Genomic DNA, 115,759 nt, shown 5'->3' with positions numbered 1-115,759 from the left:
ACATGATCGCAGAGCTCTTCACGATCACTGGAGGGTGCCACACCAATACGCACGGCGTGATGCGAGACCGTGTGCGCATGCTGTAATTGATTTGTTTTTTTTTTTTTTATTTTTTGTTTTTTAGCTTTTTTTACTACGCACTGTTATGCTGCAGATTCGACCGGAATAGGGCACCCTAGTTTGGTCCTTGTTTCGATGGCATCGTTCAACGTACGTCTTTACGGAAGGCACTGTACAGGCACGTCCGAAAAATGAACCCATTGTAGGCCCGATAAGCGTTGCTGTTTGGAAATAGTTTGCAGTTGTGGTTTAGAACATAGTAGCAGGCAATTAACTGAACACCTTCTTTAATGGCAGGGTTCTGCCGTTTTCCCGTGCAGCCGTTTCTAAGCAACGGATTAAAAATCGATGAACAATCAACGATTTCCGCGACACTTAAAACGGGAAGTAGCGTAAATAATGTTTTCTCTTTGACAGCCCACAGCTGCTAGCCATTGTTTGCTATTGCGCACCGTTGCCTACGGTAGCGAACTCGTCGAGTGTGTGTTTGTCCCTTTATCAAGCAGTGCTGATTGTCTCTGAGTCATTTCCCTGGGTGAAGAGAGATACATTTTTGCAGCAGTAATCCAGTTAGTGCCTTCTGTGGTGCTTTAGACTCCTTTTACATAGCAGTCCGGCCCACTCTTGATGACAGTGTGGTGCAAAAATCTACACCACCAATAAAGAAGACGTAGACGACGATGTTTACCGTATCTCGCCTTCGATTTGTTGACCTTCGCGACGTGTGCTGAGCCGCCTTCTTGAGGGCGCTTCCACGAACCGCGCCACGAGCCCTTCGTTTACGATGCGACATTACAAAACAATAACCCCCCAGTTTGTCGCCACACATACCACTTGGTTTGAGTTGGCGAACAGAAAATAAAGCCATCCCCTTTAAAATAGCTGCAGTAAAATAGCACGCGAAACCAAACAGTGTCCTCTGATTTCGGCGCACACTATAAACATATCCTTTGCTCGATGCACAACCTACCTTTCGAATGACTTTCGTCGATCGATCCAGTTCACGCCGGAAGCCGATGGCTCTCGATGGTCGCGACGAAGTGTTGTTGTTGTTTTGATGTACGTTTTTTTCCACTTCAACGATTTCTTTCGCACGCACTGCGCCCTTTAGGGACAGTTTTACGTTCGATGACAGGACGGCGACGGCAACGAACACAATGGCAGGAGTCAAAACAAAAACCGTCGTCGTGACGGACACTGTACACGGCACTGGCGCAGCGAATACGCTCACCAGCAAGAGCACAAGAGCTGCTATCTGCTCTATGATACTGCTCGCTTCACGGGGCCCTGCACACCGCAGAGCGCAGCGAAATGATGTTCCTTGGCTCAAAGGAGATTATCGCTCGAGATGAATCACTGTTAGCATAATTCTACCGCGACACTACACTTCCAGCTTACGGGGCCCACTGAGAATGCTCCGGCACGGGCTGCTGCGATACTGAATGAATGAAAGCTAGGCAGTGAGGAACCGATGCGGACCGAGCGGACGTAATCACCACCCAGCGGTCGCCATTATTGACTTGGAGATGAAAACATTGCAATCATCACATCACGGTCGCGCACACACGGACACCATCATGACATGCCTGCCCTTTGCACAGACAGGTGAAGATTCGAACGGCACTGTGAAGTATGCAACACTGTTGAAACCGATATAATTGTTGGGATTGATAAAATATGAAAAGTACACTTTGGACCACGCAGATGGACCGTCGGAGCGCACGCAAAACACACAACCTACGTCTGTTGCTGGAGAGGCCAGCTAACTTTGCCTACTGCGCGATTACTTTTCGTCTTTTTGCTGTCCTAACTAAACCCATAGAATAGTAGCGCGATAGCACGAAGCACTCGGTAGATTTACACGGCGATCCTCACTGGCTTTAGTACTTTTCCTATCTGCGAGTGTGGATTGTTCTTAAAATGTTTCCTTTCCAGTACAAACTCGGCAGAGAAAATTTTCCGACGCAGTTCCTCATAGGAAAAAATGCACTTTTCGGGCAAGGTGAATAGAAATGAGATGGGCTTGCTGTGAGCTCAAATTTCAGGCGTTATAATAATCAAGGGGTATAGATGCAACCGAACAGCAGGATTATTTGTTAATATTGAGGCATCGCTCATATGTTTTGTGCATAATTCCCGTCACAAGACCACAAAACATCGCTCCATTTTTATTCCATCGAATAGGAAACCGAGAACTCAAGATTTATCCTTTTTTGCAGGCATTTTGTAAACAAAGAATAGCTGAGCACCCCTGGAATCTTTGTTTATGTCATTTCACTTGACATAACCGCATGTGAGCAGTTTTTTACTTTGAATATTCAATTTGATTTTTTACAAAGCCGTTGGTTAAGTTATGTATTTGTTGAATCGAAATTTCAATTAGTTTTCTAAATCTTCACAGCCCAATCGTTACTACAATGAGTAAAATTTAAGAATAAAGTTCTACTTTTTTAATGATCAGTCCAAATCGTTGACTGTTATTCGGTTTCAATTTGAATCAATAAGAATTCCAAGTAATTGCCTCTTATATTTTTGTCTAACTGTAACTGAAGAAAGTAGAATTTAACGATGTTGCAATAGTTTTTCGAGTATTTCAGTCAAAAACAGAATGAAAGTCATTGATTGTTACTTTTTTTTTCGATATAAACCCATGATCACCTTCGGGTACTCAGTCTAACGTTTACTCACAGATGTACTATTTAATGATTCAGTATTTAAATTTTTCAGTATTCAATTTGTGTAAAGGAGTTGGCAATATATTTTTATTCCTATTCGATCTGAATTGGTAATTACTTACCATTATGTTCGGTTTTATTGTTATCAATAGACAAAAGGTAGAATGTCATCATTAAGAACAAGGTTAATTCCTTACATTTCAAATCTTCTAAACTAAAACAATAATCCTTAAGGCTTCATTTCAGTTCACACAGCTATGTGTTCCTCGTATCAAACCATAATTTTAAATTGTTTATGAAATTGTTCTAGTTTGCTAGATCTACATTCCATTCTACATCTCGACATGACTTGAACATACCACGAATTAAAGTTTTTTCTGCAATAAGCATATGATGATTATTATTCTTCAGAACATAACAATAAAGTCAATGATGCTACGAAACGATGGAGTAATTATATATGTATAATTAAATCCATACACGGCTAGAAAACTTAAATTTCTGTGCTGCATCATGCTTTTACTTAAGCAGTTGATGAATTTCATAGCCCGTCTAAACACTGTCCGTGCTGTCAAAGTCTAATTGACTCGTGTAGACATATAGTAATATCGCCATCGTGAGCAGTGGCAGGAAGACAAGTTGCTCCCGTAAATAGCGTTATTTTGAGTTGAAAACAATCGTGAACGTGCTCTATATTTTCACCAGTGCTTATTAACTAACATCCGAAGCGTGCAATTAAGAAATCGCATTGATTTCGCCCTTTTCCGAATGCAATTTTGTGTTGAAAAATTCCGCACTGCGCTGGGGGTAGCAGAATCGATGAGAACGGCATCGAGTGTGTGTGAAGCTCGCCAGCTGCCTGTGTGCGTACGCCCTTAGGCAAATGAGTGCTGCGATGAGTGCCGTCGCTGTCGACGGTGAGCTCCGTTTTTCATTTTGAGTTAAGTAATGGCGGATGTGTTTTATCGGTGCTGCGTCCGAAAAATGAACTTTTCTATCAGTTTCGAATGATTGTGGTGAACGAACGTGCACAAAAATGGAAGACAGAAGCCTAGTGAAGGAGAATATCTATACACCAGGTAAGTGGGCCCGACGGCACCGACGCCAGAAGCCAAAGTTTTCAGCCTACGTGAGACACAAAGTGGCCCTGCGACTGGCCCGAGGTGTTTCAGCCCAGCGATCCCAGCGAGTGTGTATGCGTGAGCTGCGGTTGCAGAAAGCAACGTCTTGGGAACAGCTACCTCGAAAACACGCTTCGCTCGCTTTTGTAGCAAGGTTTTGCGTATTTTACGGTGCCTTTTTTGGGTTTTCTCCACAGAATTATATTTTCTAATATCGAAATTCCTGGCCAACGGACCACTGCGCGAAACGGCAAAGGTAAGCAGAGTCTGGCGGCACAAATCAGCAACGGAAATCGGTTGTTCGACGTTTTGTTTACGTGTTTTTGTTTTGCCGTTTCTCATTTACAGGTTTTGGTGCAGGAGTTGGAACATTTGGACGTAAGTTTAGACGCTGTTTTGTTGTCATTCAGATGCCTCCTTCCTCCCGTGCATGAACGTTTTCTTCTTCCTTCCTTCCTTTTCCCTTTCGATCATCCTTTTTTAACCACAAGCACTCAGCTTACGGTTTGGCAGCCGCTCGAGTTGCCCTTTTCTTACCGGCGGCGTTCGGCCATGGGGGAGAAAAGGACAACATCATGGCCCTTCGCGGAAGAGCTGCGCTTGTAGAGGTGTAAAAACGCCCTATGAAGCGATGTTGGTAACGCTCGTGGGGTGTGCAATCAACGATTAAAAATGTGTATTATTTTTCCTCGCGTTATTTTAATATTTTATACGCGTAAGATAGTTTTTCGCTGTTTTTATGTTTATAAATCGCACAAAATTTTTACTGTTGTGGCAAATTTTTCATTCGCTACAACACCAACAACGATAATCGGTTACGTCGCCGCTGCTTGTTGATTCAAACTCTACGGCGGCTTGACGGGTCGCATTCTCGTAGTAATCACATCGAGCACGTGTATTACCCACCCGGTAGCCTTCCTTATCCCTCCCTCCCCGACTCACATCCACTCTCCTCTTCCCCCGGCTCCATCGAACAAGTGCGTTGACTTGGTGATTCTCAATACACAAGTGTGCGATGTTTACCGGCAAGCCGCGGTGGATCAGCGATCGTTAGGATTGTGAGGAGGGGATCGCGCCGATAGGGGCACGGAGGAGGGAACTCCCAAAGTCTGGGCTGACGCTAGACTGGTCTAGGGAAACGTCAGACGGTGACGACGTTTTGATTCGCGCGGGAATCCCGTACTTTCGGCCTTGACCTTGTCCCAGTTTAGACTCGGAGGGCTTTACCGTACACCGGTGCCGGTATGGTCTCTGATCGGTCCGAGGGTGAAGGCACGAGGGAACGAGGGTGGGATAAACAGGGAGATGCCTCCTGTACCTCGTGGGCATCTTTCCGTTTCTTTCTCACTTCCGCTGAACGCTTGAAAGGGAAAGTATGTGCATCCCCTCTTGCTCTTTGTCGCCAACCAGTCTACCTATGACTCATCCCAAGACATGGTAATCTCCACCTCACGGCCAGACCCTCTCCATCCCTTCCGCATGCCATCTTTCCCTTTCCACTCACCCCTTCAACCCACAAACGTATCCTGTGAGTTCAATGACATTTGACGTTTATTTTTGTTTTGATTTTGTCTTTTTCCCTCCACCGCGACAATGGATGCCGCCATCCACTATCCCGCCGTCACGGTCGATTTTGCACCCCGGATGTGGCCAATCGGCTGGTGCAGATTTTACCCCGTCGTCTCGACTGGACCGGTCAGGAGCATCGACAATCGCTAGAGGAATTGGTAAGTGTACTGTTTGGGAAATTGATGCATTTTTTGCGAATGTCCACCTGCCCATCGGAAACCGCCATTTGTGTCCTCCCCGGGACTGGCCACCGGAAATGACCTCCTAAAGAGTAGCTACGAACACGCACGGAACGTGAGAACCACCTCAAACACACACACGCACGTGCCCGCTTGAGTACCAATGTCCGCTCGGTGCTGGTGTTGGTATGCGGCCCATCGTCGCAGTGAGCCGTTTTCACCCTTACCCCTCGCTGCCTGGGAACGGGGCAACATGAAGGTCGCCGAACTGCGATCCGATCATCCGTCGGTGTCGGAATTCCGGATCTGACGTGTTCGTTTTGTGTGGTATTCTTTTTCGTTCATGTTTTTTTTCGATGTTGATGCATAACACCGAACCAAACAAGGTGTGGGTGACGTGTCCTTTCTTGCCTTGTCACCACCAAATGGCATCATGCACCGGGTTATCGACGGAAGATACGCGATCCGTCGGAACATCCGGAACCAGATTGCTCATCCCGTGTGTGCACACGCGGGAGCAACTCGTCATCACTCAGCCAGCCGCCATGTTGGTTTTCTTTGTCACAACCAGATCCGTCCGTTGGTATCCGATTTCACGGAGCATTTATTGCCGTGCATGCCACCCGCGGATCTGACGGGCACATTCCCCCCTTTCCGGCCAACGGAAGTGACGCGCCACCCGTCACCACGAATCCACCGCGGATTCGCGTAGCGAGTAAGCAGTGCGAGCGTAAGCATACGCTGCACTCAGCGGGCACTCAGCGCTTGCTTTTCGCTTTTTGTTGCTGGCGATGTGTGAGTGCGACAGGGTGCGATTTTGCTCGCAGCTGCTGCGTGCTGATGCTGAGGTTTTTGGCTTGACCGTATGATTGCCACCATCGGTAGGGTGAATTTTTGGTCCGGGTTTTATTATTTACCTTCGGTTGGTGCCAGCAATGTGTTTTGCGCCCACTGCGGCCCCTAGTAAACAAACGTGTTCGGAGGGAATTTATCTAGATCGGAACCACGCCAGTGTGCGTTACATGGCGGGGTTGTTAAAAGGCAAACGTCGTTGAATTATTCGCCAAATAGAGTCCAATTATTATCGTCGATGATTAACGATTAAAACGACGGCGTCATTTTATCAGGAAGTAAAAAAAATCATCCATTCTATGTTTTTTCCCGTACTCTACACCCCTGTTTGCTGGGGAATCGAGGCAACGCGTTCGAGCTCGCACTACTTTGGCTGTGTGTATGATGGCACTCAATTTCGAGATGCCTCAAATCCGTACGCATGCACTCACGGTGTATACACAACAGCGGCACTCACGGGATGATGTTTCCCAGCGATGTCGTTTATTTCCTGTGGGTTTTTCCGTTGCCCAAGCCTTCTTCCCGTTTTTTTCGCCAGCGGTGGCCAGTTCGAGATGGCATCCTAAAGAAGCCAAAATGTGGAGCATTTAAATGATTTCTCTTAATGACTGGAAGCGCCACAATTGTCGAAAACACATGCAACAGGGCCAATGGCGTCCATGTTTTGGAATACAGGTTCATAACAACGTAGTCAGATGAGTTTGAAACGATGAACTCTTCACAAGGAAATGGGGAAGATAGGAATTCTGAGCTACATGACTTGTTCCCACATACCTGTTCACAAATATTAATGCTTTTGTTACTTTTTGTTTCTGCGTTTTAGGAGAGAAAATATCCTCATGTCGGTCCTCAACATCTGCTCGAAATATGCAGCCGCTTCGGGCCACTGCTGGACAAGGTACTGCCACCGGCCGTATCCGGTGTCATGTCCGTACTCGGTGCCGGACGTCAAAGCCTGCTCCGCACGAAGGAAAGCGTGACCCGGCCACGCCAACTACTCGACTACTACACCCGCCAGCATGGCCGCCCGCTGAGCAATGTGGTGAACCGCAACAACACGCACAATTTCGTGAAGGTCCTGTATGGGCGCGAAAGTGCGGGTCCTCTAACCCGACGCCAAGCGGTACCAACGTCCTTCTACTCGAAGCAAACCCTACAACGTCGCACCCTTGGCCACCTGTCCGCGGTGTACTGCGTGTTGTTCGATCGCACCGGCAAGTACATCATCACCGGTGCCGATGATTTCCTCGTGAAGCTGTGGTCCGCCATCGATGGCCGGTTGTTGGCGACATTCCGCGGCGCATCAGCCGAGATAACGGACATTGCGATCAACCTCGACAACACGATGCTAGCGGCCGGTTCATTGGACCGTATCCTGCGTGTGTGGGATCTGCAATATGGTGGTCCAATTGCGGTTCTGTCTGGCCACACCGGCATGATAACGTCGGTGAACTTCTGTCCCTCACCCAAGGCGGATCTGCGTTTCCTGGTCACAACCAGCACGGACGGTTCGGTTGCGTTCTGGGAGTATATCACGCGCAACGGCAAGACGACGTTCTCATCGAAGGCCACCTCGTACCATGAGAAGCTACGGCCAGGACAGGCTCAAATGATCTGCGCCTCGTTCTCGCCCGGTGGCATCTTCATGGCGGCCGGTTCGGCGGACCATCACGTGCGAGTTTACCTGATGTCGGAGGACGGTCCGAAGCGCATCCTCGAGACGGAATCACACTCGGACACGGTCGATTCGATCCAGTGGGCTCACAGCGGGTTGTGGTTCATCTCGGGCAGTAAAGACGGTACGGCGCTGGTGTGGCACTTCGAATCGCAACAGTGGAAATCGGTCCGGCTGAACATGAACGACCGGCTGCCAAGCTGCCCGCCCGTCAACCCGGACGACAACATCAAGCTGAAGGTGACGATGGTATCGTGGGACAACACGGACAACTGGGTGATCACGGCGGTGAACGATCACACAATTAAGGTGTGGAATGCGCACACGGGCAAGCTGCATCGGGTGTTGCGTGGCCACACGAACGAGATCTACGTGCTCGAGTCGCACCAGAAGGACTCGGGTGTGCTGCTTTCGGCCGGTCACGATGGTCAACTGTTCATCTGGGACATTGTGGAGGGTGTCTCGATAGCGAGCTTCGTCAATCGCATCGATGAGCACTGCGATGGTGGCATCTACGACGCGAAATGGTCCCCGGATGGTATGATGATTGCGGCCACCGACTCCCACGGCCACATCCTAATGTTCGGCTACGGTGCTGGCCATGAGAAGCTGAAGCAATTGCCACCGGAACTGTTTTTCCACACCGACTATCGGCCGTTGATACGCGACTCGGCGCTACACGTGATGGACGAGCAAACGCAAACGATGCCCCACCTAATGCCTCCACCGTTCCTTGTGGACATCGACGGTAATCCTTATCCACCGGCGTTGCAGAGGCTGGTTCCGGGACGCGAGAACTGTCCCACGGATCAGTTGATACCGAACATAAGCGTAGGCGGTGAAGGAGCGGTGGCTGCAGGGGATGTGCAACAGCCCGTCCCGGTAGCGGAGGGACCAGGTGGTGTTGCCGGTGGTGCTGGAGGAGCGTACTCGAACATCGACCGGATGATTGAAGCCTTGGCACATCGGCAACAGGCGGGAGCAGGTGATCAGAATGGGATGCTGCTTGGTGATGACGATCAGCAGGCCCCGGATTCGAATAACGATCGTGCCCGTGGTGCGGGACCACATCAGCAGGGCCAGCAGCTAGCCGGAAATGGTCGACCAAACGCTGGTAATAATGCCGGTGCCGCTGGGGGAAGAAATGCTCCGGGAGCGGTACAACAACGAGGCTTCGGTTCGGCCGGTAACTGGCACCGCACGGAGGAAGGATTTAAGTTCCACCGGCGACAGTACGTTCGTCCGATGAGCTACTCGGGCATGGTTAATCTGAAGCAGCGTGTGTACGCATCCGGTATCCAGGAGCATGAAGTGTATCGGCGTGAGATGCGGCGTCGTCCAGTTATGATTAACACTGCCAACACCGCTTCCGGTGTGTCGGATCGAGCGCTGGGAGGAAATCGGCGTGCGGCTCGCTCCGGTGGCGGTGCCAACCGTTCACGTCGTGTCGTAAATGGTGGAGCCGAAGGAGGACCGAATGGCGCGGGTGGTGGAGCGGGAGGCCGGCCAGCACCCGCGTATCGGACGCGTGCGGTACGAGAGAACGAATCACCGGAACCGGATGATGACGATCCGGCCGAGGAGCAGAACGATTCGTCGTCATCCGAGTCAAGCAACAGTGACTACTCGACCGCCATTGAGGAAAAGCTGGATCTTTCCGGAAGTAGCTCGAGCGATTCGCAAAGCTCTGACTACTCGGACTGGGTGTCGCACGAACCGGGTCGTAATCTGGAACCTCCAAAGCGTTCGAAGCGGAAACACGTGCAAAGACGCGCCTACTCGCCACCGGATCCGGATCAACCCGGTCCGAGTAATGCTGGTGCGTCGGGCACGAGCGGAAATGCTGCAACAGGTGGTGGAGCTAGTCGGCGGCGTTCGACGAAGGTGCGGAAGATCCCGCTGACGCGCGATGGTGAAATTCCGGAACAGTTCCGCCCGCCCGAGTGGCTGTCGGAAGTGATACCACGCAAGGCGCCTTACTACCCGCAGATGGGCGATGAAGTCGTGTACTTCCGGCAGGGTCACCAGCGCTACCTGGAAGCGGTGCGGACGAAATCCGTGTACAACCTCGGCAATCGGTGCGAACCGTGGGCCACGATGGACATTCAAGCGCACGAGCTGTGCAAAGTGATTGGCATTAAGTACGAGATCCGGCCACCGCGTCTTTGCTGTCTCAAGCTGGCGATCATCACGGAGGAGGGCGAACTGACGGGACGCTCGTTTGCCATCAAGTACCACGACATGCCGGATGTGCTGGACTTTCTGGTCCTGAAGCAAACGTTCGATACCTCGGTCGGGCACAGCTGGGGCCCTAACGACCGGTTCCGCTGTATGATCGAAGACGTGTGGTGGACGGGTCAGATCGAATCTCACAATCAGCTGTCCGCCGACTTTCCCGACTCCCTGTTCATGTGCTTCCGCGTGCGCTGGGACAATGGCGAGTACGAGCTGATGAGCCCGTGGGATCTTGAGCCCGTCGACGAGACCCGCCAGCCGGAGGAAGTGGGTGGTGCGGTCCCGGTGCTGCAGGAAGAACTGCAAGCAACGCTGTACCAACCGAAACCGGAAGAGTGGCCGCGGGGCGATCGGGACGCGTCCTGTCGTCGCATCATCGCCGGACTCGAACAGGTGATGGGACTTGCGATTGCGGATCTCTTCCTGGCCCCGGTCGATCTCAATCTCTATCCCGAGTATGCGTTCGTGGTGGAGTATCCGATCGATTTGAATACGATAAAGTCGCGATTTGAAAATCACTTTTACCGGCGCATCACGTCGGCGCAGTTTGACGTGCGCTACTTGGCGACGAACGCGGAAAAGTTCAACGAATCGCACAGTACGATCGTACGGAACGCGCGCATCATCACCGACCTGTGCTTGCGTATTCTGAGGTAGGTCACAAAACTTCCCTATGTAGGGCAACATCCATTTAAACCTAATATTTTCTCTCGTTTTTTCCGTAGTGATCTCAACGAAATCGATGTACCGGCGGTCTATCATCAGCTGGTTGATACGTACCTTTCATCTGATTCGGAAACCGAGAGGCACCGTCCCGGTCCGTCGACGAGCGGTGCCAGCGGTGGAGGTGCGGGCCCATCTGGCAGTGGCATCACCAACAACCGGCGAACTGGCTCTCGGAGGTAAGATGAAACACTCTTCTTCGTCACTTCGATACACCTAATATCCTTTTCGACACTCTTTTATCATACAGATCACGTAGGTTAGTTCCCGAAGGTGACTGGCGTGTAGACTGTCGGGAGTTGCTGGAGATGATCTGGCAATGTGACGATTCGGAGCCGTTCCGAGAGCCGGTCGATACGATCGAGCATCCGGACTATCTGCAAATCATCGATACGCCTATGGACCTGCGAACCATCAAGGAGGACCTGCTCGGAGGCAACTACGAATCGCCGTACGATTTTTGCAAGGACATGCGCCTCATCTTTCAAAATTCGCGCAACTACAACACGAACAAACGGTCGAGGGTAAGCATGGAACACGCGTCGGTGTTCTCACGCATTAGACTAACGCTGCAATTTCGATACATCCGTAGATCTACTCGATGACGCTTCGGTTAAGCACGCTCTTCGAGGCGCACATAAAGGCTGTCATTTACAACTGGAAGTCTGCTAGAAGGCGTAGCCGGGGCGGTGGTGGTGGTGGCAATCATGAACTGGACACGACCGGCGGAAGCAACGGGTTGGCTTCTCCGTTAAAGCGACGACGACGCGATCGCCGAGATGGAGCTGGTCCAAGCAGCCGTAGGAATGCCGGTGCGCTAAACACCAGCTCTGGAAGTGGCATGAATACCAGTGGAAGTTCTTCGCGGACGGCGGCCAGCCACAATGACGCCCAAACGGACGACGATGATGAGGATGAAGACGATGACGAGGAGGAAGATGAGGACATGGATCGACGAGCGGTGAAAAATCGCTCCGGCAAACGCACGCGGAACGGTGGCATGCTATCGACGTCGTCCCGTCGCGGCCAAGGATCGGCGACGGTGGCTGGTTCCAATGGCGTTTCGTCGTCATCTGCGGGAAGCTCGAATGTGATAGATCCGCTCTCGATTCCGGGTCCCAGTAGCAGCCGCAGCAGTCGAGCGGTGATGGCCAGTGGTGGGCGTAGGATAGCGCGACGTGTCCGGCGATCTCAGGACGAGGACGACGAGGAAGAAGCGGCCAGCAGCGACGAAACGGATGTGAGCAGCAGCGAGAACACGTCGAGCGAATCCGACAGTGACGACGACGATGATGATGATAGCACGGGTGTGCCGGTGTCCCATCGTGCTGATTACGATTCGGGTGAGATGTACAATCCTTACAAGCGGCGCACGCAACGGCCCAAGCAGAAGAAGCGAAAGAAGGTGCGCCGAAAGACAGGAAGGGCGCACGCGGTCAGCTCGACGACGAAACGGAAAAAGCGTATCGGGGTGCTGGATGATTCACCGGAGGCTGCCGGAAGTAGTGGCCGACGAGCAGCTGCTTCTGCGCGTGGTGTACGGCAAGATTTGTTCGGGGAAACTGGACAGGGAGGATCTGGTGTTAGTGGAACCGGTACACGATCGCTCCGGAATGGTACCAGCTCGTCGGTCGGATCGTCACAGCCAACGGAAGGGAGCGAAAGCAAGCCAAAGACATCGATGTTGGGAAGCAAACGGCCTCGCCGAAGCGCCCGGAACCAGCTGGGTGTTTCGAGTGATGACGACGATGACGATGACGACGATGATGAGGATGATGAGAACCATAACAGCGATGATGATGCTGGAGCACCGTCGACGGGTGGAACGGTGGAGGGACGCCAACATCGAGGACCACCGTCGAAGCGTAGTCGCAATCGGTACGAATCGGATCACAGCTACCACAAGGAGCGTCCGAAAACGGCGCGTATCGTGTCGGATTCGGAGAATGAAACCGGTGGTGAACCACCGCGATCAACGAGGGGAAGCGTTCGAAGGGCTCGTGCCGAGTGGGGCAAGAGTGAGGACAGTCTTGAGGATCAGAACAACGTCGACGATGACGACGATGATGATGATGATGATGCTGACGACGACGATCAGGATCAACATGATGGAACCAATAGTGTGGCAAATGGTGCTTCAAATCTTCACTCAAGAAACGACGACGGTGACCACGCGACGGAAGATGATGATGCGGGACCAAGCACTCGGACGACGGTGGCCTCATCATCCTCGAGAACGATGCCGACGAGGCGCATGCGAGGCCGCAAGCTACCATCCGATCACGAGCAAAGCCCGGAAGAAACGAGCAACATAAGTAAACGTAGTTCCGCGACGTCACGAAGCCAGCGGACCGTTCATGGACGTGGGCGAAACTCGGCGTCTACCAGCACCAGAAACAACTGGTACGCCAGCGATAGTGACAACGAAGCGAACCAGGCCGACACGGCGTCCGGCTCGACATTGCCCGCTTCGACGAGTTTCCATTCGACGCGTTTAGCGCGCCGTGTGCTTGTGGAAACGACCACGAGTTCTAGCTCTACGGTCACAACGGCCAACGGAGGTTCGGAGATCGTGCGACGGGCGATTTCCAGCACCAGCAGCACTGCCATCGTTGCGATGACATCATCCGGTCGACGATTACGTGGTGCAGACGCGACCGCTGCTGCTGCGACACAATCCGCGACTGGTGCTCCTACCCCACCGCCACACACGGTGGATCACAATTACGGTGAACCCGGGCCAAACTCGTCGGGGGCCGCCGTCCCAGGTTCATCCAGCAGTAGTTCAGCAAGTGCCATAGCGTCCACCGCCGCCGATCGGAGCGTCGGTAGCGGTGGCGTTGGGACTGTGGCGGCGTTACGAAGAACCCGCAACCGCAGTACGGTTCTCTCGCGGCACCAGCAAAATCCGGACGAGCTCGATCAGGGAGTGCCGGCACCAACGGGTATCTCACACGGTCGGCTAGAGGAACCGGACGCACCAGAAGCTGGCACGGCCAGAAACGGAAGCGATGAGGACGACAACTTACCTTTACGCGCCGCACGAGTCGCTCGCAGAGTGTCATCTGCCCGGCAGCTTCGTGCTCGTCCCGGTGAAGGTGGAACGCCACCGAAACGAAGATCAACCCGCATCTCTTCCTCACACGAGGACGAGCTGTTGGGTGGAGGAGAAGTGGCAACACCGGCGGTGCCAACCGCGGACAGCGATAGTGAGGATTCTGACGATGACAACACACCGTTGCACATGATGGCGGGATCTTCGTCGCGGACGCGTAGCACACGCCAGCAACCAACGGCAGCGGCTTCCTCCGGCGGGGCAGGTGCTCCAACGTCTCGGAAAAACGAAACCACCTCTTCGTCCTCGTACGGGGCCCAAATGGGGTCACATCGAACCCGTCGGAAAGAGCGGTATTCATCCGACGAAGAGTACGAGGTGAGTATTCGCTTGAAAGGGCAACATTTCGTATGGCTGCGTTCTTGAGTTAGGTCACTAAAATTGTGCTTGTATCTGATTTTAGGTTCCCGGTCCCTCCAGTGGACGGTCAACGCGCAAACAAAAGCGCCCTCGGTACAACGAAGAATCGGACGAGGAAGACTACGGTGCACGACGCGGTGGCCACGTCCGTGCACAACGTAATACACCGCGCCAGCGCTACTCACGGGCGGTCGCGCACGAGGACGACGACGACGATATCGACAACGGCGACGATAGTGAGAATGACATTGAGCGTGCGCTAGCAAACATCCGGCAGCGGTCCCGCCGACAGCTGGCGGCCTCCTCGTCGCAACCAAGTGGCGATACGTCGAGCACAGCGGCCAACAACGGTAGTACCACTAGTAGTCATAGTATTAGGATGGTGGGCACCCATCATCACAGCACACAGCAGGAACAACCGTATCATCATGCTACTCCTCCTTCTCGCCATCAGTCAGCGGCCGGCAGCCAACCGCTGCGACGCGGCATCGACGAATCTGAGCACAGGCTGCGGCAGCATCGAAACGGTGGTGGTGGTGCCCGATCGCAACGCGCTAACCATGCGCCGGAAGAAGCGGCGGATGAAGGCGCTCGAGCGGCAGGTCCATCGTCGAGGTTCCTGCGTGGCCGGGAACAGCATCAAATCGCGGGCAGAAGTAACCATCGTCGGGGTGGTACCAACAAACACGATGCTGGCGATGAACACGACGATGATGATGATGACGATGATGATGACGACGATGATGATGAGCTGCTCGGTGCGGAGAATGGCGGAGCGGATGCGGCCACGCTGACTAGCGTTAGCAGTCGCGGTCGCGTGAGGCGTATCAATCCGCGGGTGCGGAAAATATTCGGCGAATAGTACCACGCCACGGATGGTTCCGCCGGGGAGGACATCACCACCACCGGCAGTTCCGCTAGCAGTGCACACGAGCACGATAACAACGGTAGCGTTAGCGGGGAAGACTTTTGCGAGGAGGAGCTGTTGCTGCAGGACGGTACCACGACCACCGCGAGCAGCCTCGATGTACAGGTGGACGATATTATCTACGACATCGGCGAAGTGGTGATGTTTCCGGTGAGCCCCACCGGTGCTACGATCGAGGAGCTGGAGATCATTTTAGGTACTTAAAAAGCCAACCGGAAGCTCTACCAAACCCTATCTACGAATCTATCGCCGATAACCGCCATCGGAAGGACGACGAAGTGGAACGGCGCTTGTTTGGTTGCCGTTGTAACGACACATACATAACGCAAGAGACGTGTAGCGAGTGATGATGCAGGCTCCGTTTCCTTCCCAACACCGGAAAATCAAGCGTTCTCCCACAGAATCCGTGCGCGCTGGAAGAGACACACGCAAAAGACTGATTGTTAGGAGCTCGAGTCAAACGAACGTTACGGTCCGTTATCGAAATGCTGCTGCTGCTGCTACCGTGGTCAGATCTTACACTAGTTCTATGTTTTTGCTCCCGTTGCTTTCCGGCTTGTGGCTTGTGGCAACGAACGGACCTCCCGGCGGGTGTGTTTAAATGTCCCCTGGGTTACACCGTTCGTGCCGCCGGGTCTGGTTTGGTTTGCACTTTCACTTGATTGGGGCGCCATTAGCGAGAGCACCACGGTTCGGGGAAACTCGACGAAACACGCGGGGGATCTTATCTCATAATTATGTACGATATACTTAAGTTACTGTAATTTCCTTATTTAGTGAAGCATTGGTGGGCGGAACGAGGGTCGCGCGCGGTCCGGAGTTACTGTAAGGGGAGGAGTTGTATAAAATATAATGTAAATGTAAAACAAGCCCCGCACCACCACTACCACAGGCGCCAACGGTACCCCAGTCCTGCCGTTGTGGTCTGTTCGCCACCAGGTTGGGGTAATGTACAACAGAAGTTAGCGCATGAAGGAATCACCGGCAGGGCAGTAGCGGAGGCGAGTATCCGAGGACACAGCGAATACCCGGCTCTGGTACTCCTGCGATAACGGTGTACGAATTCACCCCTGTCACCGGCCCTATTAGGAGATAAGTGTTTAGCATAAGAGTGTTCTTTGTCTCCGTATGCATACTGTGGAAACATAAACAGCTGATTTGATTCAAGATAAGCGCTGATGAAAAGTAATAAAATTGGATATATACAAATTTAACTTGTTGTACATTAAATTACATGAACGGATGAACAACCTTAAATGTCATGTTATTAGAAAGAAAATCAAGATGAGGTTATGCTGACTTATTATCAGTTTTGGAACTGAATTTAGTGTAATTTAATTCATTTCGATTAACAAAAATGAATTATAAAAAGATTTCTTCCTCCCCGACGGGGAATCGAACCCCGGTCTCCCGCGTGACAGGCGGGGATACTGACCACTATACTATCGAGGACTTGAGATATTGCATAATAATAATGCAATTTTTCGAGCAGTTAGAACACAGTAATCTAAACGCGCATCTTCCCGCCCAAGTGCATGCGCATTCATCACCATCATGGCAGGAAACTAAAAAGATCCTTTCATTATACTTGCACGCATGTTTGTGTGAGTGATTTTTATTGGTTGTAAATTCTAACATAAAAAAAATTACGATGCCTAACATGCACATATCGCATAATGCTGCTTGGTACCGGTGACGCACGTGGGCGGCGCCGGTTCGAAGAGAGCAGGAAGTCCCAATCCACCCGGGGGAGCTTCTTCTTCAGTCGCGCTCGCTGCACAGGCCGCACATTTGGCCCTTGTGCACGGTTGGCAGCAGCAGATTGACAATCCCTTCAGGGCCATACTGCACGACGGCCCCATTCAGCTGGTTCTCCACCACCAACACGCCCTCCCGATCGATGTACACCCGGAAATCGTAAAACTCGTCATCCGGCGGGTACTGATACACGATGTTGCGCAAATCAATCAGCTGTTCGTCGTTAATGTTCACGGTCATGGTCGCCGGGGTGCTGTTGTTACCGTTCTTACCCGCACCACCTGATCCCGGCTCGTAGATCAAATAGTTGCCCCCGGTGTAGATCTGTACGCCCTTCTGCTCGTCCAGCACGAAGATGGCCATTTTGGGCGTGAGAGAGCAATCCGCCGTCAAAAGGAAGCTATCCCGAACCCGGTATTCGTCCCGAATCGCATCCGTCAGCTGCACGATGCGATCGTTGAAGGTGGTCAGTTTGTTATGCACCAAGCTGCACACACCTGCATAAGGCACAAAAGGACGTTAAAGAAAAGCCCTCAAAACTCTGCACGTGAAGCTGTCCCCGAAGTGTTACTTACTGAGAAATCCGTACTCGATCCGTGACGTGTACGAGTGTTGCATCTTCACGTTGTGGTAGAAGCGAGATGGGAACCAGATCGTCCCTCCGTTGATCTGGATTTCCGTATCATTCGACCACTGCAGGACGCGTGCCTGCACGTCAATGTGGTCGGTCATGTTGAGTGTGTTGACACGTCCTGGCACAACCGCTGACACGGCGTGATCCAATCGATGCAGCAGCATATCGATCCACGATGGGAGCTGTCATCGAGAAGGAGAGAGAAAGCCGATAATTTCAGGGAACCTCACACAGACGTAGGGTCACCTACCTTGGTGAACTTGAAATGCGCATCAAGCCCCGAAACCGTCGTTAGCGGACTAAACCGATCCGGGCGACATTCGCCCGAAAATGGTGGCGGTGTCAGGCGCAGGATCTCCTTCGGGCAGCTGCGATCCTTGGTGTCAAGGGCCCGATAAATGCGCTCCACGTAGTCCGGCAGGTGGTACGACACGTTGAACGCGATCCGTGGTTCCTTGGGGCATTGTTTCGGCACCTTAGTTTCACCAAACACAACCTCTCCGGTGAGCTCGAATGGGCGCTGCAGAAACACCAGAGGCCGGTAGTCCGCCGAAAAGCACATCTGTGGAGGTCACCATTGCTCATTAGTAGAGGAATGCGTCAAAAGGTCCTTCTATTGAATGCTTAAAGCGGAGGGTGAATTTCGTAGCCACTGACGTCACGCCGATTTTCGCAGGCAAACGCGCAGGCAAACATGCTTCCGAAGGAACGGGACGGTTTAACGGTTACCATGGGAACGGAATTGTTTGGTTGTTGCTCCCCCGATGGTGACTACTAGAGCCTAGAGTGTGTTCGGCTCACTGCACCAACATATCTACCCCAATGCAAGGGAAGATACTTTCGTTTTTCGTTTGCTTTTTTCTCCACGAACACGAACGCAGCATACATTGAAGTGTATCCTTTGCTGCGGTACTTCTCATTTGACGTGAAACCGACGAACGAGCAGGGTGCAAATTGTGCGTGTAACGAAATACCCCCGAAACGAGTGAAAACGTAGAGGCTCTTTTTTACGAATAAAACGTCTAAATTTGCTGTGAACTCAAAACCCACGTCTGTGGCAGGAGTGTGTGTTCGGGTTTTGTCTTTGTCTGCTCGTTTCCGAGGAGTATCAAATTGCAAAAAGGAATTGCGTGCCGTGCTGTTACAAAGCCTTACAAAAAATCAATCGTAGACAGAGTCACTGGGTGGTTTTCTAAAAAAATTGCAATGGCTACGGTAAGTAGCGAGAGCTGCACCTGACACTAGAACTATGCTCCATTTCCGGACCTTTCTCATCCACCAAACAGCTCGAACAGAAGCGTGAAGCATTCCGGAAGTACCTCGAGTCGGCGGGAGCGATCGATTGTCTCAGCAAAGCGCTGATCCGGCTGTACCAGGAAGAACACAAACCGGAAGATGCGTGCAAATTCATCCGGCGGGTTTTGTGCGAAAACTGCCCCACCGACGAGCAGGTGGTCGAGAGTATGGCCGAGCTAGCTGAAGCCCGCAAGCGCATCCTGCGGCTCGAACGCGACAAGCGCGGACTCACACTGAACGTACGCCGATCGGCGAGTGAAAACGACCTTGCCCTCGAGACTGGCTTCGAGGGTCTAGCGGAGGATGAAACCTGCAGCTCGCTACTTAAAACCCACCTCACGCGGGAGGTGCTCGATGAGCTAAAGGACACGAAAACACCGGTCTACAAGTCGACACTGCTCGATTGTGTCCAATCGGGGTTGAAGAATCGTGACTCACACGTGGGAGTGTACGCGGCTGATCCGGCTTCGTACAGCGTGTTTGCGGGCCTATTTGATCCACTGATCGAGGAGTATCACGCTGGGTTTGGACGGGAAGAGCAGCAACCTGATCTTAGCTGGGGTGAACCGTCGGAGCTGGAAAACCCCGATCCGGAAGGTCTGTACGTCGTGTCTACACGCGTCCGTTGTGGCCGTTCGGTGGAAGGATTTCCGTTTCATCCACGCATGCAGGAAGACCAGTACGAAGACATCTGTGAGAAGGTGCGAGCGGCTCTGGCTGAGCTGCCGGAGGAGTTGCAGGGCGAGCTGCATCTGCTCGAATCAATGGACGCATCCCAGAAGCAGGAGCTGATCGAGAGTCACTACTTGTTCAAGGAGTGCGATCGGTTCCTGGATGAAGCTCAGGCTAACCGGTTCTTCCCGGCCGGACGAGCCATCTTTTTGAATGAAGCAAAAACGTTCCTTGTGTGGGTTAACGAGGAGGATCACCTGCGGATCATCTCCATGCAACCGGGTGCGGATATCGGTAAGATTGCAGGTGTCCTTTAAACAGGTGTCTTGACTGTTTTAACGATTCTGTCACTGATGTGCTTCTTGCAGCGCAAGTCTACCAACGATTTGTGACCGGACTGGAGACACTTGGCAGCCAGATCCCTTTCCAGCGTGACGAGAGGTTGGGATATCTGACGTTCTGTCCTACCAATCTCGGGACGGCCATTCGCGCCTCAGTACACATCAAGCTACCGAAGCTGAGCGCCAACAAGGCTCGCATGGAGGAGGCAGCCACATCGCTGAAGTTGCAGATCCGTGGCGCTCAAGGTGAACACACGGACACTGACAACGACGTGCTGGATGTCTCGAACAAACGGCGGCTCGGGATCACCGAGTTTGAAGCCGTTAAAGAGATGATCGACGGTGTGAGGGCACTGATCGAGCTAGAGAAGCAGCTCGAGGAGGGTGGTGGTGATGCGGAAGCTGCTGGAGGTGAAGAACCTGCTGCGGAGGAAGCCGAATAGGCGGTAACGTTTTTGGGAGTTTGGAAGGATTCAACGCCAAAACTATTAAAGCTTTGAATTTGCGCTTTAACGCTTTCTGCTGGAACAATCAAGACGTGCAGCGGCATCAACTTTTATGCAAATAAGGCTCGTGTTGCTCATGTGTGTGTTTTTGTGTAGGCAAGCATTGCTATTAAATTGTTCTTCTCACGTTAACTGACATGACTGGCTTTTATGTTCTAATAGTAATCCGAAATCCCATCTTGATAACGTACATAGGAATCCTGGATATGTTCCAAGATGCCACTGACATACAGGTGCTCTGTGCGACAACTTTTTCACGTATGAGAAACGCAACTACATCCCAAGGACACAGCTGACATGGTCCACCAAGGGCGAATCGTGCAATCTCAGTCCCCCCAAGCGTTCGCGACGATGGGTGCGCAAAAAATTGACCCTTCCCTGATTGAGTTTAATTCAATTGAAATCCGAACACCCGACAGCGCCACCTACCTTCCAGTTGGAGCTGTTCCATTCCTGACGCGTCAACGAGAAGAACACCCGCGCAGCCCGGTCACACTTGAAGTTGGTGTACTGCGACACGATGTCCCACTTGTGCAGCACCTTCACCTCATCCCGGCTCCCCTCAGGCTTCGGAATGGTGTGGGCCAATATCAGGTTCACGCGCAACACCTCGTTCTCGGGTACGGCCGGTTGCTTGGAGTAGTTCTGCGTGTCCCACTTGAGCGTACCCTGCAGCAGCGTCTTCTGATCGTTCGCGATCAGCAACGTAAAGTGCTTGTCCCGCCCGATGTGGATCGTGTTCAGCTGAATCAGGCTCACGATCCGCAGCAGGTTGTTGACCAGCGAGAACGGTGCCTTCGTCAGTACCTTCGCGTTGTCCAGTATGTCCGTCTCGAGCATGAACATCACGTTGTCTTTGGTGTAGTCCTGGTGCATCCGAGCCAGCAGCTGAATGCCGAGATCCTCCAACCGGTAACCGTACTTCGTGATGTCTTCGTCCTTTGGCTCGAGCGTGGCCACCGCCGGGTCGTTGGCCGGCGTGTTACGCGTCCGACTCTTGATCGAGATCCCGCTCGTCATGTTCTCAGGCCGGTAGAAACTGTAGCTGATTGCTTTACCCGCGATATCCCACACGATCTCGTTGTTCACTGGGATGTACACCAGAAAGCCCTGCTCACGGATCGTCGAGTACTCGACGTCATCGATGGGGTTGTAGCTCCGAATCTTCACCACCGCGTAGGATGAGTAGCGCACGTCAACCTGATTGCTGCGTGCCACCTTATCCATCAGCATCACCTGTTGGGTCGTATTCCCGCGCACTGTCGCCAACACCGTGTTCTCGATCAGGATGTCTGCTGGGGTGCCGAGAAGCGTTGGGAGTGCGTACTTGATCATGAACGGTCGCCGGACGATCTGCATGTTCACGTGGCTATCCCGCAGCAGGTTGATGCGGTTAATAACTGCCGAGAGCGAGAGAGAGAGAGAGAGACAGGGCAGTGCAACATCGAGGATGGGCGAATTGTGAAGATCCCTTTGGTACCTCTACGATATCTACTTACTGTTTCCGTCGGTGAGGTTATGGAAGGTGGTCTGGTTGAGATGGTAGCACAGCACGGCCTTACCCTCGAACTGCACGATAAACTCGAAGTGCAGCGGTGTTGGGCTGATGGTGGACAACTTCATCGCCTTCAGGATGCTGTTCAACCGGTCCAACCGCAGGTGGCTCGAGTTGAACGTTGTCAATCGGTTGATCACTGCATCGCTCAGCCCGCGAGCCTTAATGTACAACTAGGGATCGAGGAAAGCAGGCGTGATAGTCCGTTGTTCGGACATCTTGAGAGACGTACTACAACTCACCCCCAGCTGGCCGGTGAACCGTCCGAGAGCTTCCGTGTCGAACTTCAGTGAAGCGATCATCGGGAGATCTGTCTGATGACTTCCAATCAGCATCGTCTGCAACATCGAGCCGATGTGGAACTTCCTGTCACGGTAATCGAACAGGTAGTTTCCGGTGACCCAGTACTTCGGTGCTGGTGCGTCTGGAAGCTGGCGGGTCATGTACGCCAGCAGCAACTTTCTGGAAGACAATTCGGGATTGAGAGATACGCATTTTGAGAACCAGAGACTTTAAGAACAGCGGACTAAGCGGCCCCTTACAGATGCTGATAGCAAGGATAGGTCGTCGCCGAGATACTGAGCACCGTCGTACGGTAGAAGTTGATCATGTGTGGGTCGTTTTCCGTTTTAATGACACTGTACAACCCCAGCAGCCGACCCGGTGTTGGATTCGAGAACAGCAGCATCGTAAAAGCGGCTACACGCAGTTGAAGTGGACTCTTGCGCGAATGGAAGATCGGCCAGTACGTCTCATACACCTGGTTCGGGCGGAGATGTGCCGTCGGTAGCATCGCCAACATCGCCAGGAAGCGAATGTCCGTGTTCTGTTTGTAGTCCGCCCGGATGATCGGGTCCAGGTACTCGGCGACGTTCTCGAGCTGCAAGTTACCCAGCCCCTGCAGGTACAGCATCTGCTGTTCGTACTCGAAGCTATCTGTGAGAATAGAGCATCAAGGACATCAAGGACATCCCGTAAACCGCGCCAGTTTGGAACACTTACTCAGGAACAGATCGAAGTACATCTTGACGTACTTCTCGAACGTATCCGCCGTAAGCTTGCCCGCCACGAACGTGTTGTAGATCATCGTCGCGTAACTGAGCACCGCCGCATGCTTAATGTCCGGCCGATCGGCTCCAACCTCCAGGAACACCTCGCACTCCTTCACCAGCTCCGAGGACGGTTCGGCCATATAAAACGGCAACGAAATCAGCAACTGCACGGCCGTCATCGGGTTAACCTGTTTGTTCATGATCAGATCACGCGTCAGCAGGATCGTCGAGGTCGTACCGGTTCGCGGGACAATCTCAAGGAAGATGTTCCGGGCCGTCTCCTGCCGATACGACGTACCCAGGTCGATCTCCTCGTACAGCTGCTTGAGCGTCTCCACATCCATCGTACCCATCAACCGGATGATCTCCGACACCGTCTCATCGTACGGTTCCTTCAGCTTATTATCCACCGTCTCGAGGTTGTCAGCCATCGCGTTCAACAGCGCCGCCGTGCGGTTGATCAGCTTCTCCTTCGACTTTGGACTACGTCCACCGGTCGCCTCCAGATCGGGACTATCGAACAGGATCGGGCTGAACGTTTTTGCCATCCCATTCACGATGTCCACCGGTGGATCGCGACCGGCAGCTTCCTCCAGCAACACGTGCTGTTCGTATCGAAGAACCACACGCGAGTACAAGAACTGCGGATAGTACGACTCGAGCGTCCGGATGTTGGTACGCATTGTACCATCCAGCTCCGTCAGCATATACCTGTAAGGTTCCACCTTACGAAGCTTGTAATTCGCAATCCGTGACGTGATCGCCTGCGGTTGCTTATTCGGGATGCAGTGATTCTGGGGGATGTTGCTGCGCGTCAGATAAATCGCACCCCGATAGATCGAACACCGATCCATGCCGTACGTTTTGGAGATCTCGAACACGTTCGACGCGTTCACGACGAAGTACTCCGTTGGGCAACTGCCAAAGATGCCCTGTTCGTCGACAACGTACGCGCCAGGACCGTCACCGTGAGCCTGCAGCAAGGATGCAAGTGCTCGCTTGATGTTGGCCGACCAAACCGGCTCGTCCAGCTTGAACTGGATGCTGAGGATCGTGTCGTTGGCGATCGCGATGCGGAACGGCCTCAGGAGAGCCGATATGTCACCGTCACCTTGTGGGATGTGATGCTGATCCAGCTCGATCTGCGTGTTTGTGAGCGTCAGGATCGAATTTTGAGGTACAATTGCGACGACAGGGAATCGAAAGGAACCCTCCATGGGACACTTACCGTTGCTGCGAGAGTATTTGCATCGTATCGGTGCACCCGTAGGTAGCCATTTAGGTACCACATGTAGTTGTCGGTTGCGTGCACATCCGGCACGAGCGTCACGTCCGTCTCCAGCCGGTAGCGGATGTCGTAGTTTGGGGGAAAGATATCAAACGCGTCACACCAGCCGACGAGGAACGGCGCGAACAGCAAGGCTGCAAAAGGGTTTTGTATCGTTTGTTAGGTTCGCAACACCGTACACTTTTCGGGAGCTGATCTACCAGGATATTCTAAAAATCGCCGGTCTTATAAAAATCCTTACTCTTGAAAGTCTTGAGCCCATTTTTTACAAAATGCAAATCTACAAAATTAACGTCCCATGCTCTCCAACATAGTGTTGTGGAAAGTAAAAAAAGCGATCAATGATCACGAAACAGACTTGTTGACAAACCAAAAAAGGAAACCCTGAATTCCTGCTTCCGGCGCCATTCGAGCGTTCGGAAACAACCCGCTGATAACGCCACCCACGACCAGGTCTTTCGAGTGAGCCTAAAAGATGACGCATAGACGAATTCCCAGCACCAGATCGTACGTCCAGAACACCCATGGGAAACAGTGTGGCTTTTCTTCGACTACGAACTCACGAGAAACCACATGAAGAGATCCCTTGTGGTATGATCGCACCAATGCCTTTCTTCACTTTCCCACCGAAGATAACTGACACCAATTGAATGCCGCCAAAGGTCAACTCCGGCGAGGCGCTGGTGTCGTGCAGTAAACCATCAGAAAAGCGCGATTCTTTGAACCCTCACAACTCTGCGGGTCTTTCATTTTAGTGCCTTTGTTCTTATCACTGGGTGACGTATTTTTTTGGGGGGGAGGGGCGACCAATGTACCACAAATTGTGCAAAATGCACTTCCCCACACGCCGGTTCCGATAAGCTAGTTATCACCAACCGGGTTTACATGCTTCCTTTGGGAACTACTTCTCTAGAACCCGTTTTTTTTTTCACTTCACCACCAGGGACATTCCGGAACTCGTTACTAACCCCACAACACCGACGGATGCCGACGTCGGTGCACAACGGCACCCATGGCTGCTTCCGGACGTCCGGATCACTCAGGAATTGCACGATTTTTCACACACACACACGCGGAGGAACTGGTCAAAATTCCACCAACGAAACCCACTCGCAGGACGTTCTTGTAAGGACGCGCACGAACAGCAGTAGTATGTTCACAGGACACTCAATTGGACAGGTGATGCGAACACACGATCAGCGCATCCTTGCAGATGGTTCCACATCCACCAAAACCGTGAAGTCCCGCAACACGTCAACCCGATCCGCGAATCAATCCGAGCCGTGCGATAGCCGCAACATAACTGACGATCAACATCGAGTTGCTTTGGTTATATCCACTCCCGTGGCCACCGCAGCCACGACGAGTTGCTTGCAGTCAATTGACCAATCTGGATGGTTGCAGGGCCGGTTGCAGGTGGGGGAGGACACTTAACCGTTTCTGATCGATGACGTCGTGACCCCGGTGTCATCCAGCTGCGCGCAACGCGTGTGTGTGGGCCGGTCGATCGCGTGCAAATCAACGACGGACGAAGCGTATCAGCAGACTGACTGCGACTGACTCGTCCAAGCTGGACTGGCCAAACCAAGAACCCAGATCCTGGTTCTGGAGAGCCGCCAGTGAGAGAGAAAAAGAGAGAAAAAACGATCACTCCAGAGTGTTTTTAGGTTTGTTTAACACCACAAACCACCCCAATACCGGGAACAGTTTGCTGATAAGCCGCTCGTCCTTTCAACCGCAAACCGCGCGAAACCCACCGCCCGACCCACAGCCGAATGATGCAACCGTCTATAAGCGGAGAAATGAATGAATGGAATGTTGGCCCTACACGGTGGCCAGAAACCGTGGCCGGCAAACGCATACACGCGGGTGAGATGAAAGCGAGAACCGTTCGGGAGGTTCTTTTTTTTCGGTCCCTGCCAGCCGTAGTAGGCGATAAGAAAATTCGACCGAACCGTTGTGCTCGCCCCCAGCTTTTCAGTGCTTTATCACGGTGTCTCACGTTTCGGGAGGAACGCCTCGCCGGAACCGCTTTGTTGCTTCTCCGCCCATCTACGGACGGGATCCGTTGGCGTCCTCCGGGACTGCATCGCAATCAGCTGGGAGGAAAGATTGATTGCCGAAAGGTTGTTTTTGGTTCACCGCAATTGGCAACGTGTGTGCCAGGCCCAAAACGTGATCAGCTTCAATTTTCGATGGCGCCGATGGTGCGATCCGGCTGCTTGTCAATCTTCATTGTGTTTGCGCCTGCAGCACAGGATACGACACCGTGATTGATGTCCTCGATGTGGTGTCACCCGGGCGGATGCGCTTTCGATCAATATCGTGTGGTGGGGGGCAGGATATTTTTAGCCCAGGGTTGCGCGGTTTCTTTTTGTGCACTGTGACCACTCACAAGGACATCGATGGCGATGTCCAAGAGGAAACAGCCATCATGCTTCACAGATGACATCATGCTTCGTCGTGGGATTTGGTGCATTGCAATTCATTAACATCACTTAAGGGTGTTCCTGTTGTGGCGAGAGAAACGCATCCTTTACATAAATTGTTCACGACACGGGGTGCCGAACTTTCTACGCAATTAGTCCTCCCGGAAGGACCACCCGCGTTTGCTCCAGTTTTGTGGGGGTTTCTTTCGGAGAAAATCATCATTGAACTAACACGACACAGCGGAATGATTGTTTTATCCTTTTGCTTCCATTCGTTACGATCGAGAACACTGTGTTTATTTTTAACCATTGTTTTTTTTTTTTTGCTCAAATGATTAGCAATAAATATCGAAAAACGCCACGCCCATGCTGAGATGTGGTGCGGCCTTAAAAATGCGAATACGTGAGGAAAACGGGTCTATCGTGATCCCACCGTCTCTCGTTTTTGTTCACCGGACGCCACATGAAGACTGGACAGTATTTCTCGTAGCTGGTCGTGCAACTCCCTGGAGTTTATTGAGGAAAAAACGCACACGTGTTAGGACTTCCGCGCAAACGACGTCCTCCCGAGCGATCGGGATACGGGTACAACACTTACCCATTCGGAACGAGGGCCGGATCTAGCTGAGATTGCAAATGCCGCAGCATGGTGACGAACTGATCCATGCTCTGCACAACCGACGATCCGGATTGGAGCCACACACGCGGCAACGTGTACACGATGGTGGATGCCTTCGCGATCGCATCGACGGGTGAACAGACCCGCATCCCGTTCAGCAGATACCGGTTAAGTAGGGACGCGATGGCGAGGTCCTTCAGCGCCGCGTCGGCTACGATACCCTGCCAGCTGGTGATGTTCCGTAAAAGCTTCAACCCGCTGCAGAATTGCCGCTGGAAGAAGGATGATTTGGCTTCTTGAGCTCTGGAGAAAGATCGAAGGAAAAAAATGCGATTTCGTGATCAGTGCAGGTCGACCCTTGTGCAAGTTGTGTGTGGCCGGATCTTACTGCTTGGGAAAGATGGGAATAAACACGTCGTTGTCGATCGATTGCTTCATCTTGTCCAGAATCGCCTGGAAGAGCACTCGCAGGGATTTGCACGTCAGCCGCAACGAAGGATAATCTCGCACGTAGCGCTTTAGCAACCGCACCAACCGGAAGGTTTGGGTCGTCGATAGCGGATCCCAGTACTGCTCGACCAGGGCCGTCAGCTTCGGGAGGAATATTTTCTCCACCAGCGTCGGTATCAGCCGCACGTCTGGATCTTCAGCTAGTGCCGCTTCCGTGGTAGCAGAGCAGCCAAATAGGGCAACTGTACGGTACCAGGCTTGAGCCTCAAGCTCGACTGAGTCCACCGCCAACGGGTTCCAGCCGATGTTTTCGAGCCGAATCAATGGTCCCAATATCTTCGGCAGACACAAACTCACGTACGCGTCCTTGTACGCGGGCATATCGTGCTGACGCCACTGCTCGAACCGACCCAGGATACCCTCGAGTTCGCCATACTCTTCCGCAGCATCCGAGAATATTTCACGCGCTTCCAGCTCGATTGTCTGCAGCGCGGATCGATAGCGAGCGGCTTCCATGTCCGGGATTTCATCATCGCTCGACATGCCATCGTAGTGGCTGTCGGCTGTTTCGTTTTTCTCGCGATCCCGTCGCCGTCTGGTGCGTCGTCCTTCACGTTCCGCCGCCCGACGGATGCGCTCGGGATCGTCCGGGGGTCGTTTGACCATTTCTGCAAAAGAAACGAAATGCAAAAAAAAAATCTCAATAAAGGTACTACACCCGAATGATCGAATACTCACTGCTTATGTCCGTAACTTCCTTCACTTGATCGCGCATATCCTGCCTTCGGCGTTCGATCAACATGCCCGAATGTTTTCCCACTAACTGGAGTGATTTTTGCTCAAGCGCTGCTACGAGGGGTACCTTTTCGTTTAAGCACTCGACCAAATCGCTAACGTAACAGCGAAACTCCTGATAAAAGCGGTACTTGACCGCCGCAACCGGTGCCTTCTGTTCGCAGGACAGGTGATCCATCTGTAGCAGTTTGATTTCCTGAGTAATATGCTCGATGTCGCTGTCGTGCTTCTGGTTTAGTTCCGCCGTCGTTCGCTGGCGTTCCGTTAGCTGCGCAAGTATCTGCTGAGGCATACGCGGTCCGGTTGGTTTCGTATCGGTCGCCCTAAGCGGTCGTTTATGATCGTCGTTAACCGGCCGCCTTGCTAACAGTGTTCTGCTTGAGGCGGCGTACGCTTTCTCAAGGAGTGCCGCCGTGGACAGAGCACGCAGATCACCGGTACCATCGTCCACCTGTCGATCATCCATCAGACCGCCGGTGCTGGAGGATTTGTTTTGGAAAGTCTGATTGTAGGTGTTGTGTATTAAGTACTGCGAAATGACCGACTCTTGTTGCGCTGAAACTAGCTGGGCTCCCGTAACACCCTTGCGAATTTGCTGATTTTCCCACTCTTTCGTTTCTACGTCGGAATCTTCGGCATCGGAATCTGCGGAGGAAGTAGAAGGTACAATGAAGGTTTAAAGGCGTGCCACAGAGGGACGCTGTAGGTCCTACCTTCACGCTGCACGGCATAAAATTGTTCCCGACGTTCCTCGCGCTCTTTGGCACCGGTTATGGCGGACATATCGATCCGATCGTCATCTTCATCCGATCCGTCCCCATCGCCATCTTCCTGTACGGTTCGCTTTTTATTTTTGTCTTCCTTCGGTTCCTCCACGGGAATGAAGTCACCTGAAGCGAAAAAAAATGCATTATAATCCAAACACGACCATTCTAGACTTTCAAAGTCCGCTTACCTTGCTCGCGTGCTTTCTGGCGCCGTTTCCTGGCGGCATGAATCATGGCCGCATCCGGGATGACTCCGTTTTCAAGGCACAGCTTAAAGTTGCTCTGCGGTTTCGCAAACCGGTGATGGTGATGCTTCCCGTCACCCTCGTCGGCCGCGCTTGCTTCATCCTCCGAGGACATATCGTCCCGGCCGGCACACAGGGCCGCCCGACCGTTCAATATCATATTCTCGGGATCCGATTTCTTGACCACCAACTGCGCCAGACATCACGGTCACGTGGGGACGGTGGGAACGGAAAATATGCAAGCGAAAGAAGAAAACATGTATAAGCAAGGATACCAGCGACTGTCTATTTGTTTGCTTCGGTTCGCCGGCAAAGGTAGAGAGATGCAGAGCAGAATCGAGAGGATGCGCAAAAGCGGTGCAAATTTTGCCTTTACTTTTTACGATCTTTTTTACTTTTTACATCTTAGCCGCTTTCTTGGTTGGCATTCTGTGGGCGGGGGAGGTGTTTTCTAAGCCAACCGTGGAGGAAAATCAAATATGGTGACTACGGGGGAAATTGGTTCGGTAGTGGAATGCCGCAATATCATATGCCGGAAAATCGGTGCCATTGACACGTTTATCAGAACCAACCCGAGCCAATTTCATTGCACCATCTCGCGATGGCACTAATGGAAGAATTACGCGAATATGAAGCATTTCGAAGCTAACAAAACGGGAGTTTTGCAAACAAAGATCTAACTGAAGATAGATTTGGTCATACATTGCGTGACAGTAAACCTTCACCAATGAACCTAACGCTGGTTAAACACGCCGTATCCCTTTTCTTCAAGGACCAACACGCACGCATACATACAAGCACACGCATACAGTCACACACACTCTTGATGCACACAAGGAATGCACCGGAGGTAACGTGCAGCAAAACCATGTGCTAGAGCACGAAACCAGCGCAGGGCATTTCTTGCGTGCATGGTTTTCATTTATTTTATTTTTTTTGTTTTGCCCCGCACGAACGGTTTGGTGTTCGATAAAGTAAAATGTATTGAAACAAATGAAAGGGTAGTAGAAAATTGAATAATAATAACCTTACCACAAAGTCGTCTGTGCGTATTTCTGTTTGGATATTAGAGCTAGAATTTTCACACTTTTCCCTTTTTATCTTATCATTACTGTCGTGGTCGTACGACAAGGTGGTGGAAGGAGGAGAAGAGGAGAGATACTGCTTCCGGGCAGCGGTCGGTTTGCTGTGGCCGACGTCCTTGGCCGCGGTGACGGATGAGGCGCACGTGCCCGTGCCATTGCTTTTCTCCTGGTGCCGTTTCCGGCGCCGCTCCTTGTCGAGCGTTTTCATCACCTTCTTGCTGTGCGAGGACTTTTTCACTTGGAACACCTCGCCTTCCTCTGTTACCGGCCATTTTGGGTGGGACGTGGGGGAGGTGGCCGGATTCGACGATCGGCGATGAACAGGCGATTTCGCAGGGCGGGCAATGCGGCGATCGGCGATGAACCAAAACCAGGATGGAAACAGAAAGAAAGAAAGAAAAACGAACGGGAAAATGTGCCATTAAATGAGATCCTGAGCTCCAGTTGGGATGCGCGCCGGAGAGCCCGACGTAACACCGCCGTCCCGCCGTCTCCGCGCGGGTGAACCCTAAAGCGGAGACCATAGCAGATGCGTTGGCATTCGCCCAGGCACGTGGATGCTTCACAGCGTTACGCACTAGATCACTTTACTGATATTCTTCTGACAACCGAAAACCGTGTAATCGAGGGGCGGTGGAAGTTGGTTCGATTATCACCACACTTCGCCGCCAGTGCTCTTCTTCGGGACACTATTAATTTACATGAAACTTTCAGATTCTTTTCTTTTTGTTTTTGATTTGCGATCTAATCGTACCGGTCTTCTCGCGATCTTGTGGATGCTTACGTTCCGCCAGGGAAGCGATTCTCCACCCCGGATGAAGAACGAGCAAAGCAACAGCAAACACATTTTGGGCATGACGATAGATGGTCATGTTTTCTTTTTTCTTCTTTTCTTTGACGTGCGGATTCTTAGGTCAAGGGGGTAATAGATGTTTGTTACCTTCATCATCGAAACTAAGCAAAGAGGGCTTGGTGGTGCCCGTTCGCCCCGTGGCGGAACCTCCCTTGGAGGACTCCGTCCGGTGCTCTTTCCGCTTGCGTTCCGAGGACGCTGCGATCGCAGCTGCCCCAGTCGCAATGGCTGGACCTTCCGGTGCGAGTCCTGTTTCGGTCGGTGCCATCCGACCGTCGTCAATTTCGTCTTCATGGCCGATGTTGTTCGGAGCGTCCCTGCTCGACGGTGTGTTCTCCTCGTCTTCGTCTTCATAACCACTGAAAACACGTCGCTGGATGGGTTTTTTGGGCTTTCGGAACAGCGACATCGCTTTTCCGCCGCGTCGTCCGCTGCTCTTCCGGAGCTGGTGCCACTAGTGCGGTGTGTTATTGGTCCGTTTGATATGTTTCACTGGCGTTGGGACATGCCACGCCGATTTATTTCACTTCGTGGAGGTACTACGTTTGGCTGGCAGTTATTTTTGATTACTTTTACTGACCGATCAGGTGAAAAAACTGGATAAAAACACCCCAGACTACGGAGTTTTCCATTCGCATCGAGTGAAAATTTTCATTTTGACAGCTGCCTTGTTGCAGTGACGAAGTAGCGAGAGAGTGAGAGAAAGAGAAGGATACATGCAATTACAGTACCGGTCCAATGTTCAAGAAGAGAGAAAGAGATGAGTTGATTCTGTTTTCCGCATTATGGCACTGCGTGTATACCTCCCTGTCAACAGATCTAAATTTCCCCTTTTTATAGCATTGCGTTGGTTTTTTTTTTTAAATAAAACAAAAACAATCTCGAGTGATTTCGCAATTTGATAAAATATATTTCGACAACTTTTGAGCTTACACTAGTTCCTGAGGTAATCACATTCACGATAAAAATTTCTCCACACCTTTTCCGACGGCTTCCTGCACGTTGGCGTACCCATTCTGCTCCAGCAGACGGTCCAGTTCGAGTTTGATTTTTGGTACCACCGGAGGCCCATGGAATATGAACGACGTGTACAGTTGCACCACACTGGCGCCCGCTTCGATCTTTTCAAATGCATCTTCACCCGTAAAAATGCCTCCCACTCCGATAATGGGTATCTTTCCTTCCGTCAGCTTGTACACCTTTGCAATCATCGCCGTCGAACGGTGTCTTAGCGGTGGACCGCTTAAACCTCCTAGCTGGCCGGCGTTGTTGCTTTTCAGTGTGCCCGGGCGGTCGATGGTCGTGTTTGACACTATAAGTCCATCGACGGCACAAGCTTTGACACGAATTACATCGACAATCTCCTTCAGATCCTCCTCCGATAGGTCCGGTGCCAGCTTTAGCAGTATCGGTCTTCGCTCATTATCTGGGAGCGTTGCACGTGCTTTAAGCACCTCGGTCAGCAAATTTTGTAAAGTGCTTTTGCTCTGCATGGTCCGCAAACCAGGCGTATTTGGACTGCTCACATTAATCACCAGATAGTCCGCTAAAGCTCCGAACCGCTTCACACCCTGCACGTAATCCGCAATCGCATCGTTTGATAGTTTATTCTTGCCGAGATTAATCCCCAGCGAAACTCGCTGATTAGTCGGCTGCAGCTCGCGAGATTCACGCAAACGATCGAATACCACATCGTGCCCTTCACTATTGAAGCCATATCGGTTGACGATGGCTTTGTCTTCGTTCAGACGAAATATTCTAGGCCTTGGATTTCCCGGTTGGGGTTCGGGAGTTACGGATCCAATCTCAACAAACCCGAAACCGATTAGCTGCAAGCCTTGAACTGCTTCGCCATGCTTGTCGAATCCGGCTGCAATTCCAATTGGGTTGCTGAACGTCATACCGAGGAAGCTGGTTTTCAGACGATCCGTATCCTTATACGCTGGGCGAAACAGTTTCAGTCTAACGCCAAGTACCGCTAGGTCATGTGCTGTTTCCGGTGGTATCAGTCTCACAATCGGCATGAACACGTTGTTGTAAAACTTCTCATCGCCACGGCACACGCTGTAGGCACTGAAAACCGCAGCGCCCAGTCCTGTTACTTTGATCAACGATCGAATTTTGTTCTGCAGTGATGAAAAATCAACGCATTTTATAATAGCAATGCTATTGCGCCTAGAACCAGATCTCGTTCGCTTACCGGCGTTCTCACGCGGCACGCGCTCATCGTTGATACGTAAAGTTAGTATTTTAAAACTCACGTTCTTCCTTCGATAGTATGTTAACGTTTAACGAATTAATTATTGAAAAAGGAAATCCGCTAGAGATACTGTAAAATGGAACCAAATTTTTCGCTAAAAATGTATCGTAATCCAGAAAAGTGAAAGTTAAAACGGTGTGCGTGCTATGTTGGCTTATGTCGTTGTTTACGTTTGCATCTGCTGTTATTGTTGCGTCAAAAATTGCGCTCCATACTGCCCCTTGCAGTTTACAGTAGTGAAGTGGCAGAGTTGACAAAAACAATCCTCAAGAGAGGACACAAAGAAGTGGGCTGTTTTAGTAACCTTATTTGTACAGAATTATCAATGGAAATTCCTTGAATTGATACTTTAACAATGTGATATTAGATCTCAAATCGGCACAGAGAATCCTAAACAATGGGTTAGTTTCAAACCACCCCTGAATGTGGAGCGCGGGCGCCCATAACTGTCAAAACAGCACCATGTGTCAAAAACGCCTTTCACTTTTCCCCCCACTGGCAAGAAAGAAACTTCGTCGAAACTGGGAAAAATAAAGCGATAATCAAAACCCCGTGTCCGTTTGCGTGTGCGTGTGCGGAGGTGCGTGAATCAGCGGAGAAAAACAGAAGGCATATTAGCAAAAGTCGCAATCATCGCTGATACTCGCTGCCCAACGTCGTGGACGTGCCCGTGCTGCGTCGTAACGCAACCCAACGCTCGCGTACGTCCCAGGATAACAGACAGTAGTGCTCGATAACGGGAAGTCACCAACTTCCACGAAATAGCTGGGCAGCAAGCTCGCACCTGCTCCATCACACGCAAGGACGCGTTCGTCGCAAATGTTTTCATTGTCACTCCGTTGATCATCGTCAGGCCGCGGAGAGAGTCGCGTTCGGAAGTTAGTGCGTGTGTTCCAGTGAAACAACGCGAGTGCCATTCCGGTTCCAATCCGTGCCTCAGTAGCGTGTGTTTAGGTGACCGTGGTCCTCACCATCCCATCCTGCTCAACGGATTGTGCGTTCTTTGTTTACAAATTGCTCGTGGACTGAACAACCCGCCCGGGGGACGCTTCACCAAGCAAACCTCAAACGATTGCCAGTTGGCGAGCTGTGTTATTATTTTCTCCACCAACCACGTCTTTAAGCGCGCGATCATTAACCGGAAGCATCGTGAAGGATTTTCGTCCGGAGGCTGTTGCGTAGTAGAAATATCAACCCCCTAACCACCGGACGGACGTGCTTTGCTCGCGGGCTCTCTCTCTCACGCTATCGCTCTCACCGCGTTGGTGCTCACAAAAAAGCCCCCGGAGTCGGAGCAGCCTCTTGACCAGCCAAGGTCACGGTAGCAGCACAACACACGGGGTGGCTCGCATGTTTACATCGCCCGACCAACGTGCGACGTCATTGCGCGGTTGCCGTGTAGATGGAGGAGCCCAAATCGTGCTGAGAGTGTCACCGAACGAACCGAACTCGAGCAAAGTGGCCTGGTGCTTGTCAATGCTCGGGACCGAGCCGTAAGGGAGTGTCCAAGGCCACCGTCGAAGGGCTCTCGAAGGGTCCGGAAGTGTGCGCAGGGAGAAAAGGCGAACCTGCATCATCGTCCGGGATCGAAATTTGCCTCCCCACACAAGATTGACGTTGGATGTTGATTGCTGTGAAACCGGAGCCATCCAGGAGCAGCAGCAAGTATGATGCAAGCGGAGGACACCGAGAGCCTGTCGTGGATCACCGATAAGGTAACCGCAGCGAGCCGCCATCATGCTTATCGTGCCCGAATTCCAGCAGGAAATGTGATAAAGTTCCCAACGACACCACTGTGGCTCATGATTTTTGCTTGCTCTAGCAGAACCCGCAAAGAAAATGGATCAACAACTAAGCCACGAAAGTGTTATAAACACACGGCCCTTTGGATTTGTTGACCACCGTCGAAAAAAAACGAACAACCGTAAACAACGCGCGCTGGAACGTTCAAAGAAGCGGTTTCATTCACTTTGTTTCGGCACGCAATGAAACCCAAACGATTGGGTTCCTGCTCGATTGGGTTTGCGAACAACGCGCTGAAGAGTCCGTTTTGCTAAGTTTCAAGGCCGTTCCATCGGTATGGAATCCGCCAAACATGGCCGCTCGGCACGATCGAGCGAAATTAATATTCTTCGCATAATATTAAGCCGCGCGTTTGTGCCGTGGTTTGGCTTTCATAAACAGCGTCAGCGTCACTTTTAAGACTGATGCTCGCAGCGGGGACCTCGAGCATTGAGGGAGTATCGAGGTTTAAAATTTGCAACATTTGCTTTTTTTCTCCAATTGCTGACCTACTTTACTGAGCGTGGAAGCATCTCAAACGAACGTCCAGGCCAAGGCGGTCACTATCTTATCTTGCCACACAACAACGCTTGCTGCTGCTTGGAAATCTTTAGAATCGACACCCGACGCCGTACAGATTCGGAAGTACGAGCTTCATGCATTTGTTTTCCCGTGGTTGTTTGAGCCTCCTCGCTTTCGCGGTTTGCGCATCCGGTCGCATGGTTTGTTGCGCCGATTTAAATGGGGTCAAATGGACACGGCCAGCCTGGGGGCGGGTAGGAAATAGAAGTGGGTTGCTTCATCATCCCTCCAACCCTTGCCGGTTACCGGTTGCGTTTCTAAACGCGCAGCTGATCGGAAGGGGGTTTTTTGTTTTGCGCACTCTACACGCTATCGCGCAATCGAGCCCTCGTAAGGGCCTCCACCGTTGAACCCCGGCCCCGGGGGTTTGGAAGGGAGACAGCAGGGGGCTTGAATGCAATCACAATCTCGTGCACTTGTGCGCAAGCACATTGCCTGGAGTTCGAATGGGTTAAATCGGGGGCCCGCGTGAGGATGCAACTGCGCACGTAACGTCGATGCGCCAGGACAAGGGCTGACAAGGGCGGGTAGATCATCCGTTGATGACGCACACGCTTCTATAGCGATCCTAAGCATCATCGTCAAGCGGGAAAGGGTTTCATTTCCACCGGAAGGCTCGTACGAAATGGTAGGCAGGATCAAAAGCAGGAACCGTTCGTCACAGGAAACTTTGAAGGACTTGCTCCCGGTGCGTTTAAATGGCCACCTTCGTCTAATCATGGTTTGTTCTCTTGTTTTTTGCAGCCATCAGCAGTCGATGGAGGTGGCACACTCACGTCACAACCACCGGATGTGGTATCCGGTCCGTTTACATCACTCCCACTTGACATGACGGATACCGATGACCTGGACGATCGCCGGTCACCTGCAATGAACGGTGGCCAGCTGGATGGTGGTGGTAGCAAGAAGGAGCGCAGTTTCCTGCTGATGGACGAACAGGAGCGCATATGCGTCCGTTCAGCGGACCAGTTCTGCAAACGGCTGTCCTTATCACCCGACACCAAGCTGAAAGTCGTCTCAATATTCGGCAACACCGGTGACGGAAAATCCCACACAATGAACCACGCACTGTTCGGTGGTCGGGACGTTTTCAAAACGTCCTCGGAGCAAGCGTCCTGCACGATGGGCATTTGGGCTGCGTACCAGCGCCAGAAGAACGTGCTCGCCCTCGACACCGAAGGTTTGCTCGGTGAAACGGTGAACGAGAACCGGCAGATGCGTATGCTGCTGAAGGTGCTCGCCATCTCGGATCTCATCATTTACCGGACGCGAGCCGAGCGGTTGCGTACGGACATGTATAAGTTTTTGGGCACCGCCTCGAAGGCGTTCACGAAGTACTTCTCGGGCGCACTGCAGGCACTCGATTTGCCTGGACCACCACAAGCACTCGGACCCGCCGTCATCATCTTTCACGAGACGCACAACACGGAGGTGCTGAAGGAGGACGACGATGGTAAAAAGGAGGAGGACATCCTACGCGAACGGTTCGCCAAGCTGCGACTCGAACTGAGCGCGTTCAGCTCGCTTCGGTACGTTGGTGTACGTTCTGCTAAACCTCCGACGAACTACGAACCGTTGCGCATGGTTTGGGAGAAAGAGATCCGTAACACGGCCGTCCGATCGCCCCGGTTGCCGCGTGTCGTCTTCGAGGCGCTGCTCGCGCTGAACAATAAGTTTAACGGCGACCTCAGCCCACTGCCGTTCAATGCCTTCCCGGAGCAGTACTTTACGTGCACGACCTACTGCAAGTCGTGTGACGCTCGTTGCCAGCTTTCGATGGGTCATCTCGAGCTGAAGGAGGATCACCGGTGCGGTAGTGTCTGCCGGTATCAGCACCAGCACGAGAACAAGGTGTATCTGTGCAATCGGTGTCACGTCAATGGCCGACAGGTTGTGGTCAGTATTCAGACGCAAAAATCCACCGACTCGTCCTGGATGGGGTTGGCGCTGTACGCTTGGAGTGGATCCGTTATCGAGTGTCCGCATTGTGGTGAGATTTATCGCTCGCGTCAGCACTGGTATGGGAACAAGGCGCCCGAGCAAAATGCGGTTCGGTAAGTTACAGTAGAGCCTTTGGAAGGATTTTCGCTACGCACGTACTGATGAGTGTCCCTATTCGGTTGCAGGACGGAGATCGTGCATGTGTGGAACGATGGAGGTCTCCAGCTGCAAGGACCAGCCCATTCCGCCCAGCTCGTCCTCGACGGGGTTGCTTATATCACGGATGCCATGGCCAGCGTCGGATCACAACCGACGAAACTCGTTAAATCATGGGTCACCGATAAAATCCGTCCCGCTTACTGGCGACCGGATAGTGAGATCATTGTAAGTTCCGCCACTCTGCCTGTTTGCCTCATCCTGTGGGTCTAACGTGGTTCTCCTCCTGTGTTCGTAGCACTGCAAAGGATGCATCAGAAATTTCGACCAGCACGGCCTCAAGAAGCACCACTGTCGAAGCTGTGGTGAGGGATTTTGCAACCACTGCTCAAAGCACGAGATGCCCGTACCCTGTCGCGGTTGGAATTACCCGGTGCGAGTGTGTAATAGCTGCTGGAACGATGGACGGAATGGTGGCACGATTGGCGAAGGTACTGGCGGCGGAAGAGGCTTGAATGGTGTGCCATCTTCGAACGGGAACCACCAACCGGAGCAGCCACATCAGCACCATCGGCCAGGTAGGAAGCGGATAAGTGCAATAGGACGATAGGGTTCCGCAGCCCGGAGCAGGACGTTCCTGGTGCAATGTGTAACGCTATCTACGGCTCGTTTCCTTTACTTCTCGATCCGCTGCGATGTGACGTGGCGATGCGGTTCATGCCATCCGTCCGTCCCGTCCCGCTAGATCGTGAGCTAGAAGAGCGTGCGTGTACTGACGACGATGCTGACCTCCTCGTGACGTCTTCTTCTGCAGGCACCACCGGTAGCGACATCGACGAAGCGAACAACATTCTCGTGCGTCGATACGGGGAAGCGGTCATCAACACGATCAGCAACATTGGTGCGGTGTTGGAGTATCCTAAAGGTAAACCACGTTGGTGCTGTTCGGTGCGTTTGTAATGTCCTGTTTTTCGTTTATTTGTTTCTTGCTCGCTTTCCGCACGGTTCCGTGCAGACTTTATAAAGGAATCGGCACGCCCTTCATACTGGGTTCCGGATGCCGAGGCACCGAACTGTGTCATCTGTGAGCTTGAGTTCGGCTCACCGGAAGAGCTACAGATGGTGGTATCGCACGGTAAGCTTAAGGGCTCACCGCTCACATCCGGATCGTCCTCTCCGGTGGCATCGCCTGCCCGACGTACCGAAAACGGTTCCAGCGGTGCCGGAACAGATGCGCGCTCAAATGGTACCGCCACGCGTACGTCGGCCGCTAGCAAACATGGCGTCCCGGGATCCACTGGACGGTCCTCCACGTACCGATCGATCGATCGACGGAGACATCACTGCCGCGCGTGTGGCAATGCGGTTTGTGCGGGTTGCTCGCAAAATCGTCGCCCCGTACCGAAACGGGGCTGGGTTAGCGATACGCGCGTCTGCAACACGTGCTACACGGCGGAAGATTAGACGTGCCACGTGTTGCCCCTGGTCCCTTTTTGTTTTTTCGCTACACCATCCCGCTTCCCATCCCAGTTTATACACATCCTTCCGGTAGACTCCACTGATCTAGATGACGAGGCTTTCGGCGTTCGGGTCTCCCATGGATTACGATATTTGTGGCGTTTCGTACTCCTAGCTAGCTCAAATTTGTGGTTTGTTTTATTGTTTATATTTTGCTTGCTTTGCTTCCTGGTTTACTCTTGGACTGGACAATTCGCCGACTGTTGTATGACCAAAAATGTGATGATACATTATATACTTTTTTCCCTCTAGCCTTAGCGGCCCCCCTAGCAAAGATAGAGTTTCTTTCGATTCGGCTGAAATGTGATTGCGACGCGAAACGGTGAAGACTAGTATTTTGGAATTATATACTATAAGTTTACGCTACGGTTGCGATTTATAGCCATTTTTTATAGTTACTTTCTTATTTGTTTTTTTTTTATATATTTTTGTTTGTTTCTTATTTTATATCAATGATATTACGTTTAGGCACAGTGTTGTTCGATGAGCGTGTGTTCGATCACGCGGTAAAACCGTTTTTCCCGCGAATGCGCAGCGAGCACGTTCATTTTGCCCTGCGCCGGAATAGAGAGAATGTCAACTAGAGCCCCCATGCCATGATTGTCTTCAGTAAACCTGAGATGGTTTAAAAAATCTATACCATGTAGAGTTGGTTGGTAAGAAATCAAAAATAACTACCCGCACGGGTGCACGGGCCTGTAGGGCGGCCAACAGCACACGCTAGATCTGATAAGATGAATTTATCACCATTCGTACTTTCCCGCAACGGAAAGCCGTAGATCAAAGCAGGTTTGTTAGCCGCATTCGTTACAACACGAGCAGGGGATGAGCGGATAGAAGAAATGTAGCGTACATGTGACGATATTCGTAGCTAATGTAATTGATATATTTCCAACCGAAAGGACGCACTCGCTGTCTGTCTCCCGTGGCATCTTACTATGTATGGACACGTCAAACATATACATATAGATATACACATATATATTTCGATAACTTCAAAAGAATTCAAACGAACGTATATCGTACAAAAAGCTTTAACTAAGCACCTATCTCGTATGTCAGAAAGAAACTCAAAAGCTAGGATAAGAATTGGAAACAAACCCAATGTTGATCTAAACCTAATTCGCACGCTTTACAGGGCGCATCGCTAGGATTTTACTTTACCTACAAGGAACATGATTGGTGTTCGCAGTTCAACATTGTTGTATAAGTCGTATAAATCAACATCTAGGCGTTTGCCTGCCAGACACCGTTCAAATCGATCAATCGACGTATGCCGGTTTCTTCGCAGTTTAGCATAAAAATAGCATCGCATGACCGAGTCCCCCCTCCGTGTTTGGTTGCCTCTGCCCGAGAGGACACACCCAAAAAATAACAGATCTATTTATGTAGGTAGGTCATGTTTTTGCGACTTTTCGTTCTGCGCCATTTCACCGCGTGTACAAACAAACGGGAGTTACAATGTACTCAATTCTCCATCCCGGTTACGAACTTTATTGCAAGCATCTACTCTCCTAATGGTGCTCGGGCACGGCATTGAGAAGAAGAAAAAAAAATCGTCCTATTACAATGTGCTTCCCTATTTACAACGTAACCGCAGCACTTCCTGTGGCACGCAGCTCTCCGCCGTATCATTTCAGATAAATCCGCAAACCAGCCGGTATCTCGAAGTTGTTCGCCTCCAGCAGATCCGACAGCTTCCGCGCGAAATCCGTCGTAATCTTCAGTTCGTCCCCTTCGCCTAGCAGCCGCTCGAAAAGCCGCACAGCCGCCTCGCAGTTGTTTTCCCGCACGTAGTGTCCCAGGACGAGTTGCAGATAGTCGGTGTCGCGCACGTTCGCCAACCCTTTGCTGCATTTGGCAAGCCGCAACACGGCATCCAGCTTCCCGCCGCTGACGAGAAAATCACACTGCGTCAGGATGTACTCATGGTTGATGCGCACCTCCGGATTGATCAACATCCGGCGCAGTTGCGCCTCGGTTCCGGCTTCCGCCAGGGCCACTATCAGCGTGTTGTTGGTGTTAACCGAGCCGTGGATTTGTGACACGAGCTGCATCGTTTCGTTGAGCAGGGTTTTCGCTTCCGGAGCCGGAACATCATCGTCCCTACCGTTCGTCAGCCCCACCAGCAGTGTTATGATTTCGAGCTGCAGCGGCGTTCGGCGCTTTTCCAACGCGATCCGTTTGAACTCCTCGATGGCGGCGCGCTTATGTCCGGCCAGCAAATACTCCCGAAGCACCGGACCCAACAGGGTGTTCTCGTACGTGCAGTAACCGAGTTCGACGAGGAAATCCAGCAGCTGCTGAGTGGTGTTCGGGGAGGTTGCTTCTCGGCTAGATTTTGCCGCCCACTGGGCGGATTTGGTCAACAGATTCCAGATGTTCTTGCTTGACTGGCCATCGGAACGCACCATACCACCGGTAGTGGCACGCTCCCGCAATATCTTCCGAGCCCCATCGAGCTGGCCACGTTCCACCAGCAAAGCGGCGTAATCGATTACCTTGTGCTCGTCCACGATAAACCCAGGATACTGCCGACGAAGCTGTTCGAGCGTTTTGCCAGCTTTCTCAGGATCACCCACCTTGGTGTACAGCTCGACCAGTGCCGCCAGCATGCCCGAGCTTTGGTCCACCTTCGCCTGGTCACATTTCTTCTTCACCTCGAGTGCCCGTTCGTGCCGACCCTCGCGCACACAAAGCAGCAACAGCCTCCGCAAAACTCCCCGCGCGTTAAGCCGCTTCTGTTCCAACTCCACCAAATGGCACTCCAGCTCGTCGTAGTTCATATCCCGCGGGTGCACGCTAATCGTGTCGAACAGCTCCTTCGACAGGATGGTCAACTGATCGTCCGTCAGCTTACGCAGCAAACCATCGGTCGCCTCGCTGGCGTCCCGTTTCGCAGTCCGCGCAAAGTGGTTCTTCAGAACACCGGCCGCTATCCGTGAAATGCGAATCTCGAACCGGTCGTACTCGGACAGGAGCGCTTGCAGGCTGCTTTCGTCGTGTTTCGATTTCTTGTTGCTGATCAGCTCCAGCAGCAGTTGTCCGGCAAGATCATGCCGTGGGTCGGCCGCTCGGTCCCGGATCGCGCAAAGTACTTCACACAGCGTTCGCTGGTGTGCCGCCGTTCGGTTCACGTTTGCCAGCAACATTAACGGCCACATCAGCAGCTCCGTGTCCAGTTTCGTTGGGTAACGCCGGATGATGGCCAGCACATCGTCGAAGCGGTTCTGTTGAAGCAGGTGAGCAATGAAGGGTGTCATGAGCACGGCCATCCGGACGCCTCGGTCCTCGAGGATCTTGAGCGCGGTTCCGGCATCCTTAAGCGTGAGGGCCAGCTTCGGTAGGATGTATTGTGTGATCGTTTCCTGATCCGGTTCCACCTTTAGCTTCTGCATCGTTTTCAGCACACCAAGGACTCCAGCTTCACCGTCGGATTCGGCGCGTTGTATGAACAGTGGCCAGAAGTAGTGTGGCCGCAAAGCTTCGAGGGGAGCCAGTGCGGCTAGAAGACGCGAGTAGTACGGATGGTGCGCTTTGGCGGCACACTCACACGCAACGTGCAGGGACCGCAGGTTGCGTTCCGTGCGGATAAGCCAGGAAAGGTACTTCTGCAGTCGATCGAATGGGGCATCGTTGCGCAGCATTTCCACCATGATGAACGTACCGTAGGAATCGGTACTTTCGTTGGCGCGAAACTGAGGTGCTGGAAGTTCTTCGAGCAACGCCATCACGCCGTCGTACTGGCCGGATCGTACCAGTCCACTTAGGACGTTCCGCAGGATGGCGTGAACCTTGCCATCGTTCGTCATCTCCTCGGGAAGCAGCATGAACAGGGCGCGTATTAGCTCGGGTTGCGTTTTTCCTCCAAGTGCCAGCGACAGTAGCTCGAGGATGTGCTTTTCGTTTAGTTGCGAGCCTTTTTCGCGTACCATCTTCAGGACGCGATCGGCCATTCCATCCTCTAGGAAGGCTATCATCAGTTCGCCGTAGGTTTGCCCGTTCGCTGACACGTTGCTGGCACTCATCGTTTCCAGAACAAGCTGTACACCGTCCAGATCACCGGCTCGGCCATAGCCCCGGATCATCAGGTTGATCTGCTCGACCGTGAGCGGTATGTTGGTCTGCTGCATCATCTCGGCCACGAGTTTCATCTCCGCGATGTCACCCTTCTCGGCCAGCACACCCAGCAGACCCAAATACAGCTCGGCATCCCGTTCGATTCCAGGTCCCATGCTTTCGAGGAACGCGGGGACATCCGTGATGGAGCGCTCGTTTTCACGGTACACTTGCAGCAGTACCTTCCAGTGGCTTTGGTTCGGCTCACCTAGATAAAACCAGAATTGTTCGAACAGCTTCATGCGTGTTTCGAACGTTTCGGCGCACAGCAATGATCCGCAGCATTGCAGGAGGAACTCGTACGCATCTGCGGGTATTTCGTACGGTTTACTAAGCAACTGGTTTAACTTTTCTCGCTGAATCCGGCGATAAACGACGGCATCGGAACGGAGTTCCTCCACGAGCTGGTTGCTGTCGGTGGCAGGTTTCCGGGCGGAGCGGTCATGTTGCGTATTACTTTGCTGTTTGACGGCATTTGGCACCGTTTGACACAACCTAACCGACTGCGATAGCAGTCGGGTGGATACGGACGGTTGTTGCAGAAGTACGAGGACATTCTGGAAGCTGGAAGCTGATGCACGTTGCAGGATACGACGCCGGCCAAATGGTACGGTGCAGAGCCGTGGCTGCCTGGTCAGAACCACACGCAGATGATTCATTTCGCCCACTAACACACACGCTCTGCCAAGCTTAGTCGCACGGTCTTGATCTTGTGCAGAAGGAACTGAGGCGATCGTGCACGTCGAAAAACGAATTTAAACACGGCACTCGAGGGTGATTACATGAGCGGGCAAGTGAAAAACTCATTCCCCCGACGATCCGGTTGTTTTGACAGCTAGAAACGTCAGTGTCAGATATCGCTGATGTTTACGCTGGCGCTGGGTGAGCATGTGTGCGTGTGATCGACCGGTTTGCCGAGCACGTGCTCGCGGACATTGTGATGTAAACAAACCGTTTGGGCAACAGCGCACTCGCCATGCAAGTAGTGTCCTTCCGCTTATATCCTTTCGGAATGCGATGGGAAATGAAATCGCAAAGAGGTAAACAATTCGATTGCGTTTATTTTTGCGGAAAAGTGACGATTTTTTTGCGATATTCGTGAGGTTGCTAGTGAAGTAAATACGCATGAAATATCTGAAAAAAAGCAAAAAAGAAAGAACTGATATGTGAGCGGCGTAAAAAATAGATCAATCCATCGATCGATTTGAAGCAGAGCAAATGATTGCATCCTCTTCAAAGTAGCCACACAACGGCATTTTGAATGACAATTCGACGTCAGCTGAGCGTACGAACACGCGGCGCTGGTGTGCGTCTGTTCCGTGTCCGGCTGCTTCTCGAGTTCTTCATGTTCCTCGTTTTGCACAACGCACCAGTAACACCATCGGCGACGACGACGACGACGTTACTCGCGGCCCAGGGGGTACACGATTAGATTCTTCAAACCATTGAGAGCACACACACACAACGGACGTGCTTGTGTCCTCCCGGCAAGAGAGCACCCAAGCGGACACGGCGCAACGTTGGCAAGCGCCATCACAGTGAAATTGGCGTGCAGAACCCAACGTCGACGCACATCACAACCCATCGCCTTGGGGCACTTTCGCGAGAGTGCGTGACGAATAAAATAGCAAATAAAAGCAAGTGTTAGCACATTTTGCGGGCGTACGCGTAACGCGTCTTCTGTATGCCTTAGTGGCGCGATTAGTGAACATTGTCGAGTGATGCGCAGCGTGAGAAGCAGCAGCTTGTGCGCCCGGCGTTGCTTGCTGTCGCAGCGTGAAAAGTGAAATTTTTTCCACCCCGTTCCTCCCACACGTACCACGCTACCAACCCTTGCCCTTAAGGCACATCGAAGCGCACCCAGCACACCAAGCGTGTGCGATTTATTGCGGGTGAATGTGATTGCGCAGTGTGACCATTGTGACCATTGGCGATCGGTTGGTGAGTTTCTAGCGTGGATCCACACAATCTCAGGCACGCAGATGCCCGCGTGGTACCTCGCAAAGGAGCAGAAGTACCCCGCAGGTAGCACAAATCGCAACTATAACCCGTCCCGTTCTCGCACGGTCTGCACGGTATCCGGCGAGGTAAGTACGCTTTTGTTTGCTTTTTTGCTCTCACTCCTCCCAAACTTCCGACATGCTGTTGGTCATTTCACAGCGTTTCGCATCACCGGCAGTCGCGTTGCTTTATCATACGACGCTCGACAAAAAGGAGAAAAAAAAACAATGTTACCAAGCGTCTCTCATGATGATGGTGATGCCGTTTATTGGTCGATTTCTGCGCGTTGTTTACGGCACATCCGGCGTTGTTGCCCTGGGCAGCAGTGGCCCTACATTGGCCCGTATGCCACAATAGCGCTGTTTTTTTTTTGCAAACGGTACCAAACGGTTGGTGCAGCATAATGTTGCCAACCGATTCGAAGCCGCTTCTCGAGCGGTACGCCAAGGCAACACGCTCGCTGCTATCTCGCCTCGCGTTCGTTGGGAAACCGTCTCGTGTTTGCGTGTGTGCGTACCGAAACGCGTGCACATGACGACCCCCCTTTGGTATCGTTCAAACGCGCGAGAACCTTCCACGCTGCGATAAAACATAAACCGCGTCGGTTCCGCGATTCCCAGGAGAAGGAAGTGGTGGAGGGGAAGGGGAGGGGGGGGGGGGTGATCCGTTCGGTTGCCACGGTGTGTGGTGTTATTTTGGTACATGAAAAATTTAGCCCAGCCTCTCGCGGTGGTATGACACGCGCAACCCGTTGGAAGTATAAACGCGCCTCTGATGCTTTGACACACGATAGATCCTCGATTGGTGGTGGAATTTGGGATGTTTGTTGTTGTTGCTGTTGTTGTTGTTGTCGTTGTCGTTGCTGCAACAACACTCAATCGAGAAGTCACCAATGCGCTGGCTACGGGGCTCATTTGTCTTGCTCTCACTCTCTCTTTCTCTCGCTCTCTCGTTTTCTCTCGCTCTCTCTTTCTATTTCTGGGGCGTCAAACGTTATCTTTGCGGCAACCCCAATTTGGCAACCCGGTGCCTGGCGTCAAGTGGAGAGAATCGATCCTCGAGCTCGTGATTTTCTCCTTCTCGACGATCGAACCCATCAAGCATTGGGCGTTCGAGGGGTGGGGAGGGGTTGCCTTGAGGGTTGTGGGCTTCCCTTATCCCCCCCCCACTCCGACCCACCCAAAAGGGGTGGCGATTTGGTGTCTAGTGCGCCTGAGGCTGGCTAGTTTGGTCTGGGGTGTTTTTTTGTTGCTTCATTTATTGTGCGTGCTCGTTGGCGGCACGCACACACCACCACTTAGGGGAGCGCGCACACATGATGTGGCCATTGAGGCGACCTACTCCCCCACTCCCCCTCCCCCTCTTCCAACGCGCCAGCGAGTCACAGGAGGGCCTCGTGATGTGACCGGCACCGATTTGATTCCGCCCCAAACAGACACACGCCGTGTGGCCTCGTTAGGTGGCCAAGCCGGTTAGTACGATCAAACTATTGGCGGAGGGGGGGGGGAGAGAGGTGGTGCAAGGGCGACTAGGAAGAAAACGGTGCCCCCACCGGTCAGTGTGTGTGCGTGTTGTTGCTGTTTTTTTTTGTCGGTGCAAGCCCGTCTCCCTTGCATACCCAGCTCGTACTTGTGATTGCCTTCTCACTCTCTCTCTCTTTCTCTCTCACTCGCTCTCGCTCTCTTTCTGGTCATCGAATCACGCGTGTTCGGTCAGCACCGGCGGTCCGCACCCAGTGTTGGCTTCATTGCCGTAATCGGTGCCTTCTCGGTTGGCCCAACGGTTACAGGTGCGTGGTGTGAGACGAATTTGCGTGAAAGTGCGAGTAGTGAGGTGGCACGGTAGCAAGCTTCATGAAAAAAAATACGAATTATAACAACATCCGCTTAGAATGGGCTAGTTTTAATCTGCCTTCCCTCGCTTCGTTACCGTGGTGCAACAAATAAAAAAAAACACGGTTTGGGCGTTATTTCGGCTTAGAAACTAAAGGTGGTGTCCTCCCACGAACGAACGGTAGGTAAGAAATGCGAGCACGCAAACACACGCATCGCGTCATTTTAATTCCCTTCCCAACATTTTTTTTGGCTGCTGCAATTTTCAAAAGTGCGTTCTCTTTCGTCCTTTGCTATGGGGGGGGGCATTCTAGTGGGTGAAAGCTTTTTTTTTTACTTTCCGGGACGCACCTTACGTCACGCTCCTCTTGCGCGCGGACCACATGGTCGCTGGTGTGCTCCATCGTGTGCGTGTGAGCTCAAACCCACCCCTATAAAAGGCCATCCTTTTTGTTGATGGAATTATCATCCCGATTGTGTGTCTGCTGCTGCTGCCGATGTTATGGTATGACGAAAAGTCGTGTAATCGCGTCGAATGCAAGCATTTGACATTTCCTCGTGTTTCGCGCAACGTCAGCGCGCGTGTGATGAGAGCGAGTAAACAAAAAACAATGCAAACAAACCACCGTGATCGTGACGGCAGGGAAATCGAATTGGTTGCAAGGCGCAACGCGTACTACGATTAGTGTAACGTGCTGTTTCGGTTGATAACGGCAACCGGCTCCATTTGACGCGGTATCGACGTGCCATCGAGCGACGAACACTTTGTTGGCGTTTTGGCTTTTGACGTTTACCGACTGACAGCGCCAAACTCAGCGCCAATTGGCGCCGACCGTTCGGGAAGAAACGCGTGCGAGTGTTTCGAATTCCCGGACAACAAAAAGTAACCGTTTTACCGTCCCGAGAAAGAGGGTGGTGTAAGGCTCCGTTCGAACGCTTTCAAGCAACCGAAACCGGTGGTCGAGCATCTTCAGCATTTTATATTGCACTCGGATGCGCGGAAACGAATCTAGCAATTAGCCGCCCATATTTATAGCCCGGTGCCCGCCAGCCCCTACAATCCTGCCGGCAGCCAACTGCAACCGAGTGAATGAACTTGTGCTTTCCCGGTTTTTGGATCCGGAGGTCCCACAAAAAGCAACGGACCCCGCCCTGGACGGTGTACCGTGTGGTCGGGTTGCAGCAAAAATTCTAACCTCTCTCTCTCTCTCTATCTCGGTTCGGTTTGCTTCTTCACAGTCACGTTATGGTGATGATTGAACGTCTAAAATCGAATGCTATCCCCTACATACACACACACGCATGTGGTCTTGTCCGTTGATGGGAAATTACTGCGGCCACCAGCTCCGGAGAAACTGTTCCGGCGTGACGAACGCTTGGTTGGTTCGCGATGACACACGATTGAATATTTATGAACGTGAATTAAGATGCCCTGTGCGGTAGTGCGGTGGTGCCGAAGGGAAGTGCTCCCCCTCTCCCCTCTCCTCGTTCCACCGACCGAGAAGGATGTACCCCTCTGCCGCCGGTTAACAAAGCCTGGGTGAATAATTGATTGTCCACGAAAGCCCCGAAACCGAACCGGAAAGAAGGTTTCTGTTCTTCAACCGGGAAACTCGGGAAAGTTAGGCCACTCCTGGAAGCTCTTGGGTAGCTCGTGTTTGCTCGCGAGCATAGAGCGTGTTAACTTGCGTGCCTTTCTACCAAACGACGCGGTGGTCTATTTTAATAGTTATAATGGATTGTACGTCACCGGCACGCACGCTACCGGAGCGACAGAGAAAAAAGTTACGTGAAGATGCGTAACCTGCACAGGAAGACCGGGTCCAGGATCTATTTCGCACTATCTTCCTATGAACTCGCTCCTTCTCTCTCTCTCTCTCTCTCTCTCTCTCTCTCTCTCTCTTTCGCTTTCATCGTCTAATCGTGGGGGTGGTGGAACATTTTCCCTCGACATCCAACCTCAACCTTTGACGTCTGTCAAACCGATAGTGTCTCTCGGTAGTGATCTATTTCTATACATCCTCCGAAGGGTTAGCGGAGGCCCTTTTTTATGCACCCAAAAGCACAAATGCGCCAAATGCCGAATGACTCACCAGGTGCAAACCATCTTGGCAGGCGTCTTCCGTTCGCGAGGCTGCATTTCATCCAAAACGGCACCCTTCGGTGGGGTGGCATTTTCCGGCCAACCCAACACATGCGTCAGCTCGTCGGTCACTCGAATCGGCATGATGCAATGGGCTGATGCACTTTCCTGCACTCAAAAAGCATCCCCCCCCCCACCACCACGTTGTCTCTGGTCGTCCCATTTGCATGTGTTGCGTTTTCCGCCCGCACGTGTGGTGGGTTTAGGATACCAGATCGAGTTGCAAATGGTGGCGCTTTTTTATGAACGTTAGCCCTCGGGGTGGTTCTCGCATAAGAGGACGGACGTGTGTGACGTGAACGTATGGGATACGACTAAAACGAGATTGCTACAGAGCTGTCGAACGGGGTTTCGACCCGTTCTGGAGCTCTTCTTTTGCAGGTATATTGATCTCGATCTGGTGTCGTAACCGCGAGCCCCCGGCTTTCCGGTCGATAGGGCAGAAAAATGAAGAAAAACCTCTCGGAAGTCGTAATTAATTTCTGCGCGAGGTGAAGTTACGTGAGAATCGTACAGAGATGCCACGTTATACGGCAGTTAGCTAATGGTTCCCTTTTTTGTTTGTTTTTGTCAATCTTAATAATCCCCCAAACCTAAACCATGTTGAGTTAATCTAGCACATTTAGGGTAACATCCGGTTTTCGACTTCAAAATGCTTCCGATTAGTGCGGCACCTTCTAAAAGAAAAGAAAGCTTCAGAAAGGAAACCCCCGAAATCGAAGGGTACGAACCCGCAGGACCTTCTGATTGGCGGCATCACTCTTCCGTGTCCTTTCCCAGCGCTCGGAAAGCCGGAAGAAAGCCATCCCATCCCTTGACCCTTGCGCCCGGTGCGAAGGGTCAACAAAAGCGCCATTACACGGAGAAAAAAAAACGCGTAACGAGCCGCCACCTCTCCGTTTCGCTTTCCATCCCTTTTCCCGTCCATCAACCATTCCCCGCGGTCCAGCTGCGTCCAGTGCGTTAATTTAACGCTTCCTGCAATTCTTCACTTTATCTAACTTCCCGTGGTTTACAATCGTGTTGTGGCGTTCTGCCTTCTCCGGTCCCTCTACCACTCGGTTTCGGCTCACTCTTATCTGCCACATCATTATCGGCATCAACACCGTCACCGAGAGGCCCGCTCTCGTCATATGATCACATCCATTATTCCCCCTTAGGGCCATTACAACGACCCGTTCCATCGCATTCTCCATCACGCATGTTTGGGTTGATGCTTTCCCTTTCCGGTTTTCGCGTTCGCGTCGGCTTAAAGCCCGTGAGACCTCCGAGAACTTGGCAGCATACATTTTGAATGGTTGTTCCACGTGACGGCGACCACGTGGTTTAGTTTTCCATTCCGATGTCGCGCTTCTCGCCGCCGTCTAGATAATGGTTCTGGGTTGATCGCATTATCGTGTTGCCCCCGGTGCTGCCCTCTGTACGTGGGGTGATTAAGCTCGGTGGAAAACCTCACTCAAAGGTTAATTGCCTCTTTTGTAGGTGTGTAAATTGTGAAGAAAAAAAAAGCAAGTGGTCCCATATGTAAAGCAAGCGTCAGCTCCGGATGATGTTGAAAAATGCTCTGGGAGGTGGCACATCTCGAACCAACGTGGCATCGATAAGCCAAACACACACACACACACATAAATCTAGCTAAACCGCGTTAGAACGCGAAAAGGAGACCACCTTGCGCGCGCGTGAGATGGCTAGGGGTGATTTTTTTTCGCTCTCCTTGAACTGCGCAACTGCAACCGCTGGTGTACCATCTTGGCCTTCGTCGTCTCGTTGCCCCGGACAGGCTTATCAGATATGGTGCTGCGTAAAATGTGTGCCACAGCCACACACACACACACACACACACACACACACACACACGCTGCCGAAGGTTACGCGGTGCGCGAGTTAAAAAGGCATCGGCATCAATTGAATGCGATGCTTCTGCGCTCCGGTCGCGATGGAATAAATGATTCGCTCGACGAAGACGCCATTTTTTGGACGATGGGGTGTCTTGGCTGGCTGGGGGAGGGAGGATGGGATGGGGGTGGGTTGGAGGCGCCTCTGGCACAACAATAAACCGGCCGGGTTTGGTCAGGCGCGATTTTGCAGCTATCGTTCGTTCTATCCGGGTTACATGCTTTCTCTCTCTCTCTCGCTCGCTCACTCCCCGGTTGGTGCGCTGCCGACTGACATATTGTTTGTTTATAAACGCGCTCGAATGATTGCGCGTTTTGGTTCCGTTTCGTTCGCGTACGGGATGCGTTTCTTTTTGCGCTTGTTGGAAACTGCGAATGTTTTGGGTGCTACTGTTGCGTCGGTGGCCACGCCGGCGCGGATTATCCCACCCAGTGGTGCGTGATAAAGGCATTCCTTTGGTGCGGTTAAACACACGGTTTTTCTTTTGTGGAGTTTTGTTTGGTCGACGCCATGGTCGTGGCGTGGCTCGGTCCTGCGGTGATGTGGCCGAGGGAAGCACGCGTGCTCTCCACCACCTTCCCGTCGCCTTGTGGTGCGGGGAGAGGGCATGGAAAACAAAAAGTAATGAAGCTCTCTCATATGCATCGGTCTTTTTTTTTTCTTCTGATTTTTTTCTGCAAGGTGTAATCTTTCTCTCTGCAGTCAAGGTTTTTCGGGTGCCCTCCGTGTTCCTATCGGGCTCGATAGGGACCCACATGTTACGTAACCTGTTGCCAAACTTTTTCTTATCACGCGGTTCGACGCCATCGGTTTTTCTTGGGTGGAGCAAAAAAGTCGCAAAAAGGTAGCAGCGCCGAATTACAGTGGCATTCCGTTGGTTATCAGCGAAACCGGCCCAAATCGGGAAGATTCGGCGGCCTTTTGTTGTGTTTTTCTTTTGTTGTTGCCTGCATTCGCTATTTTCTAAACAACGCAATTGCTAAATGGCGCCATGCAGCAGCACATTTTATGCCAAATGCACTCTCATGCCCGTTCGATTTCTTGCGTTCTTTTTTTAATGCTTTTGTGAATAGAAGGTCCCTTTTTCTTCCATTGTCCTTTGGGTGAGATTTCGGTCAAACTAATGGCCCCATACCTTCATATGTTCATGGGGGTAATTAAATTATCTCTATTTAACATTTCACCATCGTCGTGGAACCGGCTCACCTCCGGTTTTTATGAGGCACAAAATTGAGTTTAGCTTAATGGTGCGTGACCAACTCCCTATCGGCCGTTGATCATCTTTTTCGATCGCCAAATCAAAAAAGAAAAATCAAACAAACCCACCATTGCCCATATCGATCGTGGGTCATCCCCCGGTGTGTTGGGCTAATTATTTCGGTTTATTTTTAGCACCTCTGCGCCGGCAGCACCCCAGCAGCATATGTGGTGATGTTTTCTCTGATCTCGCATTTATTTTACCACGATCGTGCTTTTTTGTTGCTGTTTTATGCATCTTGTTTTTCTCTCTCCCAAACCCTCCCACTGTGACACCCCAAAATTTCGACGTCACCTGCGGGTGACATATTTTCGCCAAATGCTTCCCAATATTTCACATTCCCACTGGTGTTGGTGGTGGTGGGCCCCCTTCTGAGGGATGCGTACTGGTTTTCGCGTTTTTTCTCCATTTTTTTTCCTTTTGGCTGATGGCAAAAAGCAAGCACGCTGGTTTAAATTAAATCATACTTCCTCGTGCAGGTTCGCGTGGTTTGTTTGATTATTTTTCTTTTTTTTTTTCGCTGCACGGTTTCGCGACTGGCTTCAGGCAGCAGACGATCAGGTCAGGTGTGTCGCCCTGGTGCTGATTGATTTATGTTGCATCGGTCGTTGATGCGTACCGGCGATGGTTCTTGCCGCCGGCTTTACCATTCGAACGCGGTGGCCACGATTCACCTCATGCTGGGAATGTTAGATGAAGAAGAAGCTAGCTGAGAGAGCGAAGATAAAAAAAACTGCCAGCCTCCAAACACTCCTCCCGCGCACTCGGTGGAACGGGAAACCGGCTAGCCGGCATTAATTAGATAATTAATTAAGTCCAGCCGCGGGTTTGACGCCGTTGACTCACTTTAACCTCCGTCATTTGGGAACAAGGTTCTTTTTTGGTGGAAAATCGGTAGGTGAGGGAGGGGCATTTTCTTGGAAAAATTTAAACTTCAAATCGAGTGTTTACAAAACAGAAAGGAGTGACGTTTTTTTGTTGCAAAATTAAAACGAAAATATATCCATTTCCCGCCCCGAATGGGTGTATTTAATTCCGTGTCTAATCGACCGGCTTATGGGTGTTCCAGGGCGCATTATCGGGGGGTTTCCTTTTCTTCTATATTGAAACACACACACACACAAGCCACACGAGGTCCATGCATGGATACAGAATTAACAATTCCGTCACGGGGGTAATTAATAATTCCAAATTTTCGTCCTGCTCGCTGAGCGGGATGTTTTAACAGCTCGCAGCAACACCAGCAACAACAAGAAAAACACCTTCAGCAACGCTCTCCACTCCCTCCCTCTCCCCCCCCCCCCACCCACCACGTACCCCTTGACCATCCCGCCCATTAGCAAGCGATCGAGAGCGGTATGTGCAGCAGCGCAGCATGTTAGGGCGTGGGGTTAAAAATAGCTTCACCCCGTTTGCACGGGGGTACGTGCTGGCCGGTTGGTCAAGGGGGGGGGGGGAGGAAAGGAGCGAGGAAGATGAGGATGGAGAAGAGAAGAGGGGTTGGGGGGTGTGCAGGCGAACTAGACGCGAAGACATCGCGAAGAAGAATTGGCACACAAATTTGCACGGTTCGATCGTCGTCCCCGTGGACTGGGCTGTGTTTTGGGGGGAACTGAGGAGACACGAGGGGTGAGAAGGGGGGAGGGGAGAAGAGACCCCTTTTTCATCGCTTCCCATTCCGCGTGTCAAACTGGCCATGGTCATCGGATGGTGTGATGGCCCGTCCTGTTGCTATGGTGGATCGCGATTGCGATAAGTAACCTGACAAAAGTAGTAGAAAGCTGAATTGAATTAAATAGAAACATGTCGAATTAAAAATCCCCAACCACTCGGGCGAATGGGTGCTGTAGTGTACAAAAAAGGCATGTAAAGTTTACCACCTACACCAGGTGAAAAAGCAATAATGTAGCATCAATTAGGAGGAAATGGAAAACAAAACTATGGCGTCTAATTAAGGAAATTAAAAACCCCTTTTTTGGGGACACCTTTCTTAATGTTTAGGACGACCGAATGCCTCGCTTCTTCTTTCAATTGTGAGTTGCAGCACATGTTGCGAACTTCCGGCCATTGGGAGCTGATCCGTGGACTGATCCTTTAGACGGTTTAATGCTTAGGATAGGCCACGAACCGCCCACGCATCCGGTACATCCTGTGGCAACAAATATACACCCCTAAAGGTTTTCCATCTCTCCCTCTCTTTCTCTCTCTCTCTCTCTATGTTGCTGAACATACTAGTTTGCTACCGTTTCACGTGCAAGTGGTATAGTTTGCGCGTTTCCCTTTCGCCCTGGTGGAGGTGGCAACTTCACACCCCACGGGTGTGGGGTGGTGAAAAACACCCGCTAAATGACGCTATGGTGCATTCAACATACGTGTGTGTGTGTGCGTGTATGTGTGACTTGCTCACAATAGAAGCGGTAGTCGAAACGGGGAGGAACCACACAACGCTGAGAAAAGTGCAGAAGAAAACAGCAAAGAAAAAATGAACAATGTGTGCCACTGCAAACAAGGCTCAAAATCTCGCCAGCCGACCGTGTGCACGTGCGTGTGTTTGTGTGTGTACTCGTATGATAGCTTGCATTTGGTGGAAATGTGCTTCATTTTCCAATCGATTTAGGAAATTAAGCAAACCCGCCTTCGCTGGATGCTTTTCGCTGGTTGCTTTTTTTTATTTCTATTCTTCGCAAAAATCCGCTGGGGAAGGGGTTGAACGCGACCTTTCTATGATTCGCTCGAACAGAAACAACACACCCAAAGCGGAAACGTTGTCGAAGCCAACTTCTGGACGACTCGCTGGCTTTCCAAAAGGCGTCGAAGATCGCCGATCGTGTCACTGTCAAGAACCAACGCAAGAAGCTAGATCTCACTCCCCTATTGTGGAGCAGGTGTGGGGGATGGGAGTCAAGCAGGCTGTAGAGGGAGGGATGTTTCTTCACACAGGGCAGAAGAGAAGTTAGAGCCAACCGAGAGCCAGTGGTTGGTATTTAGGCCGGCAAATCCATTTTTGGCCATCGAACACACACACACACACGAGCCGCTGCTCCTTTTTCGAGCGGCCGGTTTGATTGCGTTACTTTTATTTTTATTTCCTCGAAAACCCGCTGCCACGTCCGCGCTATGGATGTACGCGTTTGTCGCCGGCGCGGAAAAACTGTTTTGAACGTGTCTTTCATTCTCTCGTTCTCTCTCTCTCTCTCGCTCGCTCTATTTTTCAACGTTTGCGTCGCGTCGTGGCTTATCAATTAGCTAAGCTATCCCCAATCAGGTGTTACGTTACAACACGCTCTGGCCTGTGTGGCGTGTTTGTAAATGACGCATACTCTCTTTCTTTTGCTCTCCATCTCTCTCTGGCTCTCTCTCTCTCACTCGGCACAAACACACGCGCACATTAGTTGGCTGATAAGAAGACTGCAAGGAAAATGGGCGCCCCACCCCACAAGCGTCATAGTGACGGTTGGATGCTTTTGTTTACCAAAAGGAAGAAAAACAACACGAGTCTCCGCAAGCAGGACACGTCGCCGTACACGGTTCTGCGCCACACGCAAAACATTTCTCGCTAGCAAGTGACCAGACGGGAGAGCCAAAGAGCGCCATAAAGTCAAGGCAAAACTACTCCTGCCGCGGAAGCTGACACGACGAAATAGCGCACTGTTCTTTTTTTTTGTTTTCGGTTTCCGGACGCCTCCTGAGCAGCTCTCTCGAGGAGAAAGCTCCCCGTGGGGTTTTGGCGTGATCGCGTGCTCCTGTTGCTGCACACACTCGCATACACACACGCACACCCATGGCCAGCAGCATCCATCCTCTGCAGCAACGCGAGAGCTTGTAGCTTGTGAGCGCGCTTTTGCTTTCTTTCGCGCCCTGCGCACATTGCAGCATTCGCCGAGAGCGTTTCTGTGTGTTTGGGTGGGGGTGGAAGGAGTGAAGGCGGGGGGAGGGGTGGTTTTTATAGGGGTTGGGGCGCAATGGGGGGACATCAACGTCGAGACACGTGAACCAACACACTTGCAACGCGTCTCGATAGACGGTGCACTGTCGGTTGTCATGGCAACGGGTCACTCGCGGCCATGGTTGGAGCTTGTGAGCTCCATCCCCCCAAGAGCTGAGTGCCGCCGGGATTGTATAACGCATTTTGCGGCGATTATGTTACTCCCCCCATGTGGTTGTGCGTGTGCCGGTTGCTGGAAACGCTCGCCTGTTTATTGGGGCCACAGTGAGAGTGATCGTGGGTCTGGAAAGAGTGTGCAATGCACCAACGCGTGTACAATGCCTCGTGGAGCACTAGCTCTCCCTGCTATGGCGGCTAGTTCACCTGCCTCTAATGGGTTGGGTTTTTTTCTCCCCATGAACAGCAGGTTGTGCACTTGGGCTGGGAAATTCCAGTGAGTTGATCTCACGGTTTGGTTTGTTATTCGCTCAGCCCTTTTTCTGGACGATCGGTCGATCGATCTGAAGGAGGGTGCCCATATATGCACACAGACGCCGTTACGATATACCGGTTGATAGCGAGAGTGAGCGAGCGAGATTGAGAAAGAGAGAGAGAGACATTGAGAACGATCGTGCGTCGCTGCATTAGTGTACGGTTGCAGCCAAAGCCAAAAGCAGCGGAGAGCGCAACCGAAACACACAAAATGGCATCGTGATTCGGTAATTAGATCACATGTACCAAGCCCTACCACCCACCCGTGCAAACCCCTGCGGGTGGAGAGGGAGAGGAGGACGTCTTTCGTCCTTCGAGTTCGATGACGAACGGTGAAAACCTCGCGCGTTTCAAACCGGTCGAATGATTTGCATTCTCGACCTCCCTTCGAACCTCCCGCGACTAGGGCTTGCTGTAACAACACCAACAACAACAGCAACAACAAAAAGCCGCCCCTTCGACGATGATGCTGGTCAATGATGTTTGCTGTTGCTTACCAAAGCCATCCCTCCCTCACCAGACCATCACATCTCGCGTGTTTTTTTCTCCCTTCGTCCGACCTTCGGCAAACTATTCTTGGCAACGTTTGGTTGGTTTCGTCTATGCACTCGCCCCGGCGTGTGTATTCATTCGCACGTACTTACGTGAGCAACCCCGCGCGAGTTCGCAACATTTTGTAATGCCTCTTTTGCCTTTGGGGTTCACCTTCTTCTCCCCCGTCCCCACCTCGAGTGTGTGTCTGGGTGAGAAAACGTGCGTGCGTGTGTGTGTGTGTGTGTGTGTTGAATGCTGCACGTTATCGGAGGTATTATCATGGTGCCCTCGATTCCGAGCCCCCTTCTGACGGGTTTAGAAGTTTGCAGAGGTAATGGTGTGTTGGGTGACTAACGGGTGAGAACGGGCCGGAAGTGGGTGTGTGCGAACTGCTTGTTTTGTTTGGAATAGCCCACGAAGACACGAAGGCTCTGCTCCCACGGGGTGTTAGATTTTCAACGAGCGAAAGTTAACCTCAGATAATGTACGTGCGTTTCGTGCGATCTGTCAACAGTCTGTCAATCTGTTGCGTAACCATCGCCATGGCCTACTACTGTTAGTGTAAAACAACGAGCAAACGGCAGTTTGTTGCCGAACTCTCGAGCGCCATTTTATGCGGAAAAGCCGTTTCAAGTTCAAACACACCTTCCAAGAGCCGACGGTGGCAGACGGTTAATGGAATGTTTGTACACTCTCCGGCTCCGGCATTAGAGCGTGCACCCATTGTATACCGTTTGCACAACACGAAAGCAACAACGGCTTTTCGAGACACGCCAGGCCCTTCTTGAGGTCGCGGCAAAACACAACGAACGACTGCAAACAAACAAGAAAATGCAACATTTTCGCGTCCTGCACATGCAAAACATGGCTGCTTGGGATGGGATTTTTGCATTCCAATCGTGCATCGTCCGCGGCAGAACGTCTGCTCGCCATATTGCGCTGCAGAATGGGGTTTTTCCTCTGAGAGTTTGAGCAGTTCTTGCGTTTATGATTAGCAGAGAACGCGACCGACCTGCCGGCTTGGAATCTGCTTCGAGACGTCTTCGAGAGGTACGCTATGCGTCTGGCGAATCATCTAATTGGGGTTAGAATTGACGAAGCGGCCTGGAGCGTATAGACGGGCCCGAAGTAGGAGTGTGGCGTCGTCAAGTAGGTGTTAACAGGCATTCCCAACTGGCGTTCACTTGTTCGCGAACGGTTCAAACCGAACAAGTCCGTATGCAAATGAACCTAAACCCGGTTGCATAGGCTTCAAGGAAACGCATTTCGAAAGAAAACCAAGCCAGCAAGAAGTATACGCACGATCAGTGGATAAAATGGTGGCAAATGGGAGCAGAGGCAGTGGGTCAGATGTTAGCAGTTGGTGTCCCGATTGGAAGTCAGAGCTGGACGGATGCAATCAACCCAGAAATGGGCTCCCGGCGATCGCGATCAAGCAGGTGCCCATGCAGATGCAAATTAATCGCTCGATCTTTCACATGCCGGACATTCTTCTTAGGGAGGGGGTTGTTGCCACCCCTGTGATCTTCATCCTCTTTAACGGAATGCCTGCTGAAGAGATCGGGTATATTTTGCTCACTTGATTATGCGCAAGCGTGCACCTGTTAAGGGTGTGGATGAGTTATTTTACAATTTTCATTAACGATATTTAACGACGGCTAATGACAAGCGACGCGTTCCGCATAGTAATGGGTGTCAGTTTGCAAAATGGCTGACATTCCGTCGGAAAATTGAGCTGTTGTCGTCGTGCTTCTTGAGTGTTCCCATTTGGCTCACCGTTGAGGGGGGTTTAATGTTTTTTTTGCCAAATTGTGGCATCACAAAAAGTGCATCCTGTGCATGAGTCATCTAAGCTCCCGGGAATGTTTGGTTCCGATTCTTTTAATCTACCCTTCAAACGCTAAACATAGACGTTGGCGTCTGTGTTTTGTCATTGTTTTACGTGAACCACCCACACACACACATCATTCACCTCTCTGGCACGTGTCGTCGACGGTTACACGTTATGCCGAGCCATATTTTGGCGCCACTCACTTTTCATCGCCCCAGCAGTCACACGGCTCGGTTTTTAGTCACGCTCATTCATCCAACCATTATGCAGAGCCATTCGCTCGCTATTGGAGTGAAAATTGTAGCTTTTAATGTACTCGCGCGCACATGACGGGTTTTTTTTTTGGTTTAACCCGGGACAAGTGGCGATTAGAGAGGTCTCTCAAATCGCGTGACCGCAACGAGAATGTGCGCCCCCCTCGTGGTTGCGGTTTGTTATCTGATTGAAGCCGGCCTACTGTTGTCGACACTGGCGGCTCCACCCATGACCAATCTCACGGAGCTCCCCCTCTTCCACCCCTTCCTCCCTCAATCACCCCCTTTTCGACGCCATGTGATATCGCTAGCCTGCTTCTCAATCAGTTGTATCGACGTCCAGAGGAGTCGCATTCTCGGCGCTAACCGACGCTAATGACAGCGATCGTTTGCAATCTACGCAAGGCCACCAAACACCCACATAGGGAGAGAGAGAGAGAGATAGATAATGTGATCATGCGCGTGAGCGAGAGAGCTTGAACGAGATAGGCTATTGTTTTACCAACGTGCCCACCGATCCCGGTTCCGGTTGTCCTCATTTTCGTTGCGATGCCCCGCTTTTTGCAATGGATCGGTGCGTTTTCTCTCTCTCTCTCTCTTGCGCGGTTTTTTATTCGTTTGTTTGCTTTATATCATTCTGCGTAACCACGCTTGGGGGTGGTTTGTTTATCGTGCGTCCTTGATTGATTCCTCACGCCCACCAAATAACAGCGCGCATGGGAAAATATGGCAGATAGCGCGCCCGAGCGCACAGTTTTTTTGGTAGGACAGGAAGAAAATGAAGCAAGTGGCGTCGCTTTTGAAAGGGTGGAAAAACGTGCGTCAACAATTGGAACATGAGCAGCGCCACATAAACGGGACGGGACGCGTACGCTCAGCTGTCAAACTGGCACGCATATGGGACGATTGACAGATAGCGAAGAGAGAGTGAGTGAGAGATCGAGTAGATCGTAGTAGACGGTAAACAACACGCGGTGCTCTCGGACCCGGGCTAATTTGCTAGCAAAACAATTATGTTCATGGTACACGGGAGTGGTTGGGTTGGATCGCTTTTTTCCATTTTTCATTTCCCATTTGCGGTCGCTAATCTTAAAACAGCAAAATGGCGCACCGGAGCGGTTCAATTAAATGTAAGCCACGGCTTGATACGATTTCGTGGGGGTAGAGGGTGAGATTTAACCTCGACGAGGCGACGGTACCTTGCGTCCCAAATGATTTTTTGAGGTTTTGGGCACCCCACCACGGGAGCAGATGTAATCACATTCACTATCACTAACACCGGCCCATGTTTACGCGTGTCGCAGCGGAACGAATTTATCAGCTAAATGCGGAAAGCGCGATATTGTGTAACGGGTGACCACGGAACAGGAGAAAAAAAAGCATATGGCGTCTCCACCCCCAGGGTGGTGGCTAAGGGAAGATTCCCCACCCTTCACGGTACCTCCATCACCACCTCGTCCTACACGGCATTTGTGGCAACAGCGCGAAACCAGTTCACCAGTTGATCACAGGTTTTCGTGCGCACGTTTGTTTGTTCGGCTGTTTATTTGGTCACATGCGTTCTCGTCCGCGTCTTCCTCACTCCCTGCACCACGCCACAGGCCGACCATGTCGACCCGTCAATTGATGCTACAAATTAGCGTTCAACCGCAGCCTTGCAAAAGGGGTTTCGTTGGCGCAGGGACGGTGCGATGAGCCAAGTAGGAGTGCTTGTCACGTTCGCATGTCCTTCGGGGACCGAACCGAAATGGCATTGGAAAAACGGCCCTTCGAGGGGGTTGTTTTTGTTGCTCTTCCCCAAGTGGCAGGTAGGACGTTGTCGGCAGTTCCCCATCCGTTATATTATTTGAAGTTTTGCCAGCCATTTTCCCAGCATTCCGAGTTCTACCACACGCGGGGTTTTTCATTCGTACGATCGCGTGGCGTTGATCAGATGCGCTACTGCTGCTTACCGACGAGGCCTCCAACGCTACGTTGACTGTGGGTGTGCGAGCTGGGGTACGCTCACCAACACAAAAAAAGAAGAAAAAAACCTCAACCCACCACCGACGTGGTGTGCAATGTGGTGTCGCCGTTTTGCAGCCGTGGATCGTTTACCGTAATTGGCCCTGATTGAGTTCGTGACGTAACGGATAGGGTTGAGCCCTCGAACCCTCAGCACACCCCTTCGAACCCCCTTCGTGCGAGACAAATCAATCTTTTTGCACCGACGATCTGAGAGTCGCGGGGTGGAATTTTTGGGTGGATTTTCCTCCATTCCTTGCGCTGGTTTCCTCACTGCATCATCTCACGCTTATCGTTATCGGTCAGCCCCACCAAGGCCAACCCTTAAAATGACCAGCAAGAGGGAGGGCAAAATTTTGACGCCATTTCATCCCTCCCACCCTGGGCATGTGTATCGAGCGCGTGTTGACGCCTTCAATTGGAAGTGCCATGGTGGCGTCAAAATGGCGCCCAGAGGCAACACGAGTGCGGTCGATAATCTCAGCACGGGGGGGTAGTTTTCACGCACTTACGATAACGGGGTGCTCGGGGTGATTGCGATTGCTGCAAAGTTTATGTACGAGAGACACGAGCAAAAAAAATAAAATAAAACGAAGAAAAACCCATCGATCTCTCACCCACCCTGGTGCTAATAAGAATCTCCTTCAAGCTGGTCGCTTAGGGGGGGGTTTCGCTTCGTTTACTGACCGCTGCCACGGTGGATGCAACCTATTACGAGTTCCGGTTACAATATTTGGTGACGTTTCTTGATTGCTTTCGTTCGTTTGATGGCCTTCTTTTTCGATGCCCGCTTTGGTGTCCGAGTTAGTGCTTTTTTTTACATAATATTCGATTCACCCTTTGCAAGCTCTCGAGGCTAGGAAACTGTGTTTACATCGTCGTGAAGACACTACACCTCTCCCCACCAATATGCGTCACGGGGAAGTCAAGGTTTCGCGACGATAAGGATCGTCTTTCTTCCCGTACTGCTAGCCCTACGAGGGTACGATTTTCTACGCTTCCTTCACAGAGCGCAATGCGAGGTGGTAAAGCACATGACGGTGCGGACAATGCGGCGTTTGCGTGTTGTGCCCTTTTTTGTTCCCTTCGCTGCTGTCGAAGTGGCGTCTTCTCGTGTGATCGTCACCATCCGCGGCATCATCTGGCGCTATAAATAGGGTGGCCACCATCGCCGCCTCCATTATCGCGCGGCCAATGGATAGGAGGTGCTTTTTGGCGGGTGGAGGAAAAGGGTGGATGATGGCAGGGTAAGCGACACAGAGGGGGGGGGGGGGGTCGAGTGAGTCACTTTTCTTTCGGCGTTGCGAGTGTCACATCGATTGTGGTTCTCCTTCTCGCCGTGGTTGTTGATTGCGTGTGTGAGGTGGCGACGCTGGTGGTTGAAAATAAAACTAAAACTCCTTCTTCGCCTATCCGTTGTCCTCTTCCGTTGTACCATCCTGAGGCAAGGCAAATGATCGTACGAGACACGGGAAACGGGACAATGCTACGTGTTTTACGGGGGTTTCACCGATTGGGAGTCCCGAAATAACTGAAAGCAACAAAAAAAAAAACAAGCCACACAGAAGTAAAAGTGAGCGGTGGAAAACTCTTCCAATCCGGGTCCAATTGTTGCCGTGGCGTTTGACCCCCCCGGTAAACAAGGAAAAGCGGCGTTGGGTTTGGTTTTTATTAGCGTATGGCAGGCCGTCAAAATGCACACGACAAAATTGTAACGACTGTCTATCGATCGATGGCGATGCGCCATTAAATGGCCCTTTTTCTTGAAGTCCCTTGACGTTTTAGTCGAGGTCCCATTGCAGGAAAATTGTCGTGAGGGTCTGTTGCGTGCATACAGGCTTGCTTGTCTGGGTAACTACCTATCGAAGGTGCTGAAGAAGGTTTATACAAATAGTGCATAAACAAACTGACCCCACAATGTGCACATTACTGCTTTTTGGTACGTCGAGCCATCCAAGTCCGTGTTATAGACAGAGTTCCTTCGAGGATCTGGTACTAGTATAGAAAAGCACACTAAAATTTGACTACATCCAGCTGTTTCAAACAGTCCATTTAACTGGCAACCGATTAATTTCTGAAGCAAAAAGCGTACACGTGATCCATGTGATCTAATCGCTTATCAGTAGCTCCAAGAAACGCGCTCTGTTTGCGCTACAGCTGGAGCATTCGTACGCTTTCGACTCGACCACCATCTCGATCTCCGGTGGTAGACGATTTCTAGCAGAAAAACCACAATTCCAGCAACTGCCCCACCAGGCAGAACCACGAAAAGCCACACGATGTCCTCGAACGTGATGACTTGCGCCGTCAGGTGCGTTCGATTCCGGGGCATCGGTACTGTCTCATAAATGAAATGGTCCCAGTACCGGTACAGATCGGCCTGGTAGCTCAACATGACGTACCACTCGAGCACGTCCTGTAGCAACGATTCCCGGTGCAGCAGATACACAACGTAATGGGACACGAGCGGTTGCTGGATCAATCGGTACATGGTCGGTGAGTGTTGGACCGCCTTCTTGGCGTAACTGCAAGTCAAGCCAATCGCACTTTTCGACCCTTCAGCGGGTTTCTGATTCAGGTTCAGGCTAGGGCAGCACAATTGCAACACCTCCAGGTTACCATCGCCACTGACGATCGCGACCTGCTGCTCGAGAAGGTCCTGCACCGTGCTGAGACTTCTCAGGAATCGCACCATAGATAGGTTGGAGGTCACACACGACACGTACACCGTCGCGATGATGAAAATGCCCAACAGGTAGCATAATGCGAGCAGTCTTTCAACCTTGCTGACACGTCTGTGGGGCGTTGGTGGAGAAAGAACGCAGTACTGCACCAGTGTCAGGTGAAGTCCTGCGAGTTCTCGAATGATCCAACCCAGCGAGAACGACGGTGGGTTGCCATCATCTCTAGAGATGTAACATTGAGCTAACCGCACCAATGTCCAAGTGATCGCCGTGAGTTCACTGCACACGAACCACATCCACCAGGTTTGGGCATCGAACGGGTCACTGAAGTCGTCGAAGATGGTCGAGAGTTTGCCAGGTGCTACCACCGCACAGATACCGTCCATTTCGTGGGTGAAAACGCGCCGGAAATCACCTCGTACGTGCCCAAACGTGGCAACGATGCCGTTTTGCTGCAGCCGACCCTCGAACTGCTGGTTGAACACTGGATCGCTTATCTCCGTGCGCTCCTCCATCGAGATGTTGAGCCAATCGACGAACATGTTGATGAAGTACGACTCTCTGTTGAAGCGTTTGGTGTGCTGACCGTAAACGATGAAATGGATCGGGTACATGTGTACGTCAACTAAGTCCTGCAAGTGGTAGCGGTGGAATTGCCGGAGCTTATTGCGAAAAAGTTCTCGTATGGCCGACTGAGGAGTGTGGTGTATAGTTAGTTGTTCGCTGAAGAGGTTGAACGTCAGTAGGAGGCCAGGGTTGATCAGGAACAAATTGTTGTACAAACGTTGTCCGGTGAGATCCTTCGCTAGGGGTGAAAAATGTGTCGGTTGAAGGTTCCCGAGCGGGTTGGGCAGATAGAACAGGTACTTCGCAGTCCAATCGTAGTTGGCGATGCGTCTGACGTAAGCTCCAATGCGATGAACCTGTCAGAAGATCAGATTGTAGTGCAATTTCGGGTTAAAGAGGAGAGATCTTCCTGGTTTGGTTATCTAACGTACATTGATTGTCGAGAGATCCTGCACGTGCACGATGTTGAGTCGACTTTTGCGGAATCGATCCCCGAACGAAACGTTGCCAAAGAGGTGTTGAAGAATGACCGCACCAGAGCAATCGGCCTTCCTTTCGTGCAGTAGTTGAATGTTGTCGCACAGATCCAGCTCCACCGGATCGTCCACAAAGACGCGCACATCAACGATTCCAGGGCGTTTGCATTCCTGAGGTAGAATCTGTGAGATTAGTTCCGGAAGCAGCGAGTTCTGTGTGGCACCCGAAACACCGCTTAAATACAACACCAGCGTCAGAAGGCTCTCTAGGAACATGGTTCTGTTTCGTTACTAGACGCCAAACGGAGCATCGGCATGGATTTATGTTATAACTTTTAACCTTGGGTGGTATTCAATCGCATTTGTAATGCAAATAACTACTCACCCGAGCTCGGCGTGAGCGTTAAGTAATGAAATTAATTGCTCAAAATTGTTCACCATTTTGAAAAGGTGAGTAAATAAGTGACCCAGCGTGTCCTGCGATCGATGTGCAGTTGTCCACTTGAAGCACTCTTTCGTCCTGATGGCTGATGTCGGAAACACCCAAGCAACATTGTTGTAAACCACGGGTGATAGACAACCTGCGAGAGGTCCATGGCTGTCCTCCTTAAAAATAAAAATACTACGCCAAACCCGAGCCCCAGGACCGAAAAGCGGCCTAAACTGGTGCAATTTTCCACTGCCCGACGACCTTCAGACGTTCTCCGCATGTCGAGACAGTTGTCATTTCATGTTTTCCTTCTTTTCTTTTTAATGTCCACCACCTGAGTGACTCTTACACTCGCTCACCGGCCTATTTGGGCGTTTCGTCCCGAACAGCGTATGTGCGCAGGTACTTAGCAGCCTAGCGTAAGTCCCAGCTACCTACCCCCCTTCGTAGGGGTGAGTTTGTCCCCAAAACCCCAATGTCCAGTCGCCGGATTGACCGACTGGGCTAGGAGGCTACGTTTGATGTAGCAATTTCAACCGCCATGCTAATGCGCGCACCCGTCTTCTAATCTTTTCTGTCCTTTCTGTCAGCCATTTCGTTGCCTTGCCTTACGCCTAGAGGCTCCATGGTGAGCCTCAAAACGACGGGGGTATTTTATCTGCAAGCCACACACACACACACACGCACCGACTGCAATTGACCCAGAGCATCTCTGGCAGGCCTCGGTCGTCGCAGCAGGCCTTAAATGATGCTGTTTAATGAATCAATTTCGGCAGCCTTGTGCAGGCTCCCTCCGAACAGGCTCTAATTGGGGCCTTAGAGAGAGATAAAGAGAGAGCTAGAAGATAGTATGATAGTACTGCGATCGTTGCTACCGACGCTGGTTCTTCATCAGCTGCTCATCAACCCGGGAATGGGGTTTCTCGTTGCGTCACAGCAACTCTACGGGCTGGTTGGCTTAGACCGAGCTACCCATACATGTTTATGTGCAGACGCATCGCACTCTAGGTGGGTTTAACGGCCGCTCTATCAGAAAGGGGCTCTCGTGCGAGGGCATAATTATCATCCGCTGTGTGTGTGTGTGTGTGTGTGGGGCGCTTCAGTTTATCGGTGTCAAACGTCGCCGGTATCTGTGGCATTAGAGAACGCCCGAGATGCGTTGCATAATCCACATGGGTGACAACCGGCGCGATTGGGAGGACCCAAATAGGCAGAGACAGAATGTAGTGCAGCAGTACTAGGTGAGGGTGTTGACTGGGTGAGACGTAGAGGGAGAGAGAGAGAGAGAGAATGAGAGAGAGAGTCAGCCAAACGGGCGGCGGCGAGTACGTTTTAGTGCATTCGAGTGCGATAAGATAGTAGTGACCACTTTACTCCACCCATCTCAGACACGGATCCGGTTAAGGGTTAGCTGCGAGAGCGAGACGGCAAACAAGCCAGCCCATCGACGATCGGCTATCGATCGATCGCGTTGATCGCTCGGCGGGCGCGCACACACCGATCACCGTATCATATGGCGCTAGATGGCGAAATGGGGGCCATTTTGCTTTATGAGTGATTTCGTTCACTTGATAGCGGTTGCTAGGAAAGTGATTTCGTTCTACAAATCTCACCGGGCGGGTGCATGGGTGGGTGTGTTGCTAAAGTGTAAAGGGAGGGGTGAATGTATGTAATGTCAAATTTCATGTCCTGCGGTGCTGGATTTCTAGGGATGGGCTTTTTTTACTTTTATGCTGTTCTTTAGTTTGTTTATTTAATCAACAAAAGAACAAGGGCTGCTGGAAATGACACCCTCACATTTACGTTAGCGATCGGTTTGATAAATAAGTGATTATATGCATCTCTCTCTGTCTCTCGCTTCGAGGCTAAAAAGGAACCCAAAAAATGGCATAATAATCTTGTCTCACCGGTATGATGAATGAAAGCGATTCAGTCGATAAAATTATGATCACCACACCCTGTGGCCACCTGCTATAACCCGCCACCCCCTCCTCCCGCGCCTCTCCACCCCTCCGGTTAGACACCTTCATTTGACCCTCTGTCGCGTCCAACCACCCCCTCTTCTTCCTGCGAGGGTGAAATGCACACGCACACCCTCCCTCCAACCCAACTTACAGCCATTATTTTCCACCAACTACACCCACTCGATCGTCCAGGCGGGACGAAACTAATTGGGGCGCGGCATCATCCCTCAATTCTCACCCCGCGATCCTTCCCCACGCCCCACCCAGTCGGGTTGCCCTTTTCGTTTACGGTTGCGCCGATCCGCGAATATTCGCGTCACCCATCCCATGTGTGTGTGTGTGTGTGTGTGTCGTGGGCGGAAAATGGTTGAAGAAAAAAATGTTCACCCCGCGGGCGGAGGGAGTGAACTGTCGGCATTTGTCGCCGCATTTTCCGGCGAACCGGATTCGGCGCCGGGATTGCAACCGCCGTGAAGACCTGTTACGTTGTGTGCGCTGTTTAGTGTGTTTTTTTTTGCGCTCAAAAACAGCAACAAAAATCAGCACGCGCGCACCGAAACAATTGCGGAAAATGCGGTGCGGAAAATTGAATGCCCCAAAGTGAATGGACTCGCTTTCATCGTGTGTGCGTGTGTGTGTCTTTTTTTTTCGCCCCTTCGCTACGAACCGTTTCGACAAGCGGCTTACCTTCATTTTTCCCGTCTCAATCGAACCTCAGTGTTGAACCCGCCGGTGGGGGGGGGGGGGGGTGGTTGGTACAGGGTGCATAGAGTGGGTGGAAAACATGGGCTAGAGAAGGGTAAGGTTTGCATTGGACGCGAACGCGTCGCGTCGGTGGATGTTTTGGCTAAAATTAAACACATTTCTTTCGCCGCGAGACAAATTCGGTCAGCTGGCCCGGGGGGCCAGGGTGAAAGGGAGCTACCGGTGTGCGAGGGGGTGAAAGGTAAAGGGGAAGCGGGTGATGCTACAAAACTGCAGACCGGTGTCACGAGGAACACAGGGGGTGTCCCGTTTGTTAGCCGGTCTAACGCGCGATCCGGCATTTTCCGAAGGTACGCCACCAACAAACCCGGCGAGTTGAAAAGTTCCTAGAACGCCGGTGCATGATCATGTGATCTTGTCGATTGTGCTTTGTCCGCTTACCGGTTTGGTATGTACATTATATCAAATAGCAATGATCTCCTGCCTGAGAGAGTGCTATAACATATTATTCGATCTTACATCTCACGTTCAGTGTAATGACCCAAGACTTTTCTTATTTTTCACACCTCCCCATCACCCCCACTCGTCTGCATCTTAATTAATCGCTCGATTGAAAGTAAAAGTCCCGTCGGCGAGGGGGTCCCGTCGGTTCGCATAAAATTCGTGACTAATATCGCAGATTTTCGCCACCAACCTCCCATTTCCTTTCGGGGTAGGGATTTCTGAAAGCCAAAGCAAGCGGGCGAAGGTGCTTGAATGCTTGAACGCTTGAACGGTTGAACGACACAATTAGCTAAATTGCTCCACGCGTCGCGAGCCTCTCTTAACGGAAGAAAGGAACGGTCCGCAAGCGCTTATCGCGAGCAATCCGGTCGACGCATCCGGGTCAATCGAAGGGCTCACCGGGTTTGACGCATAATTGAGCATACTTGTCCGGTTCGCCGTTAACATGTCGGCCTTCCCTGGGTGTTTTTCCCTGCCCTGGGGGGAAAACACAGCCCACTCCCCACCCCTAAAGGGATCCTCGCACGTGATATCGAAGTGCCAAACACCTTCTCTCGGCAGTTCTGCGCCTGCTGATGGGGGCCACTGTGAACGATCAATCATTTCTGGTCCCTTTTCGAGAGGGCAAAAAGAAGGAGGGGAGATTTAAGGAAGCGAGAAGTGCGGTTCATTGGCACGCATCCAAGCATCAGCGTCTGCCTGATCGAGTCAACACGTAAAAGAAGGTTGCCTTTTAGGGGGGTGGAGGCAAAGTTTGCGATCTCGCCCAGCGGCAGGCTGGAAAAAAGCCACCCCTTGCAAGATGCACACCATTTTCCATCTCAACCTCTCAAGCAAAACATGGCAGCTGTTGCTGTCGCCACCCTCTTTGCAGGCCCACCCCCCGCGAAGGATCACCAAAGGATTCCTTCGGCAAGATCGCCGTGTTGTCGACATCGTGTAGTCGGCCGTTTGTTTGCGCGAACGCGCTACCGAGCGAAACAAACTGCACCAGCGCAGCGGCGAGCATATTTGCATTGGCATCCGTTTGATGAATGGACCTCAAGTGGCCAACCGGTGTGTGTGTGTGTGTGTGTGTGTGCGTGGGTGTGTGGAAGTGCATCGAACGCGGGTATTTATGCTTTCGCGCGATCTCGTCCTGCTGCGTACTACCATGCAAAACCAATGATCGCGAGCGGACGATCAAAGAAAGCCCCCCGGAATGTTTGATGTGGTGTGACGTGTGTCGACAACAACACGCGTGTGTGTGTGTGCATCTGGGGAGGGGGGGCGTGGTGAAGGGGCACGTTTACACGCCGGCAAGGTGTTCGCGAGGGCAAATTGCAGGGGCTAATTTTAATGTCGCAGAAAATAAAGGTGATCGTTTTGTGGGGGTGATGCGCGCGTTCGGTGCGAAACATTCCCGGCTAATAGGTGCGCACCCGGAGTGCATTTCTAAATTGGTGTAAGTGATGGATAACAGCGGGCGATCGATGGGAAATCGTACGACTGCACATTGACACGCCGGGGATGTGTGGTTGGGAAAACTCGAAAAAATAAGCTCGACTGATTACTGGTAGAGTGTTGATGGGAATGTCCTTTTAAAACGAAGTAGATTAAATTGCGGGATCCGCGAGATCTCGAAAGCATTCCAAACACTCACTTGTGAGTGAAGAGAGAGAGAGAAAGAAAATATTATGTGTGTGAGAGTGACAAAAAAAGCAGATTGTCCTTCATCCTGGGCTTCTATCGCTTTTCATCCTCAAACAAGGAATGAAGACAGATTTTCCCTGTCCTTCGGTTGGGAGGCGAAGTAACATGTCAACCGGCATCCAAGACCAATGGCATCTCATCCCCTCCCTCCCTCCGTACCCCCTCTCTTCATTCCGTTGTCCCCCACAACTTCTTGGTTGAATACTTCTATGCGATCGCACACGGGAGAGAATGTGGCCGGCATTCTAGGAAGCCCATCCGCGAGTCGTCGTCGTCGTTTACGTGTTCTTTTTGTTCGGTGGCTATAATTATCCCCCCCCCCCACCTCCCCCTTCGCTTCTCTGTGAAGTGAAGGAAAACCCCGGGCCTCGAGGGTGATTTACCGAGTGGCTCGCAAAAACCCGTTAGCCGCGATGCGTCTCTCGCGTTATCTGCTCACGGCATAAAGCCCGCACCTTCATCTCGTGTGTTTCACTGTCGAAACCAAACAGGGACGCCGCCAGAATGTGGTCCCGCGGGAAACGAGGGAAAACTCGACCCCCCGTTGGGGTGGGTGACAAAATGTGTGTGTGCATGTGTCGCAAATGAGCCCCCAAAAAACGGACCCCGCAAGTGAACCGTTTACTCGGATTTGCTTATTCCTGGTTGAGTGTTGCCATGGTAACACAGCGCCATCATCTCTCGGTACGTCCTAGCAGCCGTCATCCCTCTTCATTTTCCCAACCAACCATCCTCCCCTTCCCCCCTGCACCCTGCCAAACGTCAAAGGATTGACGATGTCTCGCGATGGTGACGGGCGGCAGTTTTTGACAACTTTGTTCGGGGTAATGCTCAACCCATCCGCGCTCCTGTGGCCATCAGGGCCCACCCGGAAGCGTTCGGGCAAAAGCGGGCAACCGGGCGTGACGGGAGACGGCTGTCGGCGGCACAACCACCAGCCACGTAGCCATGGACCTTCTGCGGTCATGCCCGATTATGCCAGAACCGTCGCGGCCGCGGCGTGATTCATGCTTGGAGGGTTTTTACATTTTCTTGTTTTTTTTTTCATTCCTTCGGTCGTTGGTTTTTTGTTTTTGGACGCTGTCCAGGTGCATTAGGATTGCGTTACAGCCGAGCTCGAGACCTCCCAGGCATGTGACACGGAGGGTCAATTTATTTCTGGCACGTGGAGCCGGCTTTGCTCTATTTTTGTGCACATACTTACGCCGGAAGCTGAATGTAATTGATTTGTAATTTTTCCTTCCCTCCCTTACTTTCTTTCTTTCTTTCGGTTTCCCCATTGCAGCTCCAGATCGCGGGCCTAAAGACCGGACCACCGCCGTCATAAATCTGCCAGGTAAGTACAGTTGGGGGACGTGTTTTGATCGCGATCGGGCTTACAATTAGCATGTTTTTTCAACCAAAAACCCCCTTATCCACGGTACGGTGTGATTTAATGCTGTTTTGTGCGCGCCGAAACGCACAAATCATCGCCAGTTTGTTTTTTGGGTTCGCCGCGTACTGCATTACCTGCAACGCGCCGCTGTTGGACATTTCTTTATTACAAACCAACCGCTATTATCGCGCTTCGCCGGCGTTTATTGGCCCGTCTGGGAGCATTATTTATTGGCCACCCCTGGCCGTGTGAAGAAGGGGGACTTTTGGTTGCCACACACACACACACACACGTCGTCGGTCCGCCAGAACGGTGGCAGCTACAAGTGCAACAAACGTCATCCGGAGCGGCCTGTCAAAACAAAACCGCGCTCATCGTTGGGGTTGCTGTGACGTTCCGTTTTGACGCCAGGCTTCGTGGTGCGTGTGAAAAGGATCGAGCTCGTACGCGCTCGATTAAGGTGTCATCCGTTGGTTGGTGCATCAGCGAGAGCCGCACTTTGAAAAGTGCTTCTTAATGTGCCGATAAAAAGGTGGTTACAATCCTAGGTCGGGTTGGTGAGGTGATCAAGAGCCGAGAGATCGCCATAAATATGAGGCAGTCTCTTCTTCGCCTTCTTCGATGATGATGATGGTGGTGTTGGTGTGTGTATGTGCGCTTTTTAATTACCTCGGGGATTAAATTTCACAAAGTAATGAAACGTTCGAGTGGCGTTTCTTTTCTTTTTGACGCTTGGTATTGCCTTACAAAAACTGAAAAAAAAACAAAAAAAAGAGGAAAATGCTCTCTAGAGTATAAATTCTGTCGAAGGTTAGGAAACGCGACAAAATACAGCCGCGTGTGTCGTTACATTATTTTTATGAACACTCACGCGCAATCGAGATCACTTCGGCTCACGCCATCACAAACCTCGTGAAAGGGGGCTAATTTTGACGCGATTCCCTAATGTATTCATTTGGCGTAGAATTATCAAACAAGAACATAACTTCTCCGCCTATCTCCCGTCGGTGTCTTTTGTCACACTCGAGACACTGAACGCGCGTCATCGCGTTCACGGTTTTGCTTGTGCTTCTTTAAACAAAACCCCAAAATCCGACGCAGAATGCGGCCGTCTAGCGGTTCCAACGGGCGGACTCATCGCCCTTCGGACAGTAGAGGACTCGCCGGTGAACAAACGGACCTAGCAGCAGTACGGGAACAACAGCATATGGCTTCCTGGCGAGCAACCGAAGCGATGAGTAAGAAACGCGCAACAAACGGCATCAACAAAACAAACCATCGCGTGAAAAACACGCCACGGGTTTGACTGTGTGCGGGGAAAAATGACGCCCACGGGGTCGGGAGGGACTCGTGGGAGGAAGATTTACGATGGCAAAAAATAAAACATCATAAAACATGCAGCCGCGCCATGAGTAGAGCGATCTGGGTGGGATTGATCGTTGGAAGTGTTGAATCGCTCGAAATAGTAGTGACCCAATCGAGCCTTCCTTTCGGCGAGCCCTGGCGAATTTCATCGTCATAAGAACCAAGGCAAACCCAGGGCAACCCGCTCTGGGGTGAATTAATTAGATGCCCGTCGGTTCTGAAATGAATATCAACCGATCACCCGGTTCGAGAGGCCTCTCCGCGATCCTGTGCCATCGTTTTCGGGCATTTTCTTTGGTGCTTTAGTATGAGCGAAAATAAAAAACAAATATTCACTATGGCCAATCAGGACGAGGACAATTTATGGCCCGCGATCAGGAATTCGATGCACACTCGATTTAACGTCACCAAATCGCACATTCCGCGTTCGGTTGGTGGCCTCAAACAGAAGCCATCCACGATCATCATTCCGGCGTGAAAATGTACCACCTCCCGCCTTTCTCGGACTCATTTTTCCCAGGAAAGCCGGGCTTTTCTTGGGTGAGAACGTCGAAATTGTTTTATTATGACGGCCAATGGTTCTCGGATCGACGATAGCCGAGCTCCTGCCCCTTTGTGCTGATGGCTTCCGATTTGCTCGGTCCGATCGTTAAGCGTACTACGTGTGTTTTACGAGCCACAGAGAAGCATATCACTTAGAAGGAGCGTATATGCATGCCTATTGCTGGCGTGTGGGGTGCAGTCTTTCGGTGACCTAGTTATACACGACTTACGGTGACGTCTCTGCCGGGGAGGGTCTTCGTCGCTTCAATTAGGAACGAGGAATTTTGATGCCCGTTTGTCGTAAGATTATTTGCTTGTTTTTAATGCGCCAAACCGTAATCTCGTGATCGACGATCGTTACGAGCTGCCGGCGCAATTGTGATTGACGCACGTTTAGCTGCTGCTTAGGTGGAGGTTGATTTGTCGAGCCGAAGTTGCAGATGTTCATGAGCTTTTTTGTTGTCATTATTTATGCGAGAGATGGCGAATTTTTGGGGTCCTTGTTCCTATAGTGGGACACCTTTTAGTCAGCTCTCTCTTTCTGTCAGGGACGCTCTTCAAATCCCATATCGTAATGAATGCTGATCATTTGTCACCACAAGTCGCTGTGTTCCCGTCCAGTTGTGAACAGTGTAAATTTAGCAACTGCGAATGCGAACCCCATCCAATTTTCTTTTTGGTAGCCTTCCGTCGCTTTTCCCACCCCTCCCCATCGATGCGTCATCGTTCGCCGATGAGTTCGGTACACAGTTATTAAAACGAAAAAAGAATTAAAACAGAGCACACTCCTGTACACAACAAAATCCTGCCGTTCTGAGACCGAAGGCCCTACGTCCTTCTCGGGTATTTGTGGTTCAGATGACAAGCGCACACAATTTACGACCCCACCGACATGCGGCCCCCCTCCATGTGCCCAACACCCTCGTCCTCGTCCCTAGGTCCAGCTTCTTGAATGCTCCAGTCCCCGTGGGTGAATTATAATTCCATTAGCCTCTCTAAAACCGAACCGCTCAGGTTGCACATGTTGCATTCACTCCTCCGCCGAAGCCCTTTTTATCCCTCGCCACCCGGTCTAGACGGGTCCCGGGATGCTGGGTTAATTATTTGTCCACGATCTGCGACTTGCAGCACGATGGCACTTTCGCTCGCTCGAGGACGAACACGGCATTTAGCGTGGGCCTCTTCCCACGCGATGGCGTCGCGCGCCGCCGTATGATTGTTTATTTACTGCCGGGCGTGGGGCACAAAAATAAAACACTCGCGGGTGCGCGCTGCTGGAGGGAAAAAACCTGCGAAAAACCACCAAGGTGGGGGTGAAAGCTGGATGGGACGATGAAAAACGGCGACTTCATTTGATGTCGTCCCGGCGACGGCGACGGAGCTGTGTTTATTATCCTTTCTACAGGCGCAACTGCAACCGCATGCATGTACGATCGACACACGCGGTTTCGTTGCATTTTCCGATCGGTTGGCGCCTTTTCGGTTCTACGTCACCGTCCGTCCGGCACAAGATGAATGAACATTTCTTTGAACGAACCAATCGTGAGCATGGCGCGTGAAATCTCCACCTGTGGGTGTGATGTTCGAACGCGCGCCACACACACACACACAGTCGCTTGTGGTGTTTCGGTTTCGAAAAAGGTTCAACAATGTTGGAAAACTCCCGATTGTTACGTGTGCTCTCGAAGGGGCATGCCCGGGTCTTGAGTCCGTTTCATGTCATCACCACTCCCGTGATGGTGCACCAAAATAGAGATGTGTCTCATAGTTTGGAAAAACAATTTGTTGAGCAATTTTTGCCCGACTGCAACCATCCATTCTTTCGCTCTTGTCTTTGCTCCCTTCTTTCCCTGTGTCCACGGAATTTATCCACCTCGGCGGGGGTTGTCATTTTTCATCCCATGATTAATGTTCCCGTAACGATTTGTACGGGGTGTATGTGTGTGCGCACACCGTTCGAGAAGCAAGAGCTAGGCGTGTGAAGGAAAACGAAAAAAATACACCAAAAAATGTCTCCCAAAATTCAAGCACCGAACGCGAACACAAAACCTTCTTTTCCTCCCACTGAAAAACCACGTCAGGGAATGGCCGGGACGCGCCCGAATCATTAACCACAAATCGCTCACACGTTTCACCCGCGGTTCCAAACCGCGTTGACACACTGATGACGCTCTCGCGCGGATTCTCGTCCACATGAAGCCCACCAGTGTGTGGGTGGAAAATGTGTGTGTCCACCGCTGCTGTTGTGTCTGTCCGTGCTAGATCGGTTTTCCTTACGTCGCGTTTGGGATGGTGTTTGTTGGGCTGGAAAATGGTGGAAAACGAACGGGGCGCGATCGGTTGTCCTCACAGGGGTGGTGCCGATTATGGGACACTTTTGCTTTCGTTTCTAATGTTGCGTTACAGTGATCGCGTAAAAAAACACTAAGCACCCACCCCCCTGCCCTGAACTGGGAGGCAAATTAAGCCGCGGGATTGACTCGTCGGTGTAGTTTTGGTGGCAACGGTGCACGAACTTTCTGCCCACTGGATGAGGAAATTAATCCCCATGTTCGGTGTGGGTGTGTCTCTCGATTTTGGGTGTCGCACGAGCGGAGGCTGGTTAGTGGGATGGTCAGGATGGTGGAGTAAAAGGGAAAATTGGACAAATAAGTCACACACCGAGTCGGGAACCATCGGTCCTCGAAGTCGAGTCCCATCATAAGCGCACCGTCTCCTAGGATATGTTGCCCGTCGTGTGGTGATAATTCGTTCATCCGTCATCGTTATGCTGTTTTTTTTGCCGTCAACGGCGCATTTGCGTTCAACGGCGAGTGGAATTGAGACCTGGAAATTTGTTTGATTTTTATTCTCTTCCTTGTTCTTCGTTATGAGCGAAAGGAAGACGATGGTTGGAACATGAGGTTCACTGCAATCATAGACGCTATGTTTCTTCCTTTTCGATTTTCAAGTGACGTACTCATTTAGCTGCAGTTATATTCACAACATTTTGTATTGAATCCCGGCAACAAACGCTACATTTGTTGTGTGATTTCAACATTTATGTCTTCATCATTCTAAAATGTACAATCACAAGAATTCAATTACTCAAGTAGGAATTAAAACATTGAATGTATCTTGCATTGCTGCTTGAGTTTTGCTATGTTGCTGATTGATATTCGATTAAAAAACATCAAACGTGGTTCTACATCACGTTGACATATAAATAGATTGTATAAATCTCCTTAAACAAGCAATTCGTATTGACAAATCAGTATGCATTTTAATGAAGGCAAGGCAGAAGCTGAGCCATTAAATAAAACAAAAATGCATCAACCCTGTGCGGGCGTTAGCCTATTAAAGTTGCCCACCAAACCCATCGGCCAATGAACCGGATGTGGCCAAACTGGGTCTAATCCCTGCGGCTTCTCCGGGTGGTCCCAAATCGGTACGATCAGACCAGCGATCGCCTTGAGGGTTGAAATCACCCCAAACATGAACCTGCAACACGCTCTCGCGATGATCCTCGCGAATTGTTTACGACGACAGGACGCCAGCCCCAGCCTTCCTGCCACGCTCCAGGCCACCCTCAGCTCCGTGCGTTCACGTGCGAAACCTAAATCATGGCTGTGGATCGGTTTTCTCAGTGGGCCCTCACACACAGGCCCGTTTATGGACGCAGACGTCGCCGCCGCCGCCGCCATTGCAATTACTGTGACGCGAATGTCTTCTTTCCTGCGCCGATTTGGGTTAAATATACTTTATGACCACGCATTGCACACTGCCTGGGGCTGGGACCTGTTGTTTATGGATGTGTACGGGTTTTCGGTTTGCGATCCCCGCCCGCCCGTCTTCCCTGCCCATGGCTTGCCCTTGCCGACCCATCGCGCTTCGTTGGAACAATTTTATGTGGCTGGAAAATTAAACAGATATTCTCGCTAGCTGCCGTCACGAAAATAAGCCACCATGGAGATCGTGGGGGGAGGGAGCAAAGAAACGATTTCATAATAATTGCCGTTTTTTCTTCACTCTTTTTCGCCCCTGTTTTGTTGTTTATGCGACGTTCGGTTGGGCTACCGAAATCGAGCTCGCGAGTTGAAAGATGTTTGCAGCTTGCCTCCGGTTTACGACACTCTTCGAATGCATCAACAGTTTTCCAAGATGCAGATTTCGTTTGCGTTTTTAATGGTTGCTATAAATGGCGCTAGTTTCTTCTGCTGCCAGACAACGGCTCGTCTTCTGCCAATGGCGCGCTGCATCAACATCCCACACGTCCGCAAATATCTCTCGACGGCCCGGAAAGTTTCGCTTTCATCCCCAGCAACAAGCGACGCTGCGAGATAGGAACTATTAATCCGACCACCGAGACGAAGAACGAGAGTAAAAACGCTTCGCCACACGATGCACGGCGGTGTATGTGATGTATGGGCGAGTTACAGGCGGCTTAATTCCAACCAAAGCCACATATTCGGTCATCCAGCGGAGGTGCAACAAGTCGTCGTTCTTCTTCTGGGAGTATGGGATGGGGAAAGCACGGAAAAAGATGCAACTGCACCGTCTCGAGATGCAGCGCATCCGCCGAGGCCGGATTTGTCACATCTGAAAACACTTTTCGCGTAATGAGCGCACTCTGGGGAAAAGTAGAAAAGGGAGCGAGAGCAGAACAAAAAAAAGCCCCTGCACAAGGAACGAAGCCCATCATGTTGGTGAGAATAAGACGATAAATGGCACACACACACGCACACACCCAAACACAACAAACACTCTCCCCATCCATGTGCACTTCATTAATGGGGAGATTTGGTTTGTGCTACTTTTTTGCTGCTCACTTTTCCCGCGCGTGTGACATATTTTTGAGTGCACGGATTTTATGGACAAATGGCGGATCGTCCCAAACCCCCCGGTGTTTTGCGAGCTCCGAGGGTTGCCATTTCCTGCCACACACACTCACGCTCACATGCTGTTGTCGCCCAGTGCATCATGTGCACGTTGCAGTGTTGCAGTGAACCCGATCTCCGTCTCGAGGCACGGCATCTTTCGATGGCTGCATCGGTTTGTGGCAGGTTTCTTTTTTGCGATTTTCCATCCATCGCTTTTTCTTCCCTCCCGTGCACCACCTCCCATACTCATCGCCAAACCAAGACGGGGGATAGAAGCCGAATAATTTACGATCGTGCAGAGACCGTGGAATATATTCCAACGTACACCTTCTCGCGAGTCGGTATCTCCGGTCATCATCCGTGGGTGGGTTTGGTGCGTCTACGTGCCCATGTCGCGCGGCAGCAGATTATGACGACGCCAGTCTGGTGAAGCCACTCGAATGGGCAAGGGGGAGATAGAATTTATTGCACCCTCGTACCACCCTGTCCACACGCAGAAGCGAAGATCTGGGAGCTTTGTTTCGTGCCCCATTATCAATCGAGCGTGTGTTGTGACAATCCTTTAAAATACGATCGCGATACGATCACAACCGTGTGCTGTCGTCGGTGGCGATTGCATCAGCAGCACCGGAACCCGGTGACCGGTTTCGGATAAGATCGATTTTCACAACCGCCGTAACCGATGGAGGCGCCTGGTGGTTTGTTGTTTTTTTTCTTTTTCGTATGAAAAGGCAGCTGAATTTTTTTTTCTCCCTCTTCTGCCAGTGGGAGGGTACATTATGCAACCGGTATGGCATGGTATGGTGGCTGTGGTGGTGGCGCGCGCGCGTGCCTATTTCCGTCCGCAAGCTACAAAAACCAAACAATTCCCGCATCCTAACCTTGTTCCGTTTCTGAGACGCTCGTTCCCGCTCGGGTTCGGTTTGTTTGTCGAGATCGGTGATTGTTGAGGGGGGGGGGGGGGAGGAAAGGGAGAGGGAAAAACAAAAACCTTTTCCCCTCTGTTCTCTCCCAACGCCACGCTTTTCCGCCTACACTAATGCCTTCGACGATGGGAAACCGCTTCGGAAGAATAAAACCAGATCGAGCGCTAATCCGCCGGCGAGGACAATGGAATTTTCTTCCCCGAAACGGGATCGACGAATTTTTGTTGTTGCTGTGCTGCCCACTACGGTGTATGTGTGTCAAATTTCACCAAACCGGTAGGCATGTCGGAAGCAAGAGAGGATGACACACAATTCACGCCGGTCAGTCGGCTTAAAATTTTTTCCCGGCGTTCGGGGGGAGTGGATGAAAGGCCTTTTTCCTTCGTTTTTTTTGTTGGTCCATTGTCAAACAACGCAACCCCACTCGGGGGGGACGTTTGCTAGTTTGCCGGAACCGAACGATAGATGGCGCACGAGTCGAAGCTGTCGAATTGATCTTCCCTGCCGTCGCGGACACAATTTCGTTCGGGGGTATAATCGGAGAGGTTAAGGGAGGAGAGAGGAGACAAAGTGAACGAAAGAAATGTCACCCAAACCTTCCTCGCGGGGTGGTTCGGTTCGCATCGACGAACCGCAATCAAGTCGCCAGTCACACTTCGTTAACGGACGGAGTTAATTGCTCAAGAAATGCACTCACCGATGCAACCGATGGGTGAAGGGATGCGGAGAAGAGGTGGAGGGGGGTAGAGGGCACATACACGCGTACACACACACACCTTGGCGACAGAAATGTAGGCCACATCCCAGGTCTAATCATGCTCGGCCGCCGATGAGGTAACGCAGCAAGGAGACAACCTCCTCAAACGCAACCCCACTGGCCCAAAAAAAAAAAGAAAAAACACGCACAAAAATGGACGAGGACAACGGCCTGGCTTGGGCGAGATGTCCTGTACCGCGCGTTCGAACATCACCATCTTCATTCGTTGCCTCATTTCCATTCTGATACCCATCCTGGCCATTCTGATACCCATTTTGGTCCGATCTCGTCGCTTTTCCTAGCGTTTTCCCTCTCACACAAACACACACACACACACGTACGCAAGGCAGACGAGTTGTCAATCATCCCGTGCGGTGGTGTCGTACGATGACGCTTCCGCCCCGGGTTCGGTGGGTTGGGTCATTTTTAACCTCGAAGGCAGATTTGTCCGAAATTTGCTGACGGAAAAACAGAGAGTTGGGAGTGGTGCCATTTCTTTTTTTCGCGTCTCTAACCACCCCCAACGGACATTTGACATTTGCCTTCCGGTTCGCAAGCAGGTCAGAGTCGGTGGGAATATTTGCAACCATAGCACGTCCTCCGATGACGTACACAACGCTCGCTTGTCGCTTTTCTTCGCAAGGATGTGAGAGCAATTTCAATTTGATGCTTGATAGCGATGCCTTGGATCCTTTGCAAATGGTCATTTGTATGCGATACGATTGCTGCGGATAATGATGATGCTTCTAAGCGGCTTTTTCGCATGATCCCTCGAAGGCTTTTTACGCTTGTATTGTCTTGCAAAGGGATGGTGAGCGATAGAAGGATGAGCTTTATTTTTAAAACAGTCGCTTTCCACGATTCGGCACACGAGCGACAATCAAACCCGCGCGATCGCTTGTCGATTGTATGACCCAGGCGTGTGTGGCATTCGGTCCCGGTTTTCCCGATGGCTTGGTGCAACCCCTCGCCCCACCCAAGACGAAGCGTTTCGTTTCGATAGTTTTCTACCACCCTCTTGGGAGGGGGATGGTAGATCACGACGAGAAGCATTCATCTCTCCCTCACACACCACCACAAACCGTTATCAAGGCTGAACGGTGACGCCGAGATGCTATCATCGGATGTGCTCTCTCTCTCTCTCTCTCTCTCTCTCTCTCTCTCTATCTATCTTTCCCTCTCTTTTTTCATCACTTCCCATCAGCAATGGTGGCAACAAGTGGCGAATAAATATCTCGCTTACCTCTTTCGAGCGTGCAGATGTACACGTTTTGTGTTCCTGCAGGCACTTCTGCACACACACACACACACACAAAGGCTAAAAGGCTTCTCTCTTGGTGGGGAGATTGATTTGCTTTGTGGCCGCCATTTTGCCGGCGAACGCGCATGAGAAATGCATCAGGCGACTCGCGTGGCTAATGGTGGCACAATCAGGCATCTTTTCAATGTATAAGCCGAACGGAAACTTTATAAAGTACACAATTTTGGGAGCTGTTTGATCAGCAGTGGGCACTAGCGAAGGATGAAAATGTTGCCGTTTGTTTTCGACATAATGGCTGTATTTGGACTTTTCTGAGCGATGATCCTTCCTCGTTCACTAGGAAGTTCGCCACAAAAGGAAATGCTTGACAACTCACTTTTGGCGTCGATGACGGCTTTCGACATCGAGGATGGCAATGATGGTCCCGAGATCATCCTGCGTCTTGCTTTTGTGGTACAACGCGTCGACGACCTCTTGCGTTGCCTTTTCGCCGTTGTACCTTCGTTTAGCGGCGATCCTCATTTGCGTTTTCCCCACCCGCGCTAGCCTCCCGGGGGCATGGGATTTTCTTCGCCCGCTTGCGTCTTTGCTATCTTTCCTCGCGCTTAAACTCGTCGTAAAGCCGAGATGGACGAGCATGGCCCAAGGGCGGCGTGAAAGGGTAGGCTGGTCACGGCAACGGCGGGACCGGGGTGACGCCGTTGTGTCATGAGCGATTAAACTGAAGGCACAACGCGCGTCGTTGTCGTCGTTGAGTTGTCTCTTTTCATCCATCCCACCCAACCCACAGTGAGGGCGAAGGGACAAGAAACCCCCGGTGACGATCGGCGTCCGCGTCCCGAAGCAAGGACAGCAACACAGAGATAAAACGCGCGACACAGAGTGAGTGAGTGAGAGAAAGAGAGAGAGAGAGAGAGAGAGAGAGAAAGAGAGAGAGAGAGAGAGCGCATGCGAGCGAGAGCGTCGATGGAATCGGTGGCGTGGGCTATTTATAAGTATTGAGAACAAATATATAAATATATAAGTATCAACAAAAACCGAAAGGAAAACAAAGAAGCAAACGCGCTAGTCGTGATCTAATTGAAACAAAAAAGTAAGAAAACTAAAGACACGCGAGGCGAAAACGCCAAAACGAACGAACTAGCGATCAACAACACACACCATCGCTTGGGAGAAGCGAACGCACGAGAGCAGCAACAAAAACAAGCAAGGAAGAAAACTGCAACTACACGATCCTCATCTCTTTAGTTTTCTTACTATCGATGCTTGCGTTTGACATCATTTTCTGTATCTATTTTTTTTTCTTCGCTGTTTTGTTCACTCTTTGAAATAGGTGTAATAGGTTTTCCAATAGGTGTAATAAGTAGTGTTACTTTCTTCTCAACTTTGTTCTTTGTTCCTCTGTTAAACTAGCTATATTATATTCCTATGGTTAATTAATCTTTTACTTTCGTTTTTTTATGTTTTAAGAGTTAGAAGTAGCTTACTTTTCTATTTGTTATTTAATTTGCCCTTCTTTCTAATCATCGTACAGCTTCCCCCTTTGCATCTTTACGGCCTTTCTCGCCGTACAAATGAGTTTGCTACTTTTATCGCACGGCTGCCTGTCTTCCCGGTTTAGCGTTTAATTTGTGTGTCTCCTTTTGTGTAAGAGGTGTACCTTTCGCTGCACCAACGCCTAGCCATCGGTTCAGTAAAGCGGAATTCGCTAACATTTCGAGCTCCCGCAATTCTTCCCCGTCTGCCACAATGTCTAATGCTTATCATTTTTCTTCACCCGTCCGGGGGTGGTGCAACTAACGGGTGATCGGGGATTCGGGGGGAGAAGGGGATGTTTAACGATGCCCAAAATTTAGTCCCTTCCTGCGCCCACCCTCCAACGGACCGCGGCGTGGATTAATTAAATTAAACGCACCGGCTAGCCCGCGAGAGCGCATTCAACTTTTGTCCGAATTCTCAGCCCTCAACGGGCGTGTGGTTGTCTGTTTTGTGCACACATGTAAATGTGTACATTTTGTGGCAGGGACAGGCGGTGAAGGGACAATCAGAGACGGCAATAAGAGGCCGAGTTGATGCGGAAATTCTGCGAGTTCGCTCGCTCGAGGAATGTAGCGCGACAATGTGCGCGACCAGCGTTGGTGCGTTTTTCATCTGCGTTGCTGGGACGGGTTTTTCACGCACGATTGCTCGTGATGACCCATGGCTGATCTACCGCAGTCACTACTCCGTGAGTGTGGAGGCGAAAGGGCATTGGGTGATTATCCCAAAAAGACACTCTGTTGTCAATCGTCGGCCCGGAAAGGTAGACGCGCAAGCTTTTCGTCCATTTCCTGGTGCACCATAAATGATCACACGGGGCGGGAGTCTTTGGAGATTTATTCTAAATTTATCAAGCGTAAGCAGGCGCTTTTTTCACAGTTTCCGCTGTCATTGCCACTTTGCGATGGCGTATGATTCGTCCTCTGCCGGGAAGAATGCCCCCCCCCCCTCTGGGCTCTTGTCCACTTGAAGCGCTTATGTTGTGAGTGTTGAAATGTGATTGTTTAGCCGGCTTAAATTTACCCTTCAACCTTGAAAATCACCATCCGCGATAAATCTTGGGCTCCCGTGTCACCGCGAACCACCAAGTGCGGTATTCCGTGCTATTATCAGCAGCAGCTTTTTATCGCCGTTTGCAATTTGATTGGATATTTTTGTCACTCGGCGTTGGTCGTGAGGAAACCAAGGATATGGGACCAGCGTTACTCTCCGCCAGGTTATTACGAAACTGAACTCAGATGCTGCGTGGCGTTGGGAAAGCATAAACAAATCGATCCTCTGCGTCTGGGAGGGGTTGTTGGTGACTCGGTGTGGGTTGGTGATTTGTCGCAGCAAATAAATTAGAACAATTCAGCCGGCGTCAAATGTGGGAGGTGAATGTTTCGTGTGGTGGTTTATGCTGTCGAGCTCTGGCTTGGGCAAGACGCGCTAGGTAGGACCTAAAGATGGATCTTCTTTGAGAACTGCTGCTGTTGTTGGTATGATGAAGAAAAAAATACCTTCCGAAGCACGCCTACAAAAGCTGAAGAGTGAAGTGACGCTCAGAACGGAAGGTGTCCTTTTGCTTTTCGATCGAGACACGATCGCGTTTGGTACAATTTTTTTCCGCAACGGTTGATAAGATGGCGGGCAGCAACACGCATGCACGCGCGAACTCGTGGTGAAAGAGTGTGCTAATGGCTTGCGTGACATTGAAATTCCTCGGTCTCGCGAATGAAACGGAGAAAACCTCCCTCCACGCGCAGATTCGAGGAAAAAAGAGGTCGATCGCGTAGTCTACGGCGGTCGAGACGCGCCGCTGTTGCGATTTGGGGGTTGTTTTATTGCGGATTAATCCCTTCCGAATGTTTGCACTATTTACGATCCGTGTGTTCGCATGGCTGCGAAACGTTTAGCTGCCCTCTGTGATGTCTTTTCTGACGCGTTTCGTAACGCACGGCTTTGGGACGTTCGTGGTTTTGAGATCCGCAGCTTTTACTTCCCTTTCGGTTCGATAATTTGTTCCACGGGCGAAATCTTCCACTGTGCGAAACTTGCGCCACAATGTACCATGAAATCAAAGTCTTTGATAGCCGCTCAAGGTGAGTGTGCGTACATTTTGACAGTCATTGGCGGGCAGTTTGTCTGTTTTGCCAGAACCGGAAACAATTGCTCATGGATTGACGGTTGACGGATTAGAGGAGTTGTGTTGGATGGATGAATGGCATTGATTGCATTTTTGCGGTTGGAATGAGGAATATCGCTGCTGCTTTGGCTTGCCAATCATTCTATACTATTACGACTACACACTACTATATACTAGAAATACACATGTATAGACATGGAGGAAAGCTCATCTATTTCTTTTTGTTCTTGTTTTGATGAACGAAAAATTTAAATTTATTGAGTACATTGTGTACATCATGGTTCGTCATCAAATTTTGCATCCATATAGATCGCAATCCTCTGAAAAGAGATCAAACTGTCATCGTGACTGTGGAAAAAAACAGCGGACCGAATCTCAAACCATCAGGAACTACTAAACCTATAGTGCACGGGAAATGAAAGCAAACGGCATCACCCTCGAAGCTACGATCAATTGCCTTTCCGACGGAAATATGTTGTAAATAATCTCGTAACAAAATTCTAAACACGCACCACGCGCACACAACCGGCTTCTGTTGGCACAACACAAACACACACACGCTCGCTCGCTCGCTCTAGCGAATGCTCTCGCGGTGCATCGGTGTGTACGTGTTGCCGCTGCAGAGCCGGTAACTATAGCAACAGCTGATCGACGGAGCGTCACTCACGTTGGCTGTTTTGCTCCGTCTCGCTTCCCTGTTGATCGAAAATTTGCGTGCGTCGCGAGTGACGGGGTGGGTGTCGCAAGCGGGAAGAAGACCGGCGCAGCATGTGCGCGAGTGTTTGTTTGGGCCCAATTGTGAGTGACCGCGGTATACCGCTGTGACGCTGGCTGTCCTGTCGAGAAGCTGTTATTTCGTCCATTATTTGCCAGTAAATAGAGAGCGAAGAGAGGACCAATTTGTGTGAAAGTGAAGCAAAAGCTTGACGGCTTGCGAGCGCGCAGAATATCTCATTTCTCGCTCTCTCTCCCCCCTATGTCTCTCTCTCTCGTTCGTTCGCACGCACGCACGCACGCACGCATGCACTACCTTTGGCATTGGCGTTGGGTAGCGTGGTGTGAGTGGTGCCGGGATTGAGGCACTCACGGACACTCATACCGGGTCGGATCGGAGCCATGGTTCCGCCTTTCGGAGCAGTTCGCTCATTTCAGTTTGAACCGTCGTGAGGCGCGCGTGGCGTACCGCGGGTTCGCGGGTGTTCTTTTTCCGGTGCAATCGCTCGAAAGGTGTGCGTGTGTAGGCACACGAAAATTGCGCACCGCCGTTACATTTTAACCGCCCCTTCTCCTCGACCCCACTCCCTCCCCATCGCCATAAGACAGGCACATTTTCTCCTCGCTCACGTTCAGGCCCGTGTTTTGTGTCCGTGCCATGCGAACAAACGGACCAGTTTTCGCGTGCGTGGATTTGTGTCCTCCCGTTACGTCGTCGTCGTCATCGTTGCTGTCGTCGGCAGCTCTGGGCAACCGTGACGGTCGTTGCCGTGTGCGTAGCTGAGCCCTTCAAGCAGTGTGTTGTGTTTTGTGTTAAGCAGAAAAACGGGAACCCCTTTCGCTGCCGTGTGTCAGCGACGGCGGCGGGATCGTGTCCCGTCTGTGGGGCCGCCGCGTGCAAGGAGGAGGAGAAACGTGGCCAAATTTTCGGGTCCACCTTCACCCTTGCGGCTGGGGTAGCTTGATTGGCCAAAATCAAATCGGTGAGTACAACAACTTCGACCCGTTTTTTGGGGTGCGTCACCCGTTCTTCGCTTCATCGGAGACGTGGACGCTTTTTCCCTGTTCCCTCCTACCGCGGTTCCTCATCGAAATCGGTGTGTGCTGGATCGTCGCTGGTGCGTGTGTGTGTGCCAGTTTCTTGCGGAAAGTGTGCGTAAATCGATGCGTTTCTCGTGCGCCTTAGCCGCGTCTGGACTGGGCTGGTGTGTACGTGTTTGCCGTGTGGGTTGGAAGGGGGTTTTCGGAAGAAAAAAAAAAGAAAGGAAACGAAGGAAGCGGAAGGGAAAAGGCCTGCCAGACCTGCCAGAGGCCGCCCATGAACTCGCTCTTCCATGTCCGGTTTGCGTTCGTCAGGAAGGAAGCGCGCGCGGTGTCCACGGAGAATTGCGGCGAAATAAGAGAAGCTGCATAACTAGCGAGCGAGCGAAAGAGAGAGAGAGAGCGAGAGAGCGAGAAAAGGAATGAAAAAAAAAACAACGAAAAACGCACATATTTGGTTCGATCGGATCGGTTGAAACCTGTGGGGGAGGGGCAGGAGGGTTGAAACGAAGTGACGCTGTGGGGGGGGGGGCACCTGTGGCGAGGGCTAGGTGAAATCTGCAACCCCCCCCCATCCCTCCCTCGCACGAAATGTGAAGAGGTGATAGTTTTCCGACATCGTTACTGCACGGAATATAGCGCAAAAAGCCACCCCTAGTGGGGAGTGACTTATGGAAACTCCTCGCCGAAAGGAAGAAAACGAAGCGAACGGGACAGAGCGTGTGTGTGCGTGTCGTTTGAATTGGGTTTCTTTTTCTGCGTTGGGGATGTTTTTTTTTTTGGCAAATGATGGTTGGTGTCTCGGGGAGGATGGCTAAGCATTACTTCAAATATTGGCGAGAGACAGTGACGTCACTGTCGGGGTTTGGTGTGTTGTACCGGAGAGAGAGAGAGAGAGAGAGCGGTATGAAGCAAAAAAAAAGAGGAAAAGAAAAGAAAATGACAGCTCACATTGCAACGCGCCGTTGTTGGGAAAAAATTGAATCAAATTAAAACGAAATTAAGAGTACTTGAGAGATAATGTGAGAGGAAGAGCGAGTGCGTGTTGTTTTTGTTGTTGTTGTTGTTTTCGTTGGTAGCCTTTAGCCAGTGACGACGGACGGGCTCTCTCTCTCTCACACTTTCGCGTTAGCTCTCTCTCATACTCGCATCTTCTGTGTGGCTCCTTGACGACGAGCGCTTCCGTGGCGGCGACGTGTTTTCGCATGCGTTTTAGCAATTGTTTGGTTGTAAGCCTCCCAGTGGGGTGGCTTCCCTTCCCATGGGTCCCGTCTTGTGTGGGTTGACGACTTAAACAAAAATCAATGGCGTAGGCCGGAAGGGGTGAGTACGACGGATCGCTAGACCCCACGAAAATCAACGACCACGTCATGTGCAGCCTTTTGCATCACCCAGCCTACTGTGTGTGTGTGTGTGTGTGTGTGTGTGTGTGTGTATGTGCATCACCATCGGCAACAAAATTGTGTGCGACGGGCGTGTGCGTTGAGAGAAGGAGAGAGAGTGCGCGCGCGAGAGAGAGAGAGAGTGATGACATTCTGATGCAGCGAAATCAACGCACGCTCTCACGAAAATGTAGTTGCCGGAAAATACCGGCTTGTTCTAGCCCTTCCCCCTCCTCCACCCCACCCCACTTATGGGTCCATTTCCCGTTTTTGGGTGTCCGTTGTGTTTCTGTTGCTGAAAAAAAACAAACTCAAATGACACATTACGCACACGCCGGTGTTGAATTTAAAGCCGTGTGTGCTTTGCCTCCATTTTGCTGTTCCTGTTCGTCACCAGAAGCATTCCGTCAGCACTAGACTAAATCGATCCAAATATTGCGTGAAACCAATTTTACATGCCCCCGATATGTGTATGTGGGTGTGCGACAGCAGCTTTCGAAGGATCGCGATGGGGAAAAACCAGACGCAAATGCCAACGGGTGCAAACATTCCTCCACACACGCGCACACACACACACACTCGCACACGGCAAGCTCGCTGTCAACATGATAACAAGCCTTCCGTCGCCCGTCCCAGGGCCTACTTTACCAAAGCGTGGCGAATGTTTGCTGCTGTCAACAACGTCATCATCCTCCGTGTGCTGCGTCAAACACGCGCGTTGGCAACCGACGGACGCCGTTTCTTTTCCCCGTGGTAATGGTGTGTGTGTGTGTGTGTGCGTCTGTGTGTTGCAGGGGGGTGGGGAGCTACAGGGTGAGAACTCCACCGCCGATGGTACACGCAATTGGAGCACACACACGCACACACGTCTCGGCAGGCAAATGATCCACCAACGTGTACAACAAGCTCTTCTAAACTGAAGGCCCGCTTCAGAAAAGGCCAAATCATTGTTTCATCACATCCTTCTCCCCAAATGCGTGCGGAAGATGGGGCACGACGCAGTACGTGGGTGCGTGTGTGAAATGGGGGGCTTCGATGAGGGAAAATGCAACCTCATCAGCCTAAATCCGCACACCACACGCTCTGACAGGCTGATGCTGTCAAAATCGAGCCGACCCTAGAATGGGCTATTCCTGATGAAAATTAATTTTACTCAAATCTGACCCACAGGGGTGAGAATCAGTATTTTGCGTCCTTTTGTTTTTCGGCGCTGTGCGGAAACTTGCCGCCTTACCACGGTGTGATAAACCGTGTGAATAATGCCTCATGCTGTATGAGCGCGCCCGAGACTCGACTGTAAGAGATGTGTTTAGGTTGGATTAATGCGTGAGCCACACGCGACAATCGATTATCTGCTATTGCTTCGCTTCGAAGAAACACCATAAAAGTCCCTGTCGAATGGCGATTCTACGTTACTTTGCGCACACTATCGAACAAGATGGAAGCTTTCCTTTGACCAGCGTGCTTTTTTTTTCTTGCATCAACCAAGCTCCATATTTAACCTGCCCAGATAGCACACACACGTGTGTGTGTGTGTGTGTGTGTGTGTGTGTGTGTGTGTGCGCCGGATGTTCATTAGATGATGCCATTGTTTGGCTATCCACATGGGAAATCAGGATGTGAAAGGAGATCTTACCAGAACATTCCAGCCATCCGGCCTTTCTGGGGACACTTTCGCTCCATCATGTCCTGCGATTGTCTCAAAAAAGCTATCGCCTGTGTGCTCGCTCCGTGCTTCCTTTTGTGTGTGTGTGTGTGTGTGGGAGGAACAACCACTTTATGGCGTTTGCTCTTCAGATTTTTAAAAAGCGCTTCTTCAGCTCCTTCACCTACCAGGGAGGCTTCCGGCCCAAGGAAACTTGAGGCGCCACCTCGACCAAAGCGAAAAGGGCTGACACCATTCGAGGAGGAGGAGGAAGAAACCACGTGCAACTGAAGAAGGTGGTAGAGGATAGATGCCCCCCCTTCCCCCTCAAAGAGGTGTCCCTTGCACCGGACGAGAGCTTCCCATTTGTCAGAGGACAACCAGGATGCATTCCAAGCGCGCGTGTCTCTGTGTGAGTGGGACGCGTGTAGTTCCTTTTCCAATTAGCGCGAATGCGACCTTTACCAAACGTCGCCTCGTAACGACTCTATTTTCCCTTCAGCAACGTCTTCTTCAGGGCTTCTTGGGAGGACCGACGCTTTGTGGCGATGCGCGCGCGTGTCAAACCAATCACGCGGCAAAAATGCTCCCGGTTGCGGTGTCACCCGACCGATTTCCCATTCTCCCACAAACCCTTTGCATACCCTACGCTGGCCGTGTTCTGTCCAGTGCTAGTTGTTTTGCATCGCGGACAAACAAAATGATGTGCATCCGCTTGCGCCACTACCCCACCCCCTAGGTGACCTAGATAAGGGTGCGTCGAGGAGAGAGAGAAAGAGAGAATAATAGAGTGACACTTACACCCTGTTGGCATCTCTCTTTTTCTCCCACCGGTGCGTACTTCACAGGCCGTCCCTGAATATCCCTCATGAGGAGGGTGATGGCGGAGCGTGCGAAGAAAGGGAGGAGGCATAGTTCAGACGACATCTCCTCCACCGCCAAAACCCGGTTCGGGGCAGGTCATCGTTGATGGCCAGACACACCGAGAATGGCGTAAACCTTGGCCAGTCTGTTCTTCCCATGACAGCCGCGTGCCGTTTACGTTTACGTTGTGCGTTTGTGTGTGTGTGTGTGTGTGTGTGTGTGTGGGGGGGGGGGGGGAGGGGGAGACAATGGTATGCCACTTTCCCATTTTCCGATTCCGCCCGTCCTCGAATGAGAGCAAGCGAATTTGCGCGAAGATTGTTTCACCCCCACTAATCGGGGCTGTCAAAAGACACATACCTTTCGAGTTTGACAACTCATTGGCAGGTCGTTTTGTTTGCTCGCCGGCTCGGTTTACCAAAAAACGCACGCAAAATGCGAGAGAGAGAGAGAGAGAGAGAGAGAGAGAGAGAGAGAGAGAGAGAGCGAACACACTGAGAATTAACGCATAGAAGCAATGAACCATGAACCGCCTGAGTCCAAAGGAAAAGTAGGCCGCCGCCGGTGTGCATTTTTGACAAACTGTCCGGATCGATCGAACTGTCACTTTTAGTGGACGGCAGCGCGGCGTGATTTGTTTTTGTCGCTGGCAGGCCAGCCTGTGCGTCTTATTGTTATTCCATTTGTTACATTGTTGATGCGGGGAGGGGACTGACTCAGCTTGCGGCTTTATTTGGTGTATGTGCCACAATGGCGCTGGACGCACACCGCCATGGATACATGCGTGGCTGAGGTCGTGTCATCAGCAGGCAATGCGTGTTTCGGGTGGGTGCCAAACGAGGATGCAATGACATTTGCGCTGATGCGTCGCTTTGCGTTGCCGGAAACAAATTTCAGGCCCCCGGCCGGGTGGGATGTAAATTTCGATCGGTTTTTGGGCAGGAAATTGGTCGCCCATCGGTGGGTTCTGCTCCTACTCCGAGACGCACGAGAGAGAGAAAGAGAGATGATGATGTAACTGCGTGGTAGGAGCGTACTGCTGTTATTTGTGCCATTCGTTGTTGTTGTTGTTGCTGCCATCGTGGCATGTTTAGAGGAACGGAAACTACTCGGAGAATCATGGCGCTTTTGGGGCGTGTTCTCAGTAGAACAAATACGCGTTCCATTACGCTTTTTTTTGCTTTCTTTCCGCGCCCAACACCTTGCTACCGAAGTAACAATTTCCTCCACTTCACAAATGACCACTCACTGACCATGGTTACAACGGCACAAAAAAAAAGGGCGAGATACACACATGGGGATGTGTGCGAGGTACGAACAGAGCTAATGATGATGAAAACAAACGGAGCTTCCGTCCACCTGCAACCTACAGCATCGATCTCTCGAGCCAGCCAGGGCGAAAAGAAAAAAAATAGGGTTCCAGAAAACGGAACGCCTCTCTTAGCGCGCGCGCTTGTAGTTGCATAATTTGGGCGCGCGATTTGGGTTAAGTACCTTTTGCTTCCCGTTTTCTTTGTTTTTTTTCGTCTTTCGTATTCAACTGGTACTGGTACTTGCTTCCCTTTTCCCAATCACTTTTGGCTGTGAAGTGCTGCTCGTGCTCTCGTTGTGTTGTGTCTCAATTGCTGCAGCTAATCAGCACCAACAGAGGCACCCTTGCTGTGTGTTTGTTGTGTTACACATATATATATTTTATTGTGGGATATGCTCTCACCATCCGAAAGCACTATCGATGGTTTAGGCAAGGCTTCTTCTTCAGTGCCTCGTGAGTTGAGAACTTGTGCGGGAAGCAAAAAAAAACCACCCCCTTTACGGCTTTTCGAATCGTGTGCCAACGGTGCAATAAACAGCCGACACGCGCGCACCTTCTCGAACACACACACACATACACACGCGAAAGAGCCTTCCCACAAGTTCCTCGGAAGTAGGAGGAGTGGATCGATGGGTGGAATGGGGAGGGGGAGGGCTTTATTGACGTTGCCCGTGTGGAAAACCAACAACACGCGGCAACCCCAGCACCAACCCTCACCAGCGGTAGCAGATTCTTCAAACATTCATCATAATTATCATCGCTTCCTTCCCGGTGCTCAAACACACACACGCCGACACGAACAACCACTCTAATCCTGGAGTACGCGGAGGGGGGTGGTTGAAAAGTGAATCCATCGATAATACCACCCTCGGCGAGAAGATGCCGCCGCGGTGTTTCGCCAATGATGGCGTTTTATACAAGGCGGTGTAGCGAGCAGCGAAGGAATGCAACAAGAAAAAAGGACGATTGTTTAGATTTTCCCTAGCGCAGCTTCCCCTGCTAAAGGACCACCGACTGGGGCCCCCGATATGGCGTTGTTGGGGTTTAATTGGCTCAATTTTTCATTTCGCTTGTTTTTTTTTGTTCGCGCATTCGCTCGATGCGCACACACGCGTATGTTGCCAGTCGCTTGACGTTGCAGAAACGTTGCGAAGGTGACGTGCACACACATGATTCCGTAAGGCGCATTTTTTTTTTGGGACGTCACAGGGTGCATGGTGACGAGCCTAGGTGCTGTTGGGGGGGGCGTGTATGTAAACAAATGTCAAGCGATAACGGGCCCACCACGCACGAGCTGTGCGGGGGCTCTGCGGCAAACTACGCTGGTTCTACTACCACTACTACTGCTGATACTACTGCTGCGACCACTACGTCTACTACCATCGTCTAGCATACAACTACTAACGGCGCGTTACTACGCATCGCTCGTCGTCTAGTGCTAGCGATGCTTCCCTACTTTCGGTCAGTTGGACGCCAACATCAACACACCCAGCAAACGGTCAGACCGCCGCGTGCGTTCGCTTGTGTTGGTTTCCAGCGGGTTCGCATCCTTGTGAAACTGGTCCCTAAGGATGACCACACGCGCGAGATGTTTGCTTGTTTGCTTTCTTTCTTTTTTTTCGCTTTCCCCACCACCAAACTCCCCAGCCAGAAAAAAGAGATCGAAAGAGTGAGAGAGAGAGAATGGTCGTCCTTTTTTCGTCCGCCCAGTGTGCTCCTTCCGGTGAAGAGCAGCCCTGGGGGCTGCTAAGAGCAAACGCTAGCATAAAAGGGCACACTGCTATGGTTTCCACGCAGCTCGAAACGTGGCTGCCAGCGCGCGTGGTGGTGATGTCTATTTTCAGAATAGGCCCACCACGAGTAAGCTTTCTGCTGGATGCTCCTTTTTTTTTCTTCGCTCTTGCTCCTTTCTCTTTCGCTCTCACTTGCTCTGTGTTGTTTTTTTTCGCGAGTTTCTCCGTCATCCTGCAACGCGAGGACCTTCCGCAACTCGTCGCATCTCAAGCGCGTTCATCGAACGCTTGGTTGGTTTGGTGATGTTTTTGTGTGTGTGTGTCTGTGGGTAGACATTACAGTTGTTCCTGCTTTGCTCCACGTAGAGCAGCTCGTGTACGCCCTCAGGCGAGAGTGCTTCCTTTCTCCTTTGGCATTCCGTCGTCCGTGTGGCTCATTTGCATCTTGCCCAACCGAGGGAAGCGAGAGCCATGACAGGACAATGTTTTAAACACACACACACCGCCCGCGATTGGCTCCCAACTCACACACGCGCTTTGCTGAGGCTGAGGTCAACGAAACAATTAACGTTGATTTAATAGCCGTTGCTGTTGTTGCGATTTTTGTGCTCTCAATGTTTTCTGCCCTATGTAATGAGGAATGAGCACACACACGGATGGGGCCTAATCTCGGAGCATTGTGTCAGGTTCCTGCTGGTAGGGTAGCGTTTGCCACTACAATATGGTGGTGCCAGCAAACCGCCGGCCAACATTAGAAGAGGGAGCCAAACAGCGAAGCAAACAGCGGAGTGAAATGTTTTAATCTGGTTATCGACTCTACTTGGCGCGAGTATGCGTTGGAAAGGAGAAAATGAAAAAAAAGCATAACGGAAGCATCATAGCAAACCCCACCCAGGAAAATATGTGAACCACCCTGTCCCGAACACACGATGCAGTTATGCCGCTTGGTCGATGCTCGTTGCTGCTGGGAAAACGGGGCCCTTTTTTGGTCCGTCGTGACGTTCCGCGTTTGCGCTTGATGATGCCAATTGTGCCACGTTTCTTCGGGTGGCATACGCAAAACCAGAAAAAGACGACACAAATTCATGCCGCGGTCTTGTGTGACGCTTCATTGTACGTGGTGTTTGGATTTTCATTTGCCAGTGTGCACCAAAAACGGCACACACCATGGGAGAGACGCCATTGCAAGGAGTCGGGGTCTCCCCCTATTCGATGGCAGTCAAAAGGCACAAGAAAAAAAGCAGAAGAGCAGCCTAATAAAATCATCAACCACAAAACAAACGCTTTCCTCGGCCGGATTGCTGCTGCTGCTGCTGTGTGTGTCGGCGCGCGTGTCCGCTTGTGTGTAGGGAAGCCAGCAAATAACAGCATTAGCCAGCAGCAGCCAGAGCCAGAGTACACCTTGGAACGCGCAGTGGACCAACGCGCGCGTGGTGTTTTATAATGTTGCGGCGAAATAGCGCACCGTGCGCGAACGATTAGAAGTGACATCACACACACACAACGCACGCGCTCGCGCTCGCGCGCGCCTGCACATGGCAACAAACATAGCGAAGAAGTCGAAGAAGCAAAAGCCTCCCGAACGGCCCACCGAATGCCAACAGCAGTCGATGGAAATGGCGTTCCGATAGGTGAATTATAAAATGCCCGAAGTGCCGCTCGCTGCTGCAACACACAGTGGCTGGCTCAGTCCGAGTGTACTACGGTGGCTTTAGATAGTGTATCGCGGTATCACTCCGTCGTGCCGGCTATGGCTAGTAGTGGTGATGCTCTCGTGGCTTTCGGTGGGGCGCGAGCGCACACATATCGTGTGCGTACATATGTGGCGGGTTTTTGCGCGTGTCATCTCTGATACAGACCCCGACGCTCGTCGGTCCCATGGCGGCTGCTGCATTCGCGCGTCACTCTCGCGTTCCCGGCTCGCGATGTCTCTTTTTTGTCACGCAAACACCACCGGAGATTGAGTGGACGCGCGATGATGATCACGACGCCACTTTTACGCCTCGAATAGAAGCCGGTTGGGGTGGTTCTGAAGATGAGGGAATAGGGAAGGGGGGTTTGGGTGGTGGGAGCCGCACGGTTTCAAGGTTAGATGGATTGATAGGGTTTTACCTATTTTTTCTCTCGCTCTCCAGGTTGCTGCGTGGCGTACGGTTTTGCTGTTTTTCTTTTGATGGTGGGGTTTGTTTGTTTGTTTATTTGTAGGGAGCCGAAATTCGCTTCAACAACATTTGAGCAGGGCTGCTAATCGCACGACTGTGTGCCCTCTGAATGTCCGCTTTAGAAGCGCACGAGAGTGAGAGAGAGAATGAGAGGATCGCTGACAGCTTTGATAATTCGAGTTGGCGCCTGGCATGATATGCGAAAACCTCATGCGCGTGTAGAGCATGATTTGGTCGGCATTTTGTTTTTTTTTGCGCTGGTCTGACAGCAAAATCATTGCCACAATGTCATCGTAACACATTCACCCGGGTTTAGTATACGGAGGTGTACTACCTTGGCAACGATGACGTTTCTATGTTACACCAGCGTAACGCCTTCCAGCCGATATCGACGATCGCTAGCGATGACACGTTGCATTTGCCGTCGTTGTCGATGCTTTCGTGTACAAAATGGCGTCATTGACGATGACAAGATCACTTCTAGAACCTACACACAGGACGGCTTTTATCTCGAATCAACTACTTTGTGAGCTTCTGCGCATCCCTACATACTTCACGTGCGTTCGTAACGTCGGGTGATTGCGGAAACGTTACACGATACGACTAACGCTAGCTCTGCGAGGGCCCTTTTTACCTCTTACACCATGCCCTCGTGCGTGTTTTCCCCCTCGTATTAATAATCGCGCGTTGTTTATAGCAAGTAGGTCACGAAGCGGGAATACTGCTGCCCTGGCGTGGCTATAAACGGTGATGCACACGCGCGCGCTCGCATGTGTTACCTACGGTCCAACGTTACGCGTGACAAATGATGGACGCTTTTTCCTTGTCCCCTTGTCGTAAACTAGCTCGCTGGCGGCGTGTCTGGCACGAGCGCGTCAACGCGTTGCGGGAGATGCTGTGGTGGAACCGAAACGAGAGAGGATCCGAAACAACCCCCACGGGCATTCGAATGTAGAATACTTTTACCTCCATGATCTGCCATGTTTCGTGTCATTTATAATGTGCATGTGAACAAACGAGCGACTCCCGGGCCATGGGACGCGGGTGCAAAGGACTCGCTTGTTTCAGAATGAGCGACGAAATATGCGTGTGTTGTTGTCGGACCCGAAACGGAGGCATGTTAATAAAGCCTGCTGTGCATGGTGAGAACTTTCACTCTCGAGACGAGGATATCTTGGTTGTGGCTTTCTCTTCACGCCTCGATTGGGCAGTGCGTGCGTGTGGTGTGCCCTTCGCCAATTCGCTTATCGGGGTATGCAAACTCGTTCGTCGGTCGTCGACCTTTCGTAGACCTTTCTGAAGGGTCGCTCCCACCCGACGCCTTTGGCCATATTTTGATAAATTAACCACGAACGATATGTGTGCACCAACAGGAATTGAGGTCTTGCCCTCTGTTTGAAAAAAAAAGAGCCGGTACCACCGGGTCCGCACGGAAACTCCGCTTATCATCAGAGTAAGTGTGAGTTGAAGTTCGCAAATTAGCCGACAACCCAAGAGAACGATGGTAACATATTGACATAGCATGTCGGGCTGCTCATTCAGGAAATCCAAGCTGTACTACCTGGGTACTACCTCCCCATATACCAGCGATGGGGAGGCGCGCAGTTTGTCGATTCTAAAACGAGTGAAATTTGCATGCTCTAGTTCTGCCATCGGCACGGTACAGTTGACAGCTGTCAGACGGCGATCACTCACCACGCACTGACAGATGCTGTAAACGCACAATTGCTGCAAAAGGCATTCTAATGTTCGCCGTTGTACGCCTGTTTTTCGTGGCACCGTACGCGCTAATGCTTTTACACCCATTTTCCAGCACGAAAAACGCTTTTCCATCCTCAACTTCTCTCTCCCTCTCTCTCTCTTTTCTCTTACGTCATCGATTTTACACGGACCACATTCCACGATCGGTGCCCTCCCGGGTTTCTCCCCAATTTCCCGACGACTTTGCCACCCTATCTCACTGCCAGCACAAACCAGAAGGAAAATCAATGCCTCCTGCGTTCGCGTGTGTTTTCAATCCCGGGCCGCCGGTTCGAACCTCAACACTCAAATGTACATTGTGTAGTTTTCCACCCGCGTTTTTGTCTCGTTTTATCTCGTTCTCTTTCCCCTCTCCCGTCGCGCCAACACCAGCAGCACCATCACCACACACGGTTGTATTTGCACGGCACACTGTTTGTCTTTTGCCGCGAGTTGCGCCAGATTATGGGCCGCTGCGAGATCAGATCTACGCCGGAATTGTTTAGCGTTAGATCATCACGAGACACGGGCTGTGTGTTCTTGGTGTGTGTGTGTGTGTGTGTGTGTGTGTGGGGGGGGGGGTTCTTGGTGCCCCGAGATCTGAATATGGTATCCCGACACGCGTTATTAAGCCAAGCGGAGGCCACGGTGGTGGGCGAATAAAATGCTGCCCGCTCCCCTTCGAAGGGAGGATTTTCCATCCCCCCCTCCCCCCCACCCTTCCTCATTGGTTTGGGGTGATGGATTGAGGCACATTTCATTTCATGCCTCTCCCTCTCCCCGTACCATATGCTGCCAGCACTGTAAACTCGTGACCAAATGTGTCCATCCCGCGTGACAAAGCAGGGATAAAGATAGGGCCGTTGAGGGTGATGAGCATCACCGGCCACGTCTTAAGCGGGGTCTAGGTGTAAAATACTGCTCCCGTTTTGCTGGGAACCGGTCGCCGCCTCCCACGACCAGTGAATTGCCCGGTTAGAGGAGGGCTTCCGTGTTGGGTTTGCACGGCCGGTAAAATGTGCGAGCGCGCACACACCTGTTGGCCATAAATATATGTGTACGCTGCTACAGTGCTGTTTGTGGGTGTTGCTTGAGCGACTTCTTTTTTTCTTTTTTTTTTGGCTTAACACTCTCATCTCCCAAACCGCACCACCTAATGGGCGGCTGGGGGGCAAACGAATAAAAGGCGGATGGAAGCGAAAACAACAAACTACAAATCAAACTGGGCCACGCCCGATCCCCTTTGCTTTCGTAAAGCCACCCCCCCCCCCCCCCCCCCCCCCGAATGCCCTGTACACGTTTGGTCCGTTTGGCCGAATTCCGAAAGTAAAATAAGAAAGCACACAAATAAAAAACGCATCTGTCGTGCCGCATCAGCGGGAAAAGCATGTTCTCACTGCTACTGCTGGTGGTGGTGTTGATGCTGCACCTACGCAAGGTGTACGAATCCAGCCCGTGCTCGCAGAGCGTACTCCCTTCTGCTCCATCTGGCACAACTGTGGCCAGGTTTTTGTTTTAGTAAAGGAAATAACGAACAGAATACACACACACACGCGCGCACACACATCTGTTCGGTAGAACGAGAAAAACAGAGGTTTCTCCCGGTAGGGTGGATGCTGCTGCAAGACGACTGTTCTAGACGGTGATATGTCTGGTGGGGTTTTTTTTTCCTTGAAACAACACCTCTGGCATGCTGCGTTTTTTTCTTTGCTTTCTCATATCCCCTTGCATGAGTTTATTTGCCAGCCAAATTGTTAAACGGAGTACTGCTCCACGAGCGGGGCATGCAGATGTCCTCACAAAGGTCACTCCTCTGATCAACTGCGGGATCAACAACTCCTGCTGGTAAAAAAACCTCATGCATCCGTTCGAGTAGTGACAGTTTTGCTAAACCCTTGTCCAGGCACTATTGCAACGATTTTTTTTCTATTTATCAAATGACAGCCCAGTGTCATTTTTGCTAGCGTTTAAAGCCACCCCCGGGGGTACAATCACTATCACAACCAACCGCCACGACGATTAGTGATAGTCGTTGTGCGGCAGCACCAACGGTTCAAAGTACACCCGGGGAGAGCATTCGTGATTACGGGGGGTTTTGGGTGCTGTATGCTGGCGGCGCGCTGGTAAGGGCAGGTGCAGAAAATGTGTACGAAAAAAACCTCTAATACTGGTTACACCATGATGGCACCAGAACACATACGCTACCCTTTTTGCCCATCGCCAGTAGGAGCGGTGAGTTATGCTAGCTATATTTCCCTGCTGTTCCATCGAACAACCTTCTCCGTGGTGTTGTGTTCCCAGTGGAATTGAAAATGCGCGAGTTTAAAATAATAAAATGAAAGCAAAAAAAAATCCCCAATCGATTAGGGTCCAATCGAAATAATGAGAGAGAGAGAGGTGTCTTTCTTGTTCTTTCTTCTTGCAATGCTCTATGTTGATGTTGACGTTGGAATTCAAATCGCGAACGTACGCCACCCCGGGCGTAAAGGTGTAGATTTTATTCATTTATTTTCCTTCACCCGGCGCTGCTTCCCTTTCACCTTTGGCGAGTCATGTTGATGGTTCGAATAGATTCGTTTACATTTTGCTTATTTTTTTTGCTGGTTGCTGTTGTTGGTTGTTTTGTTTTCGACAATGATCTCCAATTTGGTCTCGAACACCGCACGCGAACTCTGGCTCCACGACAACCCAGAGCGAATGACATTTGGCAATTTACATGGCCAAATCGGCAAGCCTCGCCATCAACGAGAGGCGATCGTTTTTGTTGCGGATTTTTAATAGACAATTCGCTCTAAACATCAGCGCAAGGTTAGACCTAAAACCGATCACTACCACACAGGGGTGAAGTAGTTGAGTATTCATAATGGTGGATTTCCCGTCCAGCTGAGACTTATGAAAAGTTTATTAGGTTTAGTTTATTAGGTGCGATTTATTAGGTGCGATGATGATTATTCCACTCAACCTCGATCCTAGAAGTTAGTAACCAGAAGCCGGTTGATGTGAGCGAATTTGTCACCGATGTGTGTGCATAATGGCGCCGATTGTCTCACCAACACTTGGTGGGGAGTGAGGCTTTCCAATGCAGAACTGGAACTCCGGAACGTTTTGAGCGTTAAATATTCATTCTCGCGCGCTTCGCCCGCGTGTTCCGTTTCCATATTTCCTTTTGTGCTTTTTGCCTTTCGCCCCAGAAAGTTATCAATATTTATTATGTGAGCCGCATTTTTTAGTTTAATAACCGGCTGTAAAACTCTATCGAAAGAGACAGAGAGAGAGAGAGTGAGAGTGAGTACAAGTACACATGGTTGCATTTTTTTGTCTTCTTCTGTTGGACTTTTCTTGCAACGTTTGGGTGCGTGTTTGCGTGGTTTCAGTGTTTTACAGCCGGGCGCAACGGGTAAAGGTTATTAAAAGGACTGCCCTTAAGGTGTGTGCCGCTCCACCCAATCCACCACCTCCCTCCCAAGAGAGAGGCCGATGACGACAATTGATGATGATGATGATGATTGTTGTGTTTCCATTCGGGCGAGCATAAATGGATGGGCTGGAAAAATTACCATCACCAACAGCACCACCCCTGGGCGGGGTGGCATCATTCGTGCAGTGTGGATGGAAATGCATTTTTTATCGGCTTTCGTTTAAGGGGGCGAAAGGGTCCACAAGAGGGGGGTGCGATTGCGTCGCATTTGGAGGACCTAGAATCGCTCCATTACACAGGCGCCTCTCTCGTCGTGCCACGCGTGGGGTGGAAATTCGCGTGCGTTTTCCTCGACCGAAATAGTCGAAGAGGGAAAGCGTGTGAGCGAGAACAAGAATGTCGTCCTACGGATGGTAGTTCTGTTTCATCGGTTTGCACTTGTTTTTGTGCACCTTTCCCCCATCAACCCACGCTGGGGGGGGGGGGGGGGTCTCTCTTATCGTTCTCGCTTTTTCCACTCGGTGCAACGGAAAAGCGAAATATGGCAGCAAAAACCACGACGCCGCCATTCGTGATGATTCGTTACATTGTATGGCACTTCGATGAGCAGGAAAACACAGGGTGGTTAGAAGAAGAAGAAAAAGAAGAAGAAACGACATTACAGGTTCATTTGCTGTGCGGGGTGGTATCATGGACAGCTGGGAAACCTCACCAACACATTTTGCACCTTATCTATTGGTTAAGCTACCCCAATTCCCACTATCCCGCTGGGTGTGGTACGATGGTGTATGTTTTTGTTTTTGCTTCTTCTTCATCACCCCTCACCATCTTCATCGTGTCACGCGCGCTGGCACAAGGACACGTGCCTTGCCAAAGTCTTCACAGCGTCCATTTTGTTGGCTTCGTGAACCGTCCACGGAAAGGGTTGAAATCTCGCACTCGGCAGAATGCTGTGCACACACACACACACACACACACACACACACACACACGCGTGTATATGTCTGTTGCGCCGGACGTGTCACTTACCGGTCGGACCTTAATGATGGAGGAGTAGGGCCACCCCACCCCGTGTGTATTCAAAACATTGCCATACATACCGGATTTTGTTAGATTCTTTTTTGCTCTCTCTCTCTCTCTCCCTGATTAGTTTGTGCTCTGGTAATGCTTATTTTGCTTGTTTCGCTCATGTTTTTTTTGGTCCAGAGGTGCCTGATCGTTGTTGGTAGCACAGAAGTAATCACTCGAACTCCAAGTGGCTGAAGGTCGGGTTTTTTTTCGAACCACTTCCAAGTGAAACCTGTTACAGGGCACTTGAAAAGAGACCCCGTCGCCGTCAGCCACTTTTTCTATGACTGGCTGGTAATTTAAAGCTTTTGTGACGTTCGAAAAAAAAACAGGATTCATCTCACAACTTCGTGAAACGCAATCAATGCGGTGCAATGTTTGACCTTTTCTCGGGTTCGCGAAAACCCGCACACGGCCCGCAAATATCATGCCCCAAATGTCCACGAGAAACAACAAAATATACTATTATAGTTCCGTGACCGTGAAGCAAAAGGTCAATATTCAATACCCCAAAGGAGGCTGGGGGGTAGTGAAAAAGAATGGAATTTTGTTTGGTCGTAGGTTGCTCGGATGTGGAACCATGACAACAAACAAAACCACACACACACACGCGTGCGCTTTCATCAACACGCGCGCGTGTGGTGCATTTTCTTCGCCAGACTTTTCCTCCTCATCCCATTGTGAGGTTGCACTTTTTAGCAATCGTGGGACGACCGCTGGGACGCGACATTCAGCCTCTCGCACACAACCCTCTCGTAGCTCTCGCCATTCTCGTCGTCAGCGACTAACACCCGTTTGGTCTTTCCGCGCAATTTGGGTTGCCCCCGACGACGGGACATCCGAAACAATGTCGAACAGCAGTAAGTGCGAAGAAAATGAGAAACGACGCCGTCGTGTGCGCGCAACAAAAAAAAATCAGGCCAGGGTGAGAGAGACAGAGAGAGAAGGCGAGAAAAAGGGTGAAGAATGGCGCGGCAATCAGGCCACATCAGGCAAGGCAAGAAGGGCGGCTAAGTGGTTTGTGGTTCCTTGTCCTGCAATACCCCACCCTAGGCGCACTGTGCGCGGGTCATTTACGGTCTCGTTAGCGCAAGCTAACCGAAAAAGGATACACAAGGACTCGAAAGTGTGTGGCGCGTGTCCTACAACCGCCTCCCCGGTGTCGGAAACTATGGAAACTACGTCAATCGCTCGACCGGACGGACGCCTCCCATCGGGCGTTTGCCGCCCGACACATTCCGACACACACAAACACACGTTTTGCTCCTTTTTGCCTTTTGTTGGTGTTCCGTGGTGTGCGTGTCCGCGTTGCTATCCTCGCAAACACGGTAGGCGCCAAACCGAAAGCGCTTTCCCTCTCCGTTTTTCCAGCTGTCACTAGCGCCGACCTTGACCTTTTTTTACGTCTTTCCATGCTCACAGACACTCAAACGCAAACACACACACACACACTAACACCACGTACAGCGCACTAGCCCGGGTAGTGTATCGTCCTGCGGGTCGTGAATACGCGCGCTTGCCTAGGACGAAAAGTGGTGTGTTGGCGTAGTTTCGTAGTGTGCGTAGTCGTCGCCCGTCGTGGAGGCTCCTTTCGCGCAATCCTTCGTCGTGCCTTATTGTGTGTGTGTGTTGGTGTGGATCCACCGGACGCACTCTACTTCCTGCTTCCGTGAAAGCGAGAAAAGGACGACGTGATGGAACCACCCCACCCACGGGGGTGATTTGGTGTGTATGTGTGCTTGGCATGTTGCGGGAAAATCACCCACCGAAGCGAGCTTTTTGTGTGGCCCCTTTTTTGTCGCGTTTGCGGTTGTGGTTGCTGTGGTGGTACTACCTTTCTCGCTCGCGCACGCACACACACAGCAGCAGCAGCACCGTTTGACATTGCAAGGACCCGACTCAACACACGCGGTTGTCATCACTACCAGGCGATTCCAACCGCGACTGGGACACGCGTCGCCCGCGATTGCGTGTGTTGGTATGAGGGGTTAAAAATACACAACCAAAATCTGCCTGTCGTGTCCCGCAGCAGCAACGCTGACATACCCTTTAAGAGGCCCTTTGGCAGTAACCAAGAAGCTAGAAATTTTGTTTACGTTGGCAACCAAACAACAAACCGATCCTCCTACTTACCACCACACTATTCTCCGTAACTCGGCGCTCGTTCGAGCGAAGGTTATCGTTTATATGTTGATTGAAGTACCTTGTCCCCTTTCTGTCCCCCCACCCCTGCTTTTTAATCCCCACAAGGAATTGCCCAAAGGAATTGTGCCGCCATGGGCAAGCGAAGGGTCTAATCTGCTTTGCTAGTGGGAAAGGTAAGGGATGGAAATTGTGAAACGGGAAGAATTGTTTGCATAAGAATTTGAACGGGAAATTAATATATCTTTTCCGTTTTTTTTTTCTGTGTGTGTGTGTGTGTAACTTGGCTGGTTTCGCGGAGAGCATAAAAAAAAGCGGAAAAACCACCACCGGCATCTCATAAAATAGCATAAAAAGAGTACTGCATAGTATTTTACCGTTCGATTGAACGTGTGTCTCCCCTAAATTAAGCTGCCCTTTGGCTGAGGTGACTCCGACAGGTCCTGTCACTTGAAATCTCTCTCTCTCTCTCTCCCTCCGAAACTGGTTCGCAACCGAAACAGGTGAAAGACAGTGGAGCTTAAGAGCTCAAGGCGGGTGCTTTTGCTTTTGAGTGCTAAGGCTGGGGTTTGGTAAATTTCCTGATCACACCGACCAAGATGTACGCATCCTGCTGGTAGGAATGTTCACTTTTTCCCCCCTCTTTCGTTGCCGATTTGCGGTGGCTGCGTGTCCTGGCTTCGATTAAGCCACCACCCAACCTGTAAATGAAGCTTCGATCACAACAGTCCTCCTTGGAAAGGTGCCTTTCTCTTTGTTGCGTTTTCTGGATGATTTTGGAGCGGTGGCCACATTCAAACACACACACACGCATGCACGCACACATCATGATAATCTCGCCACCCTGGTCCCGCGTACGTTTTGTTTTATTTGCTCCTTCCCGGACACACTTGGGGCGGGAGTTGTCTTGTTTTTCCTTTCTTCGTGTGTACGCTTCCATTTCTAAAAACCCGTTCCGTTTGCAGATAAATGGGTTCAACATTTAACGTTCATTTTGATATCGTCCGCAGCTCGAAAGCGAGTGTGTGGGGAAGAATGTGATGCTTAAAATCACGCCCATCTAGAGCATATTTTATCGCTGCGATGTAATAATTGTCACCCGGCAAGCAGGAAAAGCTTTAAAAGGTGGACAAAACGGCATGAAACACTCACCCAATATCGTCCTCATATGAATGCACTCGGCGTTCGATGCACGTGGAAAGCCGTGTGCAATTTACCGCCTGTCTCTCAAGAACTCGATCCGCCCCGCTGAACGGATGCGATGTGCGCGTAGCTAACATTTGCATACCCTGCAGGCGCATGTTCTGTCAAAGGCATCTGCAACGTGCATTCTTCGCAGCAATTCTGGGTTGTTTAGCAAAAGGGACCGCAACTACTGGTTTTGGTCAGCAAACGTCGCAGGTACACATTAGCAAATGCACGCGTTAGCAACCAGAATAATGCGATGCGGCCAGCAGCAGTACCGAGCGGCGCCATTCCAAGGCCCTCTCCTTTTCGTGACCCGTTTCAGTTTTTTTTGTTTCTCTTCGTTCTTTTTTTTGTTTGCCGCTGAAAGTTCACTTCTGGGACGCGGAACAACCCGGCACACGGGCCAGCCACTTACGGTTCCTTCCTCGACATGCCAGGATGGGGCGATGTGCTTCTCTCTCTCTCTCTCTCTCTCTCTCTCTCTCTTTCCGTTTACCCCTTCACATACAATCCGTCAATTGTTTGTTCCTTACTGTCGAAGTGTGGTTTCTTTGGTAACTGGGAAAAAAATGGAGAAATAAAATAAAATCACTAACCAACTCTCCTCCCCACAGTCGCAACCCGCGGCGCGGGGTCATCCAGGAAAGTTGTTCCGCGCTGTTGTTCTTGAAAAGAAAAAAAGAACACAACAAAAAAAAACCCTCCTCGAAGCCTCTGCCATTTTCCGTTCCAGCAGTCCCAGATGGTGACATAACGCGGTTTTCCTCCCATCCGGTGGGCCACCGGAACGCAAGAATGTTGTTACCAATGTCCTTTTGATGTGCTTCTTTAGGGTGGAGGCGCTCCCTTAAATAGCCATTAGGTATTACACGCATGAGACTTGAGGCTTGCGTGGAATGTTTCACCGTCATATTACACGCGTGATAACACCACACACACACACACACACACACGCATGTCGACCAGTTGTTGGCCAACGTGGAGCCTCGGGGAGCCACCAACCTGTCCGGACAACTTTTGTGCCTTTCAATTTTGTTTCGGCTTCGGACGTGAAAAAGGTGTTTGCCTTTTCGAAATTGATCCAATTTCGGCACCGAGAAGGCGCCCAAGGGCTCGAGAGTGAGGGGGTGAGAAACACCGTGTAAACATTTCACATTCAAATTATCGTGTGTCCCCTTCGGTGGTGTGCAATCCGCGCGACGTGGTGCACAACGGCGTCTCAAGGATCTAGAGGGCCCTTCCATGGAACGGAAGCCGAATGGAAGGCACAGAATGAATGTGATAGAACAGAAGCAGTTCCGTTCTGCTATTGATTTACCACAGGCTTCAGGAATTCGGGGAGGAAAAGCATAGCATTTTACCCGCGTTTCTTTTGCACCTTCGGTGCGTTTCCACCCGACGATAGGAGACGATCCCTAACAAGGAAGCCCGCGAAGTCCGCAAGTAGCAGCGGCGGCACCCAGCAGCGATTGCAGACGAAGGATGCCACGGTATTATTTTTAGCCTCCCAACTTATGCTTTTGCCGTGTACGGCAACGAAACCAAAACCACCCACCCCGTACTGGAATCCTTCGAAAGGCGCAGAAAGAAGGAGACTAATGTTAATTTTACCACTCCGATAGCGAGGTACAATTGTTGTTGGCTTGTGGCTTCGTCGACATCGTCAAATTTTGATGAAGGAATGCGGACCGCCTCAACTCACTGCCCAACCAGCGTGGCAGGAGGGTAGAGCCTGCCAGCAGGAATTGACCTTTCGAATGGTGGGTGAAAACCCCGTGAAAAAGGGGTCGATTTCTAGTCAACCCAACAGGACACACGGTGAAACAATTGGGTCGACATGGCCTACTACTACGCGTTCGCTCTAATGCTGAAGGACGCGTCCGATATCCGCGTTCGATCGATTGCGCGATGATTGCTTGGATTTGATGGATTATGGTGCACCTTTAACGAAGCGTTATCTGGCACCCCATGGGGTGAGTGATCCTTGCGCTAAACAAGAGGGATAAAAATGCAAATACCACAATTGGTGTGTCGTCAAATATGTGGCTTTGAATAAAAAAAGGATCACGCCATCCGCCACTTTTTACTCCCTTCCATTTGGGCATGGTTTGTTTGGCCTCTTCGAACACTGAGACTTTGGGTTGCTACCGGAACGCCGGGCGTTACTCCTGGTAACGATGGTTACAGCTGCCGACCCGACCGAAACACCCGTCAACATCTCTTCGTCGTCATGCGGATAAGGACCTTCCGTTGAACCTCGTCCCGTGTTAGAGCGTTGCGTTTTACCATACGCTGGCGCTGTTGCTGGTCCTCGTGGCTTTCTGACCTCTCCCTCTCGAGCGCAATCTCGGCAGCGCAAACTTCCTGCAGATCCTGCGGCGGGTCCACTACTCGCGCCCTCCTCCGGGTTTTTATTAAATCGATGCCGCGGCGGTGGATTTGCTTGCCCTAGAAATCCTCGCGGCTTGGCGAATGATCCGCCCGTGGTGCCGCGCGGTAAGTGGGTTGCAAAGGGTGGAGGGGGGTGGAGGAACTCGTATATTTGGTCCGCGACCGTTGCCATGGCGCCCTTGCGAAGGTGGTACGTTTTAATAAAAGAAGAACGAAGGTGGGCACGAAACAATCGCGCTAACAAAGATGTGTTTTTCTGCAAGGCGTGTGTGCGCCGCCGAGCCAGGTTCTCTTGGCTCATTACGGAATGGGTCCTTTTGCGGGAATGATGCCAAAAGGGGGGTGTTAGTTAACGTGGTGTCCTGTAACAATTTGATCGGTACTATCTGCTCTCTTATCACGTCCTGGTGCGTCGTCCTGTTGCAGTGACAGTTGGTTTGTGCGCAAGCATCTTACGATCTCCTTCTCTCTCTCTCTCTCTTTCCTTCTAGGATGTCCCCAGAAAGGACACTACTTTCACCAGACGAAGCAAGCAGCGACGGCACCACTGATCAGCTAATTGCGGACGAGGAGTCGCTCGAGGCGACGGACCTGCTGGTGGAAACCGTTGGTGGCGGAAGCAGCAGCAACGCCAGCAACACCAGCACAAACACCAGCAGCACCGACACCATAATCGGTGACCACGTAACCATCGAGACGTCCTCACCGATTGCTAGTCCTGCGCGTGATCCTGTTGCCGCGTCACCGCCATCCCATCACGCCCGTGTTGTCGAAAGCTCCATGACCGAGGGCCCAGACCGGGCATCGACAACTCCGACCAGTGGCACGGATTACAAACCGAACGGCTCGAGTATGGTGCTGTCGGCAATGCCACCGGATCAGCCCATCCTGCAGCAGCACATTCTGCACCTGCCAGCACCGCCACCGGCCCAGCACGGTGTTGTGAACCATTCGCTCAACAACAACAACACGAGCTTTAAAAATCACAACAGCAGCACCAGCAGCAGCAACGGCAACACTGCTGGTGGTTCGGCGAAAAACATCCTTCTCGGTAGCGCCAGCTCCAGCAGCAACGGCCACCAGGTGGTGCATCAACACCTGCCCCATCACACGTACACCATCAGCCTCGGTAATCACGGTGCGGCTGGTAACGGCAACCACTACCAAACAGTTGCCACGGCAACGGCAACCAACGGCAGTGTTGCCAATGGTACAATCGGTGGCGGTAGCAGCAGCAACAACGCTGGCAGCAGCAACAGCAATATGGCGTCTGCTGTGGGTGTAGGAGCGCTCGCTCTGGTGACCGGAAGCTCTCCTGCTGGTGCGACCGTGTCCTCGCCATCTTCACCGATCGTGCCGGGTTTGGGTGCTGGCAGCACTGCTAATGCTACTGGGCCAGCCGGTATGGTCGTTGTTACAGATCGTAATGGAATCAGTGTCGGTGGTACGGCGCCCACCACGGGAAAGCTCGTCCTGCTGCACCAGGGCCGTCCTGGTGAGGATTACATAAGTAAGTTGAGCATGCCACGAAACGGTAGGGCTTTTGTGGGTTGTGTTACGCTATCGTTTAACGGAGGGGGGAGCATGCGTTTCTGTTTCGTGCATTATATTCCTAGCACGGTCTCCATTCTGTAGGCCTTCTCTGGATGTTTTTCTTTTTTTTTTGGGGATTGATGATTACGTGTGTTTGTGTGGGAGTGCTAGCCACGGTGAGGCCATATGGGTGGTCATAAACAATGAATACCTATTGTGTAAGGACGGGCATTTTGTGCGCATGCATTGAAAAGGATATTTTACTTCAGTGGCACACAAAAGCCCTCGGTATGGGTTTCATTCGATGATTCTATGTCACTTAAATCCCTTCAACTCCCCCATCGTTGAAGAAGGAAATTTCGATACACTAATCTTCTCTAACACAATGTCCTTCTCCTTCCGCTTCAGCGACGACGGGTGAAACAATAAACGGCGTCGGAAACATAGTGCTGCTGGCAACGGAACAGATGGACATGGCGGAGCATGATATCATCAACAACAACGTCATCATCAGCACGGCAGCCGGTGGTGGTGCGACGCGAACCGTCAGCATGTCCGCACACCAGCATCCTTCTTCCCATCACGGAGGTTCCGCTGCCGGTGCTGCAGCAGCTGCCGGCGCTTCTCCGACATCCGGAAACGCCAACGGTTCGGTGGCGAATGGTGACGAGGAATTAACCTCACTTTCCTGGCTGCAGGATAAAAACCTCCTAAAAGGTGAGCACTCTCTCGCAAATAGAGGTGACAACCCGCAAGACTCGTACACTAGGCCACGCAATGAGTCCGGCATTTTCGAGCTGTTTTTTTTTTTCGCGGGTGCTCGTTCATCCGTGTCACGACGAAAAGAAGCACAGAAGCGGTGCTGTGGGGTGACTGAGCACGGGTACGCCCGTGTAGAAGCGTGTAGAAGGGAAAGCATTCCGGAATTTAGATCAGGCCAACGATCGGGCGTTGGGTTTGTTTTGCCATTCGGGTTTTCTTCCTCCGTTCCGTCGTGGCGTTTTGTTTTCCTCTCTTTTCCTTTTTTTTTTGGCAAGTTACAAACCTTTGTGGGGTGAACATTGGCGCGGCATCGTCGTGGTGTAGTGCCTTACGCCTTCGGTTAGTGTCTGAATTTCGGGCCACGAAAAACGCCGGACTGAGAAAACCCATCTCTTCGCAGGCACACACACAAAACCCGCACATGCACATTGAAGTGCGCGAGTTTTATTTACAACCGCAGTTGGAATGCGCCAACCGTTTGGCATCGAATGGAAGCTTTAAGGCGGGATGGGGTGCGCGATGAAGGGTTGTTGGACGCGCCCAGTTGTTTCCTATTCAGACGCTTCTAGACCAAATGCTGTTAAAGACGATCGTAAACGCCGTTCGATCTTGCTCGGGATATTCGCGAGATAGCGCAAGGAAGTGGATGATCACACTTGTTTTTAGCTGAAGTTTGCAACGTTTCGTGCCTCTGAAGCATTTTGTGTGATGTTTCGGTACATCGGTCATGAGCGTTAGAACGGAATCATTGCTGCAACGGGTTGTGTGTGAGTGTATCGTTCAGGTCAATGACGTACCCGCCAATTCGGACCAACGGGCCGATGCGAATCGGTTGTCCTCGCGAAACATGCGGTTGTTCAGCAGAGTTAACTAACCAGCGTCAGCGGGAAAATATAGTCTACTTCGTCTCCTCTACCAAAACGGCTTACTACGCAGAATCGAGTGTCTAGGGGCATGTATATGCGGTAACTAGTGGCGCAAATCAGTGCGTTTATCGTGGAGATGTTGCGTACATCGAATCCTGTGAAATTTACCTCTTTGCTCTAGAGAGACAATATTTGAGAGTAAGAGCTATTGACCGGTCTAAGAGTAGATCACCACATGGCAGAAGTAGAAAATAGCTCACCTATTGTCGGGTCTAACAAAAAGTTGATTGAAGGGTTATCCAGCATAAAAGCTGTTAGCCTGCTGCCTGCCTCCCTGTAGACATTGACAGTTCATTGTTCAACGGTTCAATTTATTCCGTCAACAGGAATCAACCTTTCCAAAGTACCAGTGTCATCCCCGGACAGTCCGAGACAGATAAGCGGCACCGTTAGTGGTGTCACTGGCGGTCGCCACTCGCCGGCCAGCGATTTCGTAGAGGATTCATCGAGCATTTCGGAGGACAACAACTCATCGATTCACTCGTCCTCGGAGCAAAGCTCCGGAGGAGCGTATTCGAACGATCCTGCGGAGCGGAGAACGCCATCCCAGCACCTGTACCAGCATGGTCCATCCTCGAAGGCAATCACCACCCTCAATGGGGACACCATCATCGGGATACCGATCATTGCAGTGAACCAGCATCACCATACGCAATATCCGCTCGCTGGAAGCAATGGCACTCTGCAGCAGCAGGTCGTCCTGGACGGAAGCAAAGCAATGAAAGTGTCCGTCATACCGAATCCTGCTGTGACGGCGACACCGTATGTCGTCACGACTGGTGCGAATGTCTCGTCGCCGGTTAGTTCAACCATTGGCCCGATTGCGGCATCAACACCGGTGAGCAGCAACGCAAGCTCCACCACTTCAAGCAACAGTAGTACAAGTAGCAGCAACAGTAACACCACTCCACATCAACACTTCCACAAGAAGTACCTACGAGAGGAGCTCGTGAAACAGCAGCAGCAGCAACAACAGCAACAGCAGCAGCAACAGCAACAGCAGCAACCAAATACCAAACCAATCGGAGACACTATGACGTTGATGTCGTCTAATGGTGGACCTGCCAACAGTAACATCTTTGTTACTCCAATGAAACAACAATCCAGCAATAGGTAGGGTGATGGAAAAAGGATGAAAAATGTTCGTAGTAGTATATTTATCGTCTTTATTCGTTGCAGTGTTAAGTACGACGATGGAACAGATGTTGTGGATGAGCGCAGCTATCCTCCGCCAGCGGCACCGATCAAGAATGGGTGCAGCAGTTACGGCGGAAGTAGTACCATGAGCTCACCGAACGTAAGCGGTGAGGAATACGGCAATGTCACCGTGTACGGTGGGCTGAACATGATCAAGCAGTCACCGGCGCCTTCACCGACCATGCTGTCACCGGCACACAATGGCAGCGTCAGCAACGGTTTAATCATTCAGCACCATCCGAACCAGTACCAGCAACCGGCACATCAGCAGCCGATTGCTACGCCTCCACCGCCGCATTCGCAGCCTCCACCAGCGTGCTCGTCCACGCCGCACTCGATGCCGGCATCACCGCAGGGTTCAACCTCCGCCAGTCCGTCGAAGTTGGCACCACCGAAGGCTAAGCATCCGACCAACGTGCCATACGATCCATTGGTTCACGTCAACAACAAGCCACCGTTCAGCTTTAGGTAGGCATCGAAATTACACAGGAGAAGGACACACACACACGAGAGGGCGTTCATGTTCAGTTCTAACCCATTTCCGCATCCGTTTTTCTCCCCTCCTCAGCTCCCTAATATTTATGGCCATCGAAAACTCGCAGCAGAAGGCGCTACCGGTGAAGGAGATCTACGCGTGGATAGTGCATCAGTTTCCGTACTTCAAAACGGCTCCGACCGGCTGGAAGAACAGCGTGCGCCACAATCTGTCGCTGAACAAGTGCTTCCAAAAGGTGGAAAAGGCTGCGGTAAGTTAACCGCCGTGAAGGTGTTGCTCATGTGACTACAAAAAACAGCTCGATTGACGCTTCTATTTCCTCGTTCCCGCGCAGAATCTCGGAAAAGGCTCACTGTGGATGGTTGAACCACAATTCCGACCAAACCTCCTGCAAGCCTTGACGCGCTCACCGTTTCACGCCGGTTCTGGTCTGGACAAGGCGACGTACAAGAGCATGCAGCAGCAGCGCTCGACCAATGCGAGCCCTACCAGCAATGGGTCTCACTATTCCAAGGTAAGGGCGTACTGGACCTGCCCTGAAGGGATCGAAACGGACGTGTTGCTGAACTCGTTGCCCTTTTTTCCAGCAGGATAACTTTCCACAGCTCACCAGCCGGTTAGCGCCGACGGACGCACAAAACGGTCTGATGCACCACGACGACCTGGACGACATCAGCCGTTCCTCCACACCGATCGACTATGACGGTGGCAATGGTGATCTACCCGTCGGTGGTGCACACCACAACAATCATTACCAGTCGCAGCATCACATACAACGTGAACAGCATCAGCACCTGCACCATCAGTCACCGTCTGCGGGTGTGCATCCTCACGGCCACCAGCAGTTAATCGCGGTTGCTGGTGGTGCGTATCTGCACAACAGGCAGGACACGCCGGAACAGTCGATCGGTGCCGGGGGATCGGCACCAGCTGCTGCTGCGTACCTTTCGAGTGTTGATGGAACCACAATCGTGTCCTGTCCGAGTGGATTGGTGTACATGAACAGTGCGGGACTTAGCGCGCTGCCGAAGGATATGGTGGCTGGACGTGAATGGAGTGCCGATACGATCGAGGACGTGAACGCGGCGACAGCAATGTTGGCCCTCAAGCACGGACCGAAGATTTTCACCGAGAGCTCGTTCCGGAATGGGTAGGTAGAAGCACAGTAGAGGTTCCATTCGATGTTCTCCTTGGGGAATCCTTTGGTCGGGTGTTTTTTGTTTAATGTAGCGTTTCCTTTTCCTATTTGTTCGCAGTAATCCTCCCATTATTACTACCTCGCCGAGTGAGGATCACACGTACTCTGCTGGCGGTGTTGGCGTGCCGGAAGCAGCAAGCAACGGATTGCCCGTCAATGGTTCGACAACCGCTGCCGTGCCCAATGGTTACAGCTGTTGTTCCTCGTCCGACGAGCGGTACGAGCAAAGTCGTACCGTGCATGAGCCACAGCACCACATAGCCAATCATCAACATCCTCATCATCACCATCAACCTCAACAACAGCAGCCGCAGCAACAGCCACACCATCATCATGCGATTCGGCACAGTGATACTATCAGCAACGGAGCGTCCTCCGATGCTACCTACGAGAGCAGCGAAGAAAGGTTAGGATCAGCTTTCATAGTTTCTGTACATGGTTATCCTTTTCTTAATTTTACCGTTTTTTTTCTGCTTCCTGTAGTCATCCACCACACGCTGCATCTGCCGATGACGTAGAAGAGCGGCGTCGGCAGGAGGGCGTCTACGCCTTGCTCAACCTCGCCCTAATGACCTACTCACCTTCACCGTCCTCGTCAATGTCCTCTTCGACGTCAACTCTGTCCTCGCCAGCGTCATCGACAGGCTCGTTGAAGCGTTCAGCCCCAGGTGATTCCTACACTGCGGGGCACAACAGCTATCGGCAGCTGG

At 51.4% G+C, this 115,759-nt stretch overlaps 7 protein-coding genes and 1 non-coding gene across 9 annotated transcripts in view; 3 read left to right on the top strand and 5 right to left on the bottom strand.

The window, feature by feature from the left end:
* Positions 1–3,771: 3,771 nt before the first annotated feature.
* Positions 3,772–16,698, top strand: LOC128730315 (bromodomain and WD repeat-containing protein 3). The gene is made up of 9 exons (XM_053823355.1): positions 3,772–3,814; positions 4,054–4,112; positions 4,205–4,234; positions 5,524–5,583; positions 7,280–11,019; positions 11,092–11,268; positions 11,340–11,613; positions 11,682–14,522; positions 14,608–16,698. Exons 1-9 carry the CDS (start codon positions 3,772–3,774, stop codon positions 15,424–15,426), a joined length of 8,043 nt encoding a protein of 2,680 aa, XP_053679330.1. The 3' UTR covers positions 15,427–16,698.
* Positions 16,699–16,872: 174 nt separating this feature from the next.
* Positions 16,873–16,944, bottom strand: Trnad-guc (transfer RNA aspartic acid (anticodon GUC)). Its single transcript has one exon. It is a non-coding gene; the product is annotated as a tRNA-Asp (tRNA).
* Positions 16,945–17,103: 159 nt separating this feature from the next.
* On the bottom strand, positions 17,104–25,608 carry LOC128720594 (uncharacterized). The gene is made up of 10 exons (XM_053814274.1): positions 25,563–25,608; positions 24,535–24,728; positions 23,257–24,448; positions 22,797–23,190; positions 22,497–22,716; positions 22,199–22,427; positions 21,129–22,099; positions 18,135–18,446; positions 17,826–18,066; positions 17,104–17,747 (listed from the first exon to the last, which is right to left on the bottom strand). The coding sequence occupies exons 1-10, from the start codon at positions 25,606–25,608 to the stop codon at positions 17,254–17,256; spliced, it is 4,293 nt and encodes a 1,430-aa protein (XP_053670249.1). The 3' UTR covers positions 17,104–17,253.
* A 1,685-nt stretch (positions 25,609–27,293) lies between these two features.
* On the bottom strand, positions 27,294–32,461 carry LOC128721510 (PAX3- and PAX7-binding protein 1). Of its 2 annotated transcripts, XM_053815266.1 has the most exons (8): positions 31,925–32,461; positions 30,932–31,242; positions 29,843–30,089; positions 29,601–29,777; positions 28,831–29,532; positions 28,031–28,760; positions 27,622–27,945; positions 27,294–27,529 (listed from the first exon to the last, which is right to left on the bottom strand). In XM_053815266.1, the coding sequence occupies exons 1-8, from the start codon at positions 32,244–32,246 to the stop codon at positions 27,442–27,444; spliced, it is 2,901 nt and encodes a 966-aa protein (XP_053671241.1). In that variant the 5' UTR covers positions 32,247–32,461; the 3' UTR covers positions 27,294–27,441. The 2 variants fall into 2 exon arrangements, with proteins under 2 accessions (XP_053671241.1, XP_053671242.1); XM_053815267.1 differs by lacking the exon at positions 31,925–32,461 and having other exon boundaries at positions 30,927–30,965.
* Positions 32,462–32,770: 309 nt separating this feature from the next.
* On the bottom strand, positions 32,771–34,064 carry LOC128720012 (dihydroorotate dehydrogenase (quinone), mitochondrial). The gene is made up of 2 exons (XM_053813658.1): positions 34,038–34,064; positions 32,771–33,963 (listed from the first exon to the last, which is right to left on the bottom strand). The coding sequence occupies exons 1-2, from the start codon at positions 34,062–34,064 to the stop codon at positions 32,794–32,796; spliced, it is 1,197 nt and encodes a 398-aa protein (XP_053669633.1). The 3' UTR covers positions 32,771–32,793.
* A 1,700-nt stretch (positions 34,065–35,764) lies between these two features.
* On the top strand, positions 35,765–40,022 carry LOC128720517 (zinc finger FYVE domain-containing protein 1-like). Its single transcript, XM_053814191.1, has 6 exons — positions 35,765–35,812; positions 37,206–38,515; positions 38,588–38,786; positions 38,857–39,136; positions 39,304–39,483; positions 39,574–40,022. The coding sequence occupies exons 1-6, from the start codon at positions 35,765–35,767 to the stop codon at positions 40,020–40,022; spliced, it is 2,466 nt and encodes an 821-aa protein (XP_053670166.1).
* A 1,521-nt stretch (positions 40,023–41,543) lies between these two features.
* LOC128731854 (leucine-rich PPR motif-containing protein, mitochondrial) lies at positions 41,544–44,854 on the bottom strand. Its single transcript, XM_053825002.1, has one exon. It carries the CDS (start codon positions 44,852–44,854, stop codon positions 41,708–41,710), a length of 3,147 nt encoding a protein of 1,048 aa, XP_053680977.1. The 3' UTR covers positions 41,544–41,707.
* A 64,575-nt stretch (positions 44,855–109,429) lies between these two features.
* LOC128720750 (AF4/FMR2 family member lilli) overlaps positions 109,430–115,759 on the top strand; it is a 6,611-nt gene continuing 281 nt past the window's right edge. Inside the window, exons 1-9 of the mRNA XM_053814444.1 lie at positions 109,430–110,447; positions 110,879–111,187; positions 112,485–113,271; positions 113,338–113,823; positions 113,924–114,101; positions 114,186–114,365; positions 114,439–115,001; positions 115,108–115,455; positions 115,533–115,759. The exon at positions 115,533–115,759 is cut by the window's right edge and continues 281 nt beyond it. Of these exons, the coding sequence (XP_053670419.1) occupies positions 109,430–110,447; positions 110,879–111,187; positions 112,485–113,271; positions 113,338–113,823; positions 113,924–114,101; positions 114,186–114,365; positions 114,439–115,001; positions 115,108–115,455; positions 115,533–115,759 (4,096 nt within the window). The remainder of the gene's footprint in view (positions 110,448–110,878; positions 111,188–112,484; positions 113,272–113,337; positions 113,824–113,923; positions 114,102–114,185; positions 114,366–114,438; positions 115,002–115,107; positions 115,456–115,532) is intronic.

The sequence above is a fragment of the Anopheles nili genome, chromosome 2, assembly GCF_943737925.1.
Source record: "Anopheles nili chromosome 2, idAnoNiliSN_F5_01, whole genome shotgun sequence".
Classification (NCBI taxonomy): Eukaryota; Metazoa; Arthropoda; class Insecta; order Diptera; family Culicidae; genus Anopheles; species Anopheles nili.
Note: the sequence above shows the minus strand (reverse complement) of the source record. Positions and strands in the feature narration are given on the sequence as shown.

Excerpts from the sequence above, each read along its gene's own strand:
- LOC128720012 (XM_053813658.1), bottom strand. The coding sequence starts at position 34,064 with ATGAGCGCGTGCCGCGTGAGAACGCCG. Across the intron at positions 33,964-34,037 it reads CGTGCCGCGTGAGAACGCCG|AACAAAATTCGATCGTTGAT; the intron begins GTAAGCGAACGA and ends TCATCACTGCAG.
- LOC128720517 (XM_053814191.1), top strand. The coding sequence starts at position 35,765 with ATGATGCAAGCGGAGGACACCGAGAGCCTGTCGTGGATCACCGATAAG. Across the intron at positions 38,787-38,856 it reads GACCGGATAGTGAGATCATT|CACTGCAAAGGATGCATCAG; the intron begins GTAAGTTCCGCC and ends CTGTGTTCGTAG. Across the intron at positions 39,484-39,573 it reads GGTGTTGGAGTATCCTAAAG|ACTTTATAAAGGAATCGGCA; the intron begins GTAAACCACGTT and ends GGTTCCGTGCAG.
- LOC128731854 (XM_053825002.1), bottom strand. The coding sequence starts at position 44,854 with ATGAATCATCTGCGTGTGGTTCTGACCAGGCAGCCACGGCTCTGCACC.
- LOC128730315 (XM_053823355.1), top strand. The coding sequence starts at position 3,772 with ATGGAAGACAGAAGCCTAGTGAAGGAGAATATCTATACACCAG. Across the intron at positions 11,269-11,339 it reads CGGCGAACTGGCTCTCGGAG|ATCACGTAGGTTAGTTCCCG; the intron begins GTAAGATGAAAC and ends TTTATCATACAG. Across the intron at positions 14,523-14,607 it reads CATCCGACGAAGAGTACGAG|GTTCCCGGTCCCTCCAGTGG; the intron begins GTGAGTATTCGC and ends ATCTGATTTTAG.
- LOC128721510 (XM_053815266.1), bottom strand. The coding sequence starts at position 32,246 with ATGTCGCTGTTCCGAAAGCCCAAAAAACCCATCCAGCGACGTGTTTTC. Across the intron at positions 31,243-31,924 it reads GCTTAGTTTCGATGATGAAG|AGGAAGGCGAGGTGTTCCAA; the intron begins GTAACAAACATC and ends GGCCGGTAACAG. Across the intron at positions 29,778-29,842 it reads CCAGAAAGCACGCGAGCAAG|GTGACTTCATTCCCGTGGAG; the intron begins GTAAGCGGACTT and ends TTTTCGCTTCAG.
- LOC128720594 (XM_053814274.1), bottom strand. The coding sequence starts at position 25,608 with ATGGGTGCCGTTGTGCACCGACGTCGGCATCCGTCGGTGTTGTGGG. Across the intron at positions 23,191-23,256 it reads GTACTTCGATCTGTTCCTGA|ATAGCTTCGAGTACGAACAG; the intron begins GTAAGTGTTCCA and ends CTATTCTCACAG. Across the intron at positions 17,748-17,825 it reads GATCGAGTACGGATTTCTCA|GTGTGTGCAGCTTGGTGCAT; the intron begins GTAAGTAACACT and ends TGCCTTATGCAG.